This window comes from Vicia villosa, linkage group LG2 (assembly GCF_029867415.1).
Source record: "Vicia villosa cultivar HV-30 ecotype Madison, WI linkage group LG2, Vvil1.0, whole genome shotgun sequence".
NCBI classification, from domain to species: Eukaryota; Viridiplantae; Streptophyta; class Magnoliopsida; order Fabales; family Fabaceae; genus Vicia; species Vicia villosa.
Window position 1 is genome coordinate 11,710,843 of NC_081181.1, and position 132,747 is coordinate 11,843,589.

At 35.4% G+C, this 132,747-nt stretch overlaps 16 protein-coding genes, 1 long non-coding RNA gene and 2 pseudogenes across 20 annotated transcripts; 10 read left to right on the forward strand and 9 right to left on the reverse strand.

Moving 5' to 3' along the window:
* Positions 1-16,040: 16,040 nt before the first annotated feature.
* Positions 16,041-18,196, reverse strand: LOC131648561 (F-box/kelch-repeat protein At3g23880-like; annotated as a pseudogene).
* Positions 18,197-26,160: 7,964 nt separating this feature from the next.
* On the reverse strand, positions 26,161-29,177 carry LOC131649163 (aluminum-activated malate transporter 12-like). The gene is made up of 6 exons (XM_058918913.1): positions 28,231-29,177; positions 27,998-28,138; positions 27,573-27,845; positions 27,342-27,463; positions 27,109-27,252; positions 26,161-26,932 (listed from the first exon to the last, which is right to left on the reverse strand). Exons 1-6 carry the CDS (start codon positions 28,517-28,519, stop codon positions 26,285-26,287), a joined length of 1,617 nt encoding a protein of 538 aa, XP_058774896.1. The 5' UTR covers positions 28,520-29,177; the 3' UTR covers positions 26,161-26,284.
* A 122-nt stretch (positions 29,178-29,299) lies between these two features.
* LOC131649164 (uncharacterized) lies at positions 29,300-34,271 on the reverse strand. Its single transcript, XM_058918914.1, has 7 exons — positions 33,615-34,271; positions 33,402-33,504; positions 33,209-33,274; positions 31,571-31,753; positions 31,368-31,464; positions 29,761-29,897; positions 29,300-29,663 (listed from the first exon to the last, which is right to left on the reverse strand). Exons 1-6 carry the CDS (start codon positions 34,195-34,197, stop codon positions 29,772-29,774), a joined length of 1,158 nt encoding a protein of 385 aa, XP_058774897.1. The 5' UTR covers positions 34,198-34,271; the 3' UTR covers positions 29,300-29,663; positions 29,761-29,771.
* Positions 34,272-36,834: 2,563 nt separating this feature from the next.
* Positions 36,835-38,548, reverse strand: LOC131645873 (GEM-like protein 7). The gene is made up of 3 exons (XM_058916071.1): positions 38,314-38,548; positions 37,871-38,208; positions 36,835-37,776 (listed from the first exon to the last, which is right to left on the reverse strand). The coding sequence occupies exons 1-3, from the start codon at positions 38,450-38,452 to the stop codon at positions 37,603-37,605; spliced, it is 651 nt and encodes a 216-aa protein (XP_058772054.1). The 5' UTR covers positions 38,453-38,548; the 3' UTR covers positions 36,835-37,602.
* Positions 38,549-40,062: 1,514 nt separating this feature from the next.
* Positions 40,063-40,524, forward strand: LOC131648562 (uncharacterized). Its single transcript, XM_058918312.1, has one exon. It carries the CDS (start codon positions 40,063-40,065, stop codon positions 40,522-40,524), a length of 462 nt encoding a protein of 153 aa, XP_058774295.1.
* A 4,900-nt stretch (positions 40,525-45,424) lies between these two features.
* Positions 45,425-46,802, forward strand: LOC131645874 (F-box/kelch-repeat protein At3g23880-like). Its single transcript, XM_058916072.1, has one exon. The coding sequence runs from the start codon at positions 45,466-45,468 to the stop codon at positions 46,645-46,647; it is 1,182 nt and encodes a 393-aa protein (XP_058772055.1). The 5' UTR covers positions 45,425-45,465; the 3' UTR covers positions 46,648-46,802.
* A 1,667-nt stretch (positions 46,803-48,469) lies between these two features.
* LOC131649167 (GEM-like protein 7) lies at positions 48,470-49,926 on the forward strand. The gene is made up of 3 exons (XM_058918916.1): positions 48,470-48,680; positions 48,791-49,128; positions 49,212-49,926. The coding sequence occupies exons 1-3, from the start codon at positions 48,551-48,553 to the stop codon at positions 49,383-49,385; spliced, it is 642 nt and encodes a 213-aa protein (XP_058774899.1). The 5' UTR covers positions 48,470-48,550; the 3' UTR covers positions 49,386-49,926.
* Positions 49,927-50,062: 136 nt separating this feature from the next.
* On the reverse strand, positions 50,063-52,255 carry LOC131649166 (GEM-like protein 4). Its single transcript, XM_058918915.1, has 3 exons — positions 51,884-52,255; positions 51,475-51,806; positions 50,063-51,376 (listed from the first exon to the last, which is right to left on the reverse strand). The coding sequence occupies exons 1-3, from the start codon at positions 52,017-52,019 to the stop codon at positions 51,182-51,184; spliced, it is 663 nt and encodes a 220-aa protein (XP_058774898.1). The 5' UTR covers positions 52,020-52,255; the 3' UTR covers positions 50,063-51,181.
* Positions 52,256-53,739: 1,484 nt separating this feature from the next.
* On the forward strand, positions 53,740-54,492 carry LOC131648563 (F-box/kelch-repeat protein At3g23880-like). Its single transcript, XM_058918313.1, has one exon. The coding sequence runs from the start codon at positions 53,740-53,742 to the stop codon at positions 54,490-54,492; it is 753 nt and encodes a 250-aa protein (XP_058774296.1).
* Positions 54,493-61,954: 7,462 nt separating this feature from the next.
* LOC131645875 (putative GEM-like protein 8) lies at positions 61,955-63,166 on the forward strand. The gene is made up of 4 exons (XM_058916073.1): positions 61,955-62,155; positions 62,252-62,332; positions 62,499-62,773; positions 62,855-63,166. The coding sequence occupies exons 1-4, from the start codon at positions 62,020-62,022 to the stop codon at positions 63,041-63,043; spliced, it is 681 nt and encodes a 226-aa protein (XP_058772056.1). The 5' UTR covers positions 61,955-62,019; the 3' UTR covers positions 63,044-63,166.
* A 6,545-nt stretch (positions 63,167-69,711) lies between these two features.
* Positions 69,712-70,299, forward strand: LOC131648564 (putative GEM-like protein 8; annotated as a pseudogene).
* A 3,535-nt stretch (positions 70,300-73,834) lies between these two features.
* LOC131645876 (GEM-like protein 4) lies at positions 73,835-75,042 on the forward strand. The gene is made up of 3 exons (XM_058916074.1): positions 73,835-74,044; positions 74,194-74,468; positions 74,575-75,042. The coding sequence occupies exons 1-3, from the start codon at positions 73,951-73,953 to the stop codon at positions 74,755-74,757; spliced, it is 552 nt and encodes a 183-aa protein (XP_058772057.1). The 5' UTR covers positions 73,835-73,950; the 3' UTR covers positions 74,758-75,042.
* Positions 75,043-92,647: 17,605 nt separating this feature from the next.
* Positions 92,648-94,172, reverse strand: LOC131645877 (uncharacterized). The gene is made up of 3 exons (XR_009297214.1): positions 93,969-94,172; positions 93,138-93,849; positions 92,648-93,024 (listed from the first exon to the last, which is right to left on the reverse strand). It is a non-coding gene; the product is annotated as an uncharacterized LOC131645877 (long non-coding RNA).
* A 5,037-nt stretch (positions 94,173-99,209) lies between these two features.
* On the forward strand, positions 99,210-100,679 carry LOC131645878 (GEM-like protein 4). The gene is made up of 3 exons (XM_058916075.1): positions 99,210-99,471; positions 99,577-99,908; positions 100,005-100,679. Exons 1-3 carry the CDS (start codon positions 99,336-99,338, stop codon positions 100,197-100,199), a joined length of 663 nt encoding a protein of 220 aa, XP_058772058.1. The 5' UTR covers positions 99,210-99,335; the 3' UTR covers positions 100,200-100,679.
* Positions 100,680-101,515: 836 nt separating this feature from the next.
* On the reverse strand, positions 101,516-102,417 carry LOC131645880 (GEM-like protein 4). The gene is made up of 2 exons (XM_058916077.1): positions 102,255-102,417; positions 101,516-102,144 (listed from the first exon to the last, which is right to left on the reverse strand). Exons 1-2 carry the CDS (start codon positions 102,382-102,384, stop codon positions 101,933-101,935), a joined length of 342 nt encoding a protein of 113 aa, XP_058772060.1. The 5' UTR covers positions 102,385-102,417; the 3' UTR covers positions 101,516-101,932.
* Positions 102,369-103,124, forward strand: LOC131645879 (putative GEM-like protein 8). Its single transcript, XM_058916076.1, has 2 exons — positions 102,369-102,607; positions 102,704-103,124. The coding sequence occupies exons 1-2, from the start codon at positions 102,469-102,471 to the stop codon at positions 102,994-102,996; spliced, it is 432 nt and encodes a 143-aa protein (XP_058772059.1). The 5' UTR covers positions 102,369-102,468; the 3' UTR covers positions 102,997-103,124.
* Positions 103,125-104,383: 1,259 nt separating this feature from the next.
* On the reverse strand, positions 104,384-105,532 carry LOC131648565 (F-box/kelch-repeat protein At3g23880-like). The gene has a single exon (XM_058918314.1). It carries the CDS (start codon positions 105,530-105,532, stop codon positions 104,384-104,386), a length of 1,149 nt encoding a protein of 382 aa, XP_058774297.1.
* An 11,864-nt stretch (positions 105,533-117,396) lies between these two features.
* Positions 117,397-118,260, reverse strand: LOC131648566 (uncharacterized). The gene has a single exon (XM_058918315.1). The coding sequence runs from the start codon at positions 118,258-118,260 to the stop codon at positions 117,397-117,399; it is 864 nt and encodes a 287-aa protein (XP_058774298.1).
* A 9,656-nt stretch (positions 118,261-127,916) lies between these two features.
* On the forward strand, positions 127,917-130,376 carry LOC131645882 (putative GEM-like protein 8). Of its 4 annotated transcripts, XM_058916081.1 has the most exons (5): positions 127,917-128,161; positions 128,281-128,375; positions 128,502-128,559; positions 128,654-129,640; positions 129,740-130,376. In XM_058916081.1, exons 4-5 carry the CDS (start codon positions 129,493-129,495, stop codon positions 130,213-130,215), a joined length of 624 nt encoding a protein of 207 aa, XP_058772064.1. In that variant the 5' UTR covers positions 127,917-128,161; positions 128,281-128,375; positions 128,502-128,559; positions 128,654-129,492; the 3' UTR covers positions 130,216-130,376. The 4 variants fall into 4 exon arrangements, with proteins under 4 accessions (XP_058772064.1, XP_058772062.1, XP_058772063.1 ...); XM_058916079.1 differs by having other exon boundaries at positions 128,281-128,559; XM_058916080.1 differs by having other exon boundaries at positions 128,502-129,640.
* The last annotated feature ends 2,371 nt before the right edge of the window (positions 130,377-132,747 follow it).

A 132,747-nucleotide genomic window follows, 5' to 3' on the forward strand; every position in this document is an offset into this window, starting at 1 on the left:
TTTTCACTTAAAATAATTTTAATTAATTAGATTAATTAATTTTTTCTTTGTAAGTTTAATTAATTAGATTAATTAGTTTTTTTAACCAATTTTACTTAATTATATTAATTAAATAGAGATTAGGATTAATTTTAATTTAACAACTAATTAGCTTAGGTTTTTATTATAACCCTAATTTCTTTAACGCTCGATCTCCCGATTCTCTTCTCACCTCATACTCCCTTGATTGTCGCATGCGTGCTTAAATTTTTATTTATTTATTTAATTTCTGTTATTCAAATTTTAGAAAGTGATGTATAGATCGCAAGGATGTAATAGTAATTAGGGTTTAAATTCCGCATTTTTAAATTCCGCACTCCCCCGTTTTTGGTTATGTACCCCCCTAATCCCGAAGCCATGTAATAGCGTAGGAACCTTTACTTTTCCGCAATTTATTTTCTGTATGATATTACTTGCGTGGTTAGTAACTTAGGGAGTGCCAAGATTAAAATTAAACGTAACTCACTAATTCAAGATAAATATTCGAACTGAACCACGTGATTGCTGCACACACCCACCTTTAAGGTAACCACTCTCATGCTGCCTTCTCGATAAAAAATAGTCAAGTCCCTCGGATATAGGGATACCTTAGCTTGCTGCCTTCGATTCAAAATCACCATGTCCCTCCGATAAAAGATCATAGTCCCTTCGAGCCGCCTATGATAAGTATGATCTTGTCCCTCGATTAAATGGTGATAGTCCCTTCGATTGCTAAGGTATCCTTACTGTTGCCTAATGACTATTATATCCTTCCCTTAGACTACCTGCCCTCTTTATGGTAGGGACATTCTTGTGGCGAACGATTATTCTCGATGACCCTTCGATGACCCGCACATCCAATTGAAAGACTTATTGCCCTCTCATGGTATGGATAGACCCTTTCGCCCGAAAGACTTAAAGAACATGAAAGACAAACTTAGGGTAGGTAGTTCTCAATTGCTTGCTAACACATTCAAAATCAAATGTTTTTCACACCTCATTTCAAAACTATTCAAAACAAGGCTACGCTTATTTACAAGCTAAAGTCCTTAACGAAATCTTTTCTTATTCAAAAACGACATTTCAAACTTTTCAAACAATTCAAACAAACAAAGTGAGCCAAGCAATTAAGAGCCCATCGATAGCCATGGATGCAAAGGGTGCCTCACACCTTCCCTTTGTATAACCTACCCCCGAGCTCAAAATCCTTCAAAGGTCTTTCCTGTTCTTTTAGCCTTTCCTAATTGGATAAAATAAAAGTCGGTGGTGACTCTTGCTATCCGCAACATTTCAAATAAAGTCAGTTCACCGTATTACAGCCCGGTTTGAAGCGTTGGAAAGCTTATTCAATGCTCTATCCAATAATGAATGAATGGAAACCAAAATGATGATTTTGGTCATCCTTATTTTGAGCCTTATTCTTTGATGAATTGGTAGAATTTGCATTCTTGAAGCTTAGCCTTTGGTCTTTATTACTCAATGCTCCAAATATGCATGAATACCTATAAAATAAATGGAAAACTATTAATTGGTATAAAAATGAATCAAAAACACAAGTATGCACATATTTACAAAAAAGTTATGATTTTATTACAAAAATCATAAGAATAGAATCGATAAGTGCCACAAATATATACTCAAAATATCAACATTTTGGCACTTATCAAACTCTCCCCAACTTGAAACTTTGTTTGTCCTCAAACAATGTCAAATAAATCAAAGAATCAAAAGTAGTAAACCAAAGAATTGTGAATCAACAAGTTTTGAAAACCAAAAACAAATGTATGGCTCAATACAAAAACGTATAAACAAAGTAAATACTTACCACTATCCTACAACGACAACATGTAAACGAAATGCATCTTAAGTACAAAAAACATACAAAACATTCTAACACAATACATGCTCACATCATGAATCACACCTAGCAAAAATTCATCAATGGATGAAGAACACACAAAGGTGAAGGAATTTTAACACTCATCCAACAATCTTGCAAACAAAAGATTAAATTATGCATTCATCCAAAAATCACATTGAAGATATGAAAGCAAGAATCACAAGGACTTTTAAAGGTTGTAATGTGGCTTGGTTAACAAACAAGGGATATGTCCTAAGGCTAATCGAAACAAAAACTTGCCTAAACCTAAGGGAGTGATCAATCCACCAAAGATTCAAACAACAAAACCTCGATTAAACTTCTTCCTTAACCACAAGTTTCTCAAACCAATCACAATACTTATTAGCACAATTATTCACTTCTCTTTTCTTTTTGTTTTTCAAAACTTTTTCACTTTTTTTTTTCTTTCTTTTCTTTTCACTTTTTTTTTCTTTTTCTTTCTTTTCAACCTCATAGCAACAACCAAATAAGTACACAACCATTTCTTTCCCCAACTTGAATTCAACCACACCATCATATGAATACTCCCTACTTCAAAGGCAAGGTAAAAATTCATACCAAAAATCATAGTTGAGGGTTCAAGAAAAGAAAAAAAAAAGAATCAATCATCCATGCAAAAATGAGAACTAAACACTCATAGATAAGCATTTAGCAAAAACAACATGGACATTGACAAAAAGGCTCAAAAGGGTTAACAAATGATCACACACTCACAAGGTGAATTGACTATTTGGTTATGGGGGTTGTGCTCAAAATGAAACAAAATGCCTTGATCCTTTTCATGCTTTCATAAAATCAACATAAACAAAAGATTAAGCATAATAAAATCCAGTTAAAACAAAGATTGTGGCCTCCAGCATATGTAAACAATGTATAGCTTCCTCACATTTATGGTTTGGGAACTAAAGTGATTCAATCAATAAGCAAGTAATGCAAAAGAATGAATGGTATGGTAATTGTACAAATGAAAAGTTTCCTAAACATGTTATGCTATAGAAAGCGATAAATGAGTACCTTGAATGATATGACTTTAAAAATAATATCCTACCATACATCCGCAAGTTGAAACACTCAAGCTTTGGAAAATCACCTCAAAAATCTTCGAATCACCGAAAAAATTTGAGTACAAAAAACCAATACATGAATTAGAAAAATAAAACTAGTATCTACTATTAATTAGCCTTGGTGAAAGTGGAAAAAATGAGTGAACCAAGTGGAATGGGAACCCCACTAGTACATAGCAGAAAAACAAAATTCTGCTATGCTCGCTTAGCGGGCACATCAGAACTCAGAAAAATCAGAATTGCACCAGCTATTTCAATCACTCTCCACTTCACCTAAATACCTCATAAACAGAAATATAAACAATATTTACAACCGTTGGGGTGCCTCCCAACAAGCGCTTGTTTTACGTCGTTAGCTCGACGCCTTTATTGTTTTGGTGTTTGGAAAGTAGCCTCCTCTCGTCATGCCATGGTGACGTCTCACCGCACAAGCCTAAGAAAGTGTCCTAACCAACCACTCAACAAACTTTACGGGTACAAATATATATAATGATTAAACGAACATAAAACGAAAGTATACAACTATATACACAAACAAACACATATGTACAAGTATGGAACACATACATCTATTATCATACAAAAAGAGAAAAAATGGTGAATGTTGGATTCATAAGTTGAAAAGTGAAGATTTGTAGTTAAAGAGCTAATTCGAGTTCAACTTGTTTCACTAACATTCATCAAACAAAAGTATAATTATATGTTAATTATAGACAAGTAAACTATATGGTGAACATAGACAAGTAAACATGTACAAGTGAAAACATACAATTGTAAACATATACCATATATACGCTATATACAAAGCTCAAAACCACGAAAACTATTGCGATGCAATTCACAACCATCCCCGGCAACGGAGCCATTTTGTTGAATGCAGTATAGGGCAAGCAACAAAAAAGATTTGGAAATATTGATCCGGGAATTATCGTCCTCAGAGATGGAGAGATGCCATTCAACAGTTTCTACGGTTTCGAGCTTGGGTTTGAATGAGCAAAAAGTAAACAAAGATATAGACAAGAAAAGAATAAACACATTATTAGAAGAGAAATAACTTATCAGGAATGTAAATATATTCACTCTTCACAAACATACACTTACCAACCCGTTATACTCAACCTACAATACTCATCTATGTCATCACGTATCTCTCACATAAGCGTCCATCTCTGAAGCACAAACGAGATCATCTCACAACTAAGGTTATCTCTAACGCGAAGCTACGAGAACATCTGTGTTCTCGCGTATGCGATCTCTCGCGCGCCGCTCAAAAACGAAAGCATTAAGAACAGATACAAACAGTGAATGCTAGCTCTAAATCTATCTCTAGAGTTCAGAACCAACAGATAATCATCCTAGATAAGGATTCAAGAAGTTTATCTCTAAAGCACCCCAAATCCCCAGCATAGAGCAAAAATCCAGGATAACATCAACACAGATTCGTAAAGCAAGTTAAATATAACATTATAATCGGTAAATATACATAAGATTCAAGTAAATATACAAACAAACCCAACGAAAGAGAAATACACAAAGAAGAAGAGAAATGAACCCAAAATCTCCCGGTTTGTCAGCTCCGTTCGACGCTCAATCCACCCCCGATCATCCTTATGCAACCTCCGAAGTTGTTTTCTAAGCCAATTCTACTCTAAGAATGAAGTTGATGGTATTGGGACTCAAAAATACCCAAACCATAACCTAAAAATGTGATTTTTGCCCCTTTTAACGAGCTGCTGTCTTAGCAGGTCCGCTTAGCGGACCCCCTCCGCTCAGCGGACTCAAAATTGCATCCAGACTCTGATTTGCTCCGCTGGAGCTCCGCTCAGCGGACTGACAGCAAAAGTGAAATCTTGTTTTCGCCATAAGTTGAGAACCGTAACTCCGAATTGCGCCCGGTTTGAAGCGTTGGAAAGCTTATTCAATGCTCTATCCAATAATGAATGAATGGAAACCAAAATGATGATTTTGGTCATCCTTATTTTGAGCCTTATTCTTTGATGAATTGGTAGAATTTGCATTCTTGAAGCTTAGCCTTTGGTCTTTATTACTCAATGCTCCAAATATGCATGAATACCTATAAAATAAATGGAAAACTATAAATTGGTATAAAAATGAATCAAAAACACAAGTATGCACATATTTACAAAAAAGTTATGATTTTATTACAAAAATCATAAGAATAGAATCGATAAGTGCCACAAATATATACTCAAAATATCGACATTTTGGCACTTACCAAATAACCAAAGTTGTAGGATATTTGGATTTGTGCTTAGGAGAAACAAAATGAGAGAATGTTTTTGCCAAGAGGTGTGTGTTTTTTATACAGTTACATACATGAACCGTGTGAAAAGTTTTGAGATTGTAGAAATTACATAAATTAAATGGAAAATGGTTGTAATTTCTTCAAGTGGTTATGTGATGAAATTTTTTATGGAAGGGATTTGAAGATTGAAAGGTAAAGAGAAAAAAAATTCAAGTTGAAGTGAACTCCCTAACAAATGGTATTAGAGTCTGGTTCGAATAAAGGAACCGACTTACTTGTTGGAAAGTTCACTACTTCACTAGGGAGCATTGATACATAGTGTAAGACAAGACACCTTTGTGAAAGATACACCACTTAATCACCCAAAACCTTAAGGTGATAGTTGAATATACTATAAAAAAAGGTCACCAGCCACGGCCATGAAACCGCGACTATATGCAAAATAACTGTGGTGTAACGCTTTGGCCACGGAAACCTGACTGTGTGATATGTGGGTGTGGCCTAAAGTATAATCCACTATTTTCTTGTTTGTTTTCACATTTTATGGACATCCGTGGCTTGTATAGGCCACAGTTTAAGTATCTAGATTAAGGCCGCAGTTTGTCTTTGCCATGAGTACAAAACTGTGGTCAGATCGTAAAACCACGATTTCTATTTAATGTATAGCATACAGTTTAGTTTCAAGGTCTTGCCACGGTTTGTTTATGACCACCAATTTAAAACCCTGGTTATATTTTGTATGTTCTACACCATTAATCTAACCACGGTTTATTTTTGTGCCATGACATAAAAATCTCATTTTATATATATATATATATATATATATATATATATATATATATATATATATATATATATATATATATATATATATATATATATATCATAACGTTTCTATCCAATGTAAAACTATATCCCATTTGAAAATGTTAAGGATTCTTCAAATAGTAACTGTGTCATTATAAGTATATTAACATGTAGTTCTAAACAAGACTTATAATTTTTTTTTCTGGTACAACACAGACTAGTCATTCTACTAGTTGCAATTCTTACTGAGCTGACACTCGATTTACTGAAGAAATCAAACATTTGAGACAAAAAAACAAAAATTGCATACCAGATAATATAGTAATTTTCCTTACACAAAAGACTCAAAATAGGTAATGTGCATACACCAATCTCAACTGTATTCAACTCTACTCCTCCGTAAGAAGGCAAGTCACTCTCAACTGTATTCATATTTGGTCTCTCAAAAGTTACAACAATCTCATCATCATCTCTGAACTTTCTGAAGTGAGAAATATTGCCCAATTCTTCAACTTTATCCATAACATGACCTAGTTTGGCAACCATCTCCACAAGCAATGAAGTGAAAGCATCAAAAGGAAGTGCTTCTAAGAACTTAATCTTACTAATAGTAATAGTATTACTCAATTGTGGCCTTAAAACTTTCTTGTGTACTTGTTCTCGAGAGTTCCTTTTCAATTAATTTCCAATTCATTGTTAAGGTCTTATAAAGTTCTACTCAGATTATAGAGTGTTTTGAGGAGAAATTGCCGCTTGTTCCTTATGTTGTTCACCATTACTCTAAGTACTTTTGATACTTCTTGTCTTCATGAATCATATGTTAAATAATATATAAGTTAAATGTGTATCTAAGCACTAAATAAGAAAATTATATTTTATACTAGAGCTTATACTTCAATAATTGTGAATAAGCTAGCCAATAAATTATTGTAGACTAGTGCATTTCATGTTTAATTTCTAGGCAAAATGAGCTTAATCAATATGATCCAGATCATAGCAAGATCTTAACCAATGACTGCTATTTTAAGTGAGTGATTCATGGGCTGTCAAACATGATAGATTGGCAGATAATCTAGGAGCAGTGATGAGCCATATAGAAGCAAGTTGAAACAATTTTTGTAGAAGAAAATAAGCTCACAATATTTCAAAGTTAAATTAAAATTTATGCTGGAAGGAATACTTTTTATTTACATTTCTGACTAACAAATAAATGTAAAATAACAGCAATTCCTCAAGTCGGGTGTTCCATACACGATAAATTAAGAGTAACCCGATGTCACCAATAGTAATCACTAATCAAAATAAGCACAAAATAAATAACAAGATGATCCGTGAACCTATAGGCTGCATTTATGTCTCTAAATGAAGTCATATAACACAACATTTACAAAGGTGATATCAAGCTCTCAACATAAACTTCTTGTGCCACCATCTCACCACAGATATTGTTTTGAAATTCAGAAATCTTAAAAGTATTATTTATGGAATCAAAAACAACCAAACAATATTCTTAAGCTGTTCTATATTTTTCCTTCAATAGAATTGACTATGCTATTAAGATTTGAATGGTGGATTTACAAATAGGCTCGTCAAAACAAAGACCAACACCAATGCATATGGTAGATATGTGATCTTTTGCCATGCTAAATAGGCTCGTCAAAACAAAGGCCAACACCAATGCATATGGTAGATATGTGATCTTTTGCCATGCTATCAGACATTGCAGCAAAATATAGAAATCAACAGATGATATAGAAAGCAAAATTTAGAATAGTAAGTAAATAATGAGAGGAATTTTTTTATATGTGGTGGAAGATTTGAATGATTGTTAACTACTCCGTATATTAGAATGTAAAGGTCGGTGACAAAACCGACAGCTCTAACTAATAAATAAATGAAAAATAACATAGCAATTTCTCAAGTCACATGCTCCATACACCATAAACTAAGAGTAACCCATGAAGTCACTAGTAATAAGACTAAGCATAAAATAAATAACAAGATAATATGTTAACTTAAAGGCTGCAGCAGAGTCTCTAAACCACGTCATATAGAACAACATCTACAAAGGTGATATCAAACTCTCAGCATAGACTTCTGATGTCATCTCATTGTGGATGTCATAATGTTGAAATTTAGGAATCTTAAAAGTATTATTTATGGAATCATAAACCACCAAATTAAAGTGGCCATTCTTGAGAAACTCCATGAGCACTTGGTTATCCTTTGAAATATATAATGCCTTGTTATAGCGATAATAATGACAGTTACTCATGGGAGGAACAGTTAACAATTTAGTCCAAGACTTTTCATTACCATACTCCTTCATAATCCAAACATCAGAAAACCTGTTCCTCTTCCTGTGAGAGAGAACAGACAAACAACCCTTCAATGTCCCTAAGGTTATAAAAGAAATTGTGAATTGCACGTCAAAATCAGGAAGTGAAAGTTTCTGATAGGACTCTTTCTCCAAATCAAGAGAAACAATGATCCATGCAGAACCACCATCATCGCATGCCAACCAATTAACAGAGTCATTCACAAACGTTCCCAATCTAGGACTAAGATTGAGGTCAGGAGCTGGGAAGTCCCGAATCCTTCTCCAATAATCGGTACCAAAGTATGAACATTAACTTCTTTTTTTCTTCTAGTATTAAGAGCATTAATCTTATAATTATTGGTGAAACGATCATGCACTAAGGTATATAGGATATGAAGAAAGGTTTGGTGTGGAAATATTAAAGAAGGCAATATTTTGAACTTTCTAATGGAAGGATTATAGAGAACAACTAAAGAATAATCTATCTTAAGACATATTATGCCATCACAAATGGAAGTTCCATTACAATAGACTCCTTCCGTGATAGGAGAAACTCTTAAAGAGTAGGTGAACGGTTTGAAACGAGTAGTTGTTATTGCGGAGCTGAAGACAGAGGAGATTGGGGAACGACGTAAAAAAAATTAAACTGGGATTTGGATGAGTTGGTGGTTGGAGGTTGAGAAGCGGAGGTGCTTGTTGGCGAAGTTGGAATCTCGGGAGATTAGGGAATTCCATGATTTAGAGACGCAGCAGAGTTGAAGGAGGTGTTTCACCGAGAGTCGACACAGTATCTCTGCCGCCAGATCTAATGGAAGATGCGGCGTGGGAAAAGAATTGCTGGTTGTTTCTTCCGTCTGTGGCGCGGGAAGAGAATTGCTGGTTGTCATACCGAAACCCTAAGGAAGAAGGGTTAGACACTGAGAATTGTTGGTGCACAAGAATGAAAGATGATAACAAATAGAATAAACAAAAGGAATAACGGCGTAAAAGAGATGAGAGAATAATTGTTACTGATGTATTCTACTACTTGTGTTAATAATGATAGCTACTACAAGGCTATTTATACAAAAGAAAATCTTGCCACATAAGCCCTAATAGAGTAAACTTAGTGAACAAGTCTAAAGGTACAAACAGTATAATACCAACAAATACTAAAGTACCCTTTAACTAAACAGCTAAGCTAACATGATCCATAAGGTAGAACTTTTGGTAAACACTATCTTCTGAGTAACCATCAAAAGATCAACCCGCATCAGAACATCTGACATCTAGAGCTTCTGATGCTCATCTTCTGAATATTGAATTACTCTTCAATACAATCCCTTAATTCATATTCTTCAATCAAAGCTGACAACACCAATTCCATCCCTTAAGAGCAGAAATTGATCCGTCTTGATTGCCTTTGTCAGAATATCTTCCATCTGCTTCTGGGTGCTACAATGCACAACCTCTAATGTTCCATTCTGGACTTGGCTTCTCAAGAAATGATACTTAGTCTCAATATGCTTGCTTCTTCCGTGTAACACCGGATTCTTGGCAAGACTGATTGCAGACTTGTTATCAATCATCAGCTTCAAAGGCTTCTTCACTTTAATCTTCAGATCTTCTAATAAATTCAGAAGCCACACAGCTTGACATGCGGCTATAGCCCCTGCAATGTACTCAGCTTCACATGTTGATAGAGCAACAACAACTTGCTTCTTGGAACTCCAAAAAATAGGACCTCCCAGAAACATAAACAAATATCCAGAGGTACTCCTTCTATCAACTCTGTCTCCACACCAATCAGAGTCAGAGTAACTCAATAACTCTGATTCTTCCTTTCTCCCAGAAGGAAACAATATGCCAAACTTCAGAGTTCCCTTGATATATCTCAAGATTCTGACAACAGCTTGATAAAGGGACCACTTAGGTTTACTCATGAGCCTACTAACCAATCCACCAGCTGTTTGAAGATCGTAGCATCAACATCTTCACCTTCAGAGTCAGAGTCCAATTTCTGATTCGTTTCTGACGGTGTAACAACAGCTTTACAATTCTCCAGCTTGAACTTCTTCGGAATTTCTAACTCATACTTCAACTGATGCAGAATGATACCATCTCCTGAGTACAGAATCTCCATCCCTATAAAATATGACATTTTTCCAAGGTCTGTAATCTCAAACTCATTCATCAGCACCTTCTTGAACTTCGTCAGATCTTCTGGACAACTCCCTATAAACAATATGTCATCAACATAAAGACACAACCGAATCATATTGCTTCCATAATGTTGCACATAAACTCCATATTCCATCTCACACTTCTGAAACCCTTGCTTCTTGAAAAATGAATCAATTTTCAAATTCCAAGCTCTGGGTGCCTACTTTAATCCATACAGAGCTTTGTGTAATTTGTACACCATCCCTTCCTGATTCTTTTTCACAAAGCCAGGGGGTTGTGACACGTATACCTCCTCTTGTAATGGACCATTCAGAAATGCAGACTTTACATCCAGATGCATCAAGGACCAATTCCTATTTGCAGCTAACGCAATCACCAGTCTGATTGTTTCATGTCTAGCTACAGGTGAAAATACCTCAAAGTAATCTAGTCCAGGTTTCTGAAGAAAACCTCTGGCCACTAGCCTTGCTTTGTGCTTACCAACTGATCCATCTGGTTTCAGCTTTACCTTGAAAACCCATCTGACGCTGATGGCTTTCTTCTTTTTTGAAGTTCTGTCAGCTTCCAAGTCTTGTTTCTTTCTATAGCATCAAGTTCTTCTTTCATGGAATTCAGCCAGACTTTCTTCTTGAGCGCTTCTTCAATACCCACTGGTTCAGAATCTACTAACATGGCACACTGAATGACATCTCCCTCTGAGTCAACTTCTGTGTCTTGCAACATGTCAAAATCTGCAAACCTTCTAGGTATAGTTCTGACTCTTTGTGGCCTTTGAGCTACTTCAGAGTCACCTACTCCAGAGTCACCACCTTCATGATCGTCTCCAGAAGCTTGTCCTCTAGACTCTACATCTTCAGAGTTTTCCCTTCCAAAATCATGACTACCACCAGACTCTGGATCATCATCAGAATCTGGATCAGAATCATATTCACCATCTGACTCATCTTTAGAAGATTCTTCATCTTCTGATTCTAACTCTTCTTCAAAAGTTATCTCTACATCCGAATTTGGTTGAGACTCTCTCCAATCCCATACTTCTGATTCTTTCACAATGACGTCTCTGCTGACTTCAACTTTGTTAGTCTCTGGACAATAGAGCTTGTATGCACCTGTACTTTGGTACCCCACCAATAACATCACTCTGCTCCTATCATCCAGCTTCTTCCTTCTAGCTTCTGGAACGTGTTTATAACACACAGAACCAAAAACCTTCAGATGACTAACACTTTGCTTCTCTTTAGTTCACTTCTCTAAAGGGAGAATTTCTTTCAGCCTCTTCGTTGGACACCTGTTGAGCACATATGCTGCAGTACCAACAGCTTCTCCCTAGAGATTGTAGGGAAGCTTCTTCTCTTTTAGCATACTTCTCGTCATATCAAGCAAAATACGATTTCTTCATTCATCCAGACCATTGTGTTGAGGAGTATAAGGAGAAGTAACCTCATGCTCAATTCCATTGTCATCACAGAACTTCTGGAATTCTGTAGATTTATACTCACCTCCACCATCCGTTCTGAAAATCTTTATCTTCTGACCACTCTGCTTCTCAGCCTTCACCTTGAACTTCTGGAATTTTATGCACACCTCAGTCTTAAACTTGATAAGTTTTACCCACGTCATTCTTGTGAACTCATCCACAAAAGACACAAAATACCTATTTCCTCCAAGTGAAGGTTCTGGAAATGGTCCACACACATCAGAGTGCACTACTCCCAGAGCATGCTTTGCTCTTGGAGCAACTTCTGATACAAATGGAAATCTGGGTTGTTTGCCTCTCATGCACACCTCACATGACTTCTCAGGCTTCACAATCTTTGGATGCCATGTACAAGCTTCTTAGAACTTAGATGTCCCAGACTTGTATAGTTCAGATGCCCCAACCTCTTATGCCACAACTTACTATCACCTTCCGAGCCTTCTGCACTCAGACACTCTGTTTCAGTTGTTTCTACAATCACCTTGAATGTTCTGTTGTTTCACTGTTTAGATTGCATAATCAACTTCTGATTGGAATCATACAACTTCAAGAGGTTGTTCTTCATAACAACTGAGAAACCTTATTCAATGAGCTGACCCATGCTCATCAGATTGCTTTTGATTCCAGGAACATACCAAACATCTTTGATCAGAACATTCTTCCCATTCTTCACTCTGACTTTGACATTTCCCATTCCTTCTGCATAAAGGTACTTGTCATCAGCACATCTGATATTTGTCCTCCTTTTAGAGTCAAAATCTACCAGCCATTGTTTGTTTCCAGTCAAGTGATTTGAACACCCAGTGTCCATATACCACCACTCTGACAAACATCTTCCGTCAGACTCTGAAGCCATCAATAGCACAGGTTCATAATCTGAATCACCTTTAGCTATATTTGCTTCTTCTGATTTCCTTCCTCTGTTTTTCAAACAATCTAGAGCAAAATGGCCAAACTATTTGCAACAGTAACATTGAACTTTTTTCTTCTCCTTTCCCTTCTGACATTTCTTCTCATCAGAAGTTGAGGCTTCCTTCTGGAATCTATCACCACGTCTATTCTTGGCCTCTGACCAAGAATGCTTCTGGTCCTTCTTGAAAAAAGAAGCTTTTAGAGCTTGCTCAACTTCCTTTTCAGAAGTTCTTTCAGTCTAACGCAACTCTTGTGCTTCTAGACTGCTTTGCAACTCTTCTATTCTCATGGTTTCCAGATCTTTAGAATGTTCAATAGATACAACAATATAATCAAATTGAGGAGTAAGTGACCTCAATATCTTCTCTAATATTACTTGTTCAGAAAGGGTTTCTCCACAAGCTTTCGTCTTATTAGTGATCAAAATCACTCTAGAGATATACTCAGAAACTTTCTCATTGTTCTTCATGTTGAGATTCTCATATTGCTTTCTCAGAGATTGAAGCTTCATCTTCTTCACTGATACGTCACCACCGTAACACCTGACTAGTATATCCCACGCCTCCTTTGATGTCATAGAATCAACAATCTTCTCAAAAACATTCACATCCACACACTGATGGATGAAGAACAACGCCTTCTGATCTCTCTTCCTTGTTTCACTCTGCGCTTCTCTTTGTTCTTCCGTTGCATCCGCTGCAACCGGAACATATCCTTCAGTGACAAGATCTAGAACATCTTGAGCACCAAATAATACACGCATTTGAATCATCCATCTATTCCAGTTTTTACCATCAAGAACTGGAAATTTGGTATTCAAGTTGCTTCCACTCATCTTCAAACTTGTGCAGAAAAACAGATTTCACTCACACTCGCACAGTATTTCCCAAACCCACAAACAACCAAGAGAAAATGTGATTCAACACATATTTGTTTCCCATAAACAAAATCAATCACACAGTTATACAAACTCACGTTCACTCGTGTTTCCCTGTGTTTGGAACCGAAGCTCTAGATACCAATTGTTGGTGCACAAGAATGAAAGATGATAACAAAAAGAATAAACAAAAGGAATAACGACGCAAAAGAGATGAGAGAATAATTGTTACTGATGTATTCTACTACTTGTGTTAGTAATGATAGCTACTACAAGGCTATTTATACAAAAGAAAATCTTGCCACATAAGCCCTAATAAAGTAAACTTAGTGAACAAGTCTAAAGGTACAAACAATACAATACTAACAAATACTAAAGTACCCTTTAACTAAACAACTAAGCTAACAGGACCCAGAAGGTAGAACTTTTGGTTAACACTATCTTCTGAGTAACCATCAGAAGATCAACCCGGATCAGAACATCTGACATCTAGAGCTTCTGATGCTCATCTTCTGAATATTGAATTACTCTTCAATAAGAATAAGTGAATCCGATAATCCACTAACCTGTATAATTAGCATAGTTTTATTATCTATTTGAACTTGTTATTAGAAAACATATACCATGACCAATTTAAATTAAAGATTTTAAATAAAGAAAATATTTATAAAAATAATTATTTTAATTTTTCAATGTATTAATATTTTTTTTAGAGTGTTCTTAGAACATCATAATGATCAATTAACGGTCATAAGAGGCAACCATTATATCACTGATCATGTCCATTTGTAAGGATAATCTTAAGGAAAATTTTTTTTTTCTCTATTTTATATTGTGATTTTCCTTCATCTTTCACATCTAGAGGAATGATGTGTTGGAGAATATTGAGGACGATGAACCTCGAAGGGAATGTGCCTGTTGCTTCTTCCTTCATAATCGTCAGGGGAGTTTTATATCCATCATGCCGGTTACAAGCTGGTGACCTCAATAATTCTCTTTGTAGCATATTTGCACCAACAGGAACCATATGTTAATATGGTGCGACATCTTAATTTCTTCATAAGACTGTATCTCACATAGTATTGTGTCTTAGAGTAGTGTGTTACAGGCTCTCTTCAATTCTAAATAGTCTTTTTGCGAAGGATTGAGAGTTCTGCAGGTGCAACAGATTATTCACGCTGTTGAGCAGGTCGGAGGCTCAGTGCACCCCAAGATTATGCTATAACAATTGAAGGCTTGGGAGCATTTCCTACCAATGTATAACAGGTATTGGAATAGGTTGGATCGACGGTCCACCATGGTGAGATTGTTGTTTACTCCCTCCATTCCTATTTATAAGCAAATTTTAACTTTTTTACTTTCATTAAATAAAGGATGTATATAGTCTTTATATCATCCAAATACAACATTTATTGAATGAATCTAAAAATTAAAATTTGCTTATAAATAGGAATGGAGGGAGTATATTTGAAGAACTATAGAGCTTGGAACGTTCCTTGATTGAATCTTGAAGGAGCGAGATTTCGTTGCATTGTTTCAGATGGAAACACCATAAAAACCATATCATCTTCCATTTGAGGAGAAAGAGGTAGGGCTATGGCAGCTTCAGCAATAGCAACGATAGCTTGTCGTTGAACGACAGATCGAATGACTTTGGACGTCATGATGTTTAACGAGTATAAGGATAGATTTTCTCAAGGAGGAGGTTGGAACTTCAAGAGAGAAAATTGATGATATGGATATATGGTTTCCATGGAAACTAGCGAAAATCAGATTTTGGTTCCCAAAAATGGCTCCATTATTTATGTGTGAACTAAAAATGAGAGAAAAAACTATGAATGCTTCATTGCGATGGATATGTACTTCTGATGGGGTTGAGAGGGGACTGGTCTAAAATGTTAGCTCTCCAACACTCAAGTTAGTGAGAGAAAGAGAAGTAATGCGAGAATGAAAATAGACTTGAATACCTTAAAGGACATACTTTACCCATATATATCAAGAGCGGTTGAAACTGTTCGCACGTGATGTAGCATGTTCTGCGAACATCCGTCTGATTGGAACTGATGATGATTTATGCGCTGAACTGCAGTATTGTCTAGTTCTGGGCAAGCAAAGGTCTACCTGATTTGCGTGCCTTTAACTCGAGGTTCGCTCTTAGTTATTTCGCTTTGGGCTTTACGGATAGCCTAGAACAACTATAATTAATTAGCCTAGCAGTAAACAATCTTCCGAAGGCTTAGGATGAAACAACTCCTCCCTTCTTCTTGGGTGCAGCTTGAGTACCATCTCTGAGTCCACACTTAAATCTATGAGGAACATTATGCAAGTACATCATTCTACGAGTTCAAGTGGTCTTTCTCCTAATAGCATTGACACTTCAGTTATATTTCCTCACACGAGCAGCTGGATAGGTACATGTTGAACAACAATTTTTCTAGAGATGGGAGTTGTGATGGCCACATCTAACACATAGTGTGTTGGTCTTGTTCCTTATCTTTCCGAAACTATGTGTTTCCTTACCATTTTTAGCAGAAGAAGGCAAAGACCTTATTCAGATCCTTACTCCAACTTATTGTATTATGATTTTTTTTAATAAATATGAATTTATTCTATTTTTATCGGTAAATTGGATCTCCAGAAATAGTTTGTGTATCGTTGAATAATATCTATTTCACTGGTTTAATGTGTCAATTTCACCGGTAAATATTTTTGAAACCAACTAGGAAAAATTTAAGAGTGAAGAATAACATATTGGTTATATATATATATATATATATATTCTTTAATTCGACTTTTAGAAAGTCTATGTATATTCAAACTAGTAATCTGATGGAGGGTTTGGTCCTTAGCAAGCAAATATTCCATCTCTATCTGCTATTCAATGAAGCATGTTTTGCAAGTGTTCATTGTGAGAAACATTACAGCAGCTTGTAGAAACCAACAAATGATATACAAAACAAAATTGAGAATAGTAATGTAAATAATAAGAGAAATTTATCATTAATGGTGAAAGATTTGAATGGTTGTTAACAACATACAATATAATCTCAACTCTAACTAACAAATAAATGAAAAATAACATAGCAATTTATTATCAAGTCGCATACACCATCGGCATACACCATCGTTTGTTAAGCTATAGATTGCATTTGAGTCTCTAAATCTGGTCCCATAGCACAACATCTACAGAGGCCATATCAAGCTCTCAACATAGACATCTTCTGTCACCATCTCACCTTGGATGTTTTTCTGAAAATTAGGAATCTTAAAAGTATTGTTTATGGAATCATAAACCACCAAACCATATTTCTCATTAAAAAAATCCACCAGCACTTGATCATCCTTTGAAATATATAATGCTCTGGAATAACCATAAACACCACATTCTTTCGTGTAAGGAACGCTTACCAATTTAGTCCAAGACTTTTCATTTCCAAATTCTTTCATAATCCAAACATCAGAAAAATCGTTCCTTTGAAAAACAATTGACAAACAGCCCCTCAATGTCCCGAAGCTAATAAAAGACGTAATAACATCAAAGGCAGGAATCAAAAGTTTTTGATAGGACTCTTTCTCCAAATCAAGAGAAACAATGAGACGCGTGCGAGAGGCCGAATCATATGTCAACCAATTAACGGAGTCATTCAGAAATATTCCCCGAGGCATAGGAGTGAGTCTAGGACCTGGGAAGTCCGGAATCCTTCTCCAATAATCTGTACCTACAATATGAACATGGACTTCTTTTTTGCTACCAAGGAGATTAAGAGCAACAATCTTATAATTATTAGTGAAACGATCATGCAGTAAGGTAAATTCGCTTTGAACAAAACTTTGGTCTGGAACTGGAAATATTATTGGAGGCAATTTTTTGAATTTTCTAATAGAAGGGTTACACAATATAGCTGAAGAACTACCTATCTTAAAACATATCATGCCGTCACAAATGGAAGATCTCATACCACCATAGTCTTCTTTGATAAGAATCTCTCTGATAGAGTAGTTGATCTGTTGGACGGTGGTAGTTGAGTCGGAGCCGAAGATAGAGGAGATCGGAGAATGACATAGAACGAACTCCTTTGGGGAATGAATAGGGGTTCGGATGAGGTGGTGGCGTTCATGGTTAGAGGTTGACAAGCGGAGTTGCTTGTTGGCGAAGTTGGAATCCCGGGAGATAAGAGAATTCCATGATTTGCAGACGCAGCGGAGTTGAAGGAGGTGTTTCACGGATAGTCGACACAGTATTTCTTCGATCAGATCAAATGAAAGAGGCGGCGCGTGAAGAGAATTGCTGAGAGACAGTGATGTTAGGGTTGTGGTTGTTTCCTCCGACAGTGACGGAGAATAACAAGCGGTGTTGTTTAGGGCATCGCATTTGCTAACTCCCAATCCCATCACATGAAAACCCTAAGGCTATGTTTGGGAGTTTGGAGGGGAGGGGAGGGGAAGGCTTCCAAAAATAAAATTTTAAAAAAATATAGGAAAATATTTAACATTTTTTGAAAAAATGATTTTGTTTAGAATGATAAAAGAGTCATCATTATTAATAAATTTTTAATTTTCATAATACTATAACAACCTAAAACATATTTGAAAAATTTATGTAAACCCTTCAAAACCCTCCAAAACCCTCCTACAATACAATTTTTGAGTTCCCCCATTTTATGGGGTTTTTGGTGTTATGAATAAACTCAAACCCTCCAAAACCCTCCTACCCAAAATCTTTTTACCCTTTTCACCCAATTCTTCCTATTTTTTAAAGCCCTCCCCTCCCTTCCCCTCCAAACTCCCAAACATAGCCTAAGATGAAGGTTAGGAGAGTGACGATGAGAGTAACCGTTTTAAAAACTTATTTATTTCTAGGGTTCGGTTAACTTGGCACATTTTAAGGATACTTTGACTAAAAAATTTGACTGAAAATAAAATTAGATTTGTAATTTTTAAAATTTGATTGTATATTAATTAAAGTTGTTAAGTCATTAAAATATATTTTAGAGTCAAATTACTGAGAGAAAAAAGGATATGTGTACAATATTTTTATACTGTCAACTTATCACAACTATGTATCTAATTAAAACACAATTTTAATTTAAAAAAACTAATATCTCATAGCAAATGTAAGAATTTTGATTGATTGTATGTGTAAAATTAATTTACACAGTGCACTGCCTTTAAACTCATTAGTAATACATTTTTCAATTCATAACTTACAAACTAAAAAATAGGACACTATTATTGACAATAATTTTAATTAATAGATGAAAACAATTTTAATTATTTAATAATTCATTAATTAAACAAAGATGTCATTTTTAGTATTTTTTTTTCTCTATATTTTATGATTTGTTCCTATTTTTTAGTTTTGTTGAAAATATATATTTATTATTTTTTAAGACACACAAACTATTAAATTATTGTTTATACATATCATTATATTTTAAATTATTAATTTAAACTATAATACTTATTAATAAATTATTTATTATTAATTAAATAAAAATTTTCTGTACATCGTATGGGTGGACGTCTAATACACTTTAAAAGATTACTTTTATAAATAATTTATTAACTTATGTCTTGAGTGTTACTAGCATTTACTTATTTTAAAAGAATGTATATTAAATCAATAATAAAATATAGTTATTTATGAGAATGAGGTTAAGCTTTCTTTAAACGTGTATAATTAAGGGTTTAATAGATACTTAAAGTAAAGATGTAACATTTTGTTAAGTGTTTTACTTCGAATATTTAATTAACCAAAGAATATATTTTGGAAATTACTATTAAATCCTTCTTTGATCATGTTTAAATTAATTTAATTTAAAGTTTAAATTTGACTAATTGTATTTTTTTTTCATAAGCAATTTTTGTATAAAAATTAGCGGTACTAGGGTACTCCAACCCTTACAAGAAAGACACAAGTTTCAGTAGGTTACAGAAAAATCATAAACATAAAAGAGGGTTTTTAAACCACTCATAGAAATTATATTTGATGCTTCCCTTAGTGATTTTTTCAAGCAGAACAGGTGGCCAGCAACTGAGAGACTTAGACTTCGGGACAATTGAGAGAAAAAATAGGGTTGTACCTGCAAGGCACTCCGATGCCAAAGTAAGTGTTTGGACAACAAGGTACAACAGAAAAGTGATAGATTTTGGGTTGAAATGTGATTACCTTTCCCTCTGAGGCTAGAGGGCTATTTATGAGATCATTCTGTAACGGTCGATTCCACCTTTTGAGGGCCTATGTGTGATTTGCAGCCAGGAAACACGGAGAGTTAGCCGTTGCCGAGCACGCGACTCCAACGTGCTCGGTCCTCGCTTGTTGTTTGCCCGGAACGTGTCGGGGAAGGTTGTCGCGTGTTTCTTCCAGAGCGCGTTGAGCCAAAGAGTGGATTGGGCCAATTTAGATGATTGGTCCAGTCCGTAACACTTAGAACCTAAAGCAATCAACCACCAAGAGTACCATAGTATCATATAAAATAAGTCCTCAATGTCCAATTTTCCAATTTTGCACTATTGAAAATTATATCATTTCTCACCTTCCAAATACATCAGCAAGTTGTTATCCATATGGTTGCAGCCCTATTACTCTTCATTTTACCTTCCAATTGTCCAACCAAATTCAACAAATGTCCACAACAATCCAATCCAGTTGACATATGAATATCCATTCACATTAAAATTATACTTTTCAATGGTGCTAGCTTGGTACAATGCAGAAACAAATGTTATGAGTCTTCAGCCTGTAAATCACAGAATACACACAATGTTTCCTGATCTTGAGCTATAATATTTATTCTACGAAGTTGTCTCCGGGTTGGTAGTCTATCTCTTAACAATCTCCATCCAAATATCTAAATTTTCGAAGGAACAACTGCTCCCCAAATGGTTCTAAGACCCTCTTTCAGTCCAACAGCTACAACTGCACTTCCTTGTTAATTGATCTTATCGTACCATGACTTTACGGTAAAGCATTTGGATGTGTCAAATGGCCATATGAACGCATCTTGGACAAGTTTGATAGGGCTGATTCCAACCAACAAAGCTTGCAGTTCTGCATATTCCCTAGACGCCTCTCTCCCCAAAACTTCTTCACCTTTAGACAGATACCAACACCATACATCTCCATTCCAATTTCCCAAATTATAAACAACTTCATCTTTGAACATCTTTGAACAACACTTTCATTAATGGTGAACTACATGGAGAAGTTTATATGCATCAACCTCTAGCCTTCATTTATTCAAATCTATTTTTAGTTTTCAAACTCCTTCTTTTATTCAAATCTATTGTTAGTTTTCAAACTTAACAAAGTTATCTATGGTGCATCTCCCTTAGTCTTTTCACTTCCACCTAACCTAGAACCTAGGATAGTTAGAGGTTTAGGATCAAGCCCAACCCCAACTATGGTCTCCCCACAACAGTTCTCAATGAGCCGCAACCTCAACATCAAAGAGGTTTTCACTCCCTTCCAACAAAGAAAGTTCAGCTTGATCAGAAACAGACACAACAAGATCACCTTGGGACTGGCCAGATCGAAAGTGACGTGAACCTTGGGTGAGATGCAATGCACTAGCGAGCGAATTCCTTCCCCCCCCCCCCCCCAAAAAAAAGAATACCGTTATCATTATGGTGCACGAAGCTAAGCCTTTTTTTTCGGGGAGCTGGAGCTTATATGGTTAGAGCAAATGACTGAAAATCCTTCATGGTTCGATTCCACTCTGAGTGAATAATTTCCAGGCCATCTTTCATCTGCCTTTTTGTTTTAGACAGGGAAAATTATCGAGGATGTTTATTAGGGCAAGTTGTTCGTAATGATGCTAGGCCGCATCATTAGTGTTGGATGTTCAAAGGTTCTAAAACCTCGCTTCCCCCTTAATCCTTGAACTTCAGGTAATAGCATAATATGAGTGAAGTTGCATGAATCTATTATATTAAGGGGGAGATCCCTAATACGGTTTTGTTGCTTGTCTTCTAAACTTTTGTTTCGTTTATGTTTGTTTATTGAGACTCCTCGTCAATTGCACATCTTTTGAGATTTGAAATAATATAGAGTGACACCCATCACCTTATAAGTCAGTTTTATAGGGATAAATTTGGTCAAACTCTAATAAGCATAATTTGGAGAGTAGCATTTAGATGGTCACTTGTGATCATATAACATTTTTTCTTAAATCTTTTCAAAAACTCTCATTCGGAGTCAATAATTTTATTGAATACACAATTCAATTATATTTCAAAATCATAATCATCTTAAATTAGAGGTAATGCACACTAGATGCAGATCATTCGCTCATCATTAATAGTTGGATCTGATCAGACAGTCTTCCACAATCCACATCAAGACAAACATAAACAGTTATAACTGTTGATCCTATATAAGCTTGTTCACGCGCCACGACAAATATTTTTCCATTCAGTCTTGCAAGCTACACAAGGAGGGATACAGCTAAAGGTGTATCATATTGGGGAACCTGCATCCACAAAATGTATTATTTGTTTAAAAATGTTTAAATATTTTATATTAAAAAGTTAAGTGTTGCCCCATTAAAAAATAATATTTTAAGAAAATAATAAAAAATAATATGGTTTATTTATTTTTTAAGTTGGTTCTAAATTTTGCGTGTGATAATTATAACTATTTAAAAGTATTTTTCTTCAATAATTTTAAAAGATTGAAAATATTTCTATTCAATTAATCTTGTGAAAAATCAAATATTCAATTGTATAAGAGATCAATTATAATGAATTGTTAATAGTATTATAAAAAATATATGTACAATAATATTAAGATACGAAGACACGTATACGGGTTGGGATCATCTCCATTTTCTCTCTCTATTTTTCCTCTCCATTAATAAAGAGTTTTATGTGTATTAAAAATAAATATGATCATTAAATATTAGGGGTGATCGTATCTGAACCAATTCAAAAGGAAAACCGCAAACCGAACCAATCCAACCCGAAAACCGCAAAAACCGCGTTTGGTTTGAATAGTTTTGGATGATTTTTGGGTTGAACCTCACGGTTCGGTTCGGTTTGCGGATTTCATTTCACAAAACCGTACCAAACCACATATATTTAACTAAACTTTTGAATTTCTATAATTAATTTATTATATTTCCAATTCAATTGCAATATTGTACATTCACGTCACGTGACTCACTATTTCTTCATTCTTCCTATTCAACATTTCAACTTCATTCTCTGATTTCTCTCTCACTCATTCTAGAGAAGCATTTGGTGTAAATATAGTACAGTACTGATAATATTTAGTCCTGAAGTTGTAATGTTGTATTAATATTTAGAACTGAAGTTATCTGATACTTGTGATACTTGTATATGTAGTATGTAGTATGTAGTTTATTAGTATAAAAAACTGTATATAGCATGTAGTATGAAAAACTGAAGTTATATTAATAATTTAATATGTAGTATATGTAAAATACATGGTATGGTACTGTAAAATACACGATACTGATACTTATATGGTAGTAATTTTGGTGTAAAATACATGTATGGAAGAATGAATTATTTTGGTGTAATTAGTATGAAAAACTTCTTTTTTATGGTACTGTAATATATGTATGGAAGAATTAATGAATTATTTTCCTTTTTTTATTTCAGTACATTTTTATTTTATGGTGTAAACCGCAGCCCACCGAACCGATCCTAACTGCATTGGTTTGATTTGGTTTGGTTTGGATGACTTTTTAAAAATTAGCGAACCAAACCGAACCGCATGCATTTTTATCTCGCGGTTAGGATGACTTTTATGCTCAAAACCAAACCAAACCGCACCGCGAACACCCCAATTAAATATCACATTATTACATGTATATTTTCAAAACTTAAGATAACAGAAGAAATGAAAAAGATTAAAAAAAATGGAGAGAAGAAATGAAAAAGATAAAAAAAATGGAGAGGATCTTGACCTCACGTTCTCTCCTTTTCTTTTTGTTATTGTAGCGGAAGGGTTAAGAGCTTTAGTTGGGAAAGCGGTTGAAAATGGAGATTTTATAGGTTTCAATGTGAATGGTAGATGTGAAATAGATATTCTTCAATTTGAGGATGATACTATTTTGATAGGAGATGGGAGTTGGAATCATCTTTGGGCGATTAAATCGGTGTTGAGGGGTTTTGAGATGGTGTCCGGCCTTAGAATCAATTTTCATAAAAGCAAGTTGATAGGTATTAATATCAATCCTCATGTTTTGGAGGTGGCTACGAATTTTCTTTCTTGTACTTCGGAGGATAAACAATTCAAATTTCTTGGTATAATGATCGGTGCTAATCCTAGGAGGATTTCATCTTGGAAGCCTTTGGTGGACAAAGTGAGGAGGAAGCTAAATACTTGGAAAGGGCGGTGGCTTAGTTTTGGGGGGAGGATCACTCTAATAAAATCGGTGTTGAGTAGCTTGGCAATTTTCACTCTCTCTTCCTAAAAGGATTATAGCGGAACTTAATAAGTTACAAAGTAATTTTTTATGGGGTGGCTCGGAGGACAACAGGAAAATGCATTGGGTGAGTTGGAAGGAATTGTGTATACCGGTGGAGAAGGGTGGCCTTGGCTTTAGAAATCTAGAAGAGTTCAATAAGGCGCTTCTCTTGAAGTGGAATTGGAGAATGTTTGGGGCTACGGATTCTTTGTGGTTTCGTGTTTTGAAGGCGAGATATGTGGATGTGAAGTTGAGAGCTTCCTTTTGTTCTAAAATAATTTCTTCGGAGCGGTCTTCTTCGGTGTGGTGGAGGGATATCACTTCTTTGGGGTCCAAAATCCCGGCGGAGTTTTTTGCTAACAATTGTTTTTTTCATGTAGGTAACGGTGGTTCTATTTCATTTTGGCATGCTATAGATGGTTGAAAGAGGGAGTTTTAAAAGATCTATTTCCTGTTCTTTATAGTAATACTTTATTGAAAGAAGTTTCAATAGGTGCTATGGGGGGATGGAAGGAGGGTAATTGGTTTTGGAGTGATTTTGGTCTCTTGATTAATTCTGTTTTGGCTTGGGGGCATACTGTCAGTGCAGGTTTGGAAGCTGGCCCAGCCAGTGGAGGTACTGTGTTGAGGCCGAGGGGTGTTGGTTCTCAAGGTGGTGTTGCGGCCATTGGAGGGCATGCTGGTGCAGAGCCTGGCGGTGCAGAAGCTGAGATTCTGTCTATGTCGAGCCTGCATGAGCCGCTGAGGGCGGATTCAGTCGAGGATAGTAGCAGAACCGTCACTGAGCCGACAGCCTCCGCGGGCCAAACAACGCTCATCCATCTTGAGCTGGAGGCTTTGGCAAAGATTCTCGTGTCCGTTAAGTTGTGTCCGGTACAGCACGATAAACTAACTTGGATTCATGATAAAAATGGTCTTTTTTCGGTTTCATCTTGTTATTCCATTTTGAATGGTAGTTCTATTCCTATCGGTCCGGGTAATCGTTTTGATACGGTCTTTATTGATTTATGGAAGGTGGAGGTTCCGACCAAGGTAAAAGCTTTTGGTTGGCGTAGTTTCCTCAATAAAATACCAACTAAAGATCACCTTTTGAAAAGAGGTATTATTGTTGATTCTTCGAGTACGGTATGTGCTCTTTGCGGGGAAGTTAATGAAACCTTGAATCATTCTTTTTTGAGGTGTCGGAACGTCAATATTGTTTGGAAGGAGATGGCCGAATGGATAGGTTTGAGACATATTTGTTTTGAGGATTTGAAGGAGAGTTTTTGGGTTTGGAGTAAGTTTTGTAGATCTAAGAAGGTCAAAAAAGGGAAGGAGGGAACTATTTGGCTAGCAATTCTGTGGAGCATTTGGTTGAGGAGGAATGATATTGTTTTTAACAACTCGTCTTGGAATTCAAGAGATGTAGTGTGGAGTTGCAAAGCCCTTGTTTGGAGATGGTCTTTTATCGGGAAAATTATGCGTGCCAATTGTAATTTCTACGAGTTTAGCAATAACCCATTGTTTTACCTTAGCTAGATTGCAATAGGAGTGTAATTTTCTTTGATGGGGGAGTTCTTGTCGTTGATGTATTTTGTTCTCTGGTTTAATAAAATTGTTTCTTGCTTTAAAAAAAAAAAAAACAATAAACAATTAGAATTCACAAATGTTGAAATGCATTTAATTTATAATTTATACGAAGAGATATCTCTAGCTTTAATGTATCTTATACAAAGTTATACTTGACCTTATTACCAAAGTTATTGATAAGTGTTGAGTGCTTGCAACTTATTGCTACTATTGTTTGACTACATTTTATTCCATTAATTGATGTTCCAAAAGTATATACTTTACTTCCACAGACAATGTAAACATTATTCAGCCAAATCATATGTAGTCTTCCTTGCTTATTAATATAAATCTAGTTTGTATTGTGTCAGAGTGTTCATGGTATTGGATAGATCCTATCAAGGAATAATAATTAGGATTAATCTCTCAAAGAAATCAAACTTCAAGAACAAACATGTATAACTTTACTCATGGGATGATAAACAATTAGTAACAATTATTCTGCTCCATATGAAGGCAATTCATTATCAACTATATTCGTTTTTGGTCTCTCACAAGTCACAACAATACTCTCATCATCATCTTTGAATTCTCTAAAGTGTGACATTCTGCCCAACTCTTCAACTTTATCCATAACATGATCTAGTTTTGCTACCATCTCCACTAGCAATGAAGTGAAAGCAGCAAAAGGTAGTGCTTCTGAGAACTTGAGGCTAGTGATGATAATCTTACTAAGTTGCGGCCTCAAAACCTTCTGGTGTACTTGTCCTTCTTTTGTTTGTTCTCGAGAATGCTCTTTGGATTTAATTCCAGTTGGGGAACAACAATCGCTTTTAACTCTTGATAATGCGGTTCTAGTTTCTTCTTCATGTTTGTAAGAGGTTGGCGTTCTGGGGGTTTTTGGAGTTTTAGGGGATATGAGTGTTCGACTTGCACCATTCCTGGAGCCTAGTAAGAGTTGGGGCTGAGATTTCAAGGCATTGTCAAGGTCTTGTAAAGCTTCATTGAGGTTGTTTGAGAGAATTTGAAGGGAAAACTGATGCTTTTTCCTTATGCTGTTGGCCATTATCCGTAGTACTTTTGATACTTCTTGTGCAAGTTTGATACAAGAATCTTTGTATAGATCACGGATTGACCTTGGTGTCTTCATGAATCATACGGTAAATAATAGATAAGTTAAAAGGACATATTCAAGAATAAAATCACAATGATCAACCTTATAGATGAAAGTGGAAGCGATTTCTTGTGAAAAATATGAGTTAGCATAGTGAGATAAAGTGGTAAGTTGTTTCAATTTGGAAATGAAATGAAAGTTAGTACCTGAATTTCAGACTGAAGACATCCATGTAGTGCTACAACGGTATAACTAAAATGACGAAGAGAAGCTCCTACTTTTGTGTATTGCTGCCACGGGATCCTGTGGCAGATTCTGGAGTATCTTGGCTCCCAATTTGCTTGCATTGCCTGTTTAATTCTACATGGTAAGATCTTCTGTTACATAGAAAGGGAAATTTCGGATATACTTAATTGACGAAAAAAGGACACTAACTTACCAGTGTTTCATCCTTAGCTTTAGAGTCTAAAACGGCCTCGTAGCACTTGTAAATAGGATCCTCGCATGAATCATCTTCATTTGCTTGTTTTTCAGAATCATAAAAATATTCCATGACGGAAACTGCATCATTGTTTTCACACTCAATTATGTGGATTGAGGAAATATAAATACTCTTGAGCAGTTAATGTTTTCACAAATGGCATTGTTTCTTAAAGGTCGGTCAACTTACCTTCGATAGAGTTGGCTAAGCCTTCAAGCTTTGATATAGTAGAATTATGGAGTTCTTCGCCTGACCAGTTTGGAAATACCAATATGCTCATCACAAGACAAAGACCGACACCTATAGTTATGGTGGTCATTCGATCTTTTCCAATGGCCAAGACATTATCGACGCGGTAACTTGATACAATTATCAAATTAAAGGTCAAGAGAAATATCAAAACACCATAGTCGTAATTCTTTTTTATATAAGGAATGAACCTCACATAGGTAGCTGCTGCTCCTGCAAAACCAACCGTGAAACAACAGTTATGCAAAGAATTTGGGAATCTCCAAGACACAAGACAGAAAACTTTATCAGAATTACATTATAAGATGATTAAATATTCATGTGATTCACTTAAAGGTTCTTTCAAAAGTCGAGAATATACTTACCTAAAAGAAAAACTGCCGCACCGATAAAAACTGCTTGAAAAATATGACCAGGAATATCCGCAAGATACCGAATAAAAAATGCCAATGATCCTGCTAACAAAGTTCCCAATCCTCGATTTAGTCCTTTGCATAAGGTTCCCCCTGCAACGATAATCGATCCTTCGTTAATACCTATGAAGTTGTGATCTAAACACATATAAATAAAATGTGACATAGAAATGCGAATAGCATACCTACAGTGAACTCCATGACGACAACTACTGTCATGACAGCCCATATAGCATTTGTTCCTATCCCTTTGAACAAAGGCTCCATTAGATACAACAAAGATACAAGTGATAAAGCCAAACCAACTTTCAGTGAATGGAATATCCTTTTTGGATCATCTTTGCCAACTTTCCAAATTGTCCTTCTCATTAAACCTGGAAATCTTTTCACTTTATCAGCAAAACTGTAAAATGATTTCCAATAACTTGAGCTACTCATAGTATTGTTGTTTGTTTCATTCATCAAAACTCTCATGCCTAATGTGAAGTACTCATCACAAGTTCTAATTCGGCGTAAAGAAGGATATTAAAACAGTAAGGACTTATTTTTATGTATTTTTCTTTGATAGTGGATACTGCATTGGATACTACTTTTAGAACAGATGAAAATAATAACAAAATGTTTATGAAGAGAAAGACACTGGCTGCTTTCAATGATGCTTAGAGTCAATATATGTTGGTCCTACATGGCATGCAGCACTTATTTATTGGTCACTGATCCAACAATACAGGTTGTGCTTCATGTTATTGCTTTTAAGTTTATTGTTAAATATAAGCTACTTGCTTAGATTATAATCATGATGATTTTTTTATATTGTAAAGCTTGTCGTAAGCTTAGTCTAACGAGGATGGCTACTGCCTACAAGCATATTTAATGTTTTAATCCTAGTACAACAAAAAAACTCCACATTCCAATCTCTTCAATCCAATCAATTGAGTTGTTTTTTTGACTAAAAACAATACTAACGGACAACCAAAGCAGACAGCATCTTAAAAAACAGTGCCTCAAACTTGTAACATTAATATATGCAAAGATCAATGATGGTTAAGACAAAAAGTTATGAATGTGACAGTTGTCACGGATCAATAAGAGAATATAAATTTAGCAGAACTAAAAGCAAAATCCCTTAAACTTGGTAGGAAAACATAGTTAAGTCATGAACAAATATTAATAGACTATATTTGAGCTTTGAAATATGAAATCAATAAAAACTAATTTGTAAAAGACTAAACTGTTAACTGATGGTCATCAATATGAAAACAAAATGAATCTAAGAGTCTAACTAGAATCATGATGGTCAATATAGTTATATGTTACATGTATTATCCATTGAGAATTGAAATGTAGTAAGACTTAATTAATGATGGCTCAACGACTGATTCGAAAATCTGTATCTATCTTTCTAATTTTACAATGAAGTTTAGATCCTACAATAATCCTCCAGTTGATCCGGGAGTGACTCCATGACAAGCCATGGTGGGTCCTATCAACAAATAAGAACTCGCAGATGATATGAATGGACAGAAAATTCCATCACCAGGATTGAGCTAGCAGCCTAATAATTCTGCTTCAAATATGGACTCCTTGTTACTGAAATTGTTTCAGGCTTTTTTGCATCCTGCAATCGATGATCATTGAAAACATTACAGCGGAAATCTTTAACTAAATGCAGAATAAAATTTGAGATAGATGTGGAAACAGTTAATTTCCCTCACCTAGCATGAATTTATCGGAACTCGTCGTGGTAATCAGTATACTCATCTTCATCATCATTGAAAATAGCACTATAAAATACATAGGGATTCTCAATCATCTCAAGCAAAGTGAGGCGCCCATCTTTGTCACTGTCTGCCTGTCATAACATTATACAATGAATTAGTGGTTATTGATGAAATTAATTTATGATGTAATTCAACAGATGTTGGAATGCTTTTTGAACTATTAGGTCAATATCAGCTTCTTTTAACATTATCCCCAAAGGGAAAGTAGAATTAAAAGGAGCAATTTATCGTTACAATAATTGCAGAAAAATAAATCAAATATTTTTTTAAGAGATCAAGGGAAAGTAAAATTATCAATTGCAAGCTAAAGTCCCGATTTATTTTTTAAAAAATTAACTAACTAAAAAGTAGCAACCAGTATTACCAATCTTCATGGCTATAGTAATAAGCATTATAGTTCTAACAAAGAAGTGTACAAAAAAAGAAGGATGAAGAATTGCCTACAGAACCATCATCAAGGTATAGAAATATCAGCTTTATTAAGTAAATGACATTAGACATTGTTGTTCTGATATGTTGGCTAACGAAAACATCTAGTGATAAAACTCTTGGACCTACTATTTTCATGAGAATCCAGTAGGTGGAATGGCCCAAGGGAGGACCACCATATGGCAGGCCTCTCCTCAGTTATCATCCAACCTATTATTTTTTATGCTATCTTAGATCTGGTTTGTCTCTGAAATATTATTATGGTTAAGCTGTTTTGTCAATTTCTAATTTGAAATTATTACATCAAGCATTAAACTAGGGATTATAAGGTGGATGGGCTGGTTTGAAGGGAAGGACACAAGGGTTGGAGTAATAAGGTGGCCATAGCAACTTTCCCCACCAACATAACACATTAACATTTGTTGTTAAGATCAGAGTTATCGATAGCGGCCGCTATCGGCCCGGAGCGGTGACTCTCCGCTATTTGATGTCTAGCGGCAGCTATTTGATGTTTGGCAGGTAGCGGGAGCATGGCACCTTCCATCCCGAGCGGGTTTGAATTGTTTTGAACGCCAAAACCTAGATTTACCCTTAAAATAAATGAATCTGGTTTGATTTTATATTTGTTTTTCATTACCTCTATTTTTTTAAGTAATAGTCATTTAATAACTCTATTCCTCTTCTGTGATGGTTTTACATTAAATATTTGTTTAATAGATTATTCATATAATTAGTCTAAAAAATAGTCAAATAGCGGTTATCCAGCTATCCCATTTTTGGAGTCGGCCGCTCCGCTATCCGGGATTGATAACTATGGATGGTTAAGATAACATTAAGCATTAAACATCATTTATATTAGATATTTCAGTTACTTTTAATTGTGATTATGAATCTTGTGATGCGATGCGATGAGATGCAATTTTAATTCAAAAATTAGCTCCATGCTGATATGGACCTGATCCAAGACAAAGGGACATAACACATGCTTCACAGTTTGAATTATGATTTGATAACTATGAACTTATGGTCATTTGTATATTCATATGATTTCACATGATCAGATGACACCTTTGTCAACAATAAGAGTGTAATTATTGTTTGGGGTTCACTACCTGTGAAATGATATATTCTGCCTGTTGCTTTGCATAATAATACTCGGATGGATGGAGTTTCCCAATTATAGGCAGTAGTTCAGTATCTGACAAGTACCTGCATAGATAGAGAAGAAAACCCAAAAGTGAATGATAGGACACGATGAAGAAACTGCAATAATGTTCCAAAGAAAGTACATTAAGAATGAAAAATAGGCAAATACCCGTCACCATCCTGGTCAAGCTGCGCAAACAGTTTTCTAGCTGGAGCATCCATTGGATTATCAGATTCAGAATGATGGGAATCAGTGTGACTTTCTTCTTCGTCATAGTTTCTTACCAAATCAAAGAGCCCGTGAAAAAATTCTTTGAAGTTGACCTTCCCATCTTTATCCGAGTCTCTTTCTCTATAATGAAATAAAAAGAGTACATAAGCATGAGTATGCCAAGGCAGTCATACAAATAAGCTAACTGCATATAAGCTGAAGATCTCCCATTCACTTAAGAAAAATAAAATTAACTAAATATATTTATTGTTAATATTTCTAATATTTCAACAAAAAAAATGCCAATATTGTAAATTTTTCTAGATGAGGCCAGTGACTGCAAAGAAAACTTCAAGAAACCAACCGTAACCTACAGCTGGGCTAGCCCAAGACGGTTGAAACATTCAACTTCAATCCTAATTGGTTTCATGGATTTGGAATTGGGTGACCACAAGAAACATAGTCTTCAGTGCCCAAGTTAGTGAGGAGTGTTTATTTATTTAGACTAGAAAACAAGCAAATGATAAATAAGATGAGTTATTTGAACACCATTATCATCATCTAGATATTGAGGATTCCCTTATAAGCTAAATACCTGAGTTAGATGTCCGTGTTTGATACCAGGGTATAGGACTGTATTGTCTTTCATGATACATGTCAAATATATTATCCCACTGATTGCATGCATCTGGTGTGAATCTAAGAAGCCTAAGTAAAAAAGCTATATCGACTTATTTTAAATAGTGCGGTATAGGAGTTCCCACCTACATTGGAACCTTTTATGTCCCAATTCCTTCCTTTTGTGGCAGTTATTTCATTCCCAGCAATGTTTTATGACAGAATAAATTTTCTAACTTTGTATAAAACGTTGAAATCCATATTTTGAGCCTCCACATTGTTGAGAATTATTTTCACAGCCATGAAAAATAAACACCCTTGTGCGAAACTGCAAACTGCAAACCCTCAAAGTTTTCCAGCAACATATCCGTGATTAGGGAAGATTTTCCCATGTTAGTGTTACTTTCTAAAACATATGAGGTTCCTAACTATATTGTCAACACCTGATCTAAATTATTTAGTTGCCCAATCAGTGGCTATTTGAAAACAGTTAGGATGAGGCATTGTATAAATAACGAGTCAGATTGAGAGGGAGGTCATCTTGTCATTCTGATAGATAATTGGGGCTTTTGGGCATAAGGAGATTCAAGCCCTCAAAGTTTTGCAGCCCTGTATCTTTAATTCAGGAAGAATTCCCCTACTATTTTTGTATTACATATAAGTTTCCTTAACAGCTTTTCTACTTAAGATTGTGAATGCATGAAAACTAGAGGTCCAAGCTTCTTTATCAGCCCTGTGTTTAGCATGCCAAATGTGAAATGGTAAATCATAATCAGGGGAATGAAATAGTTGCTAATTATTCAATAACATGACATCTCAGAGTCATACTCATGTGAAATGCATTTATCAATGCACCATACACAATGCCGGTTACTACAAACACGTCAAGGGAAAAACTTTACAAACAGAAACAACTAAACCTATAAGAAACTTATATCCACCCTGACAAATTACTACGAGATATCATGAGTAACCTACCTGACTTCCTCCTTGCACAACCATTGTTGAAGCTTTGTATTATTACTATCAGCCGGGTGCAGAAAGCTGAAAAACAATAATAAACAAAAAAAATTAACAATATACAAAATCATTAGCTCGAGTAAAAAGCATCATGAACTAAATTATCAAGTCCAAACAACAAAATTTCCTAACAAAAACAGCAGAAGCTCACTCATTGAACTCAGTTAAGTTGAGAACACCATCTCCATCCGCATCAGATGCATTAAAATGCTCTTCTTTCCACCAACCCATATCATAACCAAAAGATTCTTGATCTGATAACAAAAACAAAGACAAATCTCAGCATTCAATAGCAATAGATCTAGAGTGAGAAACAAAAACAAAAAAGTATAAAAATAGAAAGAGAAGTAAATAAAATTATTACCTGCGGATTTAACCCAGCTAGGAGGATCATACTCAGAGAACGAAACGAAACCGTCATGATTCTTATCATGAAGTTCCATTTCTCTCTGAGACCGATGCAAAACCTCTCTATGAGCCTGTTGAAGATTCCACATAGTCAACTCATGAACATCGATGAACGAATCCATCGGATCAACATCGATTTTCGGGAAGAGAATCAAAAGGCGAGAAGTAACATTGAACTTATCCTCGTCATTGATGAAGTCTTCGGCGTTCATGAAGTCCTCCCACTCCGGCTGCGACTCGTGAGCGGGGGCTGAGTCGTGTTCGTGGCGGTGGAGTTCAGGGTGAGAGTGGTGAATGTGCTGTTGCTCCCATTGTTTGTCTTCGCGGTTGCGTTCGAGTTCGGCGACGAGGGGGTCGAAGGGGACGGGTTGGTGGTGGGAGTGGGAAGGGGTGAGAGTGAAGTTGGAGCGGAGTTTGAGACGGCGGTGACGGTGGGAAGAGTGGTGGTTGGTGGTGGTGGAGAAGGGAGAGTAGGAGGAGAGGAATAGAAGAACGAGGAGTGCTAAGATCGTGTAAATCAGAACTGAACCTAAACCCATTGCATTTCACGAAGAGGAAGAAGAATAGAATAGATCTATAATTTTTTCCTTTCATTTCAACCCACCTTCAATGTGTATATATGATATGATAGATCTCTTTTATTTTATATTTAGATTTTAATTTTTATTCAACATTTAAGTGGAGATTCCAAAACAACAAAAAAAAAAGTAGAGAAAAAAAATCCACGGATAATTCATTATGCAACCCCTATAAATTATGAGTAATGCTATTCTTATACCCAATGTATACACCAATACTTATACCAAATACTGTTCACCGTATTTATACGGTGAACAGTGTTTTTAAAATAAAATAATATTTTTTATTTTTTATTTTTAAAATTATGGACGGTACTGTTCATGTACGGACGTGCATTAACCAACTTCATTACTGAATTAACCAAGTTTTTACACTGCATTAATCAAGTTTGATTACTGCTAAAAATTATTTTTAATACCTGAATGTTGCATTAACCAACTTCATTACTGCATTAACCAAGTTTTTACTCTACATTAACCAAATTGGATGACTACTGTAAAGTACTGTTCATGGGTATAAGAATAGCATTACTCAAATTTGGTTAATGCAGTGTAATAATTTGGTTAATACACTAATGAAGTTGGTTAATGCAACATTCAGGTATTAAAATTAATTTTTGGCAGTCACCAAACTTAGTTAATGCAGTATAAAAACATGGTTAATACAGTAATGAAGTTGGTTAATGCAACATCCAGATATTAAAAATAATTTTTAACACTCATCAAACTTGGTTAATGCAGTGTAAGAACTTGGTTAATGTAGTAATGAAGTTGGTTAATGTACGTCCGTACATGAACAGTGTCGTCCATAATTTTAAAAATAAAAAATAAAAAAAATTATTTTATTTTAAAAAACACTGTTCACCGTATAAATACGGTGAACAGTGTTTGGTGTAAGTATTAGTGTATACATTGGGTGTAAGAATAACATTACTCATAAATTATATATGGTACCTAGTATTTTTGTATTGACAAAAATGTCTTTCATATTTGATCTTATTGATGGATTAGAATCTGAAATGGGTTAGAAACGTCGAGTAGAATGTTGGTGATGGAGAGGATGGGGTGTACATGTAAGGCACTCTAATGCTAAAGACAGTAGGAGCAAATATACGTTTGAGTGTTTTTAGAATCAGAAGAGAGGTTTTTATATTGCCCTCAGCGCTTGGTCATTGGTTCATATTTGGGTTGGATCGGGAATTCAAACCCAAAAAATATGGTTGCGAGGATTTTAGGCGTAAAACTAGGAATCCTAGAAGGCTGTCTGAAACAAGTCGTTGAGGCGGACAAAGATGTACTTTTGGGCAGCAATGGTGCCTAGCGAGCAGGTATCGTCAGTCCCCGACGGAGGGGCAGAAGCGAAGTCTTGATGTTGGCTTATGTGGAGGCCTAGCCGAGAACGACGATGGGTTGGTCCTCTAGCGGGGTGAAGATGTGTCCTCGGTAGAGGAGATGGAGGAAAAGTGTTTTCCCTTGCCCTTAGTCAGATGGACCAATGTTATTAGGTCATTTTAGGTGTAGAAGCGGATTGGGTCATGTCTAGTCGTTGGGTTAGTCTGGAACAATACTATATACTTAAAAAATAGTTACATTTGTTAAAAAGTTTACGTTTTGAAATCAGTAAAGATTAAAATTTCTAGTACATTCTTAGAAATTTCCGGTATGTGAAATTGATTTTTTATCGAAAATTATTTGTATTTGGAAAATTTTCGATAACGATTTACAGGAAATTGCAAAAATTCTAGTTCCAAAACTGGAAATCAGAATAACTTACTGAAATATTTGAAATTTCTGGTTTGCCACAAAATCTACCGCAAATTTTGAAATTGCTTGAAATTTCCGGTATGTTTGCAGATCTCATTCTTTTCTTGTGTGGTCCAGAGTCAGCAGCTTCTTCGTCTGATTCCTATGCATATTTTACGGAGTTCTTCACTACAGATACCGTATGATTCTTATTCAATTAATGCAGTTTTGAAATGTTGTCCCGCATTTATGAAAGTGATAGTTTAAAATTTATGTGTTGTAATTGATAAGATATTTAAATTCCAATCTGAAGTTTTAGCATGGACACAAGCTACTGGTAAACGACATGGCATTATTGTTGTAATTAAATCCCAATCTGAAGTTTTGAATTGTTGTCCCGCATTTATGAAAGTGATAGGTTCATCCTTGACCGTAGGAGGAGGCGAAGTCTATCTCGTGAGATTGGGATCATTAAATGATGTAGCGCCCGCAACGATGGTGCTGCATTGAGTTGTTGATCGAGTTGATTTCGATATCTCCATTATTTTACTAGCTTTATTGGTGATTCGAACGGGAAAAATATCATATGCTTGCCGAATTACTATGAAGAGACGGTGGTTTCTCGTAGAGTTTCGCGAGAATTAGATGTCAGATTCTCTCAAACGGGGCTATTGATCAATTCAAGAATCATAAATAGTTATATATATATATATATATATATATATATATATATATATATATATATATATATATATATATATATATATATATATATATATATATATATATATATATATAATACAATCATTCATCAACCATATTCCAAAAAGAAAGAGCATAGTTAGAAGGTATGTATTATATTCTTCAAAAGGTGTGTCTTTACACCAAAATGGGAGTTTTATTCATAGGACAGCAATATACTAGTGAATGATCAATACATATTGAAAGTTAATAATTTTCTATTACTAATGGAAGGTTATAGGTAGACTAAAAGTTGAACCCTCACATTGACAACATTACATTGGCTGATCAATGTGAAGACGCGGTTGCTTAACCATGAAGCTTTGATATAGTACCATTCTGTGTCACCATCATTGTGAGAATGCATCCCTCTTTTATTTACCTTTTGTATCTTATAATTGATTATTAGTTTAATAACTAGGGATTGAACTTTTGTTTGAAAGTAATTAGTTGTAATGTTTTTGAGAGTGAAAATTTGTATCGGTTTTGTCTGCAACAGGATCCGGTCATATTGTGGATGTAATATACAATAACTATTTAAACTAAATAATTGTAAAAGATTCACATTTGAAAAATTTCTACACAAAATAGGCTTCTCTCTCTATGGATCAATGGATACCTTTTCCTAATATGATCCCTGTCTCTAACTCTCACTGTTTGGTGTTTGTTAAAAAGCTTGTTCCAAATTAATGGTCTCTTGCATCAACAACTTTATCAACAATGTGTTGACAGCATGTGCATCTGCTATATATCAATGCTCAATCTTGAGTGAAAAGCCAATACTTACGCGAGATGTTTGGTCCTCCAAGCATATCTTCAATTACAGCTGCCATATAATTACTTGCTGCATATCATCTCTTGTAAGTTATATCTTAAATTCAACTAAGTTTGAGACATTGCCTGTTCGAGATATTTATATGTCTTACGATATTTTGACACCCCCATAAGCCAGAAATCGAAGTTGTCAACTGTAACTATATTTATGTACTTCTGTCTTGGCTTCTCAACATTTTCACTTTGCCTCACACTCTTTATCTTCTTCACTGGAATGGAAACCTGTTGTACATCACACATATATATACCTTTGAGAATCTTAACAAAATATTGGACAAGGAAGACTCAGATATGAATAGGTTTGTTCATGAATTACCTTATAGTGGATCCTACACATTTGACCTTTCTGGTTAAAGACTTTTATTGACCTCTCACTGCAAAAGGCAACCTTTTCCGTGGAGATGAAGAGGAGACCAGCTAGAGGGCCAGATGTGGTAGACAGATAACAATGGCAAACTTTCAACAGCCTCTCCCCCTCGATCACACTAAAATACTTCATGAACACTTTCTCTACTCCACCCACTTGAAGAATTCGAGCCCCTAAGCTTAACTTTCTCTTGATAGTTTCAGATATGTTTGTCCCAAGTCTCGTTGTAATTTCAGAATTACTATCGGCCTTCCTGCTGCGCTTTTTCTGGTTAGAACTTACTCTACCTGAAACATTAAAGTACTCTGTATTAGTAAAATCATCAAAATACTTAACGAAATTAGATTAGATAATCGTGATTCGTCCGTCTATAAAGGAAAAGAAAGTCTTACATTTGCTTTGATGTTCGGATGATGGATATTGAGATTGAAGAGAAGCAGAATCAAGTAAGAATCTGCTATCCTGCTTTTGAAACTGATCATATATGATTGGAGTTCCGACAATTAGCTGGTGAAGAAGTGAGGTTTGCATGTTGAATGATTAATAAGGTTTGTGTTTTGTTTAAAGAGATAGCTAGTAGATTTTAAGGAAGTTAGACTCACTTGGTTAGATCAGTCCCTTTGTATTGTAAGGAGGTAGTATTTAAAGGGATGAAAAGTAGGAAGTGAATCTTGAGCCTTTCGTGGGATGACTCAATCATGATCTGTGTGATATAATAAAGACACTGCTGACATGGGAACTTGAAGGACTTTATTCAAGATAATATTTTGATATCATGGATTGTTTGGTTACTTTTAGAAAAAGATGGTAAAGAAGAAAGATATAAGTAAGCTTTTAAAAAAATAAAGTTAACAAGGTTTAATTTCATAGTGTGCAAGACACGTTGTCCAACTCTTTGGAGAACTGCAGTATTATGGAAAAATAAGTATAAAGAAATTAAAACAAAAAAGGTAAAGGATGATGAGATGGTTTACATTAGCAGAACTTTATGAGTCGGCATTGTAACTTTGTGAAGCTAAAATGAAGGTCAAGTTATTGGTGAATGATGTGTCACTATATCTCTTTACATTTTGTTATCTTAATCAAAAGAGAAGTTAAAGAAGGGTGGCATCACAAAGTTAAGAATTGCAACTAGCTTAGATATGATGCATGTGCACATAATAAGAAGATAAGCAAGTGTGATTCTTCTCTTTTATAGGAATTACTGCCCAATAGTTGAAAAAGTTATTTGGTTCAACCACTTATTGATGTAATAAAGACACAACTAACATGGCAACTTGAAGGTTTTATTGTTCAAGATCATATTATGACATCATGGATTGTTTGGTTGCTTTTGGAAAAATATGGTAAAGAAAGATATAAGATATCTTTTCAATAAGTAAAAGTTTATTTTTAGAGGCTTAGAGAAAGGTTTATGTATCTTGAGCAGTAAGTCTCCATGATATATATGTTGATAGTGTCGGCCAACCCTTTGGAGATACTGAAAAAGGTTTTCATTACATTTGATAGGCAATAAAGCCAATAGTAGATAAGTGCCTTAGAGTATCATTCTTAGACTATCATAGTTAATATTTTCATAATTGTTGAGGGATAGGGTATAATTTTCCAATAAAATCATGAAAATAAGTGTTTTACAGTTGCTGAGACACTCATCAAATATAATAACTTAGTTATTTTCCATTTTCTACTTTGCTCCTATTTTCGCTAATCCAACAACACACTTGTTTGCTTCACAATACATCTTTCTATATTCTAACCTCCCCTTCTCTATTTAGCAAATCAGTTCTTACTTGTTAGCAAGTCAGAAAGAGGATATGTTTAGTTTATTGAAATAATTATGGTAGATAAAAATGATACACGAGCATATAAAATTAAACAAAATATTTTTAAAAAAATAAAGATTTGAATTTATTAATATAAATTATGCTAAAACAAAATTATTTATAAATAAAAAACAATTTGGTAGATAAAAGAAAAACAAAAATATGTAAATGGATAAGTATTGCTGTTAAATAAAAAATTAAAAATGTTTGATTGACTCGCATAATAAACCGTTGTTTTTAAATAAATTTATGAAATATTAAAAGAAAAATGTTATAAAATAATTAAAAATAAAATATTCACTCTACATAATATTAAATATGTGTAGTTTGCTGGAGCTTTTCCCTGACCTTTATGCGCAGGCAGCTGAGGATGGTATGTCGGTAGCGGAGGCAGGCGTTTGGACGAGCGGAAACGGCTGGGAATGGCGGTTGGATCGGGTGCTGCAGAACACAAGCAGCAGCAGCACCGCGAGCTCCAGTCAGTCGCAGCTGCTGGATTTTTTGGACCGGACTGCGCTTTCGGTTGGCAGCGACGACGTGTTCCGGTGGAAGCTGAACAAGGAGGAGGTTTTTTCTGTTTCCTCTTGTTACTACAGGTTCTTCTCTAAGCTTTCTGGGCCTCCTATTTTACCTAGCGTTGTTAAAGATGCATATTTTATTTGTAAGATAGATGCTCCTTCTAAAACTCTTTTATTCGGGTGGAGATTAATTCACGATAGACTAGCTACCAAAGATCATCTCTTCATGAAAGGAATTTTGGACATTACCGAGATTAATTAGCTACCAAAGATCATCTCTTCATGAAAGGAATTTTGGACATTACCGAGATTAATTTCGTCTTTTGTTCGGTGGAGGAGGAATGTCTAGCTCACCTCCTTGGTGGTTATCTAGTGGTGAAACCGATTTGGTTGAAGGTTTTCGAGTGGGTAGGAAGCATTCTGGATTTCTCGTTGTTAGATTTCATCACCTTCCCTTTTATTTCCGATAAAGTTCCTTCTTCGGCTAAAAGGAAGATTATAGGAGCTATTTGGCTCGCAACAAGTTGGCATATTTGGTTGATCCGTAATGCGATTATTTTCAAAGATGGTAATTTTAGCTTCCTAGAGTGTATGATGGATATTATGCATAGTTCTAGGAATTGGTTATGTTCTAGTGGTAAACTAGTTAATATCTGTAACTTTCATGTTTGGCACATTTCTTCGCTTACTTGCTTTGAGTAGTGGAAAGTGTTCTTTTGTATCGGGTGAAGAACCCCTTATGCTTCGTCTCCGTTTCAATATATTTCATTGCCTATTACAAAAAAATTAGTGCCAAAATCAAACCTGTTTTACTAACCTTCAATTTTCTCCCGATTTCTCTTCTCATCTCCAAACTCCCTTGAATGTCGCGTGATTGATTATTTATTTAATTTTCTGTTATTTAAATATTAGAAATCGATGTATAGGGCGCAAGGGTATCTTTTGTAATAGCGTAGATTTATGTTTCTGCATTTACTTTCCGCACTATAAACTGCTGATAATATTGCTTAGATGTATGCCTTAGGATTGTATGATGATATAAGATAATGCAATTAATCGCTAGCTCACTACAACTCAAGATAATTAAATACCTGAACCTAACACACTCGCACTCACTCACCTCTAGGGTACGCGCCTCTTGGTTGCCTTCGAATATAAGGTCGTGTCCCTCGAAATGTAGAGGTACTCATTAGCAAAGGTCCCTCAATATAAAAATCATCACTAAGTCCCTCGATGACCCTCGATTGTTTCCTACGAAAAAGTGACGATGGTCCCTTCAAACTTGCTAAAGGTACCTCTACCTGTTGCCTTCAACGACCTCCGATGACCCTTCAATTGTCCCGAACGTCCAATCAATAGGACTACCTACCCTAAATGGTAAGGATAGCCCTATCCCTCTCTTAGAAGAATAAAAAGCATAGAAAAAGACTAATTTAGGTTAGTGCTCTTAATATGCCTAGCTCAATTAAAAACATCTTTTCAATACGTACTCTTTCAAACACTAAGGCTACGCATTTACGCTAAAGTCCTAAAGTCCCTTTTCAACTTAAATCAAACAAAACAAACATGAGCTAAGTAAATTAAGAGCCTGTAGACAACTACGGATGAAAAGGGTGCTTACACCTTCCCTTTTCATAATCTACCCCCCGAGCCCGTTTTCTTAAGAAAGGGTCTTTTTCTGTTCTTTTTACCCTTGCAAGATATTGGACAAAATAAAAGTCGGTGGCGACTCATGCTTACCGCAACATTGGTTGCTTACAAAAATAAAAGTCAGTTCACCGTGTTACAGGGAGACCGAAGCCTATTAAAGAAAATAAACATTCATGAGGAGGAATAACACTCTCGTCAAATTCATTGCAGATCCTCTTGACTTCCTCAAGGACAATGCTCCATGTGTTCAGAAGGTCCCACCTCCACAAAGGCATGGTATAGACCACCCTCAACAGCAAAGGCGAAAGCAATATCCAAAGTCTCAAGATTCACCCACACAGAAGAATTATCCCTTATCTTCTTAAGAATTTTAAGTTCAAGGTCCTCCATTGTAAAAGATTCATCAAAATGTAAAATAGACCCAAAAAGTACACGTGTATGTGCTTAGAGCACGCTGAGTGATGAGAAGTTATATGAGTATGTGTTTTTTTGGATGAAGTTTTTCTACCCCTCTCAACCCTAAGGTTGAGGTATTTATAAAGATCTCTTTGCTTGAATCTTTAGACCTAGAGAATAGTTTATGGATATATGTTTTTGCTGGTATGATTAAAAAAGTGATCTAAGATGGTGAGTTCATAGATATAGAGATACATTTATCACAACCAAATATTAATTTATCACTCCTTTCCATATTGCCTGTTTTGGTATCTGAACGAGTTATGTGTTGAGTGCCAAAAATTCATTATTTTTACTATTGTTTTGTGGCACTTATCAATTCTTTTGTATTATATTCTCTGATTAATTCCCCGCTTTTTGTATAAATATGTATAAATAGGATTTAATTGAGTTTTTATTAATTTATATACCATCTGATAGTTTTCTATTCATTTTGTAGATATCGAGTCGCTTTTGGAGCACGAGCAATAAAGTGTCAAAGACACGGCTTCAAAACGCGCAATTTTGAGCGACGGAACCAACGAATCGTCGAATAAATCTCAAAATCAAATAAAAATAAATCATCAATTTAGTTGATATTCATTCATTATTGGATAGATCATGGAATAAGCTTTCAAACGCTTCGAACCGGGCGCAAATCGGAGTTACGGTTCTCGAGTTATGGCCGAAACAGTGCAGAACTTTTTGCTGTACTGGTGTGTCTCGCCGGGCGAAAAAAGGGCTCGCCGGGCGAGCCCAACCGACCCAAAAATGTGCCAACTTAATTGCTGTCTGGAGTCGCCGGGCGAACCATTTTAGTCGTCGGGCGAAGCAGTGTCGGCAGAAACGTGTTTTAAGGTAGAAAAATCACATTTTTGGAGGGATGGTTGGATATTTTAGAGCTCCAATCCATCCAATAGCATTAATCGGACCCGACAAACCGGGAGATTTTTGGGTTTTTCTCCATTTCTTCTGTTTGTAGTTTCTTTTGTGAGTTTTGTTATGTATATACTTTGATCTCAAAATTATCCAGAATCAATTCTTGAAGCAAAAACTACAAATTTTAGCTTCCAGAAGAACCAATTCAAGAGACAAAGTCAATTTTACTTTTGACAAACCAAACATCTCAAAATCACCCAAAATCAATTCTACATCTAGAATTGCTTTTGACCCTTTCAAAAGCTAATCCAAACATGCTATGTGTTTGAGTTGCTATAGAGATGTAGGGCTCTAATGCTTATCTAGGATGATTTTCTATTAACTTAATTGCAGAGATGGATTAGGTTGATAATCACTTAGTGTCAGTGCTTAATGCGTCTGAGTGGTCGTGTTTGTCTGAGAGATCGACATTTACGGGAAGCTCGGATTTCTCATGTGTTGTTTAGGTGTCTGAGAGATCGTCACTTAGATAATGTTGTGGGTTGTGTTGTTGACATGTGGTAATATTGATAGGTTACAAGTTGAGTATATTCGGTCAATAAGTTTAAGTTTCTGAAGAGTAGATTATATGCAATACTTGATAGTTTCTTCTATTTGAAGAATGAATTTATTTTGTGTTGATATTTTCTTTTCCATTTTTATCTTTAACAAATTCAATCCAAACTCATAACTTTGGAAACTGTTGAACGGCAGTCCAATGCACTAGTCCCTGTGAAGACGATAAATTCCCGGATAAATATTTCCAAAACTTTTGTTGCTTGCCGCTTTACCACTTCAACATTATGATAACCGTCACTTTATTTCTGATTTCAACCTCCCTAATCTAGTTTGTCGACTATTCTCGTGTAGCAAATTTTTGACTTGTTAAAAATACATATGTGGTATTTACGCATGTTTGATTTTTATCACATATCATCAAAGGAATATCCATGCCTATTAAATATAATTAAAAAAGATTAATAAATGAGAAAATTAAAAATTAAAAAGCCTACCGGATAACATATAAAGAAGAAATCCAGTAGGTAAAAAAATAAAACCGGATAATTGGGAGTCAAGTTATTTGGTTGGTGAAAAACGTGAACCGAATTTAACGTTTCAAAGTTTTCCTGTTTAGAATATTAACATACTGAAATTTTATATTGTATGTTATCCGGTTCGCATGAGTGAGATACACACTTGTCAGTTTCGGAAGATTCACATCAATAATAAAAAATAAAAGATTTTAGTAAAATTAAAAAAAAGAGTAAAATTGGAATATTTTCATAATTATTGGGGTAGGAGATAATTGTACGGGTATAAAGTATAATTTTCCAATAAAATCATCAAAATATAAGTGTTGTACTTCATGAGACAGTGATCATAGATAATAACTTCATTGTTTGCTTCACAATAAATATTTCTCCATTCTAACCTCCCAATCTCTATTTAGCAAATTAGTAATACTTCAAACTTGTTAGCAAGTCAGAAAGATGACATATTTAGTTTATTGAAATAATTATGATAGACAAAAATATAATGTGGAAAGCACGTGCATATAAAATTAAACAAAATACTTATAAAAAAATAAAGAATTAAATTTATTAAGATAAATGATGCTAAAACAAAATTATTTATAAATGAAAAAACAATTTGGTAAATAAAAGAAAAACAAAAATATGTAAATGGATAAGTATTGCTGTTAAATAAAAGAGAAAAGGGGATATGCACTGACAGTGTAAATCATTTTTACACTGTCAACCAATAACAACCATGTATCTTACCAAGTCAGCCTTTAAATTTTAAAATACTAAAATAATTTGGCACTTTAAAATGATCTGATTGGATGTCTGTGTAATACTTCTTTACACTGACAGTGCACTACCATTAAACTCTAAATAAAAAATTTAAAATGTTTGATTGACTCGCATAATAAACCATTGTTTTTAAAAAAATATTAAAAGAAAAATGTTATAAAATAATTAAAAATAAAATGTTCAAATACATAATATTAAATATGTGTAGTTTGTTGAGATAAATGTGGAAGCAACTCATTACTTGATCAATAAGTTGTTTAAATTTAAGAATAAGTATAAGTTGTTTTAAAGAATTAGGTTACTTAATCAATAAGGAATCTTTGATGGTATAAAAAAAGTTTAACCTGAAACTCAGTCCCCTAACCTTTTCTTAGGTAGCAAAGGTGATGGCCAAAAGAAGGAAACAACCTCAACAAACCCTAACCCTAACATCACTGCATCTCAGCGGTTCTCTTCCGTTCGATTTGGTGGTTGAAATACTGTATAGACTCCCTGTCAAACACCTCCTTCAACTCCGCTGCGTCTGTAAATCATGGAATTCTATTATCTCTCGAGATTCCGACTTTGCCAAGAAGCAATTCCGCTTGTCAACCTCCAGCCACGACCGCCACCACCTCATCCTATCTTCATCTAAGTTCCTTCTTTCACATTCCTCAATTTCCTCTATATTCACCTCCACATTCACTACTGCTACTTCTACTGTCAAACAGTTCGGTTACGGTAAAAGAAGTATTCTTAACAAAATAGCATATCGGAATAGCGCTTCCACATGTGACGGCATCCTATGTTTTAAGATACATGATACTTTGGCTCTGGTGTGTAACCCTTTCATTCGAAAATTCAAAAGATTGCCTCTTCTGAAATTTCCACACCAATTCCATACCTCATATACCTTAGTGTATGATCGTTTCACTAATAGTTATAAGATTATTGCTGTTACTAATAGTTATAAGATTATTGCTGTTAATACGAGTAGAATGAAATACGAAGTCAGCGTTCATACATTGGGTACTCGTTGTTGGAGAAGGATTTTGGACTTCCCAGGTCCTGACCTCATTCCTAATTCTGGATCAGGAACTTTTTTGAATGACTCCGTTAATTGGTTGACAAGTGGTATTGCTGATTGGGCGTATTTAATTATTTCTCTTGATTTGGAGAAAGAGTCCTATCAAAAGCTTTCAGTGCCAGTCTTTGATGTGGATTTCCCAATTTCTATGATGAGTACCTTAGGGACATTGAGGGGTTGTTTGTCTCTCCTCTCTCCCAGGGACACGTTTTATGATGTTTTGATTATGAAGGAATACGGTGATGAAAATTCTTGGATTAAATTGTTCAGTGTTCCTCAAACGAATCCATGGGGTGATTGTCACTATACCAAGGTATTATATATTTCAGAAGATGACCAAGTGTTGATGGAGTTTTGCAAGGGTTGGACTGAGACGAAATATAGTTTGGTGGTTTATGATTCCATAAATAATACTTTCAAGATTCCGAAATTTCAAAACAACATCCATGGTCATATGGTGGCACCAGAAATCTATGTTGAGAGCTTGATTTGTCCTTTCTAGATGTTGTGCTATGTGACCTGATTTAGAGTGCTCATCTTGTTATTTATTTTGTGCTTATTTTGATTACTAGTGACTTATTTGGTTACTCTTAGTTTATGTTATTTGTTTGTTAGTTAGAGCTGTCGATTTTGTCATTGCACATTACATTTTATAAATTTGTCTTACTATTTAATCTACTATTCTCAATTTTGTTTTGTGTATCATTAGTTGGTTTCTTTATTTCGCTGCAATGTTTGAATCACATTTTGTTTTCTATGCAATTCTTGGCCTTAAAGAAGCTTCACTCAATATCAAAACTTGTGTTCTGGTAGAAGTCTTAGTCTACTATGTGATATATATGTGACTAATAACTTCTGTTTAACCTTACCAGAACATTTCTCATTTGGATTGTTTGCATCTTTTTTATATATAAATATCAGTAATAGTAAAATAAAAAACAAACTAAAAACTAAAATGAGTGAAACATAAATTATAGCTGGAATATATTTTCCATCTCATAATATAAAGGAAAAGATCACAGCTGATATAATCTGGAAAAGATTCACGCACAACATAATCATTGATGTTTATTTAACATACATCAACATCATAGATGTTTAGTTAACATACATTATAATATTAAGATGTTACAACTCCTTGAAAATGGTTTCGTAGATAAGAATAGCGCTTGCTTATCTTAACATGTGCAGTTGAATCAATCAGAGCTAGCTGCCACTCTTACCTTTTTGTGATGTCACCCTTCTTTAACACATTTCCATCTGGCTGTTATTGTTTGCACACAACACACGGCTGCATGAGCATGATCCTTGCATTTCTAGTTTCTACATTAAAAAATAACATGTGCAGCGATTGTATTTTATCATTCAGATTTTTCCGAGTTTGACTGTATTTGGAAAAAGGACAAGTGAAAAAAGAACATCAACAAGTTCAAAAGTATAATATAGTAAGAAAATGAAGGTTGTGGAATGTGTGAATTGGAAGTAACAATGCCATCGAAAAGCTCTGCTGATGCTTATACCGATTTTTCCAAAACAGTGCAGGTCTCCAAAGGCTTTGCCGACAAATGGTAGTTAAAGGGTCAAAGGCAGAATAGAGTAGACAGCCCACGTGTAACTGATATGGTTACTTGTTGTTTGGATTTGATTAGACATCATCACCACTTTAATGTTACTTAATTTGAAGAAATTGGGAGGACCACAAACATTGTATTTTAAGATATGGCACCCATGTTTTTGGGAAAGTAAATCAGAAAATTTCCATGTGCATCTACTTCCAAAAGAAACATCTTTCTAGAGGCCATGCATTTCATAAAGTGAGCTTGGTGACAAGGTATGTTGGAAACGGATAGGATATTGAAATCTGGCCTTAAGCCGGCTACTGACATATTGCGCTGACAGCTGATCTATGTAGCCCTGTCAAGATTTTGGTTGAGTCATCCCACAAAAGGGCTAAGATTCACTTCCTAATATAAATAATACATTCCTTAGAATACAAGGGATTGATAAAACCAAGTTAGCAAAACACATACTTTATTAATCAATCAATATGCAGACCTTAAGTCAAAACACCTCATCTAAAAGCCTAAAAAGCCTTTTAAGTTTTTTTTAGAAAAAAACTAACTTATATCTTTCTTCTTTACCATCTTTTTCTTAAAACCACCAAACAATCCATGATGTCAAAATATTATCTTAAATAAAGTCTTTCAAGTTGCCATGTCAGTCGTGTCTTTATTACATCACCAACATCATGGTTGAGTCATCCCACTAAAGGCTCAAGATTCCCTTCCTACTTTTCAATCCTTTAAATACTACCTCTTTAGAATACAAAGGGACTGATCTAAACAAGTGGCCATAGCTTCCTTAACATTCTACCAACAAAACACAAACCTTATTCATCATTCAACATGCAGACATCACTTCTTCACGAGCTAGTTGTTCCAATCATACATGACCAGTTTCAAAAGTCGGATAACAGATACTTACTTGATTCTGCCTCTCATCCATGTCAATATCCATCTAAACATCAAAGCAAATGTAAGACTTTCTTTCCCTTTACAGAGTACAGATAGATGAATCACGATTATCTATCCTAATTTCATTAAGTATTAACGATTTTACTAATATAGAGTGCTTCAATGTTTCAGGTAGAGCAAGTTCTAACCAAAAAAAGCGCAGCAGGAAGGCAGATATTAATTCTGAAACTTCAGCGAGACTTGGGACAAACATATCTGAAACTATAAAAAGGAAGTTGAGCTTAGGAGCAAGAATTCTTCAAGTGGGCGGAGAGGAGAAAATGTTCATGAAATATTTTAGTGTGATCGTGGGGGAGAGGCTGTTGAAAGTTTGCCATTGTTATCTGTCGACCACATCTGGCCCTCTAGCTGGTCTCCTCTTCATATCCACTGAAAAGGTTGCCTTTTGCAGTGACAGATCAATAAAAGTGTTTAATCAGAAAGGTCAAATGTGTAGGATACGCTATAAGGTAGTTCATGAACTAATATACTGTACACAAACAAACCTCTCCTTATATCTCAATTTCCCTAATCCAAGATTCGTTATGTGCAGGTTGTCATTCCAGCGAAGAAGATAAAGTGTGTGAGTCAAAGTCAAAATGTTGAGAAACCAACACAGAAGTACATTAATATCGTTACAATGGATAATTTTGATTTCTGGTTTATGGGTGTCTTCAAATATCAGAAAACTATAAAATATCTCGAGCAAGCAATTTCACAAGTTTAGATGAATCTTCCTTCCCAAGTCCACCATATGTGCATAATATAACTAGACGATGCTCGAAGAAAGCTTCATATTGCGATTACAAACATTAAGATTTAAGATATAAAACTTTGAAAAAATGATAACCAACAAGACATGCTATGGAAAAGAGATTTTAGGCTGTGTTTGAAAAAGGGGGACTTTGTGGACAGTATTGATCATTCAGAAGCAGAAAACATATTGCGGAATTTGGGCTTTCGGCATTTCCCCCAAGTTTGACTAGTGAACACATATGCACATGGTTCATTCAAATCTTCTCAAATGTAGACATGGTTGTCAACATAGTGTTGGTAAGTTTATGGATGCAAGAGATCGATGGATGGTAGCAAACAAGATCGAAGGACAGTAGATAGAAAGATTAAGCAAAACTATTAGAAGTTAAATATCAAGCACAATTACTTAACATGTTAATTACGTGCATGTTTTCAGGAACTTTCGAAATGTATTTAGACCATAAATATTCTTTGATAAAAATTTGTCTACAGTTATTCAAACGTGAATCCAATTGGATACTCGCGCGTGTTGGAGTGTTAGGATAGGATCCTTCAACAGAGGAAACATAAACACAATTTTCCACCTTTAGAAGAATATACACAACTAATTACTTTCAAACAACATAGGATCCAAATAGGACAACTTCAACACAGGATCCTGTTCCACTAAAGCAGCAGCTACTCTATTTCTCTTAAATTTAAATCCTTTGCAACGACATTTTTCTCTCTTCATTATGTTCCATTATATGAAATTAGTCTCTAAACTAAGTCAATTTAACAATTCTGACACCATGTTTTCTACCTTTCTATGATTTTTCTTTCTCATGAAGTTAGTAGCATAATGGTACAAAAGAGAAAGAAAAAAAAGGGATGCTCACAACTTAATCAAAAGAAATAACCCAATTAATCAAAAGAAATTTATATTCCTAATACTTAAATTAATAATTAATCAAAAGAAGATACAAAAGAGGGATGCTCACAATGGTCATATAAAGACTTCACACTGATCACCAATAGTCACAACGTTGGGATCATTTAGATTCCATTGATGTTGTTGAATAAACCTAGCACGAAGCAATGCAAAAAAACTGTGGATTATAATGCAATTCAAGCATGGAAGCAAAAGAAAGCCTAATTCGAATTTAAATTGCGGTTGCGGTAGCGGATGTGGACCATACGTTTGCGGTCATTGTGGTTGTTGAGATACGTATTGCGGTCATTGCAGTGTGAATTTTGATTAACAAGAGTTTTAAATACAATGTTGAAAAACATTTAATGTTCAGATTTTTCATTACCTCATAAGTAAATTGAGTTTTGGGGTTATGAAACTATGAGTTTTATGAAAATACTTAAAGAAACCATGACGAAATTGTTTGATGGAGTTCCTAATTCGGCAGGACCTGTGATTTTAAAATCACAATGTAATTGCGGCCTGATGCGGTTGTGGAACAAGATTCCCATGTGAATAAATTCTAGACAATTTATTGTAAATATTTGAATGGTCTGAATATCGAAAGTTCCTGAGAACTTGCACGTAAATAATTCGTCAAGTAATTGAGTCTGGAGCTTAAACTTCTAACAGTTTTCTTCATTCTTTCTATTTACATATCTAACTGCCACTTTTTGGTGTTTGTTACAAAGCACGCCCCAAATGATCTCTTGCATCAACAATGTATTGAAACCGAAGTTTGCATCTGAGCTGATATGAATGAACCATGTGCATCTGTTATCAATGCTCATATCATATCTTCAATTACAGCTTCCATTTCATTGCTTGCTGCTGTATATCATTGCTTGAGAAGTTGCCTGTTCGAGATATTTATAAGTCTTGTGATATTTTGATACACCCATTAGCCAGAAATCAAAGTTGTCAACTGTAACTATATTTATGTATTTCTGTCTTGGCTTCTCAACATTTTCACTTTGCCTCACACTCTTTATCTTCTTCACTGGAATGGAAACCTGTTGTACATCACACACATATATATACCTTTGAGAATCTTAACAAAATATTGGAATAGGAAGACTCAGAGATATGAATAGGTTTGTTCATGAATTACCTTATAGTGGATCCTACACATTTGCCCTTTCTTATTAAACACTTTTATTGATCTCTCACTGCAAAAGGCAACCTTTTCAGTGGAGATGAAGAGGAGACCAGCTAGAGGGCCAGATGTGGTCGACAGATAACAATGGCAAACTTTCAACAGCCTCTCCCCCTCGATCATACTAAAATACTTCATGAACACTTTCTCCACTCCACCCACTTGAAGAATTCGAGCCCCTAAGCTTAACTTTCTCTTTATAGTTTCAGATATGTTTGTCACTGAAATTTCAGAATTACTATCGGCCTTCCTGCTGCGCTTTTTCTGGTTAGAACTTACTACTCTACCTGAAACATTGAAGCACTCTATATTAATAAAATCATCAAAATACTTAATCCGTCTATAAAGGAAAAGAAAGTCTTACTTTTTCTTAGATCTTTGGATGGATATCGATATTGATGAGAGGCTGAATCGAGCAAGTATCTGTTATTCGATTTTTGAAACTGATTTTGTATGATTGGAGTTCCAACAATTAGCTCGTGAAGAAGTGAGGTCTGCATATTGATTGATTAATAAAGATAGCTAGTAGATTGCAAGGAAGCTAGGCTCACTTGGTTAGATCAGTCCCTTTGTATTAGAAGGAGGTGGTATTTAAAGGGATGAAAAGTAGGAAGTGAATCTTGAGCATTTTGTTGGATGACTCAACCATGATACGGGTGATATAATAAAGACACTGCTGACATGGGAACTTGAAGGACTTTACTCAAGATAATATTTTGATATCATGGATTGTTTAGTTACTTTTAGAAAAAAGATGGTAAAGAAGAAAGATATAAGTTAGCTTTTTCATTTTAAAAAAAAAACTTAAAAGGATTTACTTTAAGAGGGTTAGAGAAAGGTTTGTATATCTTGAGGAGTAAGATTTCATGGTGTATATGACATGCTGTCGACCAACCCTTTGAAGAACTGCACTGTTATGGAAAACTAAAATGAAGGGCAAGAGTAGTAAGTTAATGTGTTTGAGACATAAACTTGTTATTTTGGGACTGACGTGGTAATGGTTTGACAATTTCCATTTTTATAGGTCAACTGTCCACACACATCATTAGATACCGGCCTAAGACCAGATTTTAGTTTCCATTCTATTTCTTGTTTCTGTCAAACACAATTTCATGTTCCATAACCTTATTCCTTAGCACACCATAGCCCTGTCAGCGAGTTTACTTTATGATATAAACTTTGTCAAGTAGAAATAGAAATCCAAGGCCTCGAAAAAGATGGTCCACTTGGAAATTACAATAGTCAGTGTAGATGCACATGGAGATAATTTGCTGATTCGCTTTTCCAAAAGCATGGCCCATGGGTGCCATATCTTAAAATCCAATGTTTGTGGTCCTTCCATTTTCTTCATATTAAGGTCATTCCAAATTAAGCAACATTAAAGTGCTAATGGCTACGCTGCTTTGGACCCATTAACTACCACTTGTGCTTAGTTATAAGTTAATTGTGTACTTGAAGTAATTATTATCCATGAAATTCTGAAATTTTAACTTTCACAAAATCTGAATTTCATTATATTGCAGTGAAAATTAAGTCGATTAATGAGTGAATTGGTTGCAAAGAGTATAATCATATGACTGTGTTATGCAATGTTATATAGAATATACTACAGTATAATTATATATGTGTCACTATATCTCTTTACTTTTTGTTATCTTATCAAAAGAGAAGGCAAAGAAGGGTGACAATGACATCACAAAGTTAAGAATGGAAACTAGCTCAAATAACTAGCTTTGATGATGCATGTGCACATAATAAGAAGATAAGCAAGTGTCATTCTTTTCTTTTATAGGCATTGCTGCCTAATAGCATAGCAACTTGAAGGTATTTTGTTCAAGATGATATTATGACATCATGGATTGCTTGGTTGGTTTAAGAGAAAGGTTTATGTATCTTGAGGAGTAAGATTCCATGCTATGTATATGACATGTTGGTGGGCCAATCCTTTGGAGATAGTGGTAATTTAGCAAAGGCCAAAGCCCTCATCAAAGAAACTGTTGTAAAGGAGCTACTGAAAAAGGTTTTCATTTCATTTGATATGTAATAAAGTTAAGAGTATATGATAAGTGGCTTAGAGTATCATTCTCAAAATTATTTTTAAAAAATAGGTTATTTGATTGATAAGAAATCGTAGAATAGTAAATTATTTATAAAGCGATTACTCTGAAACTCAGTCGCCTAGCCTTTTTCTCTTTATAGGATTTTGATACGACCGTCATGATGGCAAAAACGACACCGCCGCTTCTACAGAGGAAACAATGTCAACCAACCCTAACATCACTGCATCTCCCGTTCCATCTGGTGGAACAAGAAATACTGTGTAAACTACCAGAGATTCCAACTTCGCCAACAACCACCTCCGCTTGTCAGCCTCCCGCCATGACCGCCAGCTCCGCACACATTACTATGTCCATCTACTCTCTACGTGAGTCTCTTAATAAAAGAATATCATATGCTAATAGAGCTTCCACTTGTGACGGCATCATGTGTTTCAAGATAGATAATTCTTCGGCTCTCTTGTGTAATCCTTTTATTCGAAAATTCAAAATTTTGCCTCCTTTATCATTTTCAGACCAAGGATACTTTGAAACCTTATATACATTATATACATTAGTGTACGATCGTTTCACCAATAAATATAAGATTATTGCGGTTTATACTAGAAAAAAAGAAGTCCATGTTCATACTTTGGGTACTGATTATTGGAGAAGGATTCAGGACTATCCAGGTCCTCACCTCATTGGTAGGGCTAGATCGGGAACGTTTGTGAATGACTTTGTTAATTGGTTGACACATGAGTCTGATAGTTGTGCACAATACATTGTTTCTCTTGATTTGGAGAAAGAGTCGTATCAAAAGCTTTCACTGCCCGTCTTTGACGTGCATTTCACAACTTCTTGTGTTACTACCTTAGGGACATTGAGGGGTTGTTTGTCTCTCTTCTGTTACAGGGACATGTTTTGTGATGTTTAGATTATGAAGGAATATGGTAATCAAAAGTCTTGGACTAAGGATTGATGGAATCGGATGGAGCGGAGCGGAATGGAATGGAATAAAATGATATTCCATTGTTTGGATAATTTAAAAACGGATGGAGCGGAGCGGAAATGAGTGGTATGGATTCCATTCCATTCCATCACTTACCACCATATTCCTTCCCCTCCGATTTGGGCGGAATGAACAATTTGTCTTATTCCGTTCTAAAATTTCCAAACAATGGAATGGTATCTTCATTCCGCTCCGTTCCATTCCGCTCCATCCCACTCCGTTCCGCTCCATTCCGCTCCGTTCATTTCGTGATATCCAAACATAGCCTAAATTGTTAACTGTTCCTCCCATGAGAGACTGTCATTATTATAGCTATTCCGAGGTGTTTTATATTTCAAAGGATGACCAAGTGCTGATGGAGGTTATGAAGAGTGGGTACTTTACTTTGGTGGTTTATGATTCCATAAATAATATTTTTAAGATTCCTAATTTTCAAAATTATGCGATGACACCAGACGTGTATGTTGAGAGTTTGATATCACCTTTGTAGATGCTGTTCTATATGACGTAGTTTAGAGACTCGGCTGTAACCTTTAAGTTAACATATCATCTTGTTATTTATTTTAAGCTTAGTCTGATTACTAGTGACTTCATGGGTTACTTTTAATTTATGGTGTATGGAGCATGTAACTTGAAAATTTGCTATGTTATTTTTCATTTATTTGTTAGTTAGAGCTGTCAGTTTTGTCACCGACCTTTAAATTTTAATATAGTTAACAATCATTTAAATCTTCCGCCACATATAACAAATTTCTCTTATTATTTACTTACTATTCTCAATTTTGTTTTCTATATCATCTGTTGAATTCTATATTTTGCTGCAAGAATCACATTATGTTTTGCCTCCTTTGTCTCAAACAAGCTTCATTCAGTATTAGATAGATATGGAATATTTTGTGACAAAAACTAAATCAATTTTGTTTTCTATATCATTTGTTTGTTTTTATATTCCAATTAATTAATCAATTCAGCACTGTATTTCTGCTGCTCAGTTGTTACATGATTGTACAAATAGATTAGGTCATCATAGTTTAGTGTATGGTTAGATGATTGTACAAATAGATTAGGTCATCATAGTTTAGAAAATTCCGGTGGAAATCTCTTAAAATTACAAAAAAGTCCAGTTTACAGTTTTCTCAACTTAACATTCACTCTAGGCATATGCACATTGTTAATGTCTTTTGACATATAATTTGATAGGTTGGTTTTCTCAAGTAATCGCGTTGATAATGTCTTAATTTCATTTTTCTCATTTTCTTCATACTTTGCAAATTTGTAACTTCCTCTCAACCTAAGTCAAAATGTGACGAAGCCTTCATAAAAGTACATTGAAATGGTCATTATAGATGGTTTCAACTTCTGGTTTATCGGTTTTCTTAAATTATAGAAAAGCTTTAAGATATCTTCAACAGGCTATATCCATAGCTTAGAGGGAAAATATTTAGAAATTGTGAGATATTGGATCGAACTCTAGTATGGCCGAAGGGTAGCTTCTTGGTTCGACAGGGTTAAGCATGATGTCGAAGGTTGTTCACATGCTTGTGTCGAAGATGCTAGGGTTGTTAGCATGTTAAATTAGGTTTTAGTGTTTAAACCCTAATTTGTTAAGTTAGCTTGTTTATTAAGTTGGCTTGTGTAATGGGCCTTGTGGAAAAAGCTCATTAGTTAGTATGTTAGGTTTTATTATAAATAGCATACTAGTCTCTCATCATTGCTAAGCTGCAAATCCTAATTTAGGGTGAGAGAGGTTATTCGTTATTCTTGTAAACTTGTAATCTTGTTTTAAGAGAAAGTGAAAGAATAGCAGTTATAACCAATTCTTGTGTTCTTCTTATTCTTCTTCTCCTCTCTAATTCCCTATTATACTTTGTTATTGGTATTGTTTTTCACAACAAATTGGTGCGGTGAGCGTGGAGAAGATGCCTTCAACAAAGTATGAGATTGAAAAGTTCACCGGAGTGAATGATTTCGGTCTGTGGCGCTTGAAGATGAAAGCCCTACTGGTTCAGCAGGGTTGTTTGGAAGCGTTGAAGGGAGAGACAGCCATGAATGCAGAATTGACGGCAGCGGAGAAGACAAATATGATCGAGAAAGCACACAGCGCAATTTTGTTGAGCCTTGGTGATAAGGTTCTCCGGCAGGTATCAAAGGAGACGACGGCATCAGGGTTATGGGTGAAACTTGAAAGTTTGTATATGACCAAATCGCTGGTAAATCGACTCTACCTGAAGCAAGCTTTGTATTCATTCAAGATGATTGAAGACAAAGTATTGGCTGAGCAGTTGGATATGTTCAACAAGCTGATTCTTGATCTTGAAAATATTGATGTGAAGATCGATGATGAAGATCAAGCGCTGTTACTATTGTGTTCTTTGCCTCGATCACATGCTCACTTCAAAGAAACTCTCTTGTATGGAAGGGAGTCCCTGACGTTTGAAGAAGTCCAATCAGCCTTGTACTCTAAGGACTTGAATGAACGAAAGGAGCATAAACCTTCGACTGTTGGCGAAGGTTTGGCCGTTAAAGGAAAACTCTTACGAAAGGATGGTAAGTTCGACAAGAAGAAAGGCAAAAGCCAGTCGAAGACTTACAGTGGCGAAGCATCTGGCATTCGATGCTACCATTGTAAGAAGGAGGGTCACACAAGAAAGGTGTGCCCTGAACGCTTGAAATATCATGGAGGTAAGGATAATGGCAACGCTGCCATTGTTCAAGATGATTTCGAATCATCTGATGTTCTTGTGGTTTCAAGCAGTGACTCTAAGAAGGAGTGGATTATGGATTCAGGTTGCACTTGGCACATGACTCCAAACAAAGACTTGTTCGAGGAATTATGTGATCAAGATGGTGGATCAGTATTGCTGGGAAACAACAAGGCTTGCAAGATTGCAGGTGTTGGATCTGTGAGATTCAAGCTCCATGATGAGTCAATAAGGTTGTTGACTGAAGTCAGGTATGTTCCTGATTTGAAGAGAAATCTGCTTTCTCTTGGTGAATTCGACAAGAAAGGATATGTTTTCCAAGGAGAGAAAAGTATCCTAAGAGTCATGAAGGGTTCAAAGGAAGTCTTGAGAGGCGTGAAGAAACAAGGCTTGTATACCCTTGAGGCTGAAGTTGTAAGTGGTTCGACAAATGTTGTATCCATGAAACCTTTGTCGAAGACAGAAATCTGGCACATGAGATTGGGCCATGTCAGTGAAAGGGGTCTGGCCGAATTAGGGAAACAAAATCTGATTGGTGGAGACAAAGTCGAAAAGCTGAAGTTTTGTGAACCCTGTGTACTTGGAAAATCTTGCAGAGTGAAGTTCAACAAAGGCAAACAAAGAACACATGGATCCCTTGATTACATCCATGCTGATCTTTGGGGGCCTGCAAGGTGTGCATCACATTCAGGAGCAAGGTATTTTCTATCCATAGTAGATGATTATTCCAGAAAATTATGGGTATTCATCCAGAAGACTAAGGATGAAACTTTTGAGAATTTCAAAAGTTGGAAGACTCTGGTTGAAAATCAGACTGGCAGGAAGGTCAAGAGGTTGAGAACCGACAATGGCCTTGAATTTTGCAATGAGGCATTCGACAGTTTTTGTGCTGCCTTTGGTATTGCAAGGCACAGAACTACTGCAGGTACTCCACAGCAAAATGGTTTGGCTGAAAGGTTTAATCGAACTATTTTGGAGAGAGTCAGATGCATGTTGACTAGTGCGGGGTTAACAAAGGGGTTCTGGGCTGAGGCTGTTTCGACAGCAACATATCTGATAAACAGATGTCCTTCAACAGCGTTAGATATGAAGACACCTGAAGAAGTTTGGTCGGGACATCCACCAGATCTCGACAAACTGAGAGTATTTGGCTGCGTAGCCTATGCTCACATTAGGCAAGACAAGGTCGAACCTAGAGCTCTGAAATGCATGTTCATGGGATACCCTGAAGGAGTCAAAGCTTATAGGCTATGGTGCCTAGAGCCAGGTCACAGGAGGTGTATCACCAGTCGAGATGTAGTTTTCAATGAAGCTGAAATGGCTTTTAAGAAAACTGATGATGTTGGTCGAAGTACAGAAACATCTGACGAAGAGCTGGAACAGGTAGAGATTCCTGTTGAGGTGGAGCATGTTGATGCTGAATTGCATATCCCAGATGAAGTTGAAGAAGAAGCAGAAGATGCTGAAGTTGAGGAAACTGACGATGACTACCTATTGTCGAGAGATAGGTCGAGAAGAGTCATCAAGCCACCTCAGAGACTTGGATATGCAGATCTTATAGCTTATGCCTTAATCTCTGCAAGTGAGGTTCTAGACGAAGAACCTAGAGACTATAAGGAAGTTATGAGGAGTCGAAATAAGACTGAATGGCTGAAGGCCATGGATGATGAGATAAAATCTCTTCATGATAATCATACCTGGGAACTGATTAAGAAACCTGCTGGGGCAAGGTTAGTCAGCTGTAAATGGATTTTCAAAGTTAAGGAAGGAATTGAAGGAGTGACGTCGAAAAGATACAAGGCAAGGTTAGTTGCAAGAGGTTTCACTCAGAAAGAAGGTGTCGACTTCAATGATGTGTTTTCTCCTGTTGTGAAGCATAGGTCCATTCGAATGTTGCTTGCCATGGTGGCACAGTTCGATCTTGAACTGGAACAGATGGATGTGAAGACTGCGTTCTTGTATGGTGATCTAGATGAAACGATCCTGATGAGGCAACCTGAAGGGTATGTCGAAAAGGGGAAGGAAGATTATGTGTGCAAGTTAAAGAGATCTTTGTATGGGCTGAAACAATCTCCTCGACAGTGGAATAGGAGATTCGACAAGTTCATGGCACGCATAAGTTTCATTAGAAGTCAGTTCGACCACTGCGTTTACTTCAGATTTCGACCTGGTAATTCATTTGTTATTTTGTTGCTTTATGTGGATGATATTCTCATAGCAAGCAACAATGTTGAAGATGTGATGAGGGTGAAGGCTGAACTCAATAAGGAGTTCGATATGAAGGATCTGGGAGCTGCTTCCAGGATTCTTGGAATTGACATTCGAAGAGATAGAAAGAAGTCGAAGTTATGTCTATCTCAAGAGGCATATCTACGGAAGATTCTTGAAAAGTTTGGTATGTCGAATTCGAAGCCAGTTGTGACTCCAACAAACCCTCAATTCAAGCTGAGTATTGATCAGTGTCCCAGTACTGATGTCGAAAGAGCCTATATGAATAGCATCCCATATGCTAATATAGTTGGTTCTTTGATGTATGCTATGGTCTGTACTAGACCCGACATAGCATACGCAGTAAGTCTTGTAAGCAGGTACATGGCGAATCCTGGAAAGGCTCACTGGCAAGCATTGAAGTGGATTCTAAGGTACATAAATGGATCTCTAAATAGAGTCCTAATTTATGGTGGAGCCTTGGGTGAAGATAGTAAAGCAGTAATAGAAGGATATGTCGACTCTGATTATGCAGGTTGTATGGATTCCAGAAAATCTATTTCTGGATATGTTTTCACTATGTTTGGCACTGCAATTAGTTGGAAAGCAACACTTCAGAAGGTTGTTGCTCTATCAACCACTGAAGCGGAGTATATTGCCCTAACTGAAGCTGTGAAAGAAGCATTGTGGCTTGAAGGTTTTGCGAAGGAGCTGAAACTTCAAGGTCGAGGTATCACTGTTAAATGTGATAGTCAAAGTGCAATACACCTGTCGAAGAATTCAGCCTATCATGAGCGAACTAAGCACATTGATGTGAGGCTGCATTTCGTCAGAGGAGTAATCGAGCGTGGAGAAGTCCAAGTGCTGAAGGTTTCGACTGAAGGCAATGCTGCTGATATGATCACCAAGACATTGCCGAGTTGCAAGTTTTTCCACTGTATGCAGTTGATAAAGCTGCATGAAGAAAGCTAGTGTGTTCCCTTGATGTTGTAGAGTTAGATCCAAGGTGGAGATTTGTGAGATATTGGATCGAACTCTAGTATGGCCGAAGGGTAGCTTCTTGGTTCGACAGGGTTAAGCATGATGTCGAAGGTTGTTCACATGCTTGTGTCGAAGATGCTAGGGTTGTTAGCATGTTAAATTAGGTTTTAGTGTTTAAACCCTAATTTGTTAAGTTAGCTTGTTTATTAAGTTGGCTTGTGTAATGGGCCTTGTGGAAAAAGCCCATTAGTTAGTATGTTAGGTTTTATTATAAATAGCATACTAGTCTCTCATCATTGCTAAGCTGCAAATCCTAATTTAGGGTGAGAGAGGTTATTCGTTATTCTTGTAAACTTGTAATCTTGTTTTAAGAGAAAGTGAAAGAATAGCAGTTATAACCAATTCTTGTGTTCTTCTTATTCTTCTTCTCCTCTCTAATTCCCTATTATACTTTGTTATTGGTATTGTTTTTCACAACAGAAATTGAAGTGAAATTTTTCATCCACATTGCTTCATCAATTACTCTTTGATGTTGCAGAGGTTTCAAAAGTGTACTAATATGTTACATAACTGGTTTAAGAAAATCTAGTCGTTTCTAAAACTTGGGGAACATTTATGTTAAAATCTGCCAGGATATTCGATATCAGATGACAAAATTAATTCGATTATTGTTTGTTTAATCAAACATATTTTCATACACGATTGATCTTGTATGTTACTTATTTTCCAGCGACAATGCTTAGAGCGCAGTAATGTCACAAATGATAAATAATCCATGAATGAAGATAAAGAATATGACAGGTATAAGATGAATGACGTAGAAATGATTTGGCATTCAATTTTTCTCAAACTAAAGTTTGTGTTACCTTACTGCCCCCACAACATGATACTCATATAGCCGGCCTAAAATAAGACAGGGTTCCTTAGCTGACAAGTTATTTCTCATATCTTACATAAACACAATTTCATATCCCATAACTTTATCCCTGTCACCATGTTCACTTTATGATACATACTTTGTGATTCCCTTCTCCAAAAACATTGGCGCCATCTTTTGAAATGCAATGTTTAGTGGTCCTCCCAATTTCTTCAAATTAAACAACACACAGTAAAAGCTATGATATCTATTCTAATCCAAACAGCAAATGGCCATGTCAGTCACACATGTGTTGATTGCAAACACTGATAGCCAAATGGGAATGTATATAGTGCACTATGCCTATGTTATGTTGTATAGAGTATACTAATATTAATATCTCTTTACTTTTTGTTACATTTTCAAAAGAGAAAAGTTAAACAAGGTTGACATCACAAAGTTAAAAATAGCATCAGAAAAGCTTCATTCCACCTCACAATGCTTTAATTGAACAAACCTTGTTTCCTTTAGTCTTCATGATGATTCCTAGCTGACTCATCCTCCAAAAGCTAAACTGTCATCTTATTTTCTTTTAACCATATATATACCCCTTTACTATACAAGAAGGATTATTCATCTACCAAAATTTACAATACTTCTCACAAGCTAGTAGTCCTTTTCAAAGGCAAGAAACATCAAACAAAAATGAAAACCTCATTTCTTAATGAGTTACTTAATGGAATTTATATCTCCTCTATTTACCCAACCGGGAAGTCGTCAACGAGATACTTGCTTGATTCTTCTAGCATATGCAACAAATCCATCACAAAATCAAAGCAAGGTATCAACACACCTATATTAGCAAATCAAAACTATATTTCAATAATGCTTCTTTCAAATTTTATTTCATTGATCATGGTCATTTTTATATTTTCAGGTAAATTCAATTCTGTTATGACAAAGATGAACATATTTGGGAGAAAGGGTGATGGTTTGGCACATGGAGTCCGAGAGCATGGTATGTACCCTTAGAAGACTACGAATATTCTGTCATTGATAACAAAATTACTAGGCCTAGAGTAGTTTCAAAATATGTATGATGCAGAATTTCAAATTTGGCATGATTGGAAAATAGAATAAAGCTTCTTTAACTTATTGCTTGAAATTGTTTTCGTAAATTGCAGTAAGACTGGGACCAAAGATAACAGAAACGGTAAAAGGGAAATTAAAGTTGGGAGCAAGAATTCTTCAGGTTGGTGGAGTAGAGAAAGTGTTTATGCAACTTTTTAGTGTTAAAGACGGAGAGAAGCTATTGAAAGCTTCACATTGCTACATATCAACCACATCAGGTCCTATAGCTGGTCTCCTCTTCATATCAACTCACAAAGTTGCTTTCTGTAGTGACAAATCCATCAAGACCACTTCTCCCAAAGGAGAACTAATTAGAGTCCAATATAAGGTCATTTTCTTACTTTCTGTCATACTTTCACACTTTGTAAGTATGTAACCTTAACTAACCTTAATTTGTTTACTACTTCAGGTCTCTATTCCACATGAAAAGATAGAGCAGGTCAACCGAAGTCAAAATGTGATGAAACCTTCAGAAAAGTACATAGAAATAGTCACCATGGATGGTTTCGACTTCTGGTTTATGGGATTTTTTAATTACCGAAAAGCTTTAAGATATCTCCAGCAGGCTCTCTCTCAATCTCAGAGAGAGAAGTTGTAGAAATAGTCAAATTGTTTATTCTTACTGCTTCATCAATTATTTTTTGAAGTTGTAGAGGTTCCAAATATATGTACAAATATTCTACATCATTTTGGTAATAGAAAAATATATTTGTTTATTAAACTTTTCGTTCCATATTCTAACAGACAATGTTGTTAAACTCAACTTTAACAAAGTTAAACATCAGATACGTTTCGGGTAAATCTTCAATTACATTCAATATCATATGACAAAAACTAATTTGACTATGAATCATTTTAATAAATAATACGGAGCTCCATTGGTCTTCTGTTAGTTACTTTTCTATTAGCCATGTCAAGTGTTATATTATACAGATTAAGTTGTCAGCTAATTAATAAGTCTGCTGGGTGGGAGTTTTTCTGCCACAATTATTTTGGCTTGACCAATAAGTCTCGCTCGACATTTTAAAGAAAAAACTTTTTCTACAATACCTGATACTGATATTGCAGAGACTAACTATATTGGTCTCGTATATTACTTCTTTATCTATCAACAATGATGTGATATTATGATAAAAAACTATCTATTACAAGTCAATAGTCAGAAAAGTAAAAAATTCGGGGTTGTAACCAGTTAACACACACCTGTAACCGGTTACAACAGACACAAAACTAAAAAATACTATCAGGTGTAATCGGTTACAGCAAATTCAAAAGCATTTTTTCTGCAACTAATTTGATGCAATTGTAACTAGTTACACTCTCGTGTTAACTTGATACAGCACTTGAAATACTTAAAATTCTCTTAACACACCACCTTATTTCAAGTGCTCCAAGTCTTTCTTGCTCATGCTTATTTTCAACCTTTTGAACACATCATTTGTGACTCCCTTAGTCAACAAATCAACAACTTAGTCTTCACTTCTACAATATCTCAAACTTAACTTTCCTTCACTAACAAGCTTAGTGAAATATCATCTCAATGTGCTTACATCTCCCATGTGCCATTCGGTTCTTAGCAAGATTAGTAGCGGAAACCTTGTCAACGAAGAGCGTAACAGCCTCACCCTCACTATTGCCCTACTCCTTCAATAGATTCCTTAGCCACACGTCTTGACACGCACATAACGAAACAACAATAAACTCGGCCTCACAAGACGAGAGTACAACTATCGATTCCTTCTTCAAACACAATGAGATTGGTGTTCCACCGAACATAAAGATGTATCCAGCTATAGAATTTCGATCATATTTATTTCCGCACCAATCAGACTCGATAAAACCAAGTAAATTGCATTTTCTGCTCGTATCCACTGCGGGAAAGAGAATTACGCAGCCAATAGACCCTTTGACATATCTTAGGATCCTCTTGGCTGCTGTCAAGTTAGACAACTTCAGTCTCTCCATGAATATACTTGCAATACCGACACTAAACACAAAATTTGGTCATGTATTGCACAAGTAACGTAATGATCCAATCAACCTTCTATATTGAGTTGGATCTACGTTCTACTCCTCTTCATTCTTTGACATTTGCAACCTTGGTTTAGCTCGTATAATGACAATATTATAATGCTCAATTTCACACTTCTTCAATATATCTCAAGAGCATATCCCTTTTGGACTTGTGGAACTCTATGCCAATTAATGAAGTATGTCATAATACCAGGGTCGCTCATCTCGAATTCTTCCATAAACTCACTATTGAACTTAGAAATACTTTTCTCGCTGCTGTGTGTGATAAACAAATCATCTACGTATAGACAAAGCTTGATCATCCCTTCAGTTGTATCCGTTTTCACATAAACTCGATGTTCAGACACACATTTCTTGAAGTCAACCTCAATTAGGAAACCATTTATTCTTATGTTCCATACTCTTGGAGCTTGTTTCGATCTTTACAACGCTTTTATCAACTTGTAGAAACTTTCTTCTTGGTTTTTCACAACAAAACCAAAGGGTTGTTTTACATACAATTCTTCTTTAAGAGGACCGTTCAAAAACGTGAATTTTGCATCCATTTAATAGATTAACCAATTGTTTTTATTCTCAATACCAATAATTAGCATTTTGGTTTCAATTCTAGAAACCGATGCAAATACCTCATCAAAGGCTATACTTTTTCTTTGCAAAATTTCCATCACAACTAACCAAGCCTTATGCTTGATTATTTCACCCTTAGGGTTTACCTTCACCCTCATAGACCCATCTTACACCATTCGGCTTCTTTTATTTCGATAACTCAACCAAGTCCCAAGTACTGTTTTTCTCAATTGATTCAAATTACCCCTTCATAGCACAAACGCACTTTGGGTTACTCAATGTCTCTTGCGTCTTAACTGACTCGGATTCGACCATAAGTGCAAAATGGACGAAATCATCATCATCATTGATTTCGTTGTCACGAAATATCTCACAATCTTGGAGTATTTAAGGAAATCCTTTTTGCATAGTTGGTCTTCTTACATTTCATCAATTCAGACTTGGATGTGCGACGTTTCTGGTTTTTCCAAATCTGCAAAATCTGGAAATTCGAACTTGTAACCAATTACACGCTGCTGGTAACAGGTTATAACCTTCTGAAAAGGCTTCAATTCATCGATCACAACGTCTCGACTGATCATGATCCTTCTATTTAAAGAATCAAATACCTTGTAACCTCCAGTGAGGGTGATACCTTACAAATATCATCACCCCTTGTAAATAAGACTTGGAAGATTTTGATATTACAGAAAATTACATAGGTGATTTTGTTGTTTAAATATTATATTCTATTATGTCATTATAAAGTTTAATCGAAACACAACTTTATTTAAGAACAATATCATGTCATTATTATATCATATTCCTATACATGTTCTTATCATTTACCGCCTTTATTCTATCATATGTGCCATATATTGTATCGAAATTCAATTCAGTAGAAAAGAATGAGAGCAAAATAATTCAGTGATATGTTTAAATGTACATGGGATTTCTTTCTTAAGCAGAGAAGAATTAGAATCCTAAATTAATTGCAGAGATCCTAACATAATTTCAGGTTATTGACAATAGTTGACTATCTAATAATATAATAAGAGAAAAAGAAACAATATAAATGCTCTAATATTCTAATTAATATTTTGATTTTACAACATCCCCCCACCCGCCTAAGATGGCTTGAAAAAGTCTTCCGTGGACAACTTGCGAGTTATGTAGTCAAAAGGTTTCTTGGGTAGTCCTTTGGTCAAGATATTTGCCAATTGTTATGTAGTGGGAATATATCTCATACATATCTATCAACGTCCAATGTTTTCATTAAAGAAACTTTTGTCAACTTCAACGTGTTTGATTCTGTCGTGTAAAACTAGGTTGTGAGCAATAGATATTGCACAATAAAGTTTTATAGGTGGAGAATTATAAAAATTCAATTTTTGTAGTAGTTTTTCCACCCATAACCCCTCATAAATTCCGTGAGCTATTGGTCTAAATTGAGCTTCAACACTACGCCTTGCTACAACTCTTTGTTTCTTGCTCCTCAAATTAACCAAATTTCCCCCAGCAAAGGTACAATAGACTGATGTTGATCTTCAATTAGTTATACTTCCATCCTAATTTGCATCGTTGTAGGCTTCTATTTGGAGATGTCCACGATTTTTATAATGAAGTCCCTTCCCGTGGTGATCCCTTCAAGTATCTTATGATCTTAAAAAAAGCCTCTTGATGTTCAGGTCCCGGTACATGCATGAACTGGCTCACCAAACTTACAACAAAGGCTATGTTTGGACGTGTATGAGATAAGTATATTAGTCTTTCTATAACTCTTTGATACCTTCTTTTATCTACCATATTTCCAGCTTCCAAAGGCTGCAATTTTATGTTGGGTTCCATGGGTATCTCAACAGACTTACATCCAAGTAATTCAGAACATACTTCCGCTAATTCATAAAAATATCCTCCTTTGATCTTGCAAATTCAATTCCAAGGGAGTATTTTAGTGGGCCAAGTTCTTTGATTTCAAAGACCTTAGAAATTTTCTCCCTTAAGCTTTTGATCTCCAAGCTATCAACACCTATTAAAATGATGTCATCCACATATATAATCAAAATAGCAATTTTATTAGTGGCTGAATATTTATAAAACAGAGTATGATTAGCTTGACTTTAGATGTAACCAAGTCCTTTTACCATAATTTCAAACCTTTCAAACCAAGCTCTTGGGTATTTTTTCAACCCATACAAAGACTTCTTCAATCTACACACTTTATTTGTTCCTAGTTTTTCCTCCAATCCAGGGGGAAGACTCATGAATACTTCTTCCTCTAGTTCTCCATTGAGAAAAACATTTTTTACATCCAGTTGATGTAAAGGCCAATTGAAGTTGGAATCAAGGTATAAAAGAACCTGTATGGAGTTAACTTTTGCAACTGGAGTAAAGGTTTCCTGATAATATATACCATAAGTTTGGGTAAATCCCTTAGCTACTAACCTAGCCTTGTACCTCTCCACACTTCCATCTGCTTTGCACTTGATGGTAAAAACCCACTTACAACCCACCTTTTTTTGCAATGCGGTAGGCTCACAACTTCCTATGTTTCATTTTTCTTGGGTGCGTTAAGCTCATCTAGGACTGCTAATTTTTGGTTGGGATCATCTAGTGCTTTCTCAATGTTTCTAGATACAGACAAATTTATAATTTTAGAAGTAAAGGCTCAGTGGTTTTGGGAGAGGTTTTGGTAGGAAACATCATTGGAAATGGGATGGTTTATACTGGTTTTAAGTGATTTCTTGGTGCAGGTTATGGTGCTTTTCCTAAGAGCTATAGGTAGATCAAATTAGAGGTGGAAATTTTAGAACTACTTGTTTGTTCTTGAGGCATCTTTGTTGAACCATCTTTCGGGGATTCTATTTGATTGGATGCTGAAATAATGTAATGACTTCTGACCTTTTTAGGATATTTTCGAGAATAAACACGAAGCTCTTTTGATTTTGGTATTTAGTTTCCTTTTTGGGAACCACCTAATCCTTGGAAAAGGTTTCCCTTATCATGTTTTGGATATGTTTCCTCGTGTTCTATTTCTTTATGTGCAATTGTGTGATCAATTAATTCTATATCCTCACTGTTAAAAATAGGATTTGGCAAAGGTTCTTTCAAAGTGTTGTCACTTAAAAAATTGTCTTCATTGTGTTCTATTTTTGTGATAGAAAGGTTGTAGTTCTCAGAAAGTGACATTTATACAAACATCAAGTTTCTTTGTGTTAGGATTATAACACTTGTACCTTTTTGGTTGGGAGAATAACCAAGAAAAAGACATTTTTAAGCTCTTGGATCTAGTTTATACCTAGGGTTAGAGGTGCGCATAAAAACAGTACAACCAAACACTTTTAAAGGTAAATCAGTATGCAATCGACATGCTGGATTTTTTTTTTGAAAACATCCAATGGCGTGCGATAACATAACACACAGTTAGGCATCCTATTTATGAGATATGTTGCTGTTAGAACCGTATCCCCCCATAAAAATTTTGGGACATTTCACTGAAACATAATACACGAGCTACCTCAAGAAGATGTCTATTCTTTCTTTCAGCTATGCCATTTTGTGACTTTCAGAAAGAACACAACTTTCACATTCAAAAGAAGAATAATTAACATTTTTGCATAAATCTGGAAACAAATGCCTAAGATATTAAAAATTAGGGTGCCCTAGTCTATTAAGCCAGAGCATTATTTGATCCCTCACAGATGTGGAATTGATACCACTAAGGCCATGAACCACTTTATTCTCAAAACCATCCTTAAAGTAATAGAGTTCATCCATCATTAAAGCACTTCCAATCATCTTCCCCAAACTTCAGTCCTGAAAAATACAATGAGTGTTAAGAAACTTCACATTGCAATTTGAGTCTTTGCAGATTTTACTAACAGAGAGAAGGTTTCATGAAAGTTTTGGTACGTGTAACACATTTTTTAAATCAATGTGCGTACAAAGAAGAATTTTTCCTTCTCTTGTAATTGGTGAAAAACTTCCATCTGCAATTCTAACTTTTTTATTTCCAGGACAAGGTGAATATGTTTGAAATAGAGAAGAAAGGTTGGTCAAGGGGTAGAAGCACCCAAATATATGATCCATGGTGCATACATATTTAAGGTGCAACTTAGAGAAGTATGGGTACTAAAGTTACTTGTTTGTGCCAAAGAAGCATTAGGAATACCAGACAAAGAACTAGATTTTAGCAACCTTATTAGCTTCTCAACTTGAACTTGGTTGGACAATGATTTTTTTAGCCTCATGTGCTGTAGGGACAAATCTGGGACCCGAATTACCATTTTTCAGATGTGCTGGTTTCCCATGGAGTTTCCAGCAGGTATCTCGAGTGTGACGTGATCTGTTGCAATGGTTACACCGGAGGTTAGATGTGTTCCTCTGCAGGACCGGCCCAAGGGCCAAGCCACCAAGGCTAGGACTTTAGGGCTAAAAAATTTGGGCTTAAAAAAGGCCTCAAATTTTTCCCTTAGAAGACTAATATTCATTTATTCATTTTTGCTTAAATTCATTACATACTAGTGTCACATAGTACTTTATAAACTGCAAACATTTTGTCATTGATAACAAAATTACTAGGCCTAGAGTAGTTTCAAAATATGTATGATGCACAATTTCAAAATTGGCATGATTGGAAAATAGAATAAAGCTTCTATAACTTATTGCTTGAAATTGTTTTTGTAAATTGCAGTAAGACTTGAACCAAAGATAATAGAAACGGTAAAAGGGAAATTAAAGTTGGGAGCAAGAATTCTTCAGGTTGGTGGATTAGAGAAGGTGTTCATGCAACTTTTTAGTGTTAAAGATGAAGAGAAGCTAATGAAAGCATCACATTGCTACTTATCAACCACATCAGGTCCTATAGCTGGCCTCCTTTTCATATCCACTCACAAAATTGCTTTTTGTAGTGACAAATCCATCCAGACCACTTCTCCCAAAGGAGAGCTAATTAGAGTACAATATAAGGTGATTTTCTTACTTTTTGTCATACTTTCATGTCAATGCTCTTAATTTTGTTTACCTTTTCTTCACACTTTGTAAGTATGTGACCTTAACTAACCTTAATTTGTTTACTACTTCAGGTCTATATTCCACATGAAAAGATAGAGCAGGTCAACCAAAGTCAAAATGTGATGAAACCTTCAGAAAAGTACATAGAAATAGTCACCGTGGATGGTTTCGACTTCTGGTTTATGGGATTTTTTTAATTACCGGAAAGCTTTAAGATATCTTCAGCAGGCTATCTCTCAATCTCAAAGAGAGAAGTTGTAGAAATAGTCAAATTGTTTATCCTTACTGCTTCATCAATTATTTTTTGAAGTTGCAGAGGTTCCAAATATGTACAAATATTCTACATCATTTTGGTAATAGAAAAAGATATCTGTTTATTAAACTTTTGGTTCCATGTTCTAACAGGAAAAGTTGTTAAACTCAATTTTAACAAAGGTACACATCAAACATATTTCTGTTAAAATCTTCAATTACATTAAATATCAGTTGACATAAATTGATTTGACTATCACTTATTTTAATAAAAAACACGGAGATCGGTTGGTTTTGTAACGCCTGTATTTCGATTTATTATTTAATTTGGATTATTTTGGTATTTATTGAGTTTTGGCGTATTATGATGAGCGACCGAGTCAGTATTAATTCGGGATAGTGGATCGAGAGTATTATGATGAGCGACCGAGTTGGTGAATTCTATTATTTTCGGTATTATTAATATTATTGGAATAATATTTGGCCTTTTGGGAATTTTCCGAGTAATTTAAAAGAGACCGATAATATCAGACGAAGCTTAAAAAGGGAATATACTGTGTTAATTAAGTTGGATTGGTTGATATTAGTAAATTGGAGGTGTGCCAAGAGTAAGCCCAATAAAATAATATAAATTGGTATTATTTGGATAATTGAAAAAGGGGAAATAATTATTAGTGGCAATATAGCACACGAATGAGTTTTTAGCAAAAACAGAAAATAGAAGTAGAGGAAGAGAATAAGGGTTTGGTGGTGATACGAACAAATTGCAGAAAAGAAGAGAAGCTGCAGAAGAAGAAAGGAACTGGAAGAATTATGTGAAGCCGGAAGCTAGGATTCGACTGGAAATTATAGAGCGGACTCTGAATACAAGATAAGGGTGGGGTTCTTTCTCTATAAATGGGGATATGATGGACCGTATGTGGGGTTTAGGGGATTTATATTATCTCTTTGTTCCGGTTAATTTCGTGATATGTGTAATGGTGTTCTCTGTGAATTGTATGAAATACTATGTTGATATATGAGTATTATTGATTTTCTGTTGTCTGTGACAATTGGATTGAATTGGTAATCGATGATGATGAATTTATATATTCTGTATGGTGAATGATTGGTGATGCTGCGATGATAATTGTTCTGAAATTGAAACATGTGTTGAGTTGAATACTGAGACCGGAGTGATAAACCAAGACTGGGAAGGAAAGAAAAAGTATAGGGACGGGGCCCCTAAGAGTGGGATGGGCGTCCCGTGTAAGTGGAGTGGGGAAGACTCCACATGTGCTTGTGGGGAAGGCGGCCTGGCACTTGGGGCGGGCGCCCTGGTCCGATAAGTCCCTTTTTACTACGTGTAGCTAGTGTGAGGGACGGGGGTCCCATGTTTCCACTATGCTGTTGTTTTTTTTAATACTTAATTTGAAATTGTGCATTGCTTTAGCATATTAGGTGCTCAGTATATTAACTAGTTAATTAGGTACCCCATATTGAATTTCTAAAGAAATTAATTAGCAGCATTAGAACAATTTAGAAATGACTCAATTAGGTGTTATCAGTAAGAAGGATGGTCACACGTGAAAGGTGTGCCCTGATCGATACAAGAATCTCGGTGGTAAGGACTATGGTAATGCATTCAAGTAAAGATGATTGACCAACGATTTAGCTAGTCATGTACAAACTTTCGAGTTTCGTCCACACACCCACCGCCATCTTCTCCTTTGAAACTTGCCAGAGAATCTTATCACCACAGCTCAATACGATGACGCTGTGGACTTTCTCTGGCATCGTCGTTTTTTCCTTCTCCGTTAGAATAACATCCATGGTTGTGGCTCCCTTCAACGCTTCTAGCAAACCCTGTTGAACCCATAGGGCTTGCATCTTCAAGCCTCACAAAACAAAATCATTCACACTGGTGAATTTCTCAATCTCATACTTCGTTGACGACATCTTCTTCTCCACGCTCACCGCACCATTTTATTGTAACGGAGTACCGTCAAGAACAAATCAAAATAATGAGAAAGATTGAGTTTCTTGAACAAACATAAGAAACCCTATTAGGTTTTCACGAAAGAGAGAGAAGAGAGAAGAAGAAAAAGAAAATCAGGTTTGCTTATAACTGTTTTACTATTCACTTACTCAATAAGGGTTCAAAGATTACTAGTTAATAACAACAACTAACCTCTCTCGACAACCTGAGAGAACTAGTCTATTTATAGACTACTAAGCTAACTAAAAGTATAAGCCAACTTAAAAAATTGAGCTACACAAACAAGCCCATTTCGATATACTAACAAACCTAGAATTTCAACTACTGCATGCTTGAGGGTACATCGACTACAACGTGCAGGACTTCGACATCAGCATGTGATCAGACTTCGACAACATGCTTAATCTCTGCCGAACCAAAAAGTTACCCTTGTCGAGACTAGAGTTTGATCCAAAATCTCACACCAATTTTGCCCACCTTCTTATCACAAGTCAACAACTGTCCCTTGCTCTGAATTGTAATTTTTGCATCGCACCACGATCCTTCTTAATCATTGATCAATTTTTTCACGAGATTTTTTGCATTTTTTCATACTCTTGTAAACTTTTCGCTCCAGTTCTCATCATTGTAACCTCCACCATATAAAAACATTGTAGAGTTGTCTGGTTAGAATGATTTGAGATGAGTTGAGACTCTCCGCAAATGTCTTGAATCCTCTTAATTACTTGCTACAATTCATGCAATGTTAGTCACACATCTAGTTAAAATACTATAAAAACAAACTAAGAAATAATAGTATGGCCAAGTGTCATCAAGCTGCTATCTCCTCCAGAGAAGATCGGTTTGATAGAATAATTTCTTCTTTTTGTAGTCTTGTTTACATTGTTTAGCAGATTATTTTTTTATTTATTTCCAAATATTTTAGTTGTTATTGTTCCTTGTCTCATATATAATTATGTTAATAGATTACTAAGTTATCACCCACGTACGTATATGGAAATTATACTAGAAAAGTAATGAAATAAATACTTTTAATCTACTTAAAACCTATGCTTATGTTAGGATGAATCACTATAGGTTTATGATCTGGCATTCTAACTTTATGATATGGTTACTTCTCTAAATTCTCTTGTAATATTAAAGTAGGAAAAAGGTAAAATGGTTTCCATGGTTACCATGAGAGTGTGCCAACTTATATCGAAGATATAGTAACCTTCTACATGTAAGCTATTTGTTGGCAACATGTACTACTAAACTAAGACGTGAATATATTGGTGTGAGGCTTGTATCGAACATCAATATGTGTTAGACTTTCGATATGGCTTCATGATGAAATGTCAGTGGTAGAACTAGCAATGCAAAGCCTCTCTATAAAAACATGGTCCATTTGAAAAATACAATTGTCAATATGGACGCACAATGTTTGTGGTCCTCCCAATTTCTTCAAATTAAGGCCATCTCTTAGAATACAATACAATGCTATCTAATCTGGTCTAAGTTTTATTCTTCCTATGCCTATGTCTGTGTCTGTCACACATGTGCTGTCTACTCTATTATGCATATGACCCTTTAACTACCACTTATTTTTAGTTATAACTATAGTTTATTTTGTTCTTCAATTAACTAGTACTATCCATAAAAATTCTCAAATCTCTCACTAGAATTTCTGGTTTCAATTGATCATGGTCGTTTTTACATGTTTCGGTAAATTAAATTCAGTTTTCACTAAGTTCGGAAGAAAAACCATTGGTTTTGCACACGGCATCCGAGAGCATGGTATGTAATCTTACAAGAATTATCTTCAACTTTTCACTTTTGCTTTGTTTCAATACATGCAACAACATCTTAGTCACTGTACTTTATCAAAATGCAAATATTCTATCATTGCTTCCAAAACTGTAACTAATGGTTGTTGTAACCTACAGTGAAACTGGCGCCAAAAATCACAGATACAGTAAAAGGAAAAATAAGGTTGGGAGCAAAAATTCTTCGGGTTGGCGGAATAGAGAAAGTGTTTACGCAACTTTTTAGTGTTAAAGATGGAGAGAAGCTGTTGAAAGCATCACAGTGTTACTTATCAACGACATCAGGTCCTATAGCTGGCCTTCTCTTCATATCAACATACAAAGTTGCTTTTTGTAGTGAGAGATCCATCAAGATCTCTTCTCCGAAAGGAGAATTCAGTAGAGTCTATTATAAGGTGATTTTCTTACTTTTTGTAATATCCATGTCAATGCTCTCTATTTGTTTTATCTTTTCTTCACACTTTGCAAATATATAACCTCAATTTTTTTTTATCATTTCAGGTCTCTATTCCACATGAAAAGATAGAGCATGTCAACCAGAGTCAAAATGTGAAGAAACCGTCAGAAAAATACATAGAAATAGTCACCGTGGATGATTTTGACTTCTGGTTTATGAGTTTTTTTAATTACCAGAAAGCTTTAAGAAGTCTCCAACAGGCTATCTCTCAATCTTCACAAAATTAAACATGCATAACATCTAAATAATATGGTTTCTTAGCTAACAAGGTTATTGGATCCTGTGCTGTTTGAAAGTAATTAGTTAGGAATGTTCTTCTAGCGAATGAATGGTGGAAAAATTGTATTTGTTTCATCTTTTGAAGGATCTTATCCGAACCTGCCAACACATGAGAGTATCCAATTTCATTTTTTATGCAATCTATGTTAAATATTTAAGCTAACTGATTAAATTAGATTCAAGTTTGAATAACTATAGACAAAATTTTATTAAAAGAATTTAATGGTCCTAATACAATTTGAAAGTTCCTAAAAACTTGCACGTAATTAACCTGTTAAGTAATCGTGCTTGAAATTTAAACTTCTAATCTTTCTTTTTACTGTCCTTCGATCTTGTTTGCTACCATCCTTCGATCATTTGCATCCATAATTTTACCAACACTATGTCTGCATCTGGGCATATATGAATGAACCATGTGCATATATGTGTTCATGGTGGGAAAAGCCGAAAGCCTGCAAGATGTTTTCTGCTTCAGAATTATAATACGGTCCACGAAATCTCCTTTTTCGAAGACAGCCCAATATCTTCTTCGCATTATGCATATATATGATCGCATTATGCCGCATCAAATAAGCGAAGAAGCTTTAGCCACGTTAGGATTGATAGGAGGTCCCGACAACTTTGCTTTAAACCACTCATAAAAAGACTTAACGCTGAACACTCCCTCCGGATTGATTCGCCAAACAAAAGCATCCTTTGAAGATTCACTCAATACCATATGGAAAATGGAGACACTGAGATCCTGCCACAAAAGAACAGCACCGTCGCTGCTGTCAAGAGGAACCATATTAGCGTTCCAGCCCCAGCCCATACCAGAGTTTGAACTAGCCTCTACCAGCGTGATTTTGTCTTTGTAACATCATTATTTTTGTTAACGTTAAAGTCCTAGTTTGTAGGAGTTATTTTCTAGGCTGTAGGAGTTATTTTTTGTGTTGTTAATAAGTTGCCTAGTCTTTAGGAACTCCTATTTTTTTTTGACTTATGTAGATTATTCTCTAATTTTGTAATGTAAGGGTTTTAAATAGCCAACTTCTCAAATGAAATAAACAAACTTTTCAGTTTATTAATTTTAACAATCATTTATATAGTAGCTTTTTTCATCTTTAACCAGCAGCAAAATTAATAGCAAGATCATTTGTTAACATAAAGGCCGCAGCCGAGTCTCTAAACCATGTCATATAGAACAACATCTATAAAGGTGATATCAAGCTCTCAATATAGACCCCTGGTGTCTTCTCAGTGTAGATGTAGTTTTGAAATTTAGGAATCATAAACAACCAAACTATATTTTCCAGTGAAACATTCCATCAGCACTTGGTCATCCTTTGAAATATATAATGCTATAGCATAGCCATAAAAAACACATTCTTTCATGGGAGGAACAGTTAACAATTTAGTCCAAGACTTTTCATTTCCATATTTTTTCATAATCCAAATATAAGAAAACATGTCACTCTTGAGAAAGAGTAGGGACAAATAACCCCTCAGTGTCCTTAAGCTTATATAAGAGATAATATCATCAAAGTCAGGCAGTAAAAACTTTTGATAAAACTCTTTCTCCACATCAAGAGATAATAACATCAAAGACAGGCAGTAAAACTCTTTCTCCCAAATAAAGTAACATTAAAGTGGTGATGATATCTAATCAAATCCAATCAGCAAGTAACCACTTGTGTTTAATTATAACTTGATTTAGTACTTCACTTTATTATTGTTCATAAAATTCCATGTGAAATTTTCATTGCAGTGAAAATTAAGTTGGCAGTGTGTTGTTTCCAAACAATAACAGCCAGATGGCATAAAAAAAAAGGATTTAATTTTTGTCACAAAATACTCCATATCTGTCTGATATTGATATTGATTGAAACATTGCAGCAAAATGCAGAAATCAACAAATGATATACCGAACAAAATTGAGAATAGTAGATAGTAAGAGAAATTTATAATCTAATGTGAAAGATTTGAATGATTGTTAACTGTATAAAATGTAATAAGCAATGACAAACCGACAGCTCTAACTAACAAATAAATTAAAATAACATAGAAATTTCTCTATAACCATAAACTAAGAGTAACCGAATAAGTCACCACTAGTAATCAAAATAAGCATAAACTCGTCCTAAACTCCATCAACACTTGGTCATCATTAATACCTTGGTATAGTGACAGTCATCACGCCATGGTTTCAAGTGAGGAACAGTGAACAATTTAATCCAAGAATTTTCATTACCGTATTCCTTCATAATCAAAACATCATCAAACTCGTCCCTGGAAGAGAGGAGAGACAAACAACCCCTCAATGTCACTAAGGTAGTCACATCATCAAAGCCAGGCAGTGGAAGCTTTTGATAGGACTCTTTCTCCAAATCAAGAGAAACAATTAAATACTCACCAGTATTATCGCGTGTCAACCAATTAACCGAGTCATTCAAAAATGTTCCTGATCCAGGATTAGGACGGAGCCCGGGACCTGGGAATTCCAGAATCCTTCTCCAATAACGAGTACCCAAAGTATGAACGTTGACTTCGTATTTTCTTCTACTCGAACTAACAACAATGTTGTGAAAAATGATGCCAAGAACAAAGTATAAAACAAGGAAGAATAAAGGACAAGGAAGAAGAGGAACACAATAATTGGTTATAACTGCTATTCTTTTATTTTCTCTTCAAACAAGATTACAAGTTTACAAGAATAACAAATAACCTTTCTCACCCTAAATTAGGATTTGCAGCTTAGCAATGATGAGAGACTAGTATGATATTTATAATAAAACCAAACATACTAACTAATGAGCTTTTTCCACAAGGCCCATTACACAAGCCAACTTAATAAACAAGCTAACTTAACAAATTAGGGTTTAAACACTAAAACCTAATTTAACATGCTAACAACCCTAGCATCTTCGACACAAGCATGTGAACAACCTTCGACTTCATGCTTAATCTTGTCGAACTAAGAAGCTATCCTTCGGCCATACTAGAGTTTGATCCAATATCTCACAAATCTCCACCTTGGATCTAACTCTACAACATCAAGGGAACAAACTAGCTTTCTTCATGCAGCTTTATCAACTGCATACAGTGGAAAAATTTGCAACTCGGCATTGTCTTGGTGATCATATCAGCAGCATTGTCTTCAGTCGAAACCTTCAACACTTGGACTTCTCCACGCTCGATTACTCCTCTAACAAAATGCAGCCTCACATCAATGTGCTTAGTTCGCTCATGATAGGCTGAGTTCTTCGACAGGTGTATTGCACTTTGACTATCACATTTAACAGTGATACCTCGACCTTGAAGTTTCAGCTCCTTCGCAAAACCTTCAAGCCACAATGCTTCTTTCACAGCTTCAGTTAAGGCAATATACTCCGCTTCAGTGGTTGATAGAGCAACAACCTTCTGAAGTGTTGCTTTCTAACTAATTGTTGTGCCAAACATAGTGAAAACATATCCAGAAATAGATTTTCTGGAATCCATACAACCTGCATAATCAGAGTCGACATATCCTTTGATTAATGATTTACTATCTTCACCTAAGGTTCCACCGTAAATTAGGACTCTATTCAGAGACCCATTTATGTACCTTAAAATCCACTTCAATACTTGCTAGTGAGCCTTTCCAGGATTCGCCATGTACCTGCTTACAAGACTTACTGCGTATGTTATGTCGGGTCTAGTACAGACCATAGCATACATCAAAGAACCGACTATATTAGCATATGGGATTCTATTCATATAGGCTCTTTCGACATCAGTACTGGGACACTGATCAATACTCAGCTTGAATTGAGGTTTTGTTGGAGTCACAACTGGCTTCGAATTCGACATACCAAACTTTTCGAGAATCTTCCGTAGATATGCCTCTTGAGATAAGCATAACTTCGACTTCTTTCTATCTCTTCGAATGTCAATTCCAAGAATCCTGGAAGCAGCTCCCAGATCCTTCATATCGAACTCCTTATTGAGTTCAGCCTTCACCCTCGTCACATCTTCAACATTGTTACTTGCTATGAGAATACTATCCACATAAAGCAACAAAATAACAAATGAATTACCAGGTCGAAATCTGAAGTAAACGCAGTGGTCGAACTGACTTCTAATGAAACTTATGCGTGCCATGAACTTGTCGAATCTCCTATTCCACTGTCGAGGATATTGTTTCAGCCCATACAAATATCTCTTTAACTTGCACACATAGTCTTCCTTCCCCTTTTCGACATACCCTTCAGGTTGCCTCATCAGGATCGTTTCATCTAGATCACCATACAAGAACGCAGTCTTCACATCCATCTGTTCCAGTTCAAGATCGAACTGTGCCACCATGGCAAGCAACATTCAAATGGACCTATGCTTCACAACAGGAGAAAACACATCATTGAAGTCGACACCTTCTTTCTGAGTGAAACCCCTTGCAACTAACCTTGCCTTGTATCTTTTCGACGTCACTCCTTCAATTCCTTCCTTAACTTTGAAAATCCATTTACAGCTGACTAACCTTGCCCCAGCAGGTTTCTTGATCAGTTCCCAAGTATGATTATCATGAAGATATTTCATCTCATCATCCATGGCCTTCAGTCATTCAGTCTTATTTCGACTCCTCATAACTTCCTTATAGTCTCTAGGTTCTTCGTCTAGAACCTCACTTGCAGAGATTAAGGCATAAGCTATAAGATCTGCATACCCAAGCCTCTGAGGTGCCTTGATGACTCTTCTCGACCTATCTCTCGAAAATAGGTAGTCATCGTCAGTTTCCTCAACTTCCTCAGCATCTTATGCTTCTTCTTCGACTTCATCAGGGATATGCAATTCAGCATCAACATGCTCCACCTCAACAGGAATCTCTACCTGTTTCAGCTCTTCGTCAGATGTTTCTGTATTTCGACCAACATCAACAGTTTTCTTAAAAGCCATTTCAGCTTCATTGAAAACTACATCTCGACTGGTGATACACCTCCCGTGACCTGGCTCTAGGCACCATAGCCTATAAGCTTTAACTCCTTCAGGGTATCCCATGAACATGCATTTCAGAGCTCTAGGTTCGACCTTGTCTTGCCTAATGTGAGCATAGGCTACGCAGCCAAATACTCTCAGTTTGTCAAGATCTGGTGGATGTCCCGACCAAACTTCTCCAGGTGTCTTCATATCTAACACTGTCGAAGGACATCTATTTATCAGATATGTTGCTGTCGAAACAGCCTCAGCCCAAAACACCTTCTTTAGTCCAGCACTAGTCAACATGCATCTGACTCTCTCCAAAATAGTTCGATTAAACCTTTCAGCCAAACCATTTTGCTGTGGAGTACCTGCAGTAGTTCTGTGCCTTGCAATACCAGAGGCAGCACAAAAACTGTCGAATGCCTCATTGCAAAATTCAAGGCCTGATCAGTGCATTTTGATGCACATTCCTCTATGTTTATACTTATACATTTCCACGGTTTGCTTGTCCTATTTTTCTATTTTATAATGTTTTTGTAATTCAGTTTATTTTTATTGTTATTTGATTTTCGCACTCTATTTTCAGCATTAGCAGTCTGCACTAAAACGATCATAACTGGAGCTCCGACAATCCGATCGACGCGTTCTAGTAATCGTCGGAAATCTAAGAGAAAGAGCTACAACTTTTGTGTTGGAGTAGAAGTTAGATTCGGAATGAATATTTTCCAAAGTTTCGTTTGAAGCTGAAGCATTAGTTTTATTTAGTTTTGGGTCGTTAGTTTTGGGCTTGGATTATGTTTTTTTCCGACCCAGTTGGGTTATGACCCGAATTATTGTTTCTCCCATTTACCTAGGGCTGGCCGCTAATGCTCATTTTTACGTTTTCTATTCACGAAATTATGAGGCAAGCTTGTACGAATTCCATGGAGAACTAATTCCTTTGAGACAATTTGCCGTATTCAGGTTCCGACCTTGAGGTTATTATAATTATAATTCAGTTCTATTCCTTTCAATATTAATGTATGTCTCTTGTTTGCTTAATTCGATTTGCATAGACTATATTGATTTAATTCGATTGGTTGTATAATCCTAACTATAGTAACGTTATCGTTTGCTTAATTCGTTATCGTGTCCGTTTAATTCATGTTTGCTTAATTCATGAAACTTAATCCCGTTTGCTTAATTCGGATAATAGGAACATACAACTTATACTATCAATTGCGCTTGTCAATGGATATTATAATCGAATAGGAATAGATAATCCGCTTAGGAGGTTGGAATTACAATAATCAATGATAGATAGGAACCGAATCAGCAAATTGAATTTTCAGCTTATTTTGATAATCACTTATTTACTCTTTTTGTTAAATCAAACCTTAATCCAAACCCCTCATTAATTGTTATTGTTAGTTAATATAATACAAGAATCCTTGTGAGAACGATATTCGAGTCACTTGTCGCTATCTAGGGTTTTATTCAAAACAACTCGTTTTTGATCCGCGCGCGACAGCGGATCAAATTGGCGTCGTTGCCGGGGATTCTTGTTGTTATTAACTGATATGAGAGTCATAGGTTTAGTGTTCTCGCGTTTAGGCCATAGTTTCCTCACGGTTTTGGCCAATCCGCGTTTAGAGTCGAAAATTTCAGTTTTTGGAAAAATTGTGTTCGATTGTAAAACGTTTTTGCCTACTGAAGTAGAAAAATCGTGCAAGCAATACTCCTTTACTCTAAAAGAGTAAGGGAATTCGACCCAAAATTTCCATACTCCTATTTTTTTTCTATTTTTAAATAATTGTTTACTGTTTTTTCAGTCTCGAAAAAATCCAAAAAAATCCCCAAAATTCTTGTTTGTCTTAATTAGATGAAATTCTGTGTTTTTATATTTTTCTGAATTTAATTTAATCGTTTTCCTTCTTTCTATTTATTTCTGCCTGTTTGGGACATAATTGGTATTTCTGTATTTGTTGAAACCATGGCTGAACAAAGAACTTTGACGCAGTTGGCTGTCTCTAATGTGAACTATAATGGTTTATGTATTGACGATCTTGCGGCGAATGCACCTTTTGAATTGGAATATGGTTTAACACATTTGTTGCCTAGGTTTAATGGTTTTGCAGGCGAGGATCCGCATATGCATCTGAATGAATTTCAGGTTGTGTGCTTTGCACCTTCCGAACCTTCACTAGAGGATATTGTCAAACAAATGGCCGCAAATAATCTCCAGTATCAACAACAAATAGATTCTACTCTTCATACTTTGCAAACACAAATTGGACAACTTGCCTCTTTGATGAATGCCATGCAGCAAGCTCAAGGATCCAACCAACAACCCTTGGAAGAGCAGTATGTTTTTCAAATATATTTTCCTTCTGAAACTGTTGATGATACTTGTACTAATTTGTTTGTAGATGATTTTCCATCATTGTCTGGTTTTGATGATGTTTACTCTTGTGATGTTTGTACTGACACTAAAATTTGCTCTGTTTGTGCTGAAATTGAGCTTGCCTTGCAAGTTGATATTCTTACTACAGATGAGGTTGCAAATGAAGTTGTTCATGTAGATGAAGCTCTCGATACCCCGGCTGCCCGGAACAAACCATCCATTGAACAACCACCTTTCCGAGAGCTGAAACCGATTCCTGAAAATCTTAAATATGCTTATTTAGAGATGAAAGAAAAACTTCCGGTTATAATTTCTTCTAAACTATATTTTGATCAAGAAATTAAGTTTTTGTTGGTTTTGAAGAAGCATGAGAAAGGAATTGGATGGACCTTGGATGACATTTATGATATTAGTTCGTCCATGTGTGTGCATAGGATCTCGCTTGAAGATGTAGCAAAAGTAGTGAGGCAGCCCCATATCCTTTGGTTCCTTGATGTTGTGAATGATGAGAGCACCTTCACGTGCCCATTTGACACTTTTACTTTTAGAAGAACATTCTTTGATTCTAGAATAAAAGACGAAGGAGCTAAACCACTTTTTAAGGACGATGAGCATTACCCAAAGCTACTCCATGAGAGCCCCATTTTGGAAGAAGAGAATGTAGAAGATCTCTCTTTGGGAAAGACTGCTTATGTGATCACTTATCCTCCTTGATTTCTCGGGTGTGTTCTTTCCTTTCTTTCACTCTTATTTTACATTTATGTTCTTTCATTGAGGACAATGTATGTCTTAAGTGTGGAGGAGGGAATCATTTATTTGTTTTGTTTTCTTTCAATTTTTTTGTTTTTGTTTTGTTTTCAATTCTTAAAAAAAATGCTTCTCTGAAAGTTTTAGGCTATAGATTAATATGAGGTTAGTTGTGGAGACTTGGGAAAATTTCACAAGATCGGTATCATCTTAATACCGTAAGTCTCCTGAGTATGGAAATTGTTTTGAATACTTGTTATGACATAGCCTTGAATTATCATTCTCTAATAGCTCTTGAGTAGTTTATCTTTGCAGTCGGCACCATCTCACACATGTTCTACGTAAGGAGGCCGATGAAAATAAGTGAGTGATCCAAGTTTTAAAAAAATAAAAAGGAATGCACCTTCTAAGTTTGGTGACCCTCACCCGGTCACTTAACCCAAAGGTTGTAGAACCTACAAAAAATATGATTTCAAGACCCGTTTTTAGTTGGTTCAGAGGTTTCTGGTGCTGAACTTGGTAGGGAGGATTACGGTCAGATCCCCCGCAACTACAATTGAGGAATAAAAGGGGTATACCACTTAGGTACCAGAACCCCGTGCAAAAAAGGATCAGAGTCACTAGCCGGTAGCCTTACTATGAGTGTGTGGAGATAACGGGCTTAATGTGATTGCGCCAGAATGAAAAAGAGTAAAAAGGAGGATAATTAAGTTAGGTTTCGGCATAATAACATGATTCGAACTGGTTTGTGTGCTCAGGAGGCTTATGACCGCACCATTGCGGATTTATGTTTCTACGATATCCTTAGTGTTCAAGATTAGTACCTATTGATGCAACCTTAACCGAAGAAGAGTTGTAGCCTGGAATGAGTAAATGTTGTTGTGTGTTTCTTGAGTTTTGATTTTGCTCGGAGTGCAAAAGTTCAAGTGTGGGGGAATTTGATCAGTGTATTTTGATGCACATTTATCTATGTTCTTACTTTTACATTTCCATGTTTTAGTTTTGTTATTTTCCCCTTTTAATGTGTTTTTCTAATTTAATTTATTTTTGCACTTATTTGATTTTCGCACCTTATTTTCAGCATTAGCAGTGTGCACTAAAACGATCATAACTGGAGCTCCGGGAATCCAATTGACGCATTCTAGTAATCGTTGGAAAGCTAAGAGAAAGAGCTACAATTCTTATGTTGGAGTCGAAGTCAGATACGGAACGCATATTTTCCAGAATTGCGTTTGAAGTTGCAGTAATAGCTTTTTTATTTAGTTTGGGTCATTTGTATTGGGCTGGGTTATGTATTTGACCCTGTTGAGTTGTAAATCGTTTGATTCTCTATAGTCTAGGTATGGCCGTACAGCTACTATCACATTTTTTATTTTTCACCAAATAATTTGGAAAGCTTTGTACGAATGATAAGGAACTAATCCCCGAAGGCAATTTCTGCTGGTTACGGTTTCCAATACTTTGAGGTTTTTAATCTTTAATTCAATTTCTTTTCCCTTTCGATATTAATCTATATGTCTTGTTTGCTTAATTCGAGTTATATAGAATATTATTGATTTATACCGATTAATTTATGTTCCTTGACTTTTATCGTACTTTATCGTTGCTTAATCGTTAAAGTGTGTATGTTAGAATCACGTTTGATTAATTCGTGATTGTGCTTAATCCGTTTGCTTTATTCGGAAAATAGGAATGAAACCTTATAATGTCAATTTCGCTTGTTAATTGGTGTTGTAATCGGTAGGGAAATAGAATCCGCTTAGGGGATTGAAGTTTATTGAACCAGTGATAAGTCGGTAACCGAATCAGTAGAATTGTCGTTTTAGCTTATTTTTATAATCACTTATTTTAATCGCTTAATTACTCTTTGTTGAATGGAACCTTAAACCAAATCCCCCATTAATCGTAACTATTAGTTAATAAGATACAAGAATCCTTGTGAGAACGATATTCGAGTTGTCGTTACTGCTAAACTACCGTTTTACAAAATACTCGTTTTTGATCCGTGCACGACAGCGAATCAAATTTAATTTGATCCGCTGTCGCGCGCGGATCAAAAACGAGTTGTTTTGAATAAAACCGTAGATAGCGACAAGTGACTCGAATATCGTTCTCACAAGGATTCTTGTATTATATTAACTAACAATAACAATTAATGAGGGGTTTGGCTTAAGGTTTGATTTAACAAAAAGAGTAAATAAGTGATTATCAAAATAAGCTGAAAAGTCAATTTGCTGATTCGGTTCCTATCTATCATTGATTATTGTAATTCCAACCTCCTAAGCTGATTATCTATTCCTATTCGATTATAATATCCATTGACAAGCGCAATTGATAGTATAAGTTGTATGTTCCTATTATCCGAATTAAGCAAACGGGATTAAGTTTCATGAATTAAGCAAACATGAATTAAACGGACACGATAACGGATTAAGCAAACGATAACGTGACTATAGTTAGGATTATACAACCAATCGAATTAAATCAATATAGTCTATGCAAATCGAATTAAGCAAACAAGAGACATAGATTAATATTGAAAGGAATAGAACTGAATTATAATTATAATAACCTCAAGGTCGGAACCTGAATACGGCAAATTGTCTCAAAGGAATTAGTTCTCCATGGAATTCGTACAAGCTTGCCTCATAATTCCGTGAATAGAAAACGTAACAATGAGCATTAGCGGCCAGCCCTAGGTAAATGGGAGAAACAATAATTCGGGTCATAACCCAACTGGGTCGGAAAAAAACATAATCCAGGCCCAAAACTAACGACCCAAAACTAAATAAAACTAATGCTTCAGCTTCAAACGAAATTTTGGAAAATATTCATTCCGAATCCGACTTCTACTCCAACACAAAAGTTGTAGCTCTTTCTCTTAGCTTTCCGACGATTACTAGAATGCGTCGATCGGATTCCCGGAGCTCCAGTTATGATCCTTTTAGTGCAGACTGCTAATGCCGAAAATAGAGTGCGAAAATCAAATAACAATAAAAATAAACTGAATTACAAAAACATTATAAAATAGAAAAATAGGACAAGCAAACCGTGGAAATGTATAAGTACAAACATAGAGGAATGTGCATCAAAATGCACAGATCAAATTCCCCCACACTTGAACTTTGCACTCCGAGCAAAAATTATATAAAAATAAATAAAATCAAAACAAAGAAACCCACAACAACATCTACTCATTTTAGGCTACAAACTCTTCTTCGGTTAAGGTTGCATCAATAGGTACTAATTTTACACACTAAGGATATCCTAGGAACACCAATCCGCAATTGTGCGGTCATAAGCCTCCTGAACATACAAACCACTTCGAATCATGTTATTATGCCAAAACCCAATTTAATCATCCTCCTTTTTACTATTTTTCATTCTGGCACAATCACATTAAGCCCGTTATCTCCACACACTCATAGTAAGGCTACCGGTTAGTGACTCTGATCCTTTTTTGCATGGGGTTTTGGTACCTAAGTGGTATACCCCTTTTATTCCCCAATTGTAGTTGCGGGGGATCGGACCGTAATCCTCCCTACCAAGTTCAGCACCATAAACCTCTGAACCAACTAACAACGGGACTTGAAATCTCTTTTTTTTTGTAGGTTCTACAACCGTTGGGTTAAGTGACCGGGTGAGGGTCACCAAACTTAGAAGGTGCATTCATTTTTATTTTTTATTTTTTTAAAACTTTGATCACTCACTTATTTTCATCGGCCTCCTTACGTAGAACATGTGTGAGATGTTGCCGACTGCAAAGATAAACTACTCAAGAGCTATTAGAGAATGATAATTCAAGGCTATGTCATAATAAATATTCAAATTAATTTCCATGTGCAGGAGACTTACGGTGTTAAGACGATACCGGTCTTGTGAACTTTTCCCAAGTCTCCACAACTAACCTCAAATTAATCTATAGCCCAAAACTTTCAAAAAAATATTTTTTTTTAAGAACGAAAACCAAGGAAACAAAAAAAAAAACAAAAACAAAGAAAATAAATTATTCCCTCCCCCACACTTAAAACATGCATTGTCCTCAATGAAAGAACATATATAAAATAAGAGTGAGAGAAAGGAAAGAACACACCCGATGAGTTAAGGTGAAATGTACCTTTCATGTCTGGTGGTTTTGGTGGAGGCCTTTCTGCACTACGAACACATGAAATAGGAAAAAGTAAATAGCAAGTGAACTTGGATATTAGTAAAAAATCTGGTGGCTTAGGAGGAATAGTCTGCACATATGGTAAACCTGCAATAACAAAAGTATGAAGAATAGAAAATCCACATTTAGCTTGTGAGTCAGATAAAATAGATGGAAGAGATGCACAAATGGTGAAAGATAACTCCATGTTGTTTGGCTTAATTAGAATTTCCACCCAAAAAAATTCCGCTATGGACAATGGTTGCTTATGGAAAAAATCCACATTTTTTGTGTCAAATTCAAGATTTGTTGAATTTGCTAGAATTTCTGCACAAGTGGTTGTCGGCATCAAACTATCTTCACCTAAAATGGCTGCACTGATCTCAAGACAAACATTACAAACACCACATTCACAAGCAAAAATTTCAAGAGAGTTATCTACTTCAAGAGAAGTATATAATTCATCCAAATCATATTTCAAGAAATTTTGTGGCATAATCTTTTTCATGCATTCACTTGAATTTTTGTTTCTTACTATGAGTTCATCATATGAAACAAACACTGTTTTAATGGGCTCACCTGAAAATTCATCAAGACTAGTATCACACTGTGTTAACTCTAATGATGCAACAGGTTGTACATCATCATGAAACATCATGTTCTCTTGAATTTGATGTACGCTTGAGATTATTTGTTCACCTTGGACTTTTTTAACTGGAAACATAGATTGCATATGTTGTTGAAATTGCAAATTATTTTCAATCATTCGCTTATTATTTTCAGCCATTTGCTTGATAATTTCTTCCAAATATGATTGTGTGTCAGCTTTCAATGATGCATTTTGTTGAAATTGTTGATATGGCCAAATAGCCTGCTCTTCAATGTTTGAGTATTGTCCTTGAAGATCACCTACCATTTGGGCCTCACCATAAAAATTAGTATCTAACAACATAGGACATGCATCATTACCATGAAAATTTGAAGAACAAATATTGCAAATCGCAAGTGGAATATGATTTTGATAGCACGATTGATGTTCTCTTGCTTCCATCAAATTAATAAGATAAGCCAACTGATCTAATGAGTCTCCCATTTTTTTTTTGACACGAAAAACAAATATGATTAAAATAAATTCAAAAAAATACAAAAACACGAAATTTAATCTAATGAAGACAAATAAAAATTTTAAGATTTTTTTTGGAATTTTTTGACACTATGAAAACAGTAAATAATTCATAAAAAATAGAAAAACAACGAATTTGCGATTTTGAGGGTCAGATTCCTTTAGAATAGTACTGTTCGTCGATTTATTTCTGACTTTGTGGAAAAAATTCGGAACGATTCGAAACATTAGCTTTCAAACTTACCAGATAAGCTGGAAAACTTATCACTGTACAGCAACCGGAATTGCAACACTGAAAATCAACAAACACAACACACAAAAAATCCTAGCAACAACACTATGCCTAATATTAGTTAATAACAACAAGAATCCCCGGCAATGGCGCCAATTTGATCCGCTGTCGTGCACGAATCAAAAACGAGTATTTTGTAAAACGGTAGTTTAGCGGTAACGACAACTCGAATATCGTTCTCACAAGGATTCTTGTATCTTATTAACTAATAGTTACGATTAATGGGGGATTTGGTTTAAGGTTCCATTCAACAAAGAGTAATTAAGCGATTAAAATAAGTGATTATAAAAATATGCTAAAACGACAATTCTACTGATTCGGTTACCGACTTATCACTGGTTCAATAAACTTCAATCCCCTAAGCGGATTCTATTTCCCTACCGATTACAACACAAATTAACAAGCGAAATTGACATTATAAGGTTTCATTCCTATTTTCCGAATAAAGCAAACGGATTAAGCACAATCACGAATTAAGCAAACGTGATTCTAACATACACACTTTAACGATTAAGCAACGATAAAGTACGATAAAAGTCAAGGAACATGAATCAATCGGTATAAATCAATAATATTCTATATAACTCGAATTAAGCAAACAAGACATATAGATTAATATCGAAAGGGAAAAGAAATTGAATTAAAGATTAAAAACCTCAAAGTATTGGAAACCGTAACCAGCAGAAATTGCCTTCGGGGATTAGTTCCTTATCATTCGTACAAAGCTTTCCAAATTATTTGGTGAAAAATAAAAAATGTGATAGTAGCTGTACGGCCATACCTAGACTAGAGAGAATCAAACGGTTTACAACTCAACAGGGTCAAATACATAACCCAGCCCAATACAAATGACCCAAACTAAATAAAAAAGCTATTACTGCAACTTCAAACGCAATTCTGGAAAATATGCGTTCCGAATCTGACTTCGACTCCAACATAAGAATTGTAGCTCTTTCTCTTAGCTTTCCAACGATTACTAGAATGCGTCAATTGGATTCCCGGAGCTCCAGTTATGATCGTTTTAGTGCACACTGCTAATGCTGAAAATAAGGTGCGAAAATCAAATAAGTGCAAAAATAAATTAAATTAGAAAAACACATTAAAAGGGGAAAATAACAAAACTAAAACATGGAAATGTAAAAGTAAAAACATAGATAAATGTGCATCAAAATGCACTGATCAAGGCCATTGTCGGTTCTCAACCTCTTGACCTTTCTGCCAGTCTGATTTTCAACCAGAGTTTTCCAACTTTTAAAATTTTCAAAAGTTTCATCCTTAGTTTTCTGGATGGATACCCATAATTTTCTGGAATAATCATCTACTATGGATAGAAAATACCTTGCTCCTGAATGTGATGGACACCTTGCAGCCCCCCAAAGATCAGCATGGATGTAATCAAGGGATCCATGTGTTCTTTGTTTGCCTTTGTTGAACTTCACTCTGCAAGATTTTCCAAGTACACAGGGTTCACAAAACTTCAGCTTTTCGACTTTGTCTCCACCAAGCAGATTTTGTTTCCCTAATTCAACCAGACCCCTTTCACTGACATGGCCCAATCTCATGTGCCAGATTTCTGTCTTCGACAAAGGTTTCGTGGATGCAACATTTGTCGAACCACTTACAACTTCAGCCTCAAGGGTATACAAGCCTTGTTTCTTCACGCCTCTCAAGACTTACTTCGAACCCTTCATGACTCTTAGGATACTTTTCTCTCCTTGGAAAACATATCCTTTCTTGTCGAATTCACCAAGAGAAAGCAGATTTCTCTTCAAGTCAGGAACATACTTGACTTCAGTCAACAACCTTATTGACTCATCATGGAGCTTGAATCTCACAGATCCAACACCTGCAATCTTGCAAGCCTTGTTGTTTCCTAGCAATACTGATCCACCATCTTGATCACATAATTCCTCGAACAAGTCTTTGTTTGGAGTCATGTGCCAAGTGCAACCTGAATCCATAATCCACTCCTTCTTAGAGTCACTCCTTGAACCACAAGAACATCAGATGATTGGAAATCATCTTGAACAATGGCTGCATTGCCATTATCCTTACCTCCATGATATTTCAGGCGTTCAGGGCACACCTTTCTTGTGTGACCCTCCTTCTTACAATGATAGCATCGAATGCCAGATGCTTCGCCACTATAAGACTTCGACTGGCTTTTGCCCTTCTTCTTGTCAAACTTACCATCCTTTCGTAAGAGTTTTCCTTTAACGGCCAAACCTTCACCAACAGTCGAAGGTTTATGCTCCTTTCGTTCGTTCAAGTCCTTAGATTACAGGGCTGATTGAACTTCTTCAAAGTTCGAGAACTCCCTTCCATACAGGAGAGTTTCTTTGAAGTGAGCATGTAATCGAGGCAAAGAACACAATAGTAACAGCGCTTGATCTTCATCATCGATCTTCACATCAATATTTTCAAGATCAAGAATCAGCTTGTTGAACATATCCTACTACTCAGCCAACACTTTGTCTTCAATCATCTTGAATGAATACAAAGCTTGCTTCAGGTAGAGTCGATTTACCAGCAATTTGGCCATATACAAACTTTTAAGTTTCACCCATAACCCTGATGCCGTCGTCTCCTTTGATACCTGCCGGAGAACCTTATCACCAAGGCACAACAAAATTGCGCTGTGTGCTTTCTCGATCATATTCGTCTTCTCCGCTGCCGTCAATTCTGCATTCATGGCTGCCTCTCCCTTCAACGCTTCCAAGCAACCCTGCTGAACCAGTAGGGCTTTCATCTTTAAGCGCCACAGACTGAAATCATTCACTCCGGTGAAATTTTCAATCTCATACTTTGTTGAAGGCATCTTCTCCACGCTCACCGCACCAATTTGTTGTGAAAAACGATGCCAAGAACAAAGTATAAAACAAGGAAGAATAAAGGACAAGGAAGAAGAGGAACACAATAATTGGTTATAACTGCTATTCTTTTACTTTCTCTTCAAACAAGATTACAAGTTTACAAGAATAACAAATAACCTCTCTCACCCTAAATTAGGATTTGCAGCTTAGCAATGATGAAAGACTAGTATGCTATTTATAATAAAACCTAACATACTAACTAATGAGCTTTTTCCACAAGGCCCATTACACAAGCCAACTTAATAAACAAGCTAACGTAACAAATTAGGGTTTAAACACTAAAACCTAATTTAACATGCTAACAACCCTAGCATCTTCGACACAAGCATGTGAACAACCTTCGACTTCATGCTTAATCTTGTCGAACCAAGAAACTACCCTTCGGCCATACTAGAGTTTGATCCAATATCTCACAAACAATTATCTTATAACTATTAGTGAAACGATCATACACTAAGGTATATGAGGTAGGGAATTGGTGTGGAAATTTCAAAAGAGGTAATCTTTTGAATTTTCGAATGAAAGGGTTACACACCAGAGCCAAAGTATCATGTATCTTATAACATAGGATGTCGTCACAAGTGGAAGCGCTATTCCGATGTGCTATTTTGTTAAGAATACTTCTTTTACCGTAACCGAACTGTGTGACGGTAGAAGTAGCAGTAGTGAATGTGGAGGTGAATATAGAGGAAATTGAAGAATGTGAAAGAAGGAACTTAGGTGAGGATAGGATGAGGTGGTGACGGTCGTGGCTGGAGGTTGACAAGCGGAAGTGCTTCTTGGCAAAGTCGGAATCTCGAGAGATAATAGAATTCCATGATTTACAGACGCAGTGGAGTTGAAGGAGGTGTTTGACAGGGAGTCTACACAATATTTCTGTAAGAAAAATAGATGTTATGGTAAAGTGGTGTAAAGGGAGTCTACACAATATTTCAAATAAAAGTCATTGTTGATTAAAATAAAATAGACATTGTGTTAAAAGTGATCCATAAAATTACACATTTTATTATTGTTTTCATGTGCTAATTTTGTGTGTAATAGATAGTTTGGTAAAAGAATGAGAGGATCACGGCAGTATTTAAGTATTGACATGAAATACACACCAATGAAACTTGGTAGTTTACATCTCAATCTACTATCTATAATTAAGGTTAATGAGCAAGCAATTCAACAAATTATATCATTTACATAATACTTAAAAAGAAACATAGGAGAAAGGGAATGGTAAACTCAAAAAGGACTGAATTATTTTATTGATCATCTAAGTTTGGAACAATATTAGTGACAGAAGCATACATTGAAAATAGTCTTATAATATTGAGAATTCCAATCCTTATTTAATGATGTGATGAATCAAAACATTTTCATCAAAGTAGGAACAAATTAACGGTGGCAGATACGTTCTTAACTTACAGCGGAAACCAAAAGTCAGAAGATATATATTGTCATAAATCAAGCAAGTGAATGAACACAGTCTTCTGTTTTGTTTTCTGGATCAATATTAATGAAGTTAGCAATTCCTCCTCCGATCACAAGGGCTTGCTTTTGGCCATCGGGATTTGCAGTTGCACAGAGATACATAAGCACTATTATATCGGTTTCAAAGTAGAATGCATAAAAACAGAAACACGCACCATATCAGCATAAGATCACGCTGACACCTCCTCTATTGCAGCTAGCCATATTTTTTGTCCTTGACATTGAAGCCGTGCATCCTGTAAAAAGAATCAAATCCATACACGATCACAGAATAATGAATTTCAAATATCAATATTTCAATGACAATTTTTCTTAGGAATGCTAATTAAGAACCGATTTTGTTACTGACCTCATTTTCACTATCTCCCGTAAAAGCTGCTCCATCACAGTACCTTAATTTGACTCTTTCAGTTTTAAAAAATCAGATAAAGTGGACAATTAAAACAAATACTTGATATAAATTCTAAATACTCATAATTTGTTATTAGAAGTGAACATGAGAAGTAAAATATACATGATTTTTTTATATTAGCAATCAATTGTAAATGGGAGGCAAGTTCACTATCCATACTCTGTTTGTAGAAATCCACTCTCAGACATAGAAACATACTGAGTCTAAAAATGAAAATGATACTAAAGTGAGAATAAATCACCTGATATTAACTCTTAGATGGTTTAGTTGAAATGCAAAGACAATGTTAGAACATATAACAAACTATAAAACAAAAACAACATAAAGTTAGTAAAAGAATTAAATAAATAAATAAATAAAATAAAAGAAATTGAAACAAAAGCAACTAAAAATAACAATAACACTGTAGAGTTGGAACATAGAACAAATCATAAACCCAAACATCTAAGAGTTGGATCAAAGAACAAATCAAAAGCACAAAACAAAAACAGGAAAGACAAAATAAAAAACAAATCAAATAAAATAACACACCTTCACCTTGCAGATCTGGAAAAGTGTATACGCAGATCTGGAAAATAACACACCTATGACATCAAAACTTGATGTCTCAACCTCCACTCCAAAGCATTTCCCGAAAACAGAGGCAAACCTAAAGTTAGTTGAACAAAATAGAGGGATTGGTAAACAGAAAATGAAGGATAAACATAAAAACTTAAAATCGGAAAGCTTTGTTAAAACAGGAATAAAAGCTTTAGGGAAGAAGCAAACCTGAGTGGCAGGAGAGCAAGATTTCAAAACCTCTTTCGTTTGAACTAGGAGATAGAAAATAAGATTAGTTTGGTTGAGATTCACAATGGTGAGAGAACGTAGGAATGGATGTATAGATGCAGTCGTATAGTTCAGTGTTTTGGGGGGAGGGAAAAGTGATTCTAATCTGACCAATGGGAAGCGAGCATTTGGCATGGAATGGGACATCATAGTACATAATATTTATGTAGTTACAAAAATATTCCATGTAGCATGAGCAAATGAATTTCGGAATGCATAGGGATTAAAGGGCTTAATGGGTAGATTGTGTACAAATAGTAAGAAAAGTGATTTAATTAGAATGTTACGATTTTGCCCTTTTGTTAGTGTAAATTAATTTGAATGAAAGGGCAAAATAGAGAGATTGGTCCATTTAATAGTAATGGTAAGATAGTAGATAGTAGATGAAAGGGCAAAATAGAGAGATTGGTCCATTTAATAGTAATGGTAAGATAGTAGATATCAATTTCTAACTACACATATTTAATATTATGTATAGTGAATATTTTATTTTTAATTATTTTATAACACTTTTTCTTTTAATATTTTTTTAAATTTTTTAAAAACAATGGTTTATTATGGAAAAAAATTAAAATAACCATGTTTAATAAAAATAATACAGAAAAAACCAACTTTTCGGGGTATTTACCAAACTGTCTAGGTTTGGGACCCCGGTTAAGTGAATGCGCCATTTGAAATGGCGCATATGGACCTTACTAGCCAAATGAAATGGCGCAAATGAAGAGAAAATTAGGGCACATGGATTTCAGCCAATCCATTTGGCGCATGCATGCATGTTGCAACACATAGGCGCCATTTCATTTGGCTCCTATGTGTTGTTCCTTTTTTTTTTCAAAATTAACCCGTTTCGGGTATTTTCGCGCACCGTTTTTTATTCCGGTCTATTATTTTCGTAAAAACGTCTGATAAATCGAGTTCGTAAAATTTTTATTAACCTTAAATAATGTAATGTTTGCGTTGTCGATTTCGATTTTTAACTAAAGCACAATTTATTGATTAAAGACGGAGGAAAGGTTACAAGAGGTGGTAAGCGTAACTGTTACATTGTCTTAAAAAAAATACAGAATAGATTAAACTTGCGTCGAGGTTGAGCCACGACTAGGGCATCTTTTTCTATTGTGCCCCACCTGACGGCAAATGCTGCATTTTCGTTCCATTTTGTCGTGGACGTCCATTTCGGTTCTAATCCGTGTACTATTGGGACGCCCTTTTTTCTTTCGCCGCATTGCGTCGTTGTGCCAAACTACCTCTCCATCATACTCAGGCCAGTAATCCTCCTTGGCCACCACAGGAAACGCAACACTGTAAACTCTGAGCAAGGTCTGAGTCTTGTAAATCGGAGACAGTAGTGATTTAGCGTCGCGGTGCGCATACGCACATGCAGCTATGACGTGCGAGGGGGTCTGCAGTTCTGGCTACGGTGTACCAGTCACTGTGCAAGAACTCAAGAGCTGATTCTTGCACATTCTATGGATGCGCCCTGCTGGTGCAGGTGTGGGGGTGGTGGAGGATGCCCATATTGGCCCCGGTTAACAATGGAAGTTGGGCCTTTCCGTATGCGCTGAGGTAAGTTTTTAGTATACCATTTTTTTCATACACATTCTACTCCATTATAACTAAATCATAATATTTTCGTTGTAGATTTTGTGTGAAAAAAATGGACTTCACACTTAATCCGCGGTCAAATATCACAATGTACCGCACGCTAATTGATCACCTAGGACCCCATCAAGTATTATCTCTAATCCTTTTCTTTTTTTTTTAGTATTTTTTATAAATAATTTTTCCCGAAGTAATGTATAACTCTCATGCATGCAGTTCATATGGCGACCGTATCTCGAATGCGAGTATGAGCCTAGAGCTCAGGATGCAGAAATTTGGACGACAAAGTGTTGCCTAATCCGGTACAACATCATAGAAATGCATCAAAGTGACCGGGTAATGCTTCAGTTTGGGATGCGTCAACGGATACCCGACCCTCCAGTTGACTTGGGAGTGTGGCACCTCAGAAGAGTTAACCATCAATGGACACACCAAAACTGGAAGGATTTTGCACCCGATCACCGCCAGATGTGGAAGGACCGTCGCCAGTATGTCCTGAACTTCCCCGTCAGTGACCATGAAATGAAACCTTCTCCTGAATACATGAGTTGGTATCGTACAGCTACATCCCCTAACTTGTTTATTGCAGCTCCGTTCTATTTAATTGATCCCCGTGCACAGAACTACATCTTGCCACAACAACAACAACCGGAAGAGGAACAACAACAACAACAACTACGGCAACAACAACGACAACAACAACGCCTACAACAACGCCAACAACTACAGCAACAACAACTCCAACAACAGCAACAACAACAACAACTCCAGCAACAACAACAACTCTAGCAACAACAACAAAATCTTTTCAGTACTCCATCCCGTTCGGCACGCAACTACCGACAATCAAATATTTTCCAATCCCAGTCTCAACCATTACAAGAATATGAAGACCACCATCATTCCTCGGACCAATATCAGACCCAATCACAACCATTCGGATTTGCAGCATTTGCAGGGTCCACAAGGGGATTCGGCCAAAACCTTACTCCCGGTTCATCTAGCCTTCATCTTAGTCCCGACGATGGTCCTCATGGTGAATCCTCTTACCGTGGCACCCCCTCCGGCTACGCAACACCTTCAAACCAATTCGGCTTTAATCAGGGTAGTTCTAGTGATGCTGGATGCTACGAACCTGAAGTCTTTTCCCAACCCACTCCACCACCACGACTTAACACGTTTGAGGGGATGGGTAACCGACTTTACAACAGCGGTTTTCCGGATAATTATGGGGGCGTCGACGAATTCATAGACAGCGATCCACGAGACATCCCAATTACAGGCCCAGTGACACAAACCCAGCAAGAAGCACAAAGGGGCAGAGGTGGGGGTAGAGCTAGGGAAAGGGGTGGTGCCAATACTCGCGGCGGGATCAACGATCGCGACAAACGTGTCATAACAAGACGAAATTGCGGAACGGATGGCTATCTTGGCGATGGACGCCATTGATCATTTTGTTGTATTTTCTTTAATCAATTGTATCGTTTCTCTAATTATTTGTAATCGATGTTTCGTTTCTTTATTATATTGAAATCGATGTTACATTTTCGGTTTACAAAATGTCAATTTGCGTTTTGGCACTACATTTTTTAGGCTAAAAAAATATTTTGAAAATTTATTTATACATATATCTTAACAAATAAAATAAAAAAGGATTTTTAAAAATAAAAATATTAACAAATGTTAACTAAAATAAATAAAAAAAAAGAAAAAAAAAAGAAAAAAAAAAGGATTTGGCCTTATGCGCCAAATGGTTTGGCAATTAGGGCAAAACCCTAAACTTATGCGCCATTCCATTTGGCGCAAACACCCTCAATTTTAGGGTTAGCCAATTGGTTTGGCGTATGCACCAGAATCCAACACTTATACGCCATTTCAAATGGCGCATTCACTTAACCGGTGTCCCAAACCTAGACAGTTTGGTAAATACCCCGAAAAGTTGGTTTTTTCTGTATTATTTTTATTCAACATGGTTATTTTAATTTTTTTTTCGTTTATTATGTGAGTCAATCAAACATTTTTTATTTTTTATTTAACAGCAATACTTATCCATTTACGTATTTCTGTTTTTCTTTTATCTACCAAATAGTTTTTTATTTAATAAATCATTTTGTTTTAGCATAATTTATCTAAATAAATTATTCTTTATTTTTTTATAAATATTTTGTTTAATTTTATATGCACGTGTATCATTTTTATCTACCATAGTAGTGATAGTTTAGAATGTAGTTAGATAGTGTATACTCTAAGAATGATACTCTAAGGCACTTATCTACTCTTAACTTTATTGCCTATCAAATGTAATGAAAACCTTTTTGGGGGGTTGGCTGACACTATTAACATATCATGGAGACTTACTGCTGCTCAAGATACATAAACCTTTCTCTAAGTCTTTAAAAATAAACCATTTTAGGTGTTATTTTTTTACTTTATAAAAAGCTGTAACTTATATCTTTCTATACCATATTTTTCCAAAAGCAACCAAACAATCCATAATGTCATAATATCATCTTGAACAAAAAACCTTCAAGTTGACATGCTAGTAGTGTCTTTATTACATCAATAACTGATTGAACCTAATAACTTTTTCAACAATTGGGCAGTAATGCCTATAAAAGGAAAGAATGACACTTGCTTATCTTCTTATTATGTGCACATGCATCATCAAAGCTAGTTGCAATTCTTAACTTTGTGATGCCACCCTTCTTTAACTTCTCTTTTGGTAAGATAACAAAATGTAAAGAGATATAGTGACACATATATAATTATACTATAGTATATTCTATGTAACATTGCATAGCATAGTCATCTGATTCACTCATTAGTCGACTTAATTTTCACTGCAATGAAATTCAGATTTTATGAAAGTTAAAATTATTTCAGAATAGCTATTATTAGCACTTTAATGTTGCTTAATTTGGAATGACCTTAATTAATATGAAGAAAATGGGAGGACCACAAACATTGTATTTACAGATATGGCACCCATGCTTTTGGAAAAGCGAATCAGCAAATTATCTCCATGTGCATCTACACTGACTATTCTATTTTCAAAATGGACCATCTTTTTAGAGAACTTGGATTTCTATTTCTACTAGACAAAGTTTATATCATAAAGTAACTTGCTGATAGGGCTATGGTGTGGTAAGGAATAAGGTTATGGAACATGAAATTTTGTTTGACAGAAACAAGAAATAGAATGGAAACTAAAATCTGGTCTTAGGCCGGTATCTAATGATGTGTGTGGACGGTTGACCTATAAAAATGGAGATTGTCAAACCATTACCACGTCAGTCCCAAAATAACAAGTTTATGTCTCAAACACATTAACTTACTACTCTTGCCCTTCATTTTAGTTTTCCATAACAGTGCAGTTCTCCAAAGGTCCTTTTAAGTTTTTTTTTTTAAATGAAAAAGCTAACTTATATCTTTCTTCTTTACCATCTTTTTTCTAAAAGCAACCAAACAAAATATTATCCTGAATAAAGTCCTTCTAGTTGCCATTTCAGTAGCGTCTTTATTACATCACCCGGATCATGGTTGAGTCATCCAACAAAAAACTCAAGATTCACTTCCTACTTTTCATCCCTTTAAATACTACTTCCTTACAATACAAAGGGACTGATCTAACCAAGTGAGCCTAACTTCCTTGCAATCTACTAGCTATCCTTCTCAACAGAACACAAACCTTACTAATCAATCAATATGCAGACCTCACTTCTTCACCAGCTAACTGTTGGAACTCCAATCATACAAAATCAGTTTCAAAAATCGAATAACAGATACTTGCTCGATTCAGCCTCTCATCAATATCAATATCCATCCAAAGATCTAAGCAAAAGTAAGACTTTCTTTTCCTTTATAGACGGACAAATCACGATTATCTAATCTAATTTCATTAAGTATTTTGATGATTTTATTAATATAGAGTGCTTCAATGTTTCAGGTAGAGTAGTAAGTTCTAACCAGAAAAAGCGCAGCAGGAAGGCCGATAGTAATTCTGAAATTTCAGTGACAAACATATCTGAAACTATAAAGAGAAAGTTAAGCTTAGGGGCTCGAATTCTTCAAGTGGGCGGAGTGGAGAAAGTGTTCATGAAGTATTTTAGTGTGATCGAGGGGGAGAGGCTGTTGAAAGTTTGCCATTGTTATCTGTCCACCACATCTGGCCCTCTAGCTGGTCTCCTCTTCATATCCACTGAAAAGGTTGCCTTTTGCAGTGAGAGATCAATAAAAGTGTTTAATAAGAAAGGGCAAATGTGTAAGATCCACTATAAGGTAATTCATGAACAAACCTATTCATATCTCTGAGTCTTCCTATTCCAATATTTTGTTAAGATTCTCAAAGGTATATATATGTGTGATGTACAACAGGTTTCTATTCCAGTGAAGAAGATAAAGAGTGTGAGGCAAAGTGAAAATGTTGAGAAGCCAAGACAGAAATACATAAATATAGTTACAGTTGACAACTTTGATTTCTGGCTAATGGGTGTATCAAAATATCACAAGACTTATAAATATCTCGAACAGGCAACTTCTCAAGCAATGATATACAGCAGCAAGCAATGAAATGGAAGCTGTAATTGAAGATATGATATGAGCATTGATAACAGATGCACATGCTTCATTCATATCAGCTCAGATGCAAATTTCGGTTTCAATACATTGTTGATGCAAGAGATCATGTGGGGCGTGCTTTGTAACAAACACCAAAAAGTGGCAGTTAGATATGTAAATAGAAAGAATGAAGAAAACTGTTAGAAGTTTAAGCTCCAGACTCAATTACTTGACGAATTATTTACGTGCAAGTTCTCAGGAACTTACGAAATTCAGACCATTCAAATATTTACAATAAATTGTCTAGAATTTATTCACATGGGAATCTTGTTCCACAACCGCATCAGGCCGCAATTACATTGTGATTTTAAAATCACAGGTCCTGCCGAATTAGGAACTCCATCAAACAATTTCGTCATGGTTTCTTTAAGTATTTTCATAAAACTCATAGTTTCATAACCCCAAAACTCAATTTACTTATGAGGTAATGAAAAATCTGAACATTAAATGTTTTTCAACATTGTATTTAAAACTCTTGTTAATCAAAATTCACACTGCAATAACCGCAATGACCGTAATACGTATCTCAACAACCACAATGACCGCAATCGCATGGTCCACGTCCGCTACCGCAACCGCAATTTAAATTCGAATTAGGCTTTCTTTTGCTTCCACGCTTGAATTGCATTATAATCCACAGTTTTTTTGCATTGCTTCGTGCTAGGTTTATTCAACAACATCAATGGAATCTAAATGATCCCTACGTTGTGACTATTGGTGATCAGTGTGAAGTCTTTATATGACCATTGTGAGCATCCCTCTTTTGTATCTTCTTTTGATTAATTATTAATTTAAGTATTAGGAATATAAATTTCTTTTGATTAATTGGGTTATTTCTTTTGATTAAGTTGTGAGCATCCCTTTTTTTTCTTTCTCTTTTGTACCATTATGCTACTAACTTCATGAGAAAGAAAAATCATAGAAAGGTAGAAAACATGGTGTCAGAATTGTTAAATTGACTTAGTTTAGAGACTAATTTCATATAATGGAACATAATGAAGAGAGAAAAATGTCGTTGCAAAGGATTTAAATTTAAGAGAAATAGAGTAGCTGCTGCTTTAGTGGAACAGGATCCATTCTGTCCTATTTGGATCCTATGTTGTTTGAAAGTAATTAGTTGTGTATATTCTTCTAAAGGTGGAAAATTGTGTTTATGTTTCCTCTGTTGAAGGATCCTATCCTAACACTCCAACACGCGCGAGTATCCAATTGGATTCACATTTGAATAACTGTAGACAAATTTTTATTAAAGAATATTTATGGTCTAAATACATTTCGAAAGTTCCTGAAAACATGCACGTAATTAACATGTTAAGTAATTGTGCTTGAAATTTAACTTCTAATAGTTTTGCTTAATCTTTCTATCTACTGTCCTTCGATCTTGTTTGCTACCATCCATCGATCTCTTGCATCCATAAATTTACCAACACTATGTTGACAACCATGTCTACATTTGAGAAGATTTGAATGAACCATGTGCATATGTGTCCACTAGTCAAACTTGGGGGAAATGCCGAAAGCCCAAATTCCGCAATATGTTTTCTGCTTCTGAATGATCAATACTGTCCACAAAGTCCCCCCTTTTAAAACACAGCCTAAAATCTCTTTTCCATAGCATGTCTTGTTGGTTATCACTTTTATTGATCTGTCACTGCAAAAGGCAACCTTTTCAGTGGATATGTATATTAACAATGGCAAACTTTCAACAGCCTCTCCCCCTTGATCACACTAAAATACTTCATGAACATTTTCTCCTCTCCACCCACTTGAAGAATTCTTGCTCCTAAGCTCAACTTCCTTTTAATAGTTTCAGATATGTTTGTCCCAAGTCTCGCTGAAGTTTCAGAATTACTATCTGCCTTCCTGCGGCGCTTTTTTTGGTTAGAACTTGCTCTACCTGAAACATTGAAGCACTGTATATTAGTAAAATCGTTAATACTTAATGAAATTAGGATAGATAATCGTGATTCATCTATCTGTACTCTGTAAAGGGAAACAAAGTCTTACATTTGCTTTGATGTTTAGATGGATATTGACATGGATGAGAGGCAGAATGAAGTAAGTATCTGTTATCCGACTTTTGAAACTGGTCATGTATGATTGGAACAACTAGCTCGTGAAGAAGTGATGTCTGCATGTTGAATGATGAATAAGGTTTGTGTTTTGTTGGTACAATCTAAAAACAAAATCCTTAAAGTCAAGAACAAGATAATACACTAATATGAATAATACTTCATTTCTTCATGAGCTACTTAATGGGATCTCTAACAGCTCAACTTTTCCGGCTGGGAAGTCCTCAAAGAGATACTTACCTAATTCTTCTGGCAAATACTGCAAGTCTATCACGAAATCAAAGAAAGGTAGGACGCATCTTCATTACCAGAACTGTATTTCATCAATCAAATACTTGCATCAAATTTAATTTTACTGATCATGGTCATTTTTATTTTTGTCAGGTAAAATAAATTCAGTTCTAACTAAGATGGCAGATACTGTCAAAGGGAAATTGAGGTTGGGAGCAAGAATTCTTCAAGTTGGAGGAGTAGAGAAAGTGTTTATGCAATTCTTTAGTGCTAAAGATGAAGAGAAGCTTTTGAAAGCATCACAGTGCTACTTATCAACGACATCAGGTCCTATAGCAGGCCTCCTCTTCATATCCACTCACAAAGTTGCCTTTTACAGTGAGAAATCCATCAAGATCACTTCTCCAAAAGGAGAATTTATTAGAGTTCACTATAAAACATGGTAGTAACAGCCTTTCATTGGTTTATTGTGAACATATATAACCAATTTAAAACCCTATGAAGGATGAAGTTGATGTTATAGTCAAGCAGTTTAAATCATAAAATAATTGTGTTATGCTGAGTTTCCATCGACCTGATAAGGATATGTTGAAAGTTGTCAAAGGTTCTGTTGAAGTTAACTACTTTTGTTTAGTTATAGTAATAGTAATATAGAATCACACAATTGACTAAAATTTTGCGTGTATTGAACTATATTGATTTTAATTGAATTCCATACATGAAAATGCAAGCATGTATTGAATGACTATGTTGAAAGATTATGTTTGCATCAAAACCAAACTATTAATGAAGTTGAAAACAAAGTTGAAAATGTGTGAACTGAAAGATTTGGCAAGTTAGATATTTACCAAAACTTTTTTATTTGTATGCAGTATAAAACCACAAGTATCAGTCTATTGGTAAAACAGATTGAAGATGAAGACCAATAAATAGATATTCATATCATTAGAGAGTCTTTAACACATTTAGACATGATCCAAAACTAATTGAATGTCAAAACAACTATCATAGCATTGCAAAATTTACTGTAACTTCTGAGGAAAACATGAGTTTTATGACAGAATTTACGATTGGAAAAAACATGTTTTCAACGTGTTTATCATACTCAACTTTGATCACAACTTTTTACCTACATTATCTAAGACAACGACAATTGAGTTTCACATTGACTTGTAAACAAATTAACATGGTATTCAGACTTTGCCAGTATGTAACCTTAATCTTATTTTGTGTACTATTTCAGGTCTCTATTCCACACAAAAAGATAGAGCATTTCAACCAAAGTCAAAATGTGCGGAAACCTTCTGAAAAGTATGTAAATATAGTCATCACCGTGGATGGTTTCGACTTCTGGTTTATGGGTTTTTTTAATTTCCAAAAAGCTTTAAGATATCTCCGGCAGGCTATCTCTCAATCTCAGGCGGAAAATATGTAGGAAAAGAAATTTTTAATCCCTTCTGCTTCATCAATTATTTTTTGAAGTTGCAGAGATTAGGATTCCAAAAGTGTACAAATATGTTACTTCATTTTGTTAATATAAAGAGCTAGTTGTTTCTTAAACTTTTGGACTGGTTCCGTGTTCTCTAACAAACAAAGTTTAAAACTATGTATATACATAATTAAAAATGGAGATAATTTCTGTCAAAGTAGAAAAGTAAGTAACAGACTGAGACCAATATGCATTTTCTTAATTTTACTTGTTTGTTGTTAATTAAGTTAGCTACATTAAATATTAATAATTACTCAAGTTGCATATACCATGAAGTAACTAAGAATCAGACTAAGCATTAAACAAATAACAAGATCATATGTTAACTTCAAGAAGCACAACATCTAACAAGGTGATATCAAACTCTCAACATATACTTCTGGTGTCATCTCATTGGAGATGTAGTTTTGAAATTCAGGAATCATAAAAGTATTATTTATGGAATCATAAACAACCAAACTTTTTATTCCCATCTTCGTATACTCCATCAGCACTTTGTCATCCTCTGAAATATATAATGCTCTGGTATAGCTATAAAAGTCACATTCTTTCATGTGAGGAACAGTTAACAATTTAGTCCAAGACTTTTCATTACCGTATTCTTTCATAATCCAAACATCACAAGACTTGTCCCTCTTATCAAAGACGAGAGACAAACAACCCTTCAATGTCCCTATGGTCATAAAAGAGGAAATATTAGGAAAGACCGGCAATGCAAGCTTTTGATAAGACACCGGCAATGCAAGCTTTTCATAAGACTCTTTCTCCAAATCTAGAGAAACAACGAATGGTGCAGCAGCATATACCAACCAATTAAGAGAGTCATTCACAAACGTTCCCAATCTAGACACAAGAATAAGGTTAGGATCTGGGAAGTCCCGAATCCTTCTCCAATGATTTGTACCCAAAATATGAACGTTGACTTCTATTTTGCTACTACGCGTGCAATTAACCGCAATAATCTTATAATTATTAATGAAACGGTCATGCACTAAGGTATAAAATATTTCACCAGAAGGATATTTTAAAGGAGGCAATATTTTGAATTTTCGAATGAAAGGGTTACACAACACAGCCGAAGAATTATCAATCTTAAAACATACTATGCCATCACAAGTGGAAGCTCTATTACCATAAGCTCGTTCGATAAGAATCTCTCTAATATAGTAACTGAACTGTTTAACAATAGTAGTTGATGTTGAGTTGAGGATAGAGGAAATTGGGGAATGTAAAAGAAAGAACTGAGGTGAAAAGTAAGGGTAAGTAGGAGTTAGGATAAGATGGTGGCGGTCGTGGCTGGAGGTTGACTTGCGGAGGTGCTTTTTGGCGAACTTGGAATCTCGGAAGATAAGAGAATTCCATGACTTGCATACGCAACAGAGTCGAATCAAGTGTTTCACGGAGAGTCTACATAGTATTTCTACCGTCAGATCAAACGGAAGATGCAACGATGTGAGGGTTGGTTCAGATTCTTTCTTTCTTCTGGCCGTCATCTTTACCAAGGCTAGGAGAGGGAGATTCAGAGTAACCCTTTTATAAATTTATTTAGGTTCAATTTTTTTTTAATCATTCTACGATTCCTTATCAATCAAGTAACTAAACAACTTATACTTATTTTTAAATTTAAAATTGAAAAGGTGGTTACGTTAGTCTCCAGTGACCCCACCCTAATATTAGTTGCTTTCACATTTTTCTTAACAAACTACACATATTTACGATTATTATGTATCCTAAATATTGTATTTTTAGTTTAATTATTTTATAACAAATTGTTTTAATAATTTTATTAAATTTTATAAAACAATGGTTTACCAACGTGTTTTTCAATATAAATAATTATCCAGCTACACATTTCTATTTTTATTTTATCTACTAAATAGTTATTTTTATTAATTTAGAATTTTATTTTAGCATAATTTATCGTAATAAATTTGATTTTTTATTTTTTTAAAATATATTTTGTGCGTGTATCCATATTATCATTTTTTTATTAATTTTAATTTAATTTAAATAAATTTTATTTCTAAAAATTTAATTATATCTTTTTAATTGCTATGCATATTTTACACCATCATCACATCTTAATCAATCAATTGTATTATTTTATGCATGCTACCAGCCCCCTAACCTTCCAAACCTTATTAGAAAAGATCAAGTCATTTCTAGCTCTCTAAACATTTCACGTAATGAGTAGCTAAAAGAAAATAACAAATGGTGTTCGAACACAAACATCCAAGCAATCACAAAAACGGACTATAACATCAAACTTCGAGTTACCGACCCCGATATCCATTTCCTCCTCTAACAACCACCCTAAAACCGCCGTCCACACCTTACCTGATTCAACACAACCAAAAAAGAGATGGACTTTTGATTCTTCACTAGTATGACATAACCGGCACACTAAAGGATTCATACCAATAATGACCCCTCTCCGTCATAACTCTTCTCTCGTAGGAAGGCTATTAAGAATACACCACCACCCGAAAATCTTAATTTTCCCGGGCACCTTCGCCTTCCAAACGTTATGAATAGCCCGAACATTAAAATCTTCCAACAAAGTTTCCCCACTAGCTGTTGCATACAGCCTTTGATAAGCATTCTTGACGGAAAAATCAGCATTATCGCTTTCCCACATCACTTCATCGTTATTGTTACCAGAAATAGAATCCAAGAATCACTGATGCTCTTTGATTTTATTCCTACAAACAGCACGCACATCAAGCCACCACAATGAAGATTTTTTCAAAATATTCTCGAGCAACTCATCACGAATGCAGTGCAGCCCCTCACCATATCTGAATCTTATAATATCATTCTAAACACAGTTCCACTCCGTAATGCATCTCCAACCCCACTTACTTATCAAAGCAAGATTAAACATCACCACATTTTTGACACCTAACCCTCCGTCTTCTTTGGATAAGCAAACCTTATCCCAACTAACGCAACACATTTTCCTTTTGTCACCTGTCTTCTTTCCCACAAGAAAGTTCTTTGGATTTTGACAATTTCCTCCCAAACCACTCTAGGCGCTTTGAAGAAAGAAAGCCAATAAATCAAAATATTGTTTTTTTTAATAAGCAATTGATTATAAAGCTCACACTAGGTGTGCAACCCTTACAAAGAAACGCTAAATAGCGTTTGAACAAGATAAAGGGAATTTAAAAGCGTTAAGAACCAAATTTAAAAGCGTTACTTTACCTCCAAGAGACACATGTTTGTCCTGCCACATTGCAAGCCTTCTAGATAATTTTTTGAAAATCGATTTCCAAGTGCTTTTTCTCCTATGTTTGGCGCCAACAGGTAACCTAAGAAAAATAAAGGGAATTCTGCCAATCTCACAAGGAAGGAAATTAGCCGCTGCAGCCAAGGTTGTCAAACTCGCGAGTCTAAAGGATCCGTAGACTCGACTCGCAGACTCGACTCGCAAACTCGTACGAGTCTATGGAAAACTTAAAGTGACTTTGAAAAACTTGTAAGTGACACATATATGACACACACATATATTTATAAATTGAGAAATACCTCATATATGAGATAAACGTATATAATAGAACACCCATTAACATCAAAATGTAAATTTCGTACACCTTAACAAACTTCTTAACAAAACAAACTTGATAATAGAACAAACAATATGTATTTAAAGAGTTAAAGTATTAATTTCTTCTTAATTGGATACAACAAAAAGTAAAAAAATATAAAACATATATGTTAATGGCTTCAAACATCCTTACAACACTTTACATTTAGGTTCTTTATAATTATTATTATAATTAATTAATTAGTAAAATCTGTAAAAAAAAAAATCATATGAGTAATGCATTATTGCACAGATAAAAACTTGTTTTGCCGTAGATCATAAATCTTCTAAACAATTTTGTCATGTTCAAAATGATACATGGGAATTAGCGATCATTGAATTTAATTGAAATGAAATGGTGCATCATCTTTATAGATGAGAACATAACACAAAAGAACATATAAGAGAAGCATCCAAGTGAAAAATATAAGAGATAGCTTACACAAAAAATTATTGATTTACGAAAACAAACACGAACACAATTAGAGACGGACAAACGTGACCACATCGTCGATGAAGAGAGGAAGAAACATTATCATATGAAGAGACTAGGAGAGATATGTTTCTAATTGTCATACAAGCAATAAAATAAGAGTTTTTCTTTTAAAAAAATTATTTTTTCTTGGGGATTTGGGTTTTTTTTAAATAAAAAGGAAAATTCAAAAAAACTTATAAACTCGGCATAGACTCGCGAGTCTATACGAGTTTGTGCGAGTCTACCAGAGTTTACTCGAGTCTATCAAAAAACAGTTATATGCGTGAGTCTACTCGTTCTATGTACGAGTTTACGAGTCTACTCACGAGTTTGACAACCATGGCTGCAGCCATAACCTCATCCCTAATATTAATACCATACAACTTGCTTCTATTGAAGTTGATATTCCGACCGAGAACACACTTAAAACCCCGTAAAACCGCCTTGATACACCACAGATTATCCATACTCCCATCACACAACATAATCGTCTCGTCCGCGAATTGCAGTAACTCGAAATGAATTTGCTGATTGAAATGGAAACCTTGAAATCCTCAATATTCTGTAGCATTCCGCATCAGACCCGCTAAACCCTCCGCAACTACAAGAAATAAAAATGGGGACATCGGGTCACCTAGTTGGAGGTCTCTCGAAGACACAAATTCAGCGGTCAGACTGCCATTGATGAGCACTGAAATCGTACTTGAGAAAACCAAGGCTTCCATCCAAAGACACCACTTATTCCCGAATCCCATACGCTTGAACATATATCTAAGGAATCTCCACGAAACACAATCATACGCCTTTTCAAATTCAACCTTTAAAATCAAACACTCCCTCTTATTTATTTTTGCAAAATCAATAGCCTCATTCAACACAACCACACCATCCATCATTTGTCTTCCTTCAATGAAAGCAGATTAATTAGGGGAAATAAGTTTTCTAATGACTTTCTTCAATCTACCAGCAAACAATTTTGACAACAGGCGATACAAGCATCCAAAAAGACAAATAGGTCTGTTATCTTCAACCTGTTGAGGACTATCAATTTTCGGAACTGTTGAAAGTATTTGTGGGTAAATATTTTCGGTAATATATCGTATCCACAGGGATTGGTTAATATCACTGCCGTTCTATAGTTGTTTATTTTGAGTTAAGAAATTTGGTTTGGTTTGTTTTATACTAATAATAATATCAAAAGCAAATAATAAAATAAAAGCAAGTAAAGGACTTTGTGTTAACAATTAAAGAAAGATGTTGAGTCTTTAGGGTTCATCAACCTAATCCTATACAATTATCAATTAATTCTCAATAGAACAATCCTTTGAATCATTATCTTCACTTATCCTCAAATAAGATTCCATGTCTGCAAATCAAATTAGATAACTTTTACCGGTATGAGATTCGATCTCTCCAAATCACAATAATGATAATAGTAATTAAGAACGATAATTATGAAAACCCAATTACAATTCCATCTCTGCAAATTGCAATTGAATCAATATAGTAACCTAGGGAAAAAGTTAAATCCTTTCTTTCGATCAAAGATTCAACAATGATGTAAATTAAAAGCAAGGTTTCTTATTGATAATAAATTCAAACAATTGTTCACAGGAATTAATCAATGGTAATGTATATTCATAGGTTAACTACTACCTTAGACTCAACAAGAGGGATTTAGCTCTCCATAGACATGAAGAACATACAAGAATCAATGGAGGAATTCATCTTCATCAATAGAATGTCTTCGATTGTTAAAGAATCCACCTTCACTTGTTGTTCTTAGCTTCAGAATCAGATAGCTCTCCTAATTTCGCTCCCACAAAAGTTCTCTACCAAGTTCTTTTTTCTCTTGGAAGCTAGGGCTTTTAAATAGAAGTTTTGGGCTTTTAACGCCGAGGCCGCGGCGCGGCATCGGACTGGCGCGGCGCGCTCACAAACAGAAACTTTGGCGCGGCGCAAGGAAGAACTCTCGCGGCGCGACCTTTGCAGAAACCAACTTTTTCCTTTGCCTTTGAGACTTCAAGCTCTCTATTCTCCTCATGTTCTTCTTAAGTTCCAATTCAGCTCAAAACCTGCAACAATAACACCCACAAGTGATTCGATTTGCTTTATACATGAACTAAACTTATTCAGTTCACTTCTTCATAAAAACCTATGGATTCATCACAATTTGTATTAGTTTAAACCAAAATTTACTTATATTAACACATGAATTTACCATTAATTTACTCCTAACAAACTCTCCCCAACTTAGAGCTTTGTTTGTCCCTAAACAAAATTACTTACCTCCAGCAAAGTTTACCGACAATCATGCAACAGGTTTTTTTCAAAAAGTTTTTCTCAAGTGGTTCAATACAGTAACTAAGTCAAATACTCCTCTTCTACCTGCAAACTCAGAATATACACATGAAACAAACTTTGAAAGCAAATTACCCCCAGAAGTTCAAAACACTACACAATTATAATTGATTAGCACTAATCACTCTCATCAAAAAGTATGATGAATAAAAGGGGGGTTAAACACTCATCCAAACAATTAAATCAACAAAGATCCATATCATACGTTCACCAAATTGCTCGCATCAAGTCTTGTGGAATCTGAGAATCAGAAGGTCTTTCTATGGTTGTAATGTGGTTTAGATTCAAAGAAAAGAAGATAATCAAGGGTTGTTCCTAATATAGGGAAGCATCCAATTCATAACTTATTTCTTTTTCTCTAAAACTCTACTTCCTTTACCTGTCCATCTTTTTTTTCATTCGTAGCTTGGTTTTTCTTTTTCACTTTTTTTCAGCAACCGTTATATTCTAACGTTGTTACTTCTCTTTTTTCTCAAGCTACGACTTCTTTTATCTTTCACCGATTACCATAAGTACTTACTCTTCTTTTGAATGTGACTCTCCCCAACTTGGAGATCAACCTGTATTCAGATTATATGAATGCTCCCCTACTTTCTAAAAAGGTCAAAGAGAAAACACATCACCAAATTTTATGGTTGATGGTCCAAAACAAAACTTTTTATTGAGATCAAACTCACCAGGTATTTCCTTGGTGCATATTATGATACTTACCTTGACCTCAGGCTCAAAGAATGGTTAGCAAAGGATCACACTCTCACAGAAGCAAAAAAAAGTTTTTTCATTGGAATAGGCTAAAAGAACTCTCAGATTCAAACAAGTGCCTCAATCACTTTCACAGATTTCCACAAACGATGCAACAACCGGTTTAGCATGATACAAACACGTCAAAATAATTGATGGTCTCCTGCATATAGTAAACAATGGAAAGCTTTCCTCACAATGGTTAAGGCTAAGCCGATCCAACAAACAATGTACCATAAAGAACTTCTGACAGTATTTACTAACACCTTAAGTTTCATTGCACACATTAAGAGTTTGAGTTTGAAATTTCATACCTGCTTTGTTACTTATTGAGAAAGAGAGTGAAACTCAAAAATTTTGAACATTCACTTACTACCACTTTCATACATGTTGCTTCATTGTTGATACTTCGCTTGAGGTTCTCGCTTTGTTACGGGACTACTTACTCTAACTGGGAGTACATAACAGACATAAAAACATAAAATTGAACATAAAAAATGCAAAGAGTAAATCCGCCCCCAAACTTAAACTAAACATTGACCTCAATGTTTCGTAACAAGCCCGAGAGGGTTGACTCACAGAGGGTATTACAATATTACTTGCCTCTTCCTAGCTTTCACCAGAAAGGTTCCCTTATTATTTCCTGAAATAAAAGCTAAACAAAACAAAACATTAGAAGTGTGGGTTACCTCCCACAAAGTGCTTCGTTTAACGTCGCATGGCTCGACGGTTCATGGTTGAATCATCAACCAATGTCTCTTTTCCTTGGTACTTTTCTTACCAATGTGAAGCCCCAAAAGTATTTCATGTTTGCTTGTTTGGTTTCTTCATCCTTAATTCTTACCACTTCAACCCGCGATCTCTCTTCCTTCCTTTGTTTTGTCCTCTCTTCAAGATAGATAACCTCCTTATCTGTTAATTTCTTCTTCTGTGAGAACCTATCCTTGACAAATGTTGGCTTTAACTTTAAACCTTCTAAAAATGGAATGGGGGTTTGCAAACAGCTAAACATTTCCATTGGTCGAAAGCAATGAATCTCCTTCCCTTCTTTATTAGGAACTTGTGGAGGAAGTAATTCCAATGAGAGTTTATGCTCATTTGCATTACTACTCTTCTTCAACTCTAAGTCCATCATATTCTCTTTTAAAAAAATTTCAACTTTTGAAGTTTCTAACTCATTCATGACTTCTTTGATTATATCCTCCTTTTTTGTTCCTTCGACTAACACATCATCTACTCTTTTAGGCGGTCTTGGATAAGGTAGCTTCGTTGAGAGCTCATACTCAACTTCTATATTTTTCTTGATGTTTCCATACTCTATGTTATCCTTTTCAACAACATCTTCTTTGTCATCAACTTCCTCCTCCAATCTCTTCTTTCCATCATCCTCACCAATCACTTTTACACTCCTTACAGAAGTAGCATTGCAAGTTTCTACATAAGTCGTAGGGTTTTGAACAGTTGAGACTTGACTTACGTTTTGCTCGGTTAAGAATTTGGCAAGTTGAGCATCTCGAATTTCTCGGTTCTGTTGAATGGTTGAAGAGAGTTGCATGAATTGCTTCATGGTTTCCTCTAACTCAGAGGGTCCACTTTGATAACCTTGATTATACTGTGAAAGCCCTTGTTGTTGATTTGTCATTGACATTTGTATGTACTGATTCATGATCTCTTCCAACTTAGATTGTTCTCCTTGTTGTTGTGGCGATGATTGAGTGTAAGGTTGAAAGGCTTGTTGTTGATACCCTTGATTCGGTGGCCTTTGTTGGTACCCTTGATTGTTATATCTTGGCGGATAGCCTTGTTGGTATGGCTGATTTTGATATTGATACGGCCTTTGTCCTTGGTTATTATTCATGTAATTCACTTCTTCTTCTTGCACTGGTGGACAGAATCCTGTTTGATGATAATCATGGTTAGCCATATGATACTCCATCGTATCTTCCGGTGTGCCCCATCCGCTATCATAAAACTCATTAACTTGAGGTGTGAACTGTGACACACTTTGAAGGAGATACTCCATTTGTTGAAAAAGGATCTCGTTTTGAGCATGAATCGCGTCATTTATATGTGGGTCAAACATTCTGAGAAACAAACATCTACAAGACTAGCAAACAAGTGAAATAACAAGATAGAAAAAAATTATACAAAAATCAAAATTAAAAGACTATTGCAATAACAAAATCTAAAATAAGGTAATTAACTAAAAATCTAAAATAAGGGAACTAAACTAAAAATCTAAAATTTAGGAACTAAACAAAAATTCTAAAATAAAGGAACTAAACTAAAAATCTAAAATTAAGGAACTAAACAAAAAAAAAATCTAAAATTAAGTAATTAAACAAAAAATCTAAAAATAAGTAACTAAACAAAAAATCCAAAAATAAGTAAATAACTAAAAATAATATAACTAAAAATAAGGAAATAACTCAAAATAAAAAACTATTGCAATGCGTGCAATATTGACACCAATCCCCGGCAACGGCGCCAATTTGTTGAAAGTATTTGTGGGTAAATATTTTCGGTAATATATCGTATCCACAGGGATTGGTTAATATCACTGCCGTTCTATAGTTGTTTATTTTGAGTTAAGAAATTTGGTTTGGTTTGTTTTATACTAATAATAATATCAAAAGCAAATAATAAAATAAAAGCAAGTAAAGGACTTTGTGTTAACAATTAAAGAAAGATGTTGAGTCTTTAGGGTTCATCAACCTAATCCTATACAATTATCAATTAATTCTCAATAGAACAATCCTTTGAATCATTATCTTCACTTATCCTCAAATAAGATTCCATGTCTGCAAATCAAATTAGATAACTTTTACCGGTATGAGATTCGATCTCTCCAAATCACAATAACGATAATAGTAATTAAGAACGATAATTATGAAAACCCAATTACAATTCCATCTCTGCAAATTGCAATTGAATCAATATAGTAACCTAGGGCAAAAGTTAAATCCTTTCTTTCGATCAAAGATTCAACAATGATGTAAATTAAAAGCAAGGTTTCTTATTGATAATAAATTCAAACAATTGTTCACAGGAATTAATCAATGGTAATGTATATTCATAGGTTAACTACTACCTTAGACTCAACAAGAGGGATTTAGCTCTCCATAGACATGAAGAACATACAAGAATCAATGGAGGAATTCATCTTCATCAATAGAATGTCTTCGATTGTTAAAGAATCCACCTTCACTTGTTGTTCTTAGCTTCAGAATCAGATAGCTCTCCTAATTTCGCTCCCACAAAAGTTCTCTACCAAGTTCTTTTTTCTCTTGGAAGCTAGGGCTTTTAAATAGAAGTTTTGGGCTTTTAACGCCGAGGCCGCGGCGCGGCATCGGACTGGCGCGGCGCGCTCACAAACAGAAACTTTGGCGCGGCGCAAGGAAGAACTCTCGCGGCGCGACCTTTGCAGAAACCAACTTTTTCCTTTGCCTTTGAGACTTCAAGCTCTCTATTCTCCTCATGTTCTTCTTAAGTTCCAATTCAGCTCAAAACCTGCAACAATAACACCCACAAGTGATTCGATTTGCTTTATACATGAACTAAACTTATTCAGTTCACTTCTTCATAAAAACCTATGGATTCATCACAATTTGTATTAGTTTAAACCAAAATTTACTTATATTAACACATGAATTTACCATTAATTTACTCCTAACAGGAACTAGCGCCAAGAACGAAGCCGTGACTACCTTGGGAAATTTACCCCTAGAATGAAAGTCTTGGACAAACATCAGAACATCATGAGAAACAAAAGGGTTCTCCAACCCGATTACACAAGAAGACGGGAAAACCTGCTCAAAAAAGAAAAAAATTACAACCAATTAAACTTATGAGAGAAAACGAAGCGGATCTTTAATGAACTCATAAAACCAATAATTGGAGTATGTAATTTTCTCGCAAAAGGACCATTTCCAAACCATGGACTTAATGTTTCAAACCGTATCGTTAAAATTCCAATCTTGCTCCCGGAAGCAAACATCATTCCTAGCCAACCATAAAGTCCAAGTAGTAGCTAGCCACACCACAACCACCTTGATATTTTTAAAATTTTTATCCCGGAAGAAGCAATGTCAATCCATAAAATTCGACAAACACCCATCCTCCATACCACTCTCTTTACCCACCCAAAGAGCTATCTCTTTCCAAATAGCCTTCACCACCCGACAACCAAAAAAAATCATGGTTTCTATTCTCTACATCATATCCACAACAAATACACTTTAACTTATCTAAAGGAAAAGAAATATCTCTATACACCAAAAGGTCCTTTGTCGGAATCCTATCAAGAAGAAGTCTCCACTCGAAAGCCTTGATTTTGAAAGGCACCTCCGCCTTCCACACTAGCCCATAAGCCTCATCAGACTTGTTTGGAGGCCCATACGGAATGAAAGCTTTTCCCAAAAAAAAAGAGTAACAAGACACCACCAAAAAACCCCGTCGGAATTAAAATTCCAAGAAACAATATCTCCCCCTTCCTCCACTCCACCAAACTCGGCTAACACATCCTTCAACCGTAATATTCCCTCCGAAAATCCCCTCTCTGTCTCCAAAGCCACGGAAACCCCGAAATCACTCCACCTCCATCTCTCATCTAACCACCCTCCGATTGTCGCCACCGACACCCCTTTCAAACCAGAAGCCTCGTATAAATCCAGAAAAACATCCTTCAAAATAATTCCTCCCCACCAATTTTCTTCCTAAAAAGGAGTGTTATACCCATTATGCACAACAAAACTACACCCTTCAACAATGGGATTCCTAAAATAACTCCTCCCAATTTTCAAAATGCCCTTCCACCATAAAGAAGAATGAGATGAAAAAGATGAAAAGGAAGGAGATCTTGAACCAAACATACCGTACACCAAGGAAGATAAATCTCCATAGGAATACCAAGAAAATAAAAATTGATTTCCTCCACTTTGCATGATAGAAAAAGAGCCGCGACTTCCAAAAAAGAACTCCTTGTATTAATAATAATTAATTTGCTTTTATGATAATTAAAACCGAGGCCCGAAACAATATCAAACGCCCTTAACACCCCCTTAATCACCTTGACAGGCTTCCAAGTCCCTTCCCTCACCAATAAAATGTCGTCCTCAAATTGGAGAATGTCCCACCAATAAAGTTAAAATAAAAGTTAAATATTTGAAACTAATCAACGGTTGTGATTAATTGAAAATGTAATTTTTTTACATTATCGATATATTTCAATTAAATTCTAGGTTTTATTGCCCACATTTACCCCACCCATTTATCTTTTTATTTTTATATTTTATCAATCATAAATATTTTCACAAGTTATACATATCTATTTTGATTTTGTCCATCAAATATTTATATTTTATTTACTTCATCTCTTTTATTTTTATTTTTATATACTTCACAAGAACCGGCATCTTACTCGAGAAAATCAACGCCTCCATCCACTTCATCCAAGTAACCCCGAAGTCCATTCTCCTTAACAAGTATCTAAGAAAGTTCTAAGACACCTTACTGTAAGCTTTTTCAAAATCCACCTTAAAGAATAAACACCCAATCCCTTCTGTCTTCGCCAAATCCACCATCTTTTTAGCCACCATAACTCCATCTAGAAGTTGTCTACCCGGAACGACAGCGCTTTGACACTTCAACACTATAGACCCCAACACCTTCTTCAATCTCGAAGCCAATAATTTGGAAATGGCTTTATAGACACACCCAACCAAACAAATCGGTCTATAATCGTCTAAACCCAAAGGATTAGGAGATTTCAGAATCAAAGTTAGAAAAGATGATGTGATCGCTCTAGATAATAAAGCTTCCCTATGAAAACACCTAAAGCAATTGATGAACTCTACTTGCATAAAATCCCAACATTTCTTGATGAAAAAGAAAGAATAGCCGTCGGTGTTTGACGGAGAGTCTACAAAGTATTTCTGCCACCAGATCTAATGGGAGATGCAGTGATGTTAGGGTTGGTTGAGATTGTTTCTTTCTTCTGGCCATCATCTTTACTAAGGAGACCAAGGCTAGGAGAGGGAGATTCAGAGTAACCCTTTTATAAATTTATTTAGGTTCAATTTTTTTTAATCATTCTACGATTCCTTATCAATCAAGTAACTAAACAACTTATATTTATTTTTAAATTTAAAATTGAAAAGGTGGTTACCTTACTCTCCAGTGACTCCACCCTAATATTAGTTGCTTTCACACTTCAACACTATAGACCCCAACACCTTCTTCAATCTCGAAGCCAATAATTTGGAAATGGCTTTATAGACACACCCAACCAAACAAATCGGTCTATAATCGTCTAAACCCAAAGGATTAGGAGATTTCAGAATCAAAGTTAGAAAAGATGATGTGATCGCTCTAGATAATAAAGCTTCCCTATGAAAACACCTAAAGCAATTGATGAACTCTACTTGCATAAAATCCCAACATTTCTTGATGAAAAAGAAAGAATAGCCGTCGGGTCCCAGACTTTTCAAACCGTCACAATCCCAAATAGCCGCCTTTATCTCGCTATCCTCAAACAGTTTCTCAAGAAAAGCCATATCCTCCTCTTCCAAAGTATCAAAAGAGATTCCATCTAGAACCGGCCTCTCCCTTTGGTCCCCTAAAAACTTCTTCTCAAAATGGTTCTTCACCTCCTCCTTGATTTCCGTCACGGAATTAATGATTCCACCTTCGGTCACAATCGAGCCAATAAAATTGTGGGTTCTTCTAGCTTTCATCACCCCATGAAAATACTTACTATTTGCATCTCCATCATTTAACCACTTCAATCTAGATTTTTGAATTAACATATTTTCTTTAATTTTCAAATTCATCCAAATATCCCTAGACGCCCTTCTCTTCCTCTCCAACATCAAGTTAGATTCCACAACATCCTCCTCCCCCACCTCCTCATCCCCATCATTCAAGACGCGCACATTCTCCTCAACCACCAAATCATATCTACCAAAGATGTTTACAATCCACCATCTCAACTTCTCCTTAAGAATAAAGTCACCCCTCCCATCCACATGAATAAAGTCACCGACTGCAAATCTTATCATGAAATAGAACTCAATTTTTTTCTATTAAATATTTAATTAATTATATATATGGTTTAATTTTTTTCAAATGGATATATATATATATATATATATATATATATATATATATATAAATCGGAGGAAGGCACCCCAGTGAGGATAAAAAACCCATTGTTCTCCTCCCCGCGAGGATGACGCTCCTAGGGTGCCAAGAACATCAAGGACAGTCGACAACCAAACAACATTCGTTCGCCTCCACCCAAAGCAAAGGGCGACCAAAGAACTCGTCGCCACGCCGCAATGACAGCCCTCAGCAGGAAAGGTACGACCAATCTCTGTCATCGTCGCCAGTTTAGAGTGATAAAGACGACCCCGCGATCCATTATCTCGAGCGATCATGGATGCCCCCTTCCTGTCGGGATGGAAACAACCCCGAACTTGGGAACGTACAACGACACGACTGACCTCGGCGAGCACATCAAAAACATCTACTCGAATATTGTGGCGTCAGAGTAGCCATCAAATGCAAGTTATTCCCCACTACATTGAGGAAAGATGTCCTGACCAGGAACCAAAGTTTCGCCTGACTAGGAAAACAGTTTTCGAGGCACTCGTCCCCATCCAAAATCCGTGGCACACTCGATGCAATCATGCAAGGGAAAGACGAATCTATCCAAGCCTACATCGAGAGGTTCAATCGGGAAGTCGTCCAGGTCTCTACAACCGATGACATGAAGAAGTATTTTCTCGAGCGAAAGACTGCGCCCCCGCAGTGACTTCTCCAAAAACGCCCACATTGTCGGATGCGCTCTTCCTCAAGGCCCAGGCTTATATTTAGTACAAGAGAATCTGCCAATAGTGCTCGGGACTCACGACACTAGGAGAACACCAGAGTTCCCAGGGCATGACGACCACTCAGCACCTCGTTGAGTGCACGCCATTGATAACTTCTCATAAACATATTTTGTCCGAGTGCGCGAACTAAAAATTCTACGAGAGTGGAGTCCTTTTTTCTTAGACAAACACCTCCCCAACCTACCGCAGAGAAGACCAACTACTTGCGGTTCCACAAGAGCCACAAACACGTTACCAAAGAGTGCATCCACCACAATGATGCAATTGACACTAGTACAAATAATACAATATAATTTTAAAATTTACACCCGATTTACTAAAAACAGGTGTAATTGAGAATTTTTTGTGGCAATTTTATAAATAGAATGTCACTTTTGTATTATCTGGTTATAATATACACCCTTTTTCCTAAAAATGGGTTTAAATTAAAAAATTTACTATAATAAAATTTTAATTACTCCTTTTAAACTAAAAAACGGGTGTAATTGTACATAAACAAAAAAAAATTGTTTAATTTTATAACTTAAAATATAAAATCTATGTGGCAATATTAATGGGTCTAAATATAATCTATGTAGCAATACTAAAACTCTTTAATAACATAATTTATTAAAATATACAAAACCAAAATTCAATCAATTCTGAACTTCATCGTGCATGCCGAACCCATTTTTCAATCAATTCTGAACTTCATCGCTTTCATCGCTTTCATCGCATCGCGTTGCTTCTGTGATTTCGGGTTTCAGCGAAGTTTGATTTCAGGAAGTGTATCATGTTGCTTCTGTGAATCCTTTCTCATTCGCTCAACTTTGCTTCGCTTCTGTGACGACTGAAAAGGACTTCGCTCATTTGCTCATTCGCTCTCTTCTTCTCCAACACCGCACCGCTCATCTGCTCACTGAAACTGAGAGGAAACCATTTCGCAGTGACGACAACGAAGTTGAGAGGAAACCATTTCACAGTGAAGACATTGGTAAGGAAGAATTAGGGGTTTTATACTTTGAGCGACATTGGTAGCTGAAGAATTAGGGTTTATACTCGCAAATTAGTTCCTATTGCTTGATTTTGTTTGAAATGAATTTTGTTTGTGTGAACTTGTTTTTCTTTTTCTGTGACATTGCTTGATTAGATAGTTCTTCAAACTTTAGATAGTTTTTCTGTGACATTGCTTTGTTCATTCAATATTGAGCATGTCAAACAAGTTCTAATGGAAAACTATATTGTTTTGACATTGCTTTGTTTTCTGTGAAATAAATTTTATATGAAGGCTGGAAGGGAGAAGGTGCGAGATAGAGAAGAACCTGCAGAGAAAGTGTAGACTCATAAGGGGTTTACTCAAGCATCATTCGATTAGTTTTGAAAGGCAGGTCTGAATCTGTGACTTAATTTATTATATATCATTTGAAGCATCATATGAGTTTGAGAGTTTGTTTCAATCCTATATCTTTGTTGTTGTTGATTTTGTTTTCACTTAATAGCTCATTGGTGCTTGAAATATTTAGATGTGACCTGTTTCACATTTATGTTTTTGATTCTTAGTGATGTGGGTGATTTTGCTAAACCATTGAAGGGGAAATTTGACTCTTCTTTAAACCTTGCCATGACAGAAACTATATAATCAGATTTCCCTTTTGAATTTTTTCCATTTGTAAGTTCATTGATAGAATGATATTCAGGTCATCTGTTTCTTCAGTATTAAACCTATCACTATCAAAACTGTACCTCTATGTCCATGAATGAAAAAAAGTAGATTGAAATCTCAGTCTTTGATAGCTCAGTTGCTTGTTTCCTAAATGTTTGTTTATTTTTATTTATAAGCATGTATTAGTTGAGAAAATGGAGTATGAAGTGTTCTTTAAACGACGAGTCTTTTTTTTCCTTATGTTCTTTCTCCTCAAATCACTTTATCATTCCATACTATAGTTTCCTTGTATTTGTAACTTTGTATTGTTTGATTGGATATGTGTTTGTGGCCTTCTATTTCAGTGCTAATCAGTGTTAGTATATTATGTACCAAAAGACAATTCTATCAATGTTACTAGTTGATAATGCTGGCCTTTTCTTTTGGAATGATTAGCTTTCTGATGAAATTCCCTTTCCTGCTTGAATTCTTTGTTCTCGTTTATATATGTAATTGCTTTGGCATTCTTTAAGTTTATTTTTGCATAGATTTTGCTGGGCCTTTTCTTTGTTTCTTTCTTGTTTTTATTTCTTTTCATAACTTGTGTCTATGAAGCTCTAGGGACTTACAATCTTAACTTTTCTGATTTTCTGATTTGAATATTTGGTTTGATAACTATGTTTTGTTCATCTATGCATTGGTGGTGTATTATTAGGTTCTAAAAGTCTATCCATTTCCAGCAACAGTTACAGCATTTCAATTGGGCTTTGCTTCACTGGTGATTAATTTGATCTGGATTTTGAATCTTCATCCAAGACCAAACAATAGAAGATCACAGGTAATTTTGATTTTCGATGAAAATTGACTATGTTAATTTTGATCTGTTAGTACTGTTGGTAATAAGCAAATCTGAAGGCTCTTCTTTCGTCTTCGTCGTCGTTGACTGCGGGGTCTTCAAGGAATGTGAATGTGAGTAGTAGAGGTAAGGTGGTGATTGTTCATGGTGATGATTTTGGTAGTAGTAGTAGTGGTAGTGCTTCTCGGAGTTGGTTTGGTTGTAAGTTTTGTTTTTCGCGTCCTAGTGTAATGGAAAATTCTGATGGGTCTCCTAGTAGTGATCCTAATGATCCGAAGTTTATTCATTCTATGTTGAGGAGTTTGATAGAAAACAATGATTTTTGTTCCAGAGAATGCAATCCCCATATTGAATTGTTAAATGATTGATTTGTGCTGTTGGAGAGTCTTTATATTCAATTTCTTTATCAATGAAGTGTTGATTTTGTTTTCATGTGCTGTTTGCGATTATCTCTTTGTTTGATGGTAGATGAAAGTTGTCTGAATGGTTATTGGATTTGTTTAGTGCTGCCTCATTTTGAAACTCAGTGGCATTGTGGCTCAGAACAGATTGCGATGTATGGATTGGATGTTCAGTGAAAATTGTAGAGTTGAGAGGTCCAATAAGTTGGTGGCGTTTGCTTTGAGCACTGGGGTCCAATAAGTTGTGGACAAGGCTGTTGTAGCCATTGAGTGGTTACATATTATGAATGGGTCTTATAGATAACAGAGGGCTGCTTGCAGTGTGAAATAGGTTGATGAAATTTGTATTCCTTGACATTCAGGAACCTATACTTGTACTCAACCGGGAAGCCGGGTTTGTACATATTAAAGAGAAATTTTTTTAATCATGCTATATTCATAATCTATTTGTTATAATTTTTAAATTTATTTATTCATGTATACGTGTTTTTCATTAATAGTCGTTTAAAACACTGTTTTTAATACTGTTGTCCAGTTGGATTCTTGTATACATGTGTTTGGTGATATTTGGCAATGCCTTCCATACTTCAGTCTTCATATATTCATAAATGTTTAGGTTTTGCAGGGTACTTTGAGGGATCTATCTACTTCTAGGAGAAACCACGAACAACACACTCTTTCGTCACCCGAGCAGGTATGCTGTCATTCACTAGATTGGGTATTGTATAATTGTGTTTTTAGGAGTACAGCAGTCACATTTTTATTGACTACAATGAGTTAATTTTTGCTCTTAGCGGTAGTAAATGCATCCTTTTACCTCTTATATACAACACTTGTTATTGTTATTACTTATAGCTATTAATATTTTGAGTCAATGTGTGTTAAAATGGGTGGTTCCTATTTATGACTGTAGCTATCCCTCCGATAGGGATACGTAACGGAAAACGCCGACTTTAATGTAACCATAGCTATTAGTGTCTATGTAAGTATTACTATTTGAGCAACCCAGTTTATTAAATTTCTAGACAACATCCAAGAAATTAATTCACATATGCCCATTAGATTAGGAAGACTGCTTGATGTAATCCGGAAGGTAATCTTTTAGCATGGCTGTATTTTCAAAAATTTCACACTTTCTGTTTTTTCAGCATGGCTGTTATCGGTTTGGAATATCTCCATTTTTTGCGCATATGGTAAACCGTTCACAGGAAACATGTTTATTTCAATCCAAATAGTGCAATAGTAATTTAATCACTAACTATTCTCATTTTGGATTCTCATAAGATCAAGGCATGATTTCCCCTGTAGATGGCGTGAAAAATATGCTTTATGTATACTGTAGTTCTCAGTTCAGATTTTAGTTTGTCCAAGCTTTGCAAAAATGAAAATATATGCATAATGAAATAAACTTATATGCCATAGAGATTTCATTTTCAATCCTAAACTTGCTTAAGGTTATAGGAAGAGCGATATGGAATAAGTTTTGGAAATGGATTTGGTGCAGTAGCTACATTTTCTTACGTGAAGCAATATGTTCATCGTGGCAGCTAGTGATGTGATCTACACACATAATGTTGCAATCTCTTTTTCTTGTATACTTATTCTTCAAGATGGATATATACTTGCAAAGATAGTCTCATGTCAAAATAGAACAACGTTTATATGAGGGTTTAATTGAGATATGATAATATGTTTATAGTGAGGGATGAGCCAGTAGTTAGTAAGCTTTGAGATGCTGATTGCTACTCTTCTCCAATTGGTTGGTCATTTAGTTCTTATTTAAATTTAGAGTCGTCCTGGAATGATCTGGATAGAGACTAAGAGTTGTATATTAATATTAATAAATTCATCTGTACGTTGAATCTGAACACTAATTCATTAAGTTTGTTCTTCTTCATCAGTGTTGATTTAAGTTTTTGGAGGTTCTACGAATATTAGTCATAATTCTATAGTGGCAGAATATTAGTCATGATTCTATAATGGCAAAATAAATAAGGCAAGTTATTGAATTAGGGGATATGTTTGATAGTGATGAGAACTTTTGTACTCCTTTTCTTGCAGTGATTCATGGACCTGATGGACCGACACCGTATTCTCAATATGAACATTCATCTATTCCTGTCATAGTAAAGAAGCTTTTGATTGAAGTAATTTTAAGAATATTTTAATCTAGGCTATGTAATTATTCAGATACAAGGTTTTGTTTGTTCCACCGTAGGTTAGTGTTTAGCCAATTGATGTTGTGTTTTACATTGGTGTGAATATTTAATTATGGTACTAAAGAAAAACAAACAGGTTTGGTTTCATATTTGGTTATGTTAGTTAATCATTCTGAGACAAAGTTGGGTGCTTTGGTTTGGGGAAAGACAATAGTTTCAGTGTTCTTTATCATTGCTGACTTGAAAATATTAAGAGCAGGTGTCTTAGTTAAAAATACACACACAGATTTATTTCATTTAGTTTAGGGAAATTTATTTGGAGTAATTAAGTAACTAAATATTATCTTAATAACAGTATAGTAACCAAGTATGTTACTATACTTGGTTAGTTGTGTGCTTAACATTGTGTGCTCTTGCTCTAAACTACTGCTTCTTATTATAAATCTCTTCTTAAACAGGAAGGTGAAGCAGATTGCAAGGCCGAAGAAGAGATAAAAAACAGCACTGTTTCTGAAGATTACCTTAAAAAGATTGAAGAATTCAAGGAAGATTCCATATCAAGAGATAAAAAGTATTTTTGCAAATGGTTGAAAATCAAAAGGTTGAGGAGCAAAATCTACCAGATCAAATGCAAATGGTTGAAGAGGATAAGGAGATAGAAATGTTGCCAAAACAAAAGCCAAAGAAGAAGAAGAAGAAAACTTATATATGAAGAAAGTGTTATGACTTAGTTAAAATATAATTTTTATGTACTTGAAATATTATGACTGCACATGATTTTGTATACTTTTTGGTTAGTATTAAAAATAATTTGACTTAATTAAAATATGATTTTTATAAGTATGATTTTATAGTATTTGCAATATTATGACTGAAAATAAAATATAACTAAATGGTGTTTATGAAATAGGGTGTAAATAGATATAATTGCTCATTCATAAATGGCGTATTTACACCCGATTTTTACTAAAATAGGGGTTAATTAAGAACATATTTACACCCGATTTTTATTAAAATAGGGTGTAATTAAAACATAATTAAGCCCAATTACACCCGATTTTTATTAAAATAGGGTGTAATTAAAACGTAATTAAGCCCAATTACACTCGATTATTATTAAAACAGGGTGTAATTAAAACGTAATTAAACCCATTTACACCCGATTTTTATTAAAACAGGGTGTAATTAAAACGTAATTACGCCCAATTACACCCGAGTTTTATTAAAACAGGGTGTAATTAAAACGTAATTACGCCCAATTACACCCGATTTTTATTAAAACAGGGTGTAATTAAAAACGTAATTACGCCCAATTACACCCGATTTTTATTAACACAGGGTGTAATTAAAAACATAATTACGCCCAATTACACCCGATTTTTGTTTAAAATAACGGGTGTAAATTCGTTAGACATTTCTCACCCTGTGGATATACACCTGATTTTTATTAAAAATAATGGGTGTAAATTTAATAAAAAACGGGTGTAAATTAACATTTTTGTACTAGTGTGAGATCTTCATTAGGGACGGGCACATAAAGCATTACACCAAAAGGAGGGAAGACCCTCTGCAGGAAACCCGGGAAGCGAAGAAGGTCAAGGAAGAAAAGCCACCCTCCGACGATGCCGCAAACCCTCTGCAGATGGCCATGTGCATCTATTAGCCTGAAGACTTCTACGTCTCCGACAAGGCCAAACATCCTTTATGCTTTACAACACACAGCACGTGGGAGACCTTCCCCTCCACCTTGGCCATACCTAGAAGAGGATTCAACTAACTCACTGTATGTTCGGTGAAAAGAAAATTCGAGGAACTCATTGATACAAGCTCCAACCAGAACTCCACCCTCGACAAGGTCCGAGGAAGCTCAGTACCTATCACGTTCTACCGTGAGGAAGCTCAGTACATCGTTGATTATCACTTTCGTAGCAGCTGAGACTTCCAGATGATCCAAAGTCCAATTCCTAGTGATGGACTGTCCCTCTTTATACCAGTGCATCTTGGGAAGGCCAACTCTGGTCGAACTGATCATCGTACCCTCCACCCTTCACTTAAAGATGAAGTACTGCACACTTAAGGGGCTCGTTGCCACCCTTGACGGGGACATTGAAGTTGTGAGGAGATGCTTTGAAGCAACCTCAAAAGGGTATAACTCCATCAACGTATCATCCAGAACTGTAGACAAGGTAACACGACCTAGCAGCTCGGAAGTGTCAAAGCCATTACCTTACATCGACTCGATCAACCTCAACAGTTGCTTCACCAAAGATGACTTGAAGGAGTATAAGAAGAAAGAAAAAGGAGTTCAAAGTCATCCTCCTCGACAACGATGCAAAGGAGTGAATATTGGCACTTCCCTCCCCGACCTCGGGAGGAAGCAAAGGAGTGAATATTGGCACTTCCCTCCCCGACCTCGCGAGGAAGCAACTAAAAGCCAGCTTAAGATAAAAATGCTGACATGTTTGCGTGGAGTGTCACCGAGATGTCCGGATTGAACTCCCAGGTTGCCTCCCACCAGCTGACCATAGATCCTGCCTCTAGAACTGTAGTACAACGTAAGCGTAGGCAGTCGCCCGGGAAAGCATAAACCGCTAAAAATGCTGTAAGAGACCTCCCAGAGGCAAATTTTATTTCAAAATCCCAATACACAACCTGATTTTCAAACGTTGTACTTGTGAAAAAATTTAATAGAAAATGGAGGATGTGCGTTGATTATATCGATCTCTACAGAGACCTAAAGATGCTTACCTCTTACCTAACATAGATAGACTGGTTTAGAATTCTGCTGGATTTAAATTATTATCGTTTATGAATGCGTATTCGGGGTACAACAAGATCTCCATGGCAAAGGGTGACAAAAAATCCACGGCTTTCATGACCGAGTCGGACAATTACTACTATAACGTAATGCCCTTCGACTTGAAAAACGTCGGCACCAGATGATGACGAACATAATGAAGAGAGAAATATGCTGCCACAAAGGATTTAAAATTCAAGAGAAATAAAATAGTTGCTTATTTAGAGGATAAGGATCTATGTTGTACTATTCCCCACATATTGAGATGACCATTGATGTTGTCTTATTTGGATCCTGGGCTGTTAGAAAGTAATTAGTTAGGTATGTTCTCCTAGCGAATGAATGGTGGAAAAAAAGTATTTGTTTCATCTTTTGAAGGATCTTATCCGAACCTGCCAACAAATGCGAGTATCCAATTTCAATTTGTATGCAATCTATGTTAAATATTTAAGCTGACTGATTAAATTAGATTCAAGTTTGAATAACTATAGACAAAATTTTATTAAAGAATTTAATGGTCCTAATACAATTTGAAAGTTCCTAAAAACTTGCACGTAATCAACCTGTTAAACAACTGTGCTTGAAAATTAACTTCTGCACTACTAAAAATAAGAGATTTGGTTTCAAGATTTTACATCAGGTATCAAGATAACTGATGTGTAAAATATTTCTTAAAGGATTTTACATCAGGTTTTATAATAAATTGATGTGAAAAAAATATAATTTAATGATTTTACATCAGACATTTAACTCCAATGATGGAAAAAATAATGCGGTGGCAAACTTGTAATTAAAAAGAAAATAATTTATAAAGCCTTTTACATCGGTGCTAATAATAACCCGATGGAAAAGGTTTACTAATTGGGCTTTTACATCAGCCCATATTTCCACCGATGGGAAAACATAATGCGGTGGCAAAGTTGTAATTAAAACGAAAATAATTTATAAAACCTGTTACATCAGCCCATATTTCCAAGGATGGGAAAAATGTCCATTTCCACAAAAACCCTAACTATACTCAAACATTTCATTTTCTTCTTTCTACGTTATTTCTCAGCCCCTTCCACTATTTTCTTCTTTCTGCGTTATTTCTCACCCTTCCTCCGCCATAACCACCACCGGCTACCGTTTCTTCCGCCATCACCCAGTTTCGTCCGCCGTTCCAACCAGATTCTTCCGCCGTCACCCTTCCTCCGCCGTCACCCAGTTTTGTCCGCCGTCACCCTTCAGCTGGTAGTTTTTCTCAATCTTCCTATTTACTGTCCTTCGATCTTGTTTGCTACCATCCATGGATCTCTTGCATCCCTAATTTTACCAACACTATGTTGACAACCATGTCTGCATCTGAGCAGGTATGAATGAACCATGTGCATATGTGTTCACTAGTCAATCTTGGGGGAAAAGCCAAACGCCTGCAAGATGTTTTCTGCTTCAGAATTATAATACGGTCCATGAAATCTCCTTTTTCGAAGACAACCCAATATCTTCTACTAAAACTGTCATTTTTCATAGCTTGTCTTGTTGGTTATCAATTTCTCTTCAAAGTTTTATATCTTAATGTTTGTAATTGCAGCATGAAGCTTTCATTGAGCATCGACTAGTTTTATTCAAGCTAATATTTTGACATCATGGTGTGTTTAGTTGCTTTTTGTAAAAGATGGTACAAAAGTATATGTTTTTTCAAAAGTCCTAAAAAGAAGTCATTGAATGGATTTGTTTTTACAGGCTTCAAGAAAGGTTTATGATCTGGCATAAGGTAAAGCGGTGTCCATATTTACCATGTAAACTATATCATGTTGGCAGCATAGAAGCCATCACTTAGGAGGATGATTTGTCAATCTTCTATGCTTGTGGATGTGGCACTTTATCCTCTTTTGTCCTTTTGTTGAATTAATGTTATTAACTCTTTATAAGGACTTTGAAAATGAGTGAATCTTCTAATGTGGAACTTTATTACATGCATTTATTAGCATTTACTCATTTTCACCATTTTGTCATTTTAGAACACACTTGTAATAATTGCAATAAGTAATAATTACAACAATATCTAATCAAATCCAAACAGAAAATAAGCACATCAGTGGAGCACCGAAATAACGTCTGTTCAATTCCGCGTTCCCGTTCCGTTCCAATATTTTGGATGGCCGGGACGCATTGGGATGATGTGGGGGTGATTTGTCTTTTTTCTTTTCACCTAAACAATCAACTTCTTTTTCCCTTGTACGTGAATGTAATAAAGGCTTAATTCCAGCTCAGAAACCTTTAATCACTCTCTTTTATTACCATTTGTAAAAGAAATAAAGAGCCAACCTATGTTTTATCATAGGTGCACACGTGGTATTTTCCAATCAAACCAAACTATTATTATTTCTATATATTTCTTTTTTTCTCCATTTGCTCTTCATGATATGATGATCCCTAGCTGACTCATCCTGCAAAAGCTCAACCCTCACTTTGCTTCCTTTTAATCATATATATACTCATTTACAATACAATCATTCATCAACCAAATTCCTAGATCTCTTCAATATTTTTTACAAGATAGAAACAAAATCCTCAAAGGCATGAATACTAAAATGAATACCTCATTTCTTCATGACCTACTTAATGGAATCTCTAACGGCTCAACTTATCCGACTCGGAAGTCTTCAAAGAGATACTTACCCAATTCTTCTGGCAAATACTGCAAGTCTATCACAAAATCAAAGAAAGGTAGTAGGACGCATCTTCATTACCAGAATTGTATTTCATCAATTAAATACTTACATCAAATTTAATTTTATTGATCATGGTCAATTTTATTTTTGTTAGGTAAATTAAATTCAGTTCTGACTAAGATGGCAGATACTGTCAAAGGGAAATTGAGGTTGGGAGCAAGAATTCTTCAAGTTGGAGGAGTAGAGAAAGTGTTTACGCAACTCTTTAGTATTAAAGATGAAGAGAAGTTATTAAAAGCATCACAGTGCTACTTATCAACGACATCAGGTCCTATAACAGGCCTCCTCTTCATATCCACTCACAAAGTTGCCTTTCGCGGTGAGAAATCCATCAAGATCACTTCTCCAAAAGGAGAACTTATTAGAGTTCACTATAAGGTCTCTATTCCACACGAAAAGATAGAGCATGTCAACCAAAGTCAAAATGTGCGGAAACCTTCTAAAAAGTATGTAGAAATAGTCACCGTGGATGGTTTTGACTTCTGGTTTATGGGATTTTTTAATTATAGGAAAGCTTTAAAATATCTCCAGCAGGCCGCTATCTCTCAATCTCAGACGGAAAAGATGTAGGAAAAGAAGTGAAATGAAATTTTTAATTCCTTCTGCTTCATCAATTATTCTTTGAAGTTGTGAGATTCTTCCAAAAGTGTACAAATATCTTCCTTCATTTTGTTAATATAAAGACACAGTTGTTCCTTGAAGTTTAAAACTATGTATATAGTATACATAATTAAAAGTGGAGATAATTTTTGTCAAAATATGCAAGTACATTCACTAAAACTCATTTGACTATGATTCATGTAATAAAATTTTGAGGTTTTTTGGTTAACGTGGTTAGAAAAATATGCACATGGTAGAGATGTACGCTATAACTTGATATTATTAAAATATATAAAGTCAGTGACATGGTGCACCTTTTAATAGCTACTCACATAATATACGTATCACTAAATAGTTTGTTGTTAATTAAGTTAGTTACAGTAAACATAATAATTTCTCAAGTTGCATATACCATGAAGTAAATAGTAATCCGACTAAACATAAAACAAATAACAAGATCATATGTTAATTTAAAGTCTCTAAACCAGATCAAGATGCACAACATCTACAAAGGTGATATCAAACTCTCAATATATACTTCTGGTGCCATCTCACCCTCGTTACTGTATTGAAATTTAGGAATCTTGAAAATATTATTTATGGGATCATAAACAACCAAACTATTTATTCCCATCATCACACACTCCATCAGCACTTTGTCATCCTTATGCTTCATTAATTATTCATTAAAGTTGCAGAGATTGGGATTCCAAAAGTGTACAAATATGTTACTTCATTTTGTTAATATAAAGAGCTAGTTGTTTCTTAAACTTTTGGACTGGTTCCGTGTTCTCTAACAAGCAAAGTTGTTCATAAAAGTTTAAAACTCAGTACATACATAATTAAAAATGGAGATAATTTCTGTCAAAATATGCAAGTACATTGAATATTAGATAACAAAAACTAATTTGACTATGATTCATTTAGTAAGAATGAAGAAAAGTGTTAGAAGTTTAAGCTCCTGACTCAATTACTTGACGAATTATTTACGTGCAAGTTCTCATGAACTTTTCGAAATTCAGACCATTTGTCTAGAATATATTCACATGGAATCTTGTTCAATTATTTAAGAGTAGATGATAAGTTCCTTAGAATATCATTGTTAACTTCTTATACCTGTATTGTATATGTATTACCCCCAGATCTGGCTTCTTTTGTAGTATAGTATTAACCTACTTTTTTGTTCCTATTTACATATGCAATTCAAGGATCGAATTCTAAAAATCAGCCTCATCATTACAGTTTTCAAAATTCTGTGATGGGAACATGCTCCAAGAGATGTAACATCAGAAAGCTTTAATAACTATATCTAATAGATGTCTAAAAACATGGTCCATTTGGAAAATACAATAGTCAATGTGGATGCACATGGAAATTATTTGGTTATGAGTTGAATTTGCACTTCAATGGATTACTGTCAATAAAATCCGGAAATTCATTGTGAAATTTTAATTGCAGAGAAAATTATATATGTGACCATATCAAAAGAGAAGTTAAAATAGGGTGACATTAGAGTCAAGAGTGGCAGCTAGCTTTGATGATGCATTTGGACATAATAAGATAAGCAAGTATCATTCTTTTATAATTATTACAGCCCAATTGGTGAAAAAGTTTTATTAATTTTCCATGCGGGAGGATTTGGCTATTTTCTTTTCAACTAAACATTCAACTTCTTTTTCGCTACTACAGCAATGTAATGCATCAGAAAGGCCTAATTCTAGCTCAGTAAGCTTTAATCACTCTCTTTTATTACCTTTTGTAAAAGAAATAAAGAGCCAACCAAAATATGTTTTGTCATAATCACGAGACATTGTCCAACCAAAGAGATACTTGCCCGATTCTTCTGGAAAATATTGCAAGTCTATCACAAAATCAACGAAAGGTAGGACACATTTTCATTACCAAATATGTATTTCATCAAACAATTCTTTCAAATTGAATTTTACTCAACATGGTCAATTTTATTTTTTGTCAGGTAAATTAAATTCAGTTCTAAAAGTTGTATAAATTAAATGAAATTGTTAATCTCTTCTGCTTCATCAGTTATTATTTGTAAGTAGCTGAGATTCCAAAAGTGTACAAACAAACTTTTGGACTGGTTCCATATGTTGTCTGACAGACAAAGTTGTTCCTTGAAGTTTAAAACTCAGTATATACATAATTAAAAATGGAGATAATTTCCGTCAAAATATGCAAGTACATTCAATATTAGATAACAAAAACTAATTTGACTATGATTCATATAATAAAAAATAGAGTAAACATAATAATTACTCAAGTTGCATATACCATCATGTTACTAGGAATCAGATTAAGCATAAAACAAATAACAAGATCATATGTTAACTTATAGGCTGTAATTGAATCTCTAAACCAGGTCAAGAAGCACAACATCTACCAAGGTGATATCAAACTCTCAACATATACTTCTGGTGGCATCTCAGTGGAGATTAGGGGTGGCAATTGGATCCATTAAGCTAAAATCCATCCAATCCATCCACT

Excerpts from the sequence above, each read along its gene's own strand:
- LOC131648566 (XM_058918315.1), bottom strand. The coding sequence starts at position 118,260 with ATGATAAGATTTGCAGTCGGTGACTTTATTCATGTGGATGGGAGGGGT.
- LOC131645878 (XM_058916075.1), top strand. The coding sequence starts at position 99,336 with ATGCAGACCTCACTTCTTCACCAGCTAACTGTTGGAACTCCAATCATA. Across the intron at positions 99,472-99,576 it reads ATCCAAAGATCTAAGCAAAA|GTAGAGTAGTAAGTTCTAAC; the intron begins GTAAGACTTTCT and ends TCAATGTTTCAG. Across the intron at positions 99,909-100,004 it reads TGTGTAAGATCCACTATAAG|GTTTCTATTCCAGTGAAGAA; the intron begins GTAATTCATGAA and ends GATGTACAACAG.
- LOC131645876 (XM_058916074.1), top strand. The coding sequence starts at position 73,951 with ATGGTCGTTTTTACATGTTTCGGTAAATTAAATTCAGTTTTCACTAAG. Across the intron at positions 74,045-74,193 it reads ACACGGCATCCGAGAGCATG|TGAAACTGGCGCCAAAAATC; the intron begins GTATGTAATCTT and ends TGTAACCTACAG. Across the intron at positions 74,469-74,574 it reads TCAGTAGAGTCTATTATAAG|GTCTCTATTCCACATGAAAA; the intron begins GTGATTTTCTTA and ends TTATCATTTCAG.
- LOC131645875 (XM_058916073.1), top strand. The coding sequence starts at position 62,020 with ATGAAAACCTCATTTCTTAATGAGTTACTTAATGGAATTTATATCTCC. Across the intron at positions 62,156-62,251 it reads CATCACAAAATCAAAGCAAG|GTAAATTCAATTCTGTTATG; the intron begins GTATCAACACAC and ends TTATATTTTCAG. Across the intron at positions 62,774-62,854 it reads TAATTAGAGTCCAATATAAG|GTCTCTATTCCACATGAAAA; the intron begins GTCATTTTCTTA and ends TTACTACTTCAG.
- LOC131645882 (XM_058916078.1), top strand. The coding sequence starts at position 129,493 with ATGAATACTAAAATGAATACCTCATTTCTTCATGACCTACTTAATGGA. Across the intron at positions 129,641-129,739 it reads TATCACAAAATCAAAGAAAG|GTAAATTAAATTCAGTTCTG; the intron begins GTAGTAGGACGC and ends TATTTTTGTTAG.
- LOC131648565 (XM_058918314.1), bottom strand. The coding sequence starts at position 105,532 with ATGACGGCCAGAAGAAAGAAAGAATCTGAACCAACCCTCACATCGTTG.
- LOC131645873 (XM_058916071.1), bottom strand. The coding sequence starts at position 38,452 with ATGCAAACCTCACTTCTTCACCAGCTAATTGTCGGAACTCCAATCATA. Across the intron at positions 38,209-38,313 it reads ATCCGAACATCAAAGCAAAT|GTAGAGTAAGTTCTAACCAG; the intron begins GTAAGACTTTCT and ends TTAATGTTTCAG. Across the intron at positions 37,777-37,870 it reads TGTGTAGGATCCACTATAAG|GTTTCCATTCCAGTGAAGAA; the intron begins GTAATTCATGAA and ends GATGTACAACAG.
- LOC131645880 (XM_058916077.1), bottom strand. The coding sequence starts at position 102,384 with ATGCAGACATCACTTCTTCACGAGCTAGTTGTTCCAATCATACATGAC. Across the intron at positions 102,145-102,254 it reads ATCTAAACATCAAAGCAAAT|GTAGAGCAAGTTCTAACCAA; the intron begins GTAAGACTTTGT and ends TCAATGTTTCAG.
- LOC131649164 (XM_058918914.1), bottom strand. The coding sequence starts at position 34,197 with ATGGGTTTAGGTTCAGTTCTGATTTACACGATCTTAGCACTCCTCGTT. Across the intron at positions 31,754-33,208 it reads TTGTGCAAGGAGGAAGTCAG|AGAAAGAGACTCGGATAAAG; the intron begins GTAGGTTACTCA and ends ATTTCATTATAG. Across the intron at positions 31,465-31,570 it reads CTTGACCAGGATGGTGACGG|GTACTTGTCAGATACTGAAC; the intron begins GTATTTGCCTAT and ends CTATCTATGCAG.
- LOC131649163 (XM_058918913.1), bottom strand. The coding sequence starts at position 28,519 with ATGAGAGTTTTGATGAATGAAACAAACAACAATACTATGAGTAGCTCA. Across the intron at positions 28,139-28,230 it reads CGTCATGGAGTTCACTGTAG|GGGGAACCTTATGCAAAGGA; the intron begins GTATGCTATTCG and ends TTATCGTTGCAG. Across the intron at positions 27,464-27,572 it reads CTTAGCCAACTCTATCGAAG|TTTCCGTCATGGAATATTTT; the intron begins GTAAGTTGACCG and ends ACAATGATGCAG.
- LOC131649166 (XM_058918915.1), bottom strand. The coding sequence starts at position 52,019 with ATGCAGACCTCACTTCTTCACGAGCTAATTGTTGGAACTCCAATCATA. Across the intron at positions 51,807-51,883 it reads ATCCAAAGATCTAAGAAAAA|GTAGAGTAGTAAGTTCTAAC; the intron begins GTAAGACTTTCT and ends TCAATGTTTCAG. Across the intron at positions 51,377-51,474 it reads TGTGTAGGATCCACTATAAG|GTTTCCATTCCAGTGAAGAA; the intron begins GTAATTCATGAA and ends GATGTACAACAG.
- LOC131649167 (XM_058918916.1), top strand. The coding sequence starts at position 48,551 with ATGCAGACATCACTTCTTCACGAGCTAGTTGTTCCAATCATACATGAC. Across the intron at positions 48,681-48,790 it reads ATCTAAACATCAAAGCAAAT|GTAGAGCAAGTTCTAACCAA; the intron begins GTAAGACTTTCT and ends TCAATGTTTCAG. Across the intron at positions 49,129-49,211 it reads TGTGTAGGATACGCTATAAG|GTTGTCATTCCAGCGAAGAA; the intron begins GTAGTTCATGAA and ends CGTTATGTGCAG.
- LOC131645874 (XM_058916072.1), top strand. The coding sequence starts at position 45,466 with ATGGCCAAAAGAAGGAAACAACCTCAACAAACCCTAACCCTAACATCA.
- LOC131648562 (XM_058918312.1), top strand. The coding sequence starts at position 40,063 with ATGTGTAGTTTGCTGGAGCTTTTCCCTGACCTTTATGCGCAGGCAGCT.
- LOC131648563 (XM_058918313.1), top strand. The coding sequence starts at position 53,740 with ATGGCAAAAACGACACCGCCGCTTCTACAGAGGAAACAATGTCAACCA.
- LOC131645879 (XM_058916076.1), top strand. The coding sequence starts at position 102,469 with ATGAATAATACTTCATTTCTTCATGAGCTACTTAATGGGATCTCTAAC. Across the intron at positions 102,608-102,703 it reads TATCACGAAATCAAAGAAAG|GTAAAATAAATTCAGTTCTA; the intron begins GTAGGACGCATC and ends TATTTTTGTCAG.